Source organism: Phaseolus vulgaris, chromosome 10 (genome assembly GCF_000499845.2).
Source record: "Phaseolus vulgaris cultivar G19833 chromosome 10, P. vulgaris v2.0, whole genome shotgun sequence".
In the NCBI taxonomy this organism is placed as follows: Eukaryota; Viridiplantae; Streptophyta; class Magnoliopsida; order Fabales; family Fabaceae; genus Phaseolus; species Phaseolus vulgaris.
Window position 1 is genome coordinate 2,281,451 of NC_023750.2, and position 144,179 is coordinate 2,425,629.

The 144,179-nt window shown below is 31.1% G+C and overlaps 9 protein-coding genes across 9 annotated transcripts; 3 read left to right on the top strand and 6 right to left on the bottom strand.

Moving 5' to 3' along the window:
* Positions 1 to 24,354: 24,354 nt before the first annotated feature.
* Positions 24,355 to 35,399, top strand: LOC137818588 (delta-1-pyrroline-5-carboxylate synthase-like). Its single transcript, XM_068622107.1, has 20 exons — positions 24,355 to 24,614; positions 28,510 to 28,581; positions 28,677 to 28,780; positions 29,055 to 29,157; positions 29,296 to 29,457; positions 29,684 to 29,961; positions 30,599 to 30,749; positions 31,143 to 31,307; positions 31,481 to 31,558; positions 31,876 to 31,965; positions 32,212 to 32,298; positions 32,431 to 32,517; positions 32,591 to 32,687; positions 32,761 to 32,864; positions 32,990 to 33,065; positions 33,694 to 33,844; positions 33,942 to 34,010; positions 34,597 to 34,663; positions 34,749 to 34,819; positions 34,987 to 35,399. The coding sequence occupies exons 1-20, from the start codon at positions 24,453 to 24,455 to the stop codon at positions 35,066 to 35,068; spliced, it is 2,256 nt and encodes a 751-aa protein (XP_068478208.1). The 5' UTR covers positions 24,355 to 24,452; the 3' UTR covers positions 35,069 to 35,399.
* Positions 35,400 to 35,760: 361 nt separating this feature from the next.
* Positions 35,761 to 39,052, bottom strand: LOC137818589 (putative cyclin-D7-1). Its single transcript, XM_068622108.1, has 6 exons — positions 38,670 to 39,052; positions 38,260 to 38,346; positions 38,059 to 38,157; positions 37,042 to 37,240; positions 36,113 to 36,246; positions 35,761 to 36,011 (listed from the first exon to the last, which is right to left on the bottom strand). The coding sequence occupies exons 1-6, from the start codon at positions 38,919 to 38,921 to the stop codon at positions 35,904 to 35,906; spliced, it is 879 nt and encodes a 292-aa protein (XP_068478209.1). The 5' UTR covers positions 38,922 to 39,052; the 3' UTR covers positions 35,761 to 35,903.
* Positions 39,053 to 46,344: 7,292 nt separating this feature from the next.
* LOC137818112 (uncharacterized) lies at positions 46,345 to 50,671 on the bottom strand. Its single transcript, XM_068621344.1, has 8 exons — positions 50,392 to 50,671; positions 50,145 to 50,200; positions 49,109 to 49,252; positions 47,395 to 47,468; positions 47,199 to 47,253; positions 47,063 to 47,125; positions 46,836 to 46,963; positions 46,345 to 46,654 (listed from the first exon to the last, which is right to left on the bottom strand). Exons 1-8 carry the CDS (start codon positions 50,435 to 50,437, stop codon positions 46,576 to 46,578), a joined length of 645 nt encoding a protein of 214 aa, XP_068477445.1. The 5' UTR covers positions 50,438 to 50,671; the 3' UTR covers positions 46,345 to 46,575.
* Positions 50,672 to 51,552: 881 nt separating this feature from the next.
* Positions 51,553 to 59,953, top strand: LOC137818113 (uncharacterized). The gene is made up of 7 exons (XM_068621345.1): positions 51,553 to 52,340; positions 53,336 to 53,482; positions 53,671 to 53,769; positions 55,099 to 55,290; positions 55,406 to 55,525; positions 56,555 to 56,626; positions 59,400 to 59,953. The coding sequence occupies exons 1-7, from the start codon at positions 52,098 to 52,100 to the stop codon at positions 59,625 to 59,627; spliced, it is 1,101 nt and encodes a 366-aa protein (XP_068477446.1). The 5' UTR covers positions 51,553 to 52,097; the 3' UTR covers positions 59,628 to 59,953.
* Positions 59,954 to 63,711: 3,758 nt separating this feature from the next.
* LOC137819269 (L-type lectin-domain containing receptor kinase S.4-like) lies at positions 63,712 to 66,106 on the bottom strand. Its single transcript, XM_068623066.1, has one exon. The coding sequence runs from the start codon at positions 65,906 to 65,908 to the stop codon at positions 63,848 to 63,850; it is 2,061 nt and encodes a 686-aa protein (XP_068479167.1). The 5' UTR covers positions 65,909 to 66,106; the 3' UTR covers positions 63,712 to 63,847.
* A 3,283-nt stretch (positions 66,107 to 69,389) lies between these two features.
* On the bottom strand, positions 69,390 to 75,895 carry LOC137818525 (protein LATERAL BRANCHING OXIDOREDUCTASE 1-like). The gene is made up of 3 exons (XM_068621996.1): positions 75,184 to 75,895; positions 70,643 to 70,973; positions 69,390 to 69,857 (listed from the first exon to the last, which is right to left on the bottom strand). Exons 1-3 carry the CDS (start codon positions 75,651 to 75,653, stop codon positions 69,600 to 69,602), a joined length of 1,059 nt encoding a protein of 352 aa, XP_068478097.1. The 5' UTR covers positions 75,654 to 75,895; the 3' UTR covers positions 69,390 to 69,599.
* Positions 75,896 to 79,155: 3,260 nt separating this feature from the next.
* LOC137819157 (ribulose bisphosphate carboxylase/oxygenase activase 2, chloroplastic-like) lies at positions 79,156 to 82,697 on the bottom strand. Its single transcript, XM_068622921.1, has 6 exons — positions 82,188 to 82,697; positions 81,495 to 81,811; positions 81,209 to 81,400; positions 80,465 to 80,937; positions 79,580 to 79,861; positions 79,156 to 79,459 (listed from the first exon to the last, which is right to left on the bottom strand). Exons 1-6 carry the CDS (start codon positions 82,230 to 82,232, stop codon positions 79,344 to 79,346), a joined length of 1,425 nt encoding a protein of 474 aa, XP_068479022.1. The 5' UTR covers positions 82,233 to 82,697; the 3' UTR covers positions 79,156 to 79,343.
* Positions 82,698 to 106,261: 23,564 nt separating this feature from the next.
* On the top strand, positions 106,262 to 108,184 carry LOC137819369 (protein PSK SIMULATOR 1-like). The gene has a single exon (XM_068623189.1). The coding sequence runs from the start codon at positions 106,560 to 106,562 to the stop codon at positions 107,934 to 107,936; it is 1,377 nt and encodes a 458-aa protein (XP_068479290.1). The 5' UTR covers positions 106,262 to 106,559; the 3' UTR covers positions 107,937 to 108,184.
* Positions 108,185 to 121,527: 13,343 nt separating this feature from the next.
* Positions 121,528 to 123,201, bottom strand: LOC137819524 (zinc finger protein 10-like). Its single transcript, XM_068623402.1, has one exon. The coding sequence runs from the start codon at positions 122,740 to 122,742 to the stop codon at positions 121,819 to 121,821; it is 924 nt and encodes a 307-aa protein (XP_068479503.1). The 5' UTR covers positions 122,743 to 123,201; the 3' UTR covers positions 121,528 to 121,818.
* Positions 123,202 to 144,179: the final 20,978 nt, after the last annotated feature.

Here is a 144,179-nt window from a genome sequence, read left to right on the forward strand (position 1 = left end):
ATTGATAAATGTCATTATATAACAATATAAATTATTTATCATAAATATTAAATATAATTTATATGTTGAAGAATATTTAGTTTTTATAAAACTTGATTTTATTATAATATATATAATTAAAATTACTTAATATTATGAATTGAATTATATTTGTATTATTATTTAGGAATGATAACTGTTAGTCACCATTGCTACTGGTGTCAATTTCAGCCTCATCTTTTTCTTATATCTTAGCATCAGTGCACTCAACACTCAACACTTATTTGGATGTTAATTGACTTCACCACACACACTAATAAAAAATGTACACATCTTTATCTAAGATAATGCACCATGTAATATTTTTTAATAAATTTTAGAAAAATTTATTTAATATATATATATATATATATATATATATATTTGAAATTTTTTCAGTAATACCGTTCTTTATTTGAAATTTAAAGAATATTATTCAGTAATACCATTCTTTTAAATGATGATTATTATTAATTATGTTGTTTAAATTGTTTAGGGTACTTGAGACGCTTCAAAGAATTCAAAGTTATAGTTTCAACAAAAAATAAAGAAGCTATAGTAGGAGATTTCTATAGACAATTAGAAAAGCAAAATGAAGTTTAAATGATTAAAGATTTAGAGTGAGGAAACCATAAATAACACTTTAAACTCCATATGAAACTTTATTTTACCAGATTTAGAGGCCTTTTTAGGAGTTTTTGTTGCGTTCTTGGGAGGCTCTAATAAAATTTTCACGTTTCGTTATGCTAATCATTCCCAATATATTCAATTTCTTTAATAAACAAACTTTGGGTTGGAGAGTTCTAACTTAATAAGAACAAGATTTCCTTTATTGCTATTCACAACCATAAGTTCCATGTCAAAAGTGTGATATTCACTATGTAGCACATACACACGAATATATGTATAATCTCTAAAATCTAAGATACATAGACATAAAATTATATATTATATAATTATGAATTATATAAATTGATAATGAAGATTTATGTGCACTGTTTTTTTTAACAGTAATTTTTTTTCATGACTGGTTCAAAAGGATTTGTTCCTTATTTTTATAATCATAATAAAATTTTATACAAAAAGTTTGAGATTGTAGAAAATTAATGTATTTCTCCTTTTTAAAATTGTGTTAGATCCGTGGTAAAATTGTCAGAAATCTAATAAAACTTTTTTTGTATAGAAAACTTCATCAATATGTGTCCTACGAGTGTCATACAAGTGTCATTGTCCGATACGTGTGTATGATACGGACACGCCATTTAAGAAGAGTGTCCGAGCTTCATAGGATATTCATAAGGAGACATGAAAAACATTTGTTCAAAGTCAAATGAACTCTTCATGGTATTTTTCTTAGGTTATTCAATAACTTTATTTATGTATGCCATTTACAAAATATTCAATTCTAATTTATATTATTTATTCAGGAGAAAAATGCTCAAGAAATCTAACAAAAAGAATACCATCCTCACATATTGTCTCAAGAGGGTATAAGGATGACTATATTTTACACACACTTTTAACAGTCCATTCCATCATGATTATCATGCTTTTAATGTTAAATTGTTCATATAAGATTAATTTTGGTAAATAAGACATGAAAATAACCTAATCATAAAAAGCTTAATTCTATATTTTAGTAACTCTGATTTAATATTCATGTTAGAGGTGGATCAGAGTAGTTAAAACTAAATATGAGTAAAAATTGAAAAAAAAAGAGCATTTCACTTAGTCAATTGAATTTCAATTCATCACACTGAAGTAAGAAAAAAAAAAATCCAAGTACACAGTAAAAAGATTTTTCACTCAATAAATTTCCAAGATTTAAAATAATTAAATTAGTAAATATTTCGCTTAGTGGAATTACTCAACATATTTAGAATATAAAGCAAGTTGGAGTTAGAGTGAGTTTTCTTCTATAACCCTTAGATGGATCTTGTGTGTTGTGTTTGTTAGATTCTTGAACTATAAATAATAAAACCTTTTTAATTTCTTAGAGACAACTCTTTTACACAATTTTACATTTACCCAATTTAGATTTCAGCACTCACTTTACTTTTGTTAAATCTTGGGCTACAAATGATTAGTTTTCGTAGTAAATAAATAACTCTAAAACTATTAAAGTCTTAAACAAAAACTTCAAAGAAAGAAAAACAATTATCATTTTTCTATATTTATAAAAATAAAAATTAATTAATTAAATTAAATATGATTTTAGAAATTAAATTTTTTTTTTATTGATAAATAGTTTTTAAATTGATATTAAGTTAGTTTGTTAAGTTTTAATTTTAAAAGTAATATTTAATTTAATTAATATAGTAAGTAATTATTTTTTATTTAATGAATGTTTAACATTATGTATCCAGAAGTTTGTTTGTAGGAATTATTTTTGGTTTCTATCATACTATATTTTCAAAATAGTTTCGGTTTGAACTTGAATTTAGAAAATACGTCTAAGTCCCCCAAATTATTTTAAAACAAATTAATTATATTTAGAGATATTCCTTGAAGCATCTAATTAGTAATGAAAAACTTCGTAAATGATATTTGAGTAACTAAATTCTACGTTAAGTTAATCAAATCACTATAAATCTAGATACATTTTTATATATTTCATTGTGATTAAATTGCTTGCTTTTCGTTTTTTTTTTTTTTATGTACGTTTAGATTCAATTTATCCTTCTTTATTTATGACAGTTTTTAAGACTAAATTCACTTCCTTTCTATATTTTAAGTAGTTTAGAATGTGTGATTTACGCCTACTTATATATTATGATGACCTTATTTTTAGTCAATGTGGAATCTATAATTTTAGAGTCTTTACAATCATATTCTTAGTAAGTTTAACTTATCTAAAGAGTTTAACCTCCATACCTTTTCCATACACCTCCATATTAATTGTGAAAAGTTGATTTTAATCTTTTTAAATTTTTTAAATAACCCGAAATATAATCTCAAATGCACCCTGCACCTTATACCTCTCTTCCAGCTGCATACTTCCCTCCTAGCCACAACACTTTCATTCTTCTTCAGCCGTAACTTTTGAGAGAATAGTTTCATCATTTAAGCATATGTGAGAGAGTATGCAAGAAGATTCGTTGTATTTGACGTTTCCTAGTGTGAAAATATTTTTTTTTTGTATTTTGTACCTCAATTTTACACCTCACTAGTTTTGTTTTCTAAGTTTTGTGGTTTCCAATAAAATAAAAATAAACAAACGTAAACATAATCACCACTAGTAAGCAAACAAAACTTATCTCAACTACCAATGTTCACCACCAACCACCACAACCAACCATCATCACTTGAAAATGAAGAAGAAGAAGACATCACACTTTTCACCATACTTAGAAGGATGTTGTTAAAATTTAAAAAAATATAGAAGTGTAGGAGAAAGGTATAGAGATACAAGAGAAAAGTATCGAGATACAAATATAATTTATCATAATATATCATATTTATTTTCAAAACCTGAACTCCTCAAAATCAACCATAAATTGAACTAACTTAACAACTTAGCTTTAATCATACTTACACTTATGTTTAGGTGATGCTAATGTAGCATCATCTTATTTATTTTTCTCTTATATTCAAATTAGTTTTCAATATTTTACCAACACTTGCTATCATAAATAATATATATATATATATATGTATGGGGTAGTTATAGAGAAGCATATGCACATGTTTTGGTGCCATATATAGTACTTTACAAACATAATATGGTTCTAGATAAGCATGTTCAATTGGTCCAAATTCAGCCATGGAATGAGAAGCTGCAAACTCTACAAGAAACCAAGAAAAATGATTATTTGTTGTATTACATGTGATGAATGTCTTATTCCATGTCTATTTCAAGTTTTTATTTATCATATAATGATTAGATGCGTTACAACATTAATTTCTCTAAACAATTAATTATTAAATTATTTCCCAACTTTAATTTTCATTAATTTTTTATTTAAGATATTAAATAATCTTATACGATTCCTAATCAAATTTGAAATTCTAATTAAGTACTTTATATTATAAATAATCTTTTTAAATGTATAGTGTATCACTAAAGATACACTTTAAATTTAATTGGATAATATTTTTCTAATCTAAAAATATGATTATGCAAATAAATTTGGAGTCTAATTAATTGAGTACTCTAGAGGAAAAAAAAGGATGAGTGCAGAAAATACTTGTGGAGGAAACTAACCCCATCCCCACATAATTGAAAATGGAACTTAATAAAGTTCATAGAAAATTAGTGGTTACAAATGAGTCTAGTTGGGTAAATGTTATGCTTTGTTTATTTTGTTTAGTTCATGAGTTTCAAAATCTTTTATCTCTACATATAAATACTTGTGATTTTGGGAAGATCTATTTGAATTGACTATGTGCAAACCACTTTGCAAATTTATAAGTACTATCATCAAACTTTAGGAGATGCATATTATACCAACAAAATAGACTTATCCACTTAGAAACTCCATAAAATAGATTATGTCAAATTAAAAAGATTACAAATTAAATTAAATATATGTATAGCTTGCAATCTAGATGGACTTAGATTGGAGTAATTTATAAGCTTATAAGCCAAATATTTTATAAAATAATAATTATGTTTAACAAAAAGTAAAATAGTATATTTATATCATAATTTGTATCATCAAATTATTATGTTTAAATTTATATTCACAAATATAACTTCAATTTTAACAATATATATTTGTTTCTTATTTAAATTTATTTGATTTTTATTTTTAAATTAATTTTAAAGTGGGCAAAATACTCTGTTGGATAAAAAAAAATTGTAATGCATTTAAAAAATCATGATATAGATTTTTAGGTAATATGTTAAGACAATTGGGATCATGCTAACACAACTCTTTCCATAACTTTAAGCATAGTGCACTATTTTCTTTTTTATTTGCATGTTTTTATTTATTTAACGATCAATTGTAATGATAAAAAAATATTTTTTTTATATAAATAAAAAAAATAAAGTTAGTGAAATGTCATGTTTAATTTTTATTTTTTTAAAAAAAATTGTTTGATGTTGTTTATTTTAGAATGTTAAGAAAAATTAAATAAGAGTATTAAGTTATTTGAGCTAGTTTGTGTCATAAAAATATAACTGATTAAATTATTTCTCTTTGAATAATAAAAAAATAAAAAAAATATTTACTTTTATTATTACTTAAAATAAAAATAATATTTTATTTTTTAAAATTTATAGTCATTATTTTGAAAAATTCATAAAAAAGTAACGAGGTGAAAAAATGAAATATAAAATTAAAAAAAATATCTTCCTACAAGAAATGTTGAATACAACAAATCCTCTCTCTCACATTACAATGATCAAAATGCTTACGACAAAATATAATTCAATGTTACAGCTACAGCAGAGGAATTGATAGAGTTATTTAATTTTTTTAAAATATTAAAATCAATTTCACAATTAACATGAAGTTACACAAGAAAGAAAGGTATAATAAGTATGAAAGTAGAGAAAAAAAATTTGCCATGATACAACAAAAATGGTTTTATCTATTCAATTAATTTTTTTAATTATTGACAAAAAAATAATGAAACTAAATGGTACACTTGCACCAACCCATATAATAAAATATGTTTTTTTTTTTTAAAGTATTCAGTTCATTTTAAACTATTAATGGGATAACACGATTTCTTAAGTATTTGTTTTTAGAATTCAAGTTCATCTTTTCTTTTGCTAAAGATGATTAAAAGATCATTAAACTAAACCGATCAAATCAATCCTCATTTTGTTTTGACATTCTAAAAGTACCAGTCTTAATCACAGCACACATAATCACTAAACGCATTGTAATAAAAATAAAGATTCAAATCTCAAATAAAAAAAAACCATGATTATTGTCATCCGAGAGATTAATTGTTTAAATATTATCAATTCAAATAAAATTATAAACTATATCTTACAAATCTAATTGATTTTCAAAAAAACATTAAACATTATTTCCAAACGTTTTTCTTGAATGCATTCTTTCCAAATATTAAATAGATTTACTTTTAGTTCATTAAATTTGAGTTAAGTTTTTTTTCTTTAAAATTAAAATTGATCATTTTATATATAGTTCCTGAAATTTAAAAAAAATTGTTTTATTCTCTTGGCTCAAAAGTGTTAAATGAACACTTTGAAAGCAAAAGAAACATATGATAAAAATGAAAAATCGAGTAAATTATAATAAAACTATTCGTAATCATTAATCAAGTAAACAAAATCTTGAATAATATCTAGATGAACTAAAAGAAACTTTTCCAAAATTACATAAACTAAAAAAATATCAATTTTAAAACTAGAAGATAAAAACCAAACTTATCTCAAATTCAACTAATTATTGGAGATTCCACGTGACAAAGATATTTAATAAAATATGAGTGGGTATAAATCTCACTTTATAAGCCGGTTTTATGAATTTGAGTTAAGTTTAAGTTTAAAGTTCATTTCTTAATATTATTTCAGAGTTATTTCAAGTCTTTTTTTTTATCAACAAATAGCAATGAAATTAAATGAGACCACTTCAGGGGTGGTATAACCCTTATACAATACAATAATGTTCACAAAGTACCTTTCCATCTACATATCAGCCAACAAGACCTCCTACAGTCTAACCCATCTCTACCAACAGTACAAAAGGATAACACATATCAATCCTTATAAACTAAATTGAATACATACATACCAAAGGTTCAAACCTATTCTAACGAAATTTTGTTAAACTTATCAAATCGTCTACTATTGTACACAAGTAAGTGCAAACCATAATTTATAAGTTGGTAAAAAAATTAACCATAAATACATTTATAAATAATTAAATCAAGTTTCATAAATTTAAAATAACTCATGTATGAGCTAAAATGTAAAAGTTTTATCATATAACTTTTCAAAATGATTATTTTTGTTATGATATTTTGATTAGAAGTGTTTACATCTCAAGATAGGTGTAATCACCCACAAGACTTTAAAATGAAAGATTGAATTGGTTTAATTAGGTAAAATTGGGAAAGTCAAAGCAAATCCATGTGATGATTATCTTAATTAATTGAAAATTATGTTGGGAACAAAGTGGATTAATCTACCTATTTCCAACAAAATTAGGGTTTCTGTAACATGCGAGGAAGAGGCGTGAAATCCTTGGCTTCCAAAACGGTCAATTCGAAACACAAAACCAATGATGAACTAAAAATCTTCAAATCAGCGTTCACTTCGTGTTGCCCAAAGATGCTCTGCGTTTTGGGAAAGCCCAAAACGACACACTCCTCGTGAATACGATAGCGACACACGCACGACAGCGACAGCGACATCCTCCACCACGTGGCTGCATCGAACGCAAGCAAAGTGCCAAAACACAACGTACACATCACGTGTTCTGCAACAACGTTTTTTTTCTGCGCCGTTAATCGCTGTACCTACGTCATCTGCCGGTGACGTGGCGAGAATCTAACGAGGGGTGGTGCTCTGCCGTTATACCAACGGATTTTATACCTACCAATGATGCGCTCTAGGGTTTGTCGTTTTGTTCAGAAACTATGAGACGTGGCAAATCCTCACCTCAATGTTAAAATATCGATCATCACTTTTATGAATTTAGGTGACAGAGTAACGTGTTTGGTGCATTACAAAAATCGGTGAAATATTATAGTACTATTTAATAATAATATTATGAATAGTAAGGTATAAGTACAAGGAATAATAATAAATAATAATAATATGAATAGTGAGGTATAAGTACAAGGAATAATAATAACAACAATAATAAATAATAATATATAAACAGTACTACTAATCAATGACTGCTGACTTGTGATATTTAGGGGTTGTTTGTTTATTGTTTTTAAGAACAGTTTTAATTTTTTTAAATTTATTTGGTGATGATTTTAATAAAATAGTGACAAGAAAAATATCATTTAAAAATAAAAAATAATTAGTTATCGAGTTTCAATTATTATTTTTAAAATTTAAATTAATAATTTAAAATTTTTTTAGTTATTTTTTGTTTTTAGAAACTAAAAAATGAAAATTGATTTTTTATTTTATTTTATTTTTAATCTTACTTTTTTAATCTATTAATCTATAGTCAAAACTTGCTTCATTATTTCTCATGGTCAAAGAACAAGGCAAAAACCACCTCTTGTTCTCATCCTTGTTTTTTTTTCATCATTAAAACAGTTTTTAAACTAGTTATCAAACAAGTTTTTTCTTTTACTAAAATAGCTTTTAAGAATGAAAGGAACTAAACTAAATCAAGGATTCTGTTTAGGGATGGTAATGCAGGCTCGTCCGTCCTATATATGTCCGTTCCGCATTTGATCCACAAAATATAGGTTGGGTTGACTCGTTCCGTATAGATTATGCGGGTTCCTGCATAAGGATTGGCCTGCGAGTTTGCATGCCAACTTACATAAGAAATACTTTTTCAAAAATTAATAAAAAATATTTTTTTTAAATAGAATTTGTGAATAAATTTAATTTTTTTATTTAGATGCATTAGATAAATGGTTTCATAATATTATTCTCATAAGACATACGTAGTAAGAAAGACATACGTAATAAGATGTTATTAAAAATTTTGGAATGTAAAATATGAGGCTGCATTAAGAAAATATGGGAGTGTAGAAAAAAGTTCTACATTTTTAAGTTATGTGGGTCATGCAGGCCAGTCCGTCCCGCCCCACACTTGATTCGTGTGGGTTGCGGGTTATGTGGGACGAGCCTAAGGAAGTCAACGAATTGGAAAAGACAGTCTATCCCACATTTCTCTGAGCAGGCCGCGGGCCGACCCATACGGCCCGCCTCACTTTGCCACCCTAGTTTCGTTAGACATTATATATGTAAAATTTTAGATTTTAAATTCTGATTATATTCATCTTCGACTTTTTTAAGGTTTGGAATTATATAATCATAATGTTTTATACATGTTATATATTATATGTCAAGGAATTTTTTTAATTTGTATAACTTAGATGTACAGTGTATTACCTGGTTTAAAAAATTCGGGTCAAGTTTAAAATTTGTTCTAATTCAGTCCAATTCATATTTAATAAAAAAAATATAAATTACCTACAAGTTAAATTCATTATTTTATTGGGAACCATTTATAGTTATTAATAGAAGATTTCTTAAAAAAGTAAGAGATATCCTTGTAACTCCGACGATTAATAAATATATTGGGCCTTATAGCATATGAATACAAGTCTAGGGACTACTTTTGATTGAACTCATATTTTATACTCACTTACTACTTTGATATTTATATTCTTACTGACTTGAGTATCTGAGAGTCTTTTGTAGATGAATTTCCACTCAATTTTAATGTTAAATCTGCGCAATCCATTAAGGAAGAGATAAAACTTAACCAACAACTTGGATTCAACACCTCAAAAGGTTCAAACGCCAAATTTGGTAAGAACATATATAATCTAATTAGCATTTTAGTAAGCCTTATTTGATAAATATTGGAATCCCACAATTAGAGATATTTGATAAATCTTAAAATTTATAATATATATAACTTAAGTAGGAATATCACCTTATAATTCAATTATGGGATATTTAATTTTGTTTATGAACTGATAGGCCTCTCAATCATACAATATGACATAAGATTGATTTAATTGCAAATGCATTCATGAATAATTATTGACCTCTCAACCTTTAGATATTAAGTAACTTACCTTGATCTTTCGACCATACTATTTAAGAAAAACTAGTTTCAGCTATTGGCACATTTATATAATTATTCTTAAAATTATTGACAAAATCAACACATAAAAGTCAACATTAAATATTTAAATTCAAATAATGTTAATCAAATTACTTATATATATATATATAATAAGATTAAAAGGTAAACTTATTCGGCCTGAGTAGAAATGAAGAAGGGATGCTAGGCCCAATAAGTCTAAGTTCTATTAGTATAAATATTAATACATTTATTTTAATAGTTAGAGATAATTAATGATATTCTACACTTTAAATTGACTTAAACTTTGAAGAGTTCCTGTAGGTACTCTCACCCACTCTCCGTTATACCGAGAGATCATAAACTTGAATCAAGCAGCTGAGAAGGAACATTATAAATAAGATAAGAGAGAACGTTTGTCAAATTCACTCTCCTCGAACAATTTAATGTTTTTTTTATATAATAATACACTCATTCACTTGCCAAGTGTGCACGAAGCTTCGGAGTTTATTGATTTGGCAATGAACGAAAAATTAGAGGACATCATTCGTGATGTGGGAGCAAAATCTTTTGCTGAAGTGGTGTTCGAAAATATTTCTAATGATGTAGAGACTCCATTGTATCTTGATTAAGCTAACTTACACAATTATCAACAATGTTAAAGTTGATGGATTTGAAGGAAATTAATGGATGGACCGACAAAAGCCTTACAAAATTGCTTCAATTGCTGAAGCAAATGCTTCCAAAAGAAAATACACAACCTAATAAAAAATTACGAGGCAAAAAAAATACTTTGTTAGATGGGTATGAAATATAAAAAAATACATTCATGTCCTAATAATTGTATTTTATGTAGGAATGAATTTGAAGATTTAAGAAGATGTCCCATGTGTTGCTTATCATGTTATAAGGTTAAAGTTGGTCAAAAAGAATATAATGATGAAGTCACAAAGGAAGGTTCTCCTGCCAAGGTCATTTGGTATCTTCCAATAATTCCAAGGCTTAAGTGTTTGTTTCGGAATACAAATGACGCTAAAAATCTTAGGTGGCATGCAAATGATAGGAAACACGATGGAATACTTTGTCATCTAGCTGATTCTTTGCAATTGAAGAAGGTTGATAAAAAATTTCCTGAATTTAGAAAAGAATCAAGAAATTTAAGACTTGGAATGGCTATTGATTGAATGAATCCTTTTGGAAATTTAAGTAGTAATCATAGTTCATGGCTTGTTTTGTTAGTGATTTACAAGTTACCTCCTGCTTTGTGTATGAAGCGCAAATACATGATGTTATCTTTGATGATCTCTAGTCCAAAACAACTTGAAAATTACATAAATGTTTATTTTAATCCATTGATTGAAGATTTGAAATTATTGTGGGATGAAGGGGTTAAAGTGTTTGATGAGTTTGACAATGAATCTTTCCCATTGCATGTAATGTTATTTTGTATATCAATGACTTCCCTACATATGGAAACTTTTCAGGTTATAGTGTGAAAGGTCATAGAGCATGTTCAATATGTGAAGAAAATACGTCATATGAGCATTTGAAACATGGAAGGAAGACATTTTATCTTCGGCATCGTAGATTTCTAACGAAATATCATCTCTATCGTAGATTGAAAAAAAATTTCAACGGATACCAAGAACATGACATTTGTCCCACTCTATTATGTGGCCTTCAAATTTATGAAAAGGTAAAAAATGTTAATGTCATTTTTGGAAAAATGAAGAAGAAGCAAACTGTGACTGAAATATGGAAGAAGAGATCAATGTTTTTTTATCTTCTGTATTGGTTTAAGTTAGACATGAGACACTATATAAATATAATACACGTAAAAAAAATGTGTGTGATAGCTTAATCGAAACACTTCAAAACGTTAAAGTAAAAGTGAAAGATGTTTTGAATGCACATCTGGATTTGATTGAGATGAATATACGAGAGGAATTGACACCATGAAAAGTTGGTAAACGTACATACTTGCTTGCAATGTGTTACACTTTGTCAAAGAAAGAGAAAACAATTTTTTGTGATTGTCTTAAAGGTGTTAAGGTATGACAAAGTTGCTCTTCAAATTTTAAGAGTCTTGTATCTATGCATGATTTGAAACTAATTGGCTTAAAGTCTCATGATTGTCACGTTCTAATGCAACAATTACCACCAATGGCTATTTGTGGAATTTACCAAAAAAGGTTAGGCATACAATAACTCGACTATGTTCATTTTTCAATTTGATATGTAGTAAAGAGATTGACCCTCAAAAGTTGGATGAACTTGAAGAAGAAATTATTTTTATCTTGTGTCAACTAGAGATGTTTTTTCCTCCATCATTTTTTGATATCATGGTGCATTTGGTTGTTCATCCCGTAAGAGAAATCAAATTGTGTGGGTCAATGTATATGCGATGGATGTATCCAATTGAATGATGCATGCAGATTTTGAAGGGATTTATGAAGAATCAATGTCATCCAAAACTTTCCATTCTTGAAAGATACATTGTAGAGGAAGCTATCGAGTTCTGTTTTGAGTACATGTCAAAAGCAAAATCTATAGGAGTTGCTAAAAAATGTTGACATTCTCGTAGATTGATAAGTAAATCCTCAAAAAGTGATGTGAGTTGATTTTAGGATTGCACATTGTTATGGATTTCACTTTGTTTTTGAGTTTTTGTTTAAGCAGAATATGGTGAGAAACCCAAAGAAGATTGCCACTGGACATGAACTTAACCAAGTTGTTAAGTGTGAAGATTCTCTTCTAGAGGGAAAAGAGAAAAAGACAATTATATAATTTGATGATGATGAGGTGCAGAATTAAAGAATATATAATGGAAAGAAACAAGATGGAAACCAAATAGGAAAGGAAGAACACAAGAATATAAAAAGGAATGGAAATTGTGCAAATAAGAAAGCAAAAAGATGAAGAGAAGTGAAAGCTTATGGAAATGGAGCAAGGCATCACACCACTTGGAATGGTGGGAGGTTCCAAGATGAGTGGTGAGGAGTCGCCACTTGAGGTGCACTACTCTCAAGATAAGACCCAAGAATAACTTAGGAGATAAAACTCACTAATCACTCAAGCAAAGTTTCTCTTCTTAATTCAAATTCAAGTGTGATTTACAAGAGGGGAGACACCCTATTTATAGATATGAGTGCCTTGGAGAGGAAGAGAGGAAGTATAGGGGTGTAAATGACTACAAGCTTCTAGAAATTAGGTCAATAATGAGCACATGGGGGAGTCCTATAAAATCTAGGTCAAAGGTAAACACATGGGTGAGTTTCTAGAAGCTAGGTTAAAGCGAGATTTGGAACAAGCCCAATTAAGTACACCCTCTTCTAGCTTATTTTTCTAATTGAAGCTCAAAGTAAGCCCAATTTATTTACTTAACTTGTCTTGTAAGAAGGCTAGAAGGAAAAACAATTGATATTCTAGTTCATGTTCAGTTCTCCCTCTGCTGAGGCTCTTCCGAAATTTGGTGGGACCTTGTCTTGTACATTGAGATGACTGACCTAGTTGTGAAGATTCATCAACATCTGAAACATGACTTGCAAAGGTCTAAAGTTTGATGATTTATGTTGTTGATATAAGTTTAGGAGTGTGAAAGTAAAGTTGTAGTCCAAATCTACATCTCTGCACCCTAAAGCTACAACCGAAGGAATCCCTGCTGTGCATGCCTTTTCTGAGTCACTCTAACACATGCATTAGGTCTCAACTGCCATGAACACGAATCTTGACCTACACTCTACCATTTCTTCATTTTTCAGTCAAATTCAAGTCCCCATGTGAACTCTGCTGCAATTACTATACGTGGCAATTCAAGGCCCTCATATGTCCATACATGTATATAGTGCTGTTGGTACAGTCCTCCCACCATGTGCCTCTGGTTTCATTCAAGCTCTCCATCACCATCAAACCTTGCTAAACAGTAACTAAAACGCTTACACTTACATCTTCTAATTCTTCAAATGCAACTATAATAGTTTTGGGTATTGCAGTTGTATAATCATTTTTTATGTGTTTTCACATTGCATCACTTATTCATTAAGCTGGAAAGTTAACCTAGGTATAACAGCTTTCATTTTGATTTGTTTAATAATTTATGAAAAACGTTTTGTTGTATGTGCACACAGTAAATAACACACCATTCAACAACCCTTTTATAATAGTATTATAATATTTTAAATTAAAATTAAAATTAAAAATAATAAAAAATAATAATTTATTTATTTGTTAGTGTCAGCGTATATTGGGGTCTATAATTTATACCCTTAAATAGTTTTCACTATTTTGAAATCTGTAACACAATCTGTATGTTTCTGTATTGGAGTTCTTTACTATATTCATAAAAATACAACAATATTCAACCCCTAACAGTCAAATTCTTATTTTATATTTGAATCTATTATTTAATCTGTTTAAAATTTAATTTTCAATTGGTTTTGTAGTTTGACCAAGTGGTGTTTTAGTTTGTAGTTCGACACTAATTAAGATTATTTACGTATATATTAGTTTACATTTTTAAAACAATAACAGTAATAATATATATATATATATATATATATATATATATATATAACAGATGTATATGTTTTAAAAATTTTATTTTATATATCTTAGCATATAGGGGTGTAGCATATTAGTGCAAGTACATAAAAATGAACTCAATATACACATCACTTTTTTTTAAAAAATATGTTTAATTATTACATAGTAATATTAATAACTTCAAATAAAATTTGGTGAAATACTAAAAATATTAAACTTGTTCAAGTCTAAAATAAAACATTAATAAATTAAAATTTTAATTTTAAAATTATTTTGTATTTTTTCTATATTTATGAATGTAATTGTTATTTATTGTTTACCCTAATTTCATTAATCATTTCATAAAGTTTATAAATAATCACATTTTTTTATAATATTAGGATATTGTTGCTAAGACTTTCAATCACGACTTCCCATATGATATGTCTTTATTATGATTATAAAACAAACATGTTGAAAGATTACAATCTCTATGTCATGCAATTTGGGTATGCGCATTTGGATATGATTGACCCATGAGTATAAACATGTTATATCAACCATCACATGTTATATCTATTGATCAAACTTAATTATGTGTTAAATTACAATTGGGGTGTAACTATTTTAGTAATGTCTAGATCATGATGTTGACTTCAACTAAAAAAAATATTGGAGGTTACATGTTACTATTGCAATCCTGGATTTGGGATCAAATTACATGTATTTCTCCCACAATTGTTGAATATATTGAAGCTGGTCTTGGCTTTTCATTTGGCGAATATGTTACTTTTTATGCCCTTCACAATGTACTCGAATTCAACACTTATATTTTTTGGTTAATTAAGTAATTATATTTTAACAAAGGTGGTGTTGTCTATCACAAAGGACAAGAACACCTACATATGCACTTCATCTACGAAACATATTTGACCACTTATAGGAGGTCATTCCTAAACCCATGAGTTAATTATATTATTCTCCATTTTGTCATATTGATCCTAACAACATAGATGTTTAAGTTTTTGTGGACTTGTTATCGTGTAGATAACGTTAGGGTTTGATCACTATTGACATCATTTCTACTAGTCGTGCAATTGTTCCACTTATATGTTTTTCCCAAAGTGGATTTTCATCAAGATGATAGGATCATGAGACAGTCTGGGCTTCACCAATGTATTCTTACGAACTTTTTAAACTTAGATAAACTTCATACAGATGATGACATGAGAGGAAGAATGAATAGATATTGGTCTCAATATTATGAAAAAGTGGATCACCATGTGGAATGATTGACATAAGTACCTAAATTCAAGGATACCATTGATGGTGATTTTTTCTATCTCTCAACAAGTGGATCAAGTCAACTATAGTACAATTGATAAAGAATTGTTGTATCCACATGGACTAAAGGATAATAGAGTAATTGAAATTCCTCTTGTAAATTATAATACAAATCATTGCATACATTAAAATCAAAGGATTTATGATTTGAGTAGTAATGTTGGATAAGAACTAAAAACAAGTGTACAAGGGAAAAATGTTCAAGTATGATAAGGTGTTGAGATTAAATAGAATTTGTAACACATCTACTGTCAATGATTTTAGATGTAGTACATTTCAAATCCTCCACTCCTTAAGGCCAAACCAAGTCTATTCCTTAATCATGGTTATGTAAAAGGCAAACTAACATAATCAATCCCTTGAGTTACACTAGTTCATTTCTGCATTAATGTTGGAGCAGTAAAATATCCCTAGAAGTTGAAGTTCTTGATTAATTTGATTTGGTTCCGAAAATGAAATATTTCCCAGTATCATTCACATTTTAAAGGCAATAATAGTGATTCCTCATTTAGCAAGCATTAAGTACAATATCAAATTAGATAAGAATGAAATATATTCACAAATATAAATAAAAATAGTACAAATGAGTACATTGTCTTTCAATCCTAACAAAGAGAAATTTAGATCCTTGACTGGAGCAATGGCTAGAAGAATACAAACTGAAGAGGCACATCAGAAGACACCGTCTATTTTGGGTCACAAATAGGATAAAATGAAACCCTAACCCTAGGAACCTAGAGGCATAAATGAAGAGCTTATAGAAACCTTAACTTGCTTGGCAAGCTAGGGTTTGTAGAACCTTGGGTGGTTCAATGTTTCAAAGTTAAGAAAACTCCCGATTGAGGAAATAATATAAATCAAATATAGTCTGTGTGATTTTTCATTCAATGGGTCTCACACTTGATTAAGAGATCATTTGTTAAAAATTATGGGGGAGGAGTTAGAACTTGTCCAAATGTGACCCCGTCAAAACTTGTTGAGTTTAAAAAACTAGACAATGAAATATCATTGAAAATAGAAAATTCAAAGAAAAAAAAGGTTCTTCTACCACCTTTATCTGATGAAGGACATCAAACAAATAATGATGTTACAAAAATTCAAAGGTTTTTTACAAGTTGCTTTCAATATTCATGTGAGAGATATTCTTAATTGTGAAATTACAATAATGTTTTATTCTTTATGACTACCATTTCATTTACCAAGAAGTCTTTATTATAACAATGTATTTTCTTATGTAACTATAATAATTCTAATCTTAGTTGATATACCGCCAACATATAATAAACAAATAGGTCATTTACTTTCAAAGGAAAAGTTCATGTAGAAAACCTTCTACAACGTATAAGAAACTCATGGAATTAAAAAGGTGTGAAAATTGTTAATGATGGGTGGAGTGACTTCAAAAAAGAACACTTATAATTTTTATGGCTATCACTCAGAGTGGACCAATGTTTTTAAAGTCACTTAATTTGATTGATAAACACATGAGAGATGCAATTATGGAGGTTGGGCCGAAAAATGCAATACAAATTATAACTTATAATGCATATGTATGTAAGGCAGTGGGTATGCTTATAGAATTAGAATTTCCTTCAAACTATTGAACTCCTTGTGTAGTGCACACCTTGAATCATGCATTGAAAAGTATTCGTGGAGCAAAAACTATTGAAAGAAATAATGATACTAATAAACAATGTTCTTGGATCTAACAAATTGCTGATGATGCTACCTTTATTAAAAACTTTATTGTAGGACACTCTATGAGATTATCAATGTTCAATAACTTCAACTCATTGAAGTTTCTTTTTGTTGCTTTAATAAGATTTTTTTCAACCATAATCATGCTACAAAGGGACTCAAAATGATGGTTATTAGTGATGAATGATCTTCTTACAAAGAGGATAACGTGGACAATGCACAATTTATGAAAGAAACTTTGTTGACTGATAATTGGTGGATGGAGGTTGATTACATACTTGCTTCTATTGCCCCTATTTATGATGTTCTCAGAAAAACATATACAAATAAGGCTACTCTTGATTTAACTTATGAAATATGAGATTCAATGATTGAAAATGTGAGAAGGGTCATATACCAACATGAAAGAAAGACAAAAGCTGAACACTCATAATTTTTTGAGGTAGTAAACTCAATATTAATTAATCGTTGGACTAAATTGTCACATCTCTTCATTGTCTTGCTCATTCTTTAAATTCAAGGTAATACATTTTATAGCGTTGATAAAAAAACATTATATAGTTAAATTATTTTATAGTCGTGAATCATTAAATAAAGATTCGCAAAAACTTGCCCCATATTAAGATGTGAAACTTACTCATGACAAGAAGAAATATTTTAAGAGTTATTTTGATGATACAAATGTAAGGATACAAATAAATATAGAGTTCACAAACTTTTCAGGTGGAAGAGAATATTTTTCTGATGTTGAGTGTTCATGGAGGTCATGCACCAATACTTCAGAAGATAGCTCTTAAGGTACTTGGAAACCATATTCTTCTTCTTGTTGTGAAAGGAGTTGGAGTACCTACTTCTTTTTATCCATTCTCTGAAAAGAAATCAAATGACACCTAAAAGGTTAGAGGATCTAGTATTTGTCTATAGTAATCTTTGTCTTCTCTCAAGAAAATCCTCAAAATACAAAGAAGAGGAAACTAAATTGTAGAATATTGCAGTAGATGATTTTTCATTGGATGACAACGAAATTCTTGAGATTGTTAACTTATCTCTTGATGAACCATAATTAGAAGTTGCATTTTTCAATGAGGATGAAAAAATTTGAAATTCAAACATTATAATTTACATAAATTTATCTTTTGTTAGACTTTTTCTATAAATGTTTCTCTTGAGTTTTTTAGATTATGAAATATATTAGTATATTTTAATACACACACAGACACACAGACACACACAAACACACATAATACAGTAAAAGGTTCAGAAAAAGAAAACTTTACCCTAAGGAAAATAATTGCATAGCCAATGCACGTGAAAAATCTCTAAACATTCTCCTAGGTAACATTAAAGCTCCACATAATAAAGAGGGATAGGTTTTAAAGAAAAAGAAGAAAAGCCAAAGAAAGTCATAAAGAAACTTTCTGAAAGTTATAAGGATAAATGATGGAGGATCATCCTAGGCACCAAGACAATCAAGCTCATTAGAGAGGAAGTTTTTATTAGAAGCTAATTTTCTAGAGATTTCTCCTTTTGTAACCTTGTAAAAATTGTACAAAGTATATAGGATTTTAAATTCAGTCTTTAATTTCTGTATAGGATTTCAGACCCTATATTATGGGTCATTTTAATCTAGGAACTTTATGCCTTAGAAGACCAAGAGGGGACACCTACATGGCCTCCAACATGGCACCACACAAGCATCCATGAACACACCACTTCCTTCCTTACATTTTCCAAATGTAAACCATTCAACTTCTAGCAGATGCATGCACATGGCGCGCCTCTTCCATGTATTTTCCTCTCCTTTATGCCACTTCTCTTCATGTTATTATAGAGTGTCTTCAAGACATGGATTGCCACATTGCAATCCACCAATGGAGAAGATTTGAAGCTGCCACATGTCACTCCATGAATGGAGAGTTTTTTAGGGCTTCAATAGTCATCTTAAGAAACCCAAGGATCTATAAATAGAGAGCTTCTCTTGTAAATTTCTTAGACTTGAATATTGTAATGAATTTCTTCCTATTTGGTTTTAGAATTTCTCTCAAGTCTCTCTTTTCTCTTGCTCTCACTCTTCGAAATAGCTTGAAGGTTGGTCTAACCTCCGTCTTAACACCATTCTCCTACAACACTCTGAAACACATTCTATTTCTTACCCATTTCGATCATATTTTATGCTGCCATGTCTTCTCCTTCCAACAAATCCACATCAAACCGAAGAACTTTGGAAGGAGCCAAGGAGAACTCGATCCGTTGGTAATTAGAGATTCGGTTGCATTAAAAAGAGATAAGTTCTTTGGTTTTTTCTTTGTGTTTTGTGTGGGTTGAACCATGTTTGGCTTGTTTCTTCTATTTGTTTCCATTTCCACCATTTAATCTTGTTGTTGTTATGTTAATCAGTTCAAATCATGTTAGTTCTTCAATTGGATTGAATAATCATCAACCCATTTAGAGTTCTTTTGTTCTAGGTGTTGTCCATTTTGTTTCTTTGCTGTTTTGGGTTTTTCATCCATTTTAATTTGTTGGTTTTGTTTTGTTTTCAAGTTATAATATGAGTTTTGTTTTATCTTTTTATTTTCTTAATTGCCTCAAAATTCTATGATTAGTGGAGTCTCCAATGTGTTTCACTAGATGTTTCAATGAATACACACAAGTTGTTTGAGAAAATATCTTTTAATAAAAAACAGTGTATAAGATTTTGGTGCTTTTTTTCCTTTTTAAGTTTGTGTTTTATACTTACTATTAGATCATTAGTAAGTCTCAATATCATAAAAATATATTGTGTCTTATTGTTTTTTTCATTTTCTTTGGATTCTTTAAGGTTCTTTCTCGCTGTCAGATTTTTGTAAATTTGCTCTGATTAAAAACATTACTGGAAACTGAATACATGCTTAAATTGCTTTAAATTTTATATCTGGGTTCTTTTATATGTTCTTGATTTTGGGTTAAAAAGGAATATCCTAATTCTAAACAGGAAAATAATGATAAATATCAAAAGGATGTTAAGTGCTGAAAACAGAGTTTGAGCAACAACAGTTTTCTCTCGGTTTTTGAATTTTTAAAAATAATTCTGTGATCGGTTTGAGTTGAATTTTTTTTAGCATGATTCTTGATAAGTTAACTGTATCTGGTTAAAATTTCAGAGAAAAATTATATCTAGAACATTTTACATAATTATAGATCAGTTCTCTGCCAAATGTTGATCTAGTTATTTTTTTTTAATCTACTCTAGTGTCTTTGTTAGGTTCCTTTTGTTGTGTTGGACTTCATTTCAGTCATATCAAAATATAAATATGTATTTAGAGTATAGCCTTTTCAAATTAGCTTTTTTTTAGTTCTCTTTCTTGGAATTATTGGAGAAAGGTGTGATACATAATTGGAAGAAGTTGAACCAACTTTTCAGCTGCTGTTTTTGGGGATTTTTTGTGACTATTAGAGTGTTATCAAGGGATAAAGACAGGCCAAAGAGGACCTGAGCAGTTTGGATGCAAAGCACACCAAGAGACATACAAAGAGATTCAAGAAAAAGTGACAAATTTGAGTTGGTTTATACCACGGAACTTTTGAAGTCTATGTTTTCTTGCATTTCATTTTCTAGCCTTCTAAAGTGTTTGGAAAAATACCTCTTAGGAAATTATTGAAGAGTTGTTCATTAAATTCGTTTTATATTAGAAGTGTGTCAATTGGCTCTTGCACTTTTATTAGTAAGGTCTACTTTACTTTCAGCTACATTTATTTTGCTTTACTATTTCAATTCTTTCCTTCTTTTATTGTTATTGATTTATAGGTCTTTATGGTATTAGGAGAGTTCTATTTCTTGTTAGTATATTTTAAACCTTTCTTCGGTTTAATAGGTTCATTTGCATCTTCACCCACACACAATTAGTAGTTTTTGAAAATTGTTCTAGAAATTACTCGAATGGTCTTTTGTGAAGACTATCTAAGGAACACTATTTCTAAGAAAAACTTAGTACTTAAGCAGTCCTACTAACTTGCCTTTCTTTCATAGGAGTCTACTTGGGGCTAATCTCTCTTTAGAACCTTTAGGTGACTACCACCCAAAAATATTAGTTTTGTTTTCTTTGTTTTTTGAAAATATAAATAGAAAACATATTTGTGAAAACCTTTTATCACTCTTGTTGGGCTTTAAAATCTTTTGGGAAAATATTTGACTATTCTTAAGTCTACCATGAGTAATCATTTGCATTTCAATGATAGTAGGGGTAGAGAGCTCAAGAAGGGGTTGCAAGATACTAAAAGGGCTCAAGTCTTGATGCACCACACTCACTTATAAAAAGAATAAAAAATCAATAAAAGCTCATTTGAATATATAAACTCAAAGGAAATGCACTACACTCACTTATAAGATTCCAAGAATAAAAAAATCAATAAAAACTCATTTGAATAGCTAAACTCAAAGGAAGATGGCACACGGTCGTGGGATTGTTTAAATTCCAATTCTTTTTACTCGACAAGCAGACCGAGTCAATTGTAGTACAACTAAGGGTTGTTGTATCCACAGGGAATTGATGTTTATCACAATAAATATATCTTTCAACATGAAGTGATGCTTAAATAGAGGTCGATTGCATGTATTTGTAAATAACTATTATTTACGAATGCTATGTTTATTCAAACTCTTTGTTCCTTCTAGCAAAACCAAGTTGATTCCTCGCGTGGGGTTATCTAAAACAATAAACCACTGTTATAGCTTATTTTTGCATTAAGATGGAATAGTTCACTATAGTCTCAACTCCGCACTTTGCAGCCATTGAGTCCTATTGCTGGTTGCATAGAATTCATATGCATGAAATTGCTTTTAGGCCTCATTCATGCTTTATGGACAATCAATGGTCTTTCTTCACCATTGAGAATTAAGCACACTACTAAGTCCAAGGAATTTGAATATCAAAGAGAAATAGAAAATTCATAAACAACAACTAGAGAGATGATGAGTAGCAATTTTTTTGTCCTTTGTACCAAAATGATATTTTGTCATAATAAAAATGAGATTTTTAAGACATGGATGGACTTTCAATGAATTGGAAACAATCTAATTATAAGAGTCTTGTCATAGACAACCCATAACTTTGACGATAACAAATAATACCTTGTTATGACTTTTCTAATCAAGCTAGTTAGTGTGAAATAGGATATATGATTTTACTATGAAAAAAGTAAGACAAAATTAGAAGAAATACCACTAGACTTCACAAGTGAAGAACTAGATAAAGACAAGTGGAACACATTAAACGAAGTCAAATGAAGTGTTAGATAAGAATAAAAGTACAAGATACACAACAAACAATACAAAATCAAACGAGAAGGACATGTAAAGTAGATGAAAATACACGTGATTTTTAGAAGATGCAATTTAACTCCTGCATTGCAAAGATGATACTAACACATTTGACCAACTTTCTGAGTTTCATAATCAATTTGGTATTGTCAGTGCTACAAAGGGATTCATTGTAGAGAGAAAGATGTCTTGTGCCTAACAACATTGAGTGCTACAGAAAATGGTGCTAATGTAAATTATGAGTGCATGGATAGGAAGATTTTAAACAAATATTAAATAAATAAGTACTTGTAGAGTATAATATTATTTTCATAGTAAATTTTAGAAATTATAAATTTTTTTTTGTTTTATTTCATGTGTAAAATACGTGCAAAGAGTAATTTTGTATTTTAACTTATTAAGCACAATAAGGTGAGGTGCAAACATTGGAAGGAAAAGAAGGAAATAAGTAATCCAAAATTCATGAAAATATAAAGCAAATTAAGTTCTTGTCCTAAATCAAGCTAAATCATAACTAGACTCTTATCAGTAAAGGTCACCGTGTTTTGGAAAACACTGAGAGAAGGACACAAGAGTAAACACATAAGCTACAACGATCCTTAATTAAAGGTCTATGTATAGAAGTCATTCCACATAGAAAAGACTAATGTCACATTTGTGATTCTATGTGAATAAGTTATGATGCATGAAAAAAAATCTAAAATTTGTGAGTATTTAGATAAAAAAAATCATTTACTAAATTTTTTTTCGTAACATTTAAATAACTTTTGTTGTATGGTAAAAATGTACTTACTCACTGAGTGAAATTGTCTTTGTTTAAGGAGATGATGAAGGAATTAAGAAATTGACTTTTTTTTTTATATTTGAATGAACTAAAAATGACAGTCTAATTAAGTATAAACAATCTTATTAACAAGAACATTTACTTTAAAAAGACTAAATATAACTCAAGATAAATCAATATAAAAATAAAAAATATTAATATTGTTTGCATTATTCTCACGAAGTTATTTTTCAATTATCGTAAACCCTTTATCAAAATAATTATAAATAATATTTTTTAGAGACAACTAAGAGAAAATGAATGATAAATTAATAAAAAAATCAAAGTAATCTATAAACTCTATTTAAATTTTATAAAACTAATATTTTATTTTAAAAAAATAATATTAATTATTTGATATTGAATAATAAAACAACACAAAGTAAAATCCCTAATTCCTTTTCACCAATTTTCGCATTTGTCACTTTGCCTATTTTTCTAGTTATCTTCCATCAAGCATTTTTTTTTCCTTTTGAAGTATTGTCATTTACTTATTATATTTACATCATTCTTTTCTTCATAAAGGGTTACAACGTCTTCACATCAAAAAAATATTTATGTAGAGTCACTATCATCTCCTTGATAGCTTTATTGATAATTATAATAGTTAATTAATTTTACAATGCAAAATCTTCATTATTATTTCATACATTGGTAATTCTTTTTAACTCAAAATAAATAAAGAAATATCTCCAAGTTAACCCTAAAAAAAATAATATCCCAAATAATTTATAGTTATAAACATCTAATAAAAATTAAAATGATATCATAAAAGATAAACTTCTTGTGATACACTCAACTCCAATTGGGAAAAAAACTCCCAAGTCAATGAAGATGCCGTATTAGTAGGAAATTTTGGTGGTTACTAAATTTAGAAAAATATTTCAAAATATAAACAAAAAGTAAAATAAAATAAAAAAAAATCACGAAAACCCTGTGCATGCCTTTAAAAGCCCTTATCATTTGAACAGAGAACTTCACATCTCTGTTTTCTTCTTCTTCTTTGATCTCTGTTTCTCATTTCACTCTCAGAATAACAATGGAACTTCTGCAAAATGGCCACAAAACCAAACCCTCTGAAATACCCCACGTCAATGGAACCGCGTTAACTCACCTCAACTCGCTCTTCCAAACTCACTTCTCCGGCAACATCGATCCTTCCAGAGTTTTTCTCTCCAAGGTCAAGCGTCTCATTGTAAAGGTACTCTTTTTTTCCATTTTCACTCTGTTTTTCTTCATATATTATGATTTCAAAAACATAAACTATTTCCCAGTATAAGAATTTCTCAAAGATTTTCTCTTTTCAGATGTTGTTATGAAAAAAATTATTAATATTTCTTATTTTTCTTTATCATATATCGTGTATATCGTGTTCTTATTTTAGGTATCTCTGTTTCTTTCATGCATTCATTGATCTCATTCTTCAAACAGAGTGTACCAAGAATAATAAATTATATAAAAACCAGAGGAAAACATCAAAGGGTTTTTTCCTTGTGACAATGTTTTCACTCTGCTTCTTGTTTTCTATAAATTGCTCTGTTTTGTGTGCAAATTTTTTAATATTGGAAAAAGCTGAAAATGGTGACTTTGTGATTAAAAGTGAAAATAATACGTAAAAAATAACACAAATAAAGGATCCCAGAATTTAGATTTCTGGGTTTTTTTTCTTCTCTGCATCAAGGCTAAAACATGGATGAACCAAGATAAACAGAGGAAAAAAAACTGAGGGAAACGAAACCCTTTTTATAATTTTATGTTTCTTTTTTCAAACATCAATTTTTTTTTCAACAATCAAAATGCTATGACTTTATCTGTGGCATAAAGTTAATGGGTGTGGTGATTTTGTTTTTACTTGATTTTCGAGTGAATTTTCATAATTATTTATGATTTTTCTTATGAACATGACAGTTTTTAGAAAGGTCATTTGTTATGTGTATGGAGTGATATGATTATTTGTAAAAAATTTAAAAAATGGCATCATTGAAGAATAAGGTGTGTTATTATTACTTTGTTCAATAATAAAGTTAAAGTTTTAATGAAGAACTTGATTCCTTTTAATTTCAATTAAATTCTCTGACTGAGGACTCTATTGTTTTAATATTTTGTTTTGATTTGAGTTAAAATAAAATAAAAAGCAAATAAGTATTTTTTTAAAAAAACCTATTTTGCTATTTACAAATAATACTATAACTAATATCCGATATTATTTTAAATTAGGAATAGGATAATAATATATACATATATGTTTGTTTTTGTTTACATTTTTTTTTAAATTGTTAAAATAATTTGAACTTATTTGATAGTCTAATAAAAACAGAAGAAAATGTATAATAAATTTTGTGTGGAGGTAAATTCTATCTCCTGCTAAATATAAATTTTATCCCCATCAAATATCAAAGAAAAGATAATATAATTTTTATTTACAATTAAATTAAATAAAGCACAACCTTTCCAAACACATAAATAAAGAATAGAAAAGTAACATGGTATACTTTGAGTCCTCTTCTTTTATCTTTCCAATTTCTTTTTTCTTTTTAATGCAAAAAAAAAAACTAAGATAAAAAAAAAATTATTCACATGCTTACTTGTTTCTAATCTAATAAAAGAAAATGAATGATGAGTTCTAAATTTAACATTTTGAAAGTCTCAATCTGATAATTATCAAATAATTCAAAAATAAAAAGATGAATAGGAAGAAGTGTTTGTTTCCAAAATGTATATTTTTAAAAAATGAGATTCATATCTTCTCTATGATCTAAAAATATTTTAAAGTTATCTAAAATAAGCTTTGGTAGACATTATTATAAATCATTTCATAAAATTATTGTGTTAGGTTGGTGATGGATTTTCTCAATCTTTTCATGACACTATTAGCAACCTTACCCAAAACTATTAAGTTTAGAGGTTCTTCAACCTCACATTCTTTAGACAAACAAAAAAAATTAAAATTAGTTTCAAAAATATTTTTAATTTTGAACATAGTTAGCTCATGTTTAAGAAAAATGGAAAATATAAGATAATTGGTTGTTGAAAACTCTATTCAAAGTTGAAAAATTATTTTTTAGATGAATGTTATTAAGCTAATCTAGTGAACACAAATTAAGCAGTAAAATTATTGTTTTAAGATGGTATGAAAATATGTGTGTTTACATTATTTATAATATATTTTATATTTATAAATTAAAATATTTTTTAAACAGTGATACTTTTAGGGTTTTGATCAAGTTTTAACTTTTTGTTTAAAGATTATATTAAAAGTAACAAAATAGTTTAATAGTGTTAGAATTGAAGTAAATAAGTGGTATTTAAGGAGCAGTTTTATCAAAATAAATTGCTTAATTTTAAAAAGAGATAAATAATTTTAAATTGAAGCTTTGAAATTAAAAGTAAAAAATTAATTGTTTTTTTGTGAAAAGGTACAAAAAATTTAAAATTTTAGACGATTATAAATAAATTCATTAATTAAGATCTAATATTTAATTTCTATATCAAAAAAAGCAAAAATTTGAAATTCATATTTTTTTTTCAATGTAACTTATATATATATATATATATTTTTTTTTTTTTTTTTCACTTCATATTCTTTTTTAAGCATGACTTTAATTTAGATTTTTTCGGTTTAGGCTTCCTCAATTCAACTCAAATAGAAGAATTATTAAATTTACATTATTTTTTTTACTAATATTTTAGAAAGGTTTCTTTTGTACCAAATATATTTTTGGTTTTTTTATATATTAATTAGTGCTATTTTTCAGGTGTTTTTTTTTATTTTTTAATTGTTTTGCAAACCCATGAATTGATAGTGACCCCTAATTGTTTAGTGGTGTGAGATTAAACAACAATAATATCGTGATTTGTAGGGCCCACAAAGCTTAGTTTTACACGTGGCAGACCCTCTGCATCTCAACTCTGACACCTATTTATCTACTCTTTTTCTCCCACTCGTTGAACTCACTCACTGAGTCACCTAACTCGTTCTCTTGACTCAGTGCTGCATCACCAATATCTAACTCTCATGAATGGTGTGAAGTGTGTTCTGAACAGAGACGGAACCACAAAAAGTATTATAACAATATCATAAATAAAATAAAAAATTATATTTTTTGCAATCATATATTTTGAAATATTAACTACATCGTTAATATATTGAAACACTAACTAATATATATATATATATATATATATATATATATATATTATGATGAATAATTTATAACAATATCATAAATAAAAAATTAATATTTTTTGCAATCATATGTTTTGAAATAACTAAATCATTGATATATTAAAACACTAATTAATGTATATTATGATTGAGAGATAAATTAAAATCTTTTTTCTTAAATAAGAATACAAATATTTGTTGTTAGGTTCATTCTATTATACAAGTATATTTGTAATTATAGTTAGTCATAATTTATTAAGAAAAAAACTATATTAACTATGTTAAAAAAAAGATTATATCAATGTTTTAAAAGTGGTTTTGACGCGTACCAATATTTAGTTTGCTTCTATTAAGTTTAGAAGAGTGTATTTAAATCTAAAACCTTGAGAATATAAATATATATATATATATATATATATATATATATATATTGTATCAGGAAAAGATAGTACTATGCTTTAAATTTCAAGTTGTCAATCCCTTAAACAATATATTAAATATTTTGAATAGGTAAAATTTAATAAATAATCTTTATTTTCAAATAGATTATTATAAATCAACATGATATAAAATTTAAAATGGTAAATAACAAAATAGAAAAATAATAAAAATATTAAAGAAAAAGGTAGGTCCTTTTTTATCTAGAAAATGCAAGAATGCTAATACCTATATCACTAAAACTATATCTGTTCTATATTTTTTCTTTTTGTATTATGTTAAAATTAAAAATTTAATTGAAAAATCATTAGAAGAGTGCATTAAAGTATTATCTACTTTGGAACATAGAATTTTATCACATTTTTATTTTTAAAAGACACTTTAGTTGAATTAAAGGAGTGACTGCATTAAGTATATGTTATTTTTCTCAAGTTTCTTTCCATTTGTAATTCTGTTATTAACACATTTGTTTGCTGCATCATTTTTATTGAAGGTTGGAACAGCTGTTGTTACTAGAAGTGATGGAAGATTAGCACTAGGTAGAATTGGAGCACTTTGTGAGCAGGTATAGAAAAGAAAAATTTAGGATTTCATATCTTAATTGTAATGTATTTTGTGTATATGTGACTTAAATTTGTGTTTCCAATGAAATTGTGGCAGCTTAAAGAACTTAGCTCTCAAGGATTTGAAGTCATACTGGTAACTTCAGGTGCTGTTGGCCTTGGCAGGCAAAGACTTAGATATCGCAAATTGGCAAATAGCAGGTTCCTATCATTTATCTTTTATGATCATTGTATATAATGGATTTCACACTTTGATTACACCAATTTGAAAAGAATGATATTTGTCTTCATGATCAAAGTACATTAGTGTTTTATACCCTGCTATAGCATGTTTATCACTAGAAGTTTTAGACCCATTTGTGTGATTAAGATTGAAACCGGATAAGATTGAAGCTGTTAATGAAAACTTGTTTATTTTCCATTAATTGAAGGTGAGAATGATTAACCTGAAAGAAATTTTGTGCTTGTGATACAGTTTTTCTGATCTTCAAAAACCACAAGGTGAGCTTGATGGAAAAGCATGTGCAGCTGTTGGGCAAAGTAGTCTCATGGCTCTCTATGATACCATGTTCAGCCAGGTTGCCACAAAACTGAGTTGATTATTCATTATTATTCCAATCCAATATAAGTGTTTTCTTTTCTTTAGTTACTAATTTGCAAATGATTTTGTTGTTTTCTCCATGTTGATGCTGATATGAGATTTTTTCTTGGTGCAGCTTGATGTGACTTCTTCCCAACTTCTTGTGAATGATGGATTTTTTAGGGATGCTGGCTTCAGAAAACAACTTTCAGACACAGTGAACTCGTTGTTAGATTTAAGGGTTATCCCCATTTTTAATGAAAATGATGCTGTTAGTACTAGGAAAGCACCATATGAGGTAGGCTGTTTTTCTTCCACTGTGTCATTTGAGTTATCTCTACTTTTTATTCTGAAATTGTTTAGTTTTTGCTTTTGATGATGACTATCTTAGTTTGTTGCGCCAATATGTTAATTTGACTAACAAAAGCAAAAGAAGCCATGTGCCACTAGGTGGGTTTGGCTATATGATGGATGAATTTGAAAAATCTGATCTTATTATCTTAAATTGCAAGCACTTTGTGCAGGATTCTTCTGGTATTTTCTGGGACAATGACAGTTTGGCTGGACTATTAGCCTTAGAACTTCAGGCTGATCTCCTTGTTTTATTGAGTGATGTTGAGGGCCTTTACAGTGGTCCTCCAAGTGACCCAAACTCAAAATTGATCCATACATATGTAAAGGAGAAACATCAAGGAGAAATTACTTTTGGAGACAAGTCAAGATTGGGCAGAGGGGGTATGACTGCTAAAGTTAATGCTGCTGTTTGTGCTGCTCATGCTGGTATCCCTGTCATTATAACTAGGTACCTTACATTTTTGTGTTGTGCTTTTTTAGCCATATAGCAAGATGCTTTCACCAAAGATAACTATTTTTAGTTTCACTTTTTTGTACCTTTACATAAACTGCTTCATTGGGAGGCACCCACTTATGCTAAATTTTTAAACCATGAAGTCAACATCCAAAAAGAATGGTTTGAATTAGATTCTTTTGTGAAGTGGTTTGCAAAGGATTCTTCTTTTTTCTTTGTTGTGAAAGAGCATCAATTGGTACGTGCCTTTCCCCCTTTTGATATAACATCTAAAATATGGATATCATATGAACAGATAAGGTAATGTAGATATATATTCCATTATGTTAGAGTACAGAGAATATCTAATGCAATTCATCAGTTTAAAATAAATAAAATGCTTGTTTCTGTCATGCTATTTATGGTGCCTCGTGGAAAAAAAGAAGAAAAAATTAAACTTCCTTATACATTTAACTTTGTTATTTACTTGAAGTATCTATTATTTTGAAAATAGATCAAGAGAGAATGAAAAGGATTCTAATTTGTGTTGTGATTTGTGACTAATAATTTGGAGGTAAAGCATAACTGCAAGTATACTGCATTAGGATTTTGCATTTGACTAACTTTTATTATACTTTAACCTCTCTTGAAGTGGCTATGCTACAAACAACATCATACGTGTTCTTCAAGGGGAAAGAATAGGTACTGTCTTTCATAAAGATGCTCATTTATGGAGCAATATAAAGGAAGTGAGTGCACGTGAAATGGCAGTTTCAGCACGTGAGAGTTCTAGACGACTTCAGGTAATCACAGTTGCATGTTGAGTGAGTAATTTCTAAATTGGTCTTCCAAAAATCGCATTTCAACATTTTTTTCTAAAGATTTTTATTCCAGTTTCCATCAAATATTAAAGGTGTTGATATATCATCCTTGTAAGCTCTAAAGTGGTGATATAAATTGTTGCTAGATTCTTTGAAGGACCAATTTAAGGCTTATTATAAATAATAAATAATAAAATTGATTACTCTTATATGATTACATTACTTCCACCATATTAAATGTTTTACATAGTGATTTGTACTACTATTTCTGCTATATATTACTTCTAATTTCAGTACTACTACAGTTATTACTTCTCAACACAATACATTGAATCAGGGTAGCTGTCAGAATTATATTGATGTTTTTTGTGTCAGATCCTCAAATATGAAGAAAGAAGTAAAATATTATTGGCAATTGCTGATGCATTGGAGAAAAATGCAAGTCTAATAAGTCTTGAGAATGAAGCTGATGTTGCTGAAGCTGTGATTGCTGGATATGAAAATTCCTTGATATCACGTTTAACCCTGAAGCCTGAGAAGGCAAGAGTTTAATTGATTCCGTACTGTTGTTGAATAGTGAAGGATAACATGCATGATTTTCTTTGTTGTTATTGTCAAACACTGATTTCTCATGTTCCAAAGCAACTCTTATGAAGTTTTGTTTTTTTTTTCTAAACATGTTTTAATCTGACCTCTATCTTTGTACTTTACAGATCTCTAAGCTTGCAAAGTCTGTGCGCATTTTGGCAGCTATGGAAGAACCAATTGGTCAAACTTTAAAAAAAACAGAGGTCAAACATTATTTTTCTTTTACCCTCCTAATTTTTTATTTTTTTTTTGCAGTCATCAATGAGTTATAGTGTATTGCAAATGAGTAGCCTATAAGTAATGTTTGGTATTTGTGACACCACGTTGAAATATTCAACTCTTTTTACATGTTTCTAGTATTTGGTAAAGTAACAAATTCTAGAATGGATTATGTAATATATGTTCACTAGTCTTGATTTAAGAACACATTATAACCATTGCTTTGAGTGAAAAATGAACTATGTGTTATTAAACTTTATGTTCTGTTCTGACAATGAGAATTGTTGGTCCCTTTGTTCAGATAGCAGATAAACTAGTCCTGGAGAAAATTTCTTGTCCTTTGGGAGTCCTTCTGGTTATATTCGAGTCTCGACCTGATGCCCTTGTTCAGGTTATTTTAAGATTGTTATTCCTTCTTATCTTCCTTCCATCCTCAACAAATTATGTTGAAGGACAAAGATTTGAGCATGATTACCAATTATCCATTTAATATGAGTTGAGTGTTGTTTCACTATAACATCAACTATGACAAGTAATTTTGGTTTGTTCAATCTTTTGACTGTACTTTTATGTATGTTGTTTGGAAGTTTAGTTTTGGATGTTGATCTTTTAGTGGTATGGATAAATGGATTAACAGATAGCTGCATTGGCAATTCAAAGTGGGAATGGTTTACTGCTTAAAGGTGGAAAGGAAGCCAGAAGATCAAATGCAATCTTGCACAAGGTTTATACTATGTATTCATTTTGGTTGAGACAATTGTTTTATAAGATTAATCTGCATCAGAATTGATGGTTGTTTCTTTGTCATCATTTTAATTATGCATGATTCTATCTTTCATATCTGTGTTTATTGTAGGTCATTACTTCGGTGATTCCAAATACTGTAGGTGACAAACTTATTGGGCTTGTGAATTCAAGAGATGAAATTCCATACCTACTTAAGGTTGGATACTTCTAATAAAATCCCTCAAAATTATTTCTCTTCAATTATTTGGCACTAACATACTCTACCTCAGCTTGATGATGTGATAGATCTTGTGGTCCCAAGAGGCAGTAACAAACTTGTTTCTCAAATCAAGGAATCAACAAAAATTCCTGTTCTTGGACATGCTGGTAATGTTCTTCCATATAATTTTCCTATTTCTTAAATAACTATTTTGTTGAAATTATTATTTTTGTGATGCAGATGGAATTTGTCATGTATATGTCGACAAATCAGCTAATATTGGTATGGCAAAACAGATTGTTAGAGATGCAAAGACTGATTATCCTGCAGCCTGCAATGCAATGGTAACATTTACACATCCTGTACAATTCACTTAGTAAAACATATTCATATACTAAATTGGTATGTATGGTGTGATTTGAATTTATAGATTATGCTCATCAAAATATTACTGTTATGGTATTCTTAGGAAACTCTTCTTGTACACAAGGATCTATCAAAAAATGGTGGACTTAATGAGCTTGTCCTTGAACTCCGACGTGAAGGTATCACTTTAATTGCAAATGGGTTTATGACAAACAACATTGGTCCAACTTGAAGATTCCATTCTGTTTGGAATTTTTAACAATTCCCTTCATGGGATGGGAAGAGATTTTGTTATGTTAGTTTTATGATATATATATATATATGTGTGTGTGTGTGTGTGTTATCACTAGATCATATCATGATATACTAATAAATCAGAAGTGAAATGTGCATGTTAAGGGCAGAGAAAAATAATCACAATGCAGAGATTGATATTAGTCTTGGGAATTCTAGAAGTGAGTTCAAAAGAACAGAGAAAATGTTTATCTTGAAACAAGTTTTTCAAAGAAAAATCATGTGAAATACATATTATGGGTTATTTAAGTTAAGAGAAATAAAAATCTTACAAGAAAAGCAAGACAAGAAGTTGAAACCATTTTTATGAAAATATGGAAGGGGATTGTTTAATATGAGCTATGGTTTTGGAGTTTACCAATCTAATATGTACAAAAACAGATCTATTTATTTTTGTTGTCATGCTTAAACCTCTCAAATTTCTTTTCTTAATAAATGGTGTAAGTAATATGCATCATATTTTTCTTCACAATCAGAAAAGACTTGTATAAAAAAGGACAAAATGGATTGCAGGTGTTAAACTGTACGGTGGACCACAAGCTAGTGACTTACTAAACATTGATGAAACAAGCTCTTTTCATCATGAGTATAGTTCACTTGCTTGCACAGTTGAAATTGTAGAAGATGTATTTGCTGCCATTGACCACATAAATCAACATGGAAGGCATGTTATGTTCCTCCAAATAATTTTCATTCCATTCTCTTATCATTAACAACAATTGTGTTCAAATATTTTCTTACTTTCATTGTTGTTTTTGCAGTGCTCATACTGAATGCATTGTTACAGAAGATTGTGAAGTTGCTGAGACTTTCATAAGTCAAGTTGACAGGTATGTCTAGAAATTTGACTACCTACTTGTGTTTGTTGACTTTATCTACTAAGGACTAATTTTCTTGCCCCAATTTTTTCTCGTTTGGTGACACTCTTACTTGTTGACCCCACTTAGAACGAAAAGGCTAGGTTTCTCAGTCACAGTCACCACAACTTTTACTGTTATCATTGTTTGTTACTACCACATTACTAAATCTCATCTTAAACTCTAGCTTAAAGTCTTAATAATGTCTCTTTTCAATTGATATTTACACTCTTCTAGCTCACAAGATTTGAGTTATCAAGTATGATTTAGCATTAGTTTATCTTCAACAAAGTATTCCATTTCATAAACATTACTTTACCATTCCCCTCAAATCAATCCATAAATCTGAAAGTCTGTGGAATCTGTAAATTTCATAGAATCATTATTATGCAACCTTCTACTTTTGTGTACAAAAATTTCTTTCATCTCACTTTCTTCCTACATGATGCCACCAAATGTTTCCTTAACGAACAACTCTTACAACTTGACTATGAATAACTCTTGTTTCTTCCTGATACTTATTGTGGAACATATGCAACTTTGCCTTATGTACAAACAGTGCTGCTGTTTTCCACAATGCAAGTACACGATTTTGTGATGGAGCACGATTTGGGCTTGGTGCAGAGGTAATGATCTTCTACAAAACTCATTGCTATCAGTAACAATGACTTTATTTTCTCATTTGGTCTGGTTCCACTAATTATTGAACAGGTTGGAATTAGCACAAGTCGAATTCATGCACGAGGTCCTGTGGGAGTAGAGGGTTTGTTGACAAACAGATGGTATGAAAATCTGAGCTCTTTTCTTTTATAGTTTCAATGATGTGAAAAAGTATGTTCAAGAAACCTAGTACTTTTTAACTTGTGAATCAAAGTAGCAATCTAGGCTTATAGATACATTACATTATCCAACTTTTTCCCCATTTGAATATTTGATGGATATAATGCAGGGTATTGAGAGGGAGTGGGCATGTGGTTAATGGAGATAAAGGGGTCCATTACACTTACAAAGAATTGCCACTAAAAGCATAACTTTGTATTTAGAACTTAGTTCACTTTTGAAGCTAATATGCTCCCTCAACCAAGCAACATCTCTTTTCTGTGCTGTTATGATATGCAGAAGCTGTTGAGATGTTGGCCATGTATAATGGTAACTATCACTTGACTCTTTCCAGGGCATTTTTCTTACCTGGAGCAAGTTCATAGGGAGGAAATAATATGAATGTTTGTATTCAATTGTATTGCTCTTTCATATCATATTTCTGAGTTTGCATTACACCAATGTTATTATTCTCTGTATACTAGTGAGCTTGAATAATTATGGAGAAGTTTTTATTATAGAAACTTTAACTTGTTTTATGCAGGATTGTTGTTAGTTTACTGTTCATTATGCTAGATGTGATTTGATTATTCTATATCTGTTCTTTTTATTCATTTATTTATTAGGTTTGTGTTGGTTGTTAGTGAAACTAAATATTTTTTCAATTGTATGAACTTTTTAAAAAAATTTCTTATTTTTTAGATGTTATCTCTACCATGTTTGTTCCATTTTATATTATTGATTAAAAAAACATATACTTTTGGAAATATCACAAGCATAAACTTAGAAACATGTTATGGTAAAGAGAAAAAAAAGAAGAAATTGTGCATGGATAGTATAAACTTTGAAACACATTCATGAGAAATGGTTTACATAATAAATTTATTCATTTAAAATGGCTTAAAAGTGATAAATGCCATGATTAATTTACTACACTGGTAGTATATATATATGAGCATTGAAACATTTCATAAAATCGAACAATGATGTGTTTGGAAATGAGAAATAAAAGAAGAAGACAGTGATTTAGCCATGTTAAATGCAAGTTCATGTGTTGAACAGTACTGTTGTTGGGCTTAAAGGGCAATGGTGGTGATTTTCACAGCACACTGGAGCTTGTCTTTGCATCAACTCATGACACTTGATGATATCATCCTGCAAAAAGATAAACACCAACATGAAATCTGAAAGTGTAAATCTATAAAAAAAAAGTACAAATTAAAGCATAACTATGAATCCCTGTTAGATTATTTTACCTTCTGAGTTTGGCTCAAGAGTCTGAGAATATAAGCAATGTAACTATCTGCTGTTGGTGGATATAACTGGTCTAGACTGCACCACAGTGCAGATATGGCAACAGTGCTTGGCCTGAATTCCACCATTTTCTGATCTGCAACATATCCACTTTTAATTACAAGTTTGTAGATGTTCATCATCCCTTTGTTGTGAATAACAATGTCTAAATGAATCAATTTTTTAATTAATTTTTCAACTATAGTTGGGTTGATTTGTTCATTGTTAACCTTAAAAAAAGCATAAACTAAATAATCAAATTGGTCAATTATCAAATCAAGTTTTAAATTATGTTGTAATTGGTTCTGTTTATTTTCAGTCCTAAATTTTTTACATGAATTCTAACATTGTAATCTTATTAATGATCAACATTGCACCATCTTATCTGATGAAGTTACAGTTACAAGATATTTTCATATTAATTGCTTTTATAGCCTATATTATAAAACCACACCTTTTAATTTTTTTTTTCTTTTCTATTATCCATTCATGACACTCCTCTTAAAAAGTATACATAAGTGTACAAAATTAATGTGAAGAAAAAATTAAAACTAATTAAGAACTTGTCTATTTAGAATGTATTTTTTAATTTTAATTTAAATATTTTTTTTATCAACAATAAAAATTATATACATATGAACCACTTAAAGGATTATTGAACCCTTACAAGAAGCAGGAACATCTAACACTTTCCAAACTGCTATTAAAAATACTAATCCTGATAAAAATGAATTATTTTTATTTTCAAATGTTTATAAAAAGCATTAAAAATAACTTCATCTTATTTTTACTATTTTAAAAAAAAATAAACCTTAAAAATAAAAAATAAAGTGTTTCTTTTATAATTATTAACAAATGATGAAACTAAAAATATAATGGTTTTCACACATACCTAAAGTAGCTTGGAGAAGGAGTTGAGTGGCTGGTGAAATGAGCTTCTGATAAAGATGAGATTGGAAGAAATGAATATCCAGCATTTCCACAAAAGAATAAGTTGTGACAGAGTTAAGGTGCCACCCCAATGCCTTCAACAGGATCAGCTCCATTTTCAAAATTACACTTGATTGGAATGAGTAATTCAAGCCCTCCACCTTCAACACAAACCCACAACACTCTTTCTCTTTATCACTATTCATATAATATTACTGCTTATTATCTATGAAATGTTTTTATTTATAAATCATCATCTCAAACATTACATTTTATAAGAAATGACAAAATATTGAAGTAATGAAAATGAAAACTAATTCCTTAATGTCATTATCTATGTAATACAGTACTACACATACACAAATATATGTATAATTTCTAAAATGTGAGACATGGGAACATAAATCTATATATTATATAATTATAAATTATACAAATTGAGAATAAAGATTTATGTGTATAAATATGTTTCAGATTTTTTTTTTGAGAAAAGGTGTTTTTCATAACTGGTTCAAAATGATTTATTCCTTATTTTTATGATCATAATAAAAATTTATACAATAAGTTTGAGATTTTAGAAAATTAATATATTTATCATTTTTAAAATTGTGTTAGAACCGTGCTAAAATTGTCAAAAATCCAACTAAGATTTTTTTAATTTGACATTTCACTGATACGTGTTCTACTAGACGTGTTCTACTAGTGTCGGTGTGCTATACGTGTTTCTGACATGGACACACCATTTAAAGAGAAGTGTCCGAGTCCCATAGGTCACTTTAAAAGTTGATTATTGATTTTTTGATTTTTCTTTAGTTGGTAGAGTGGAATAGACAAAAGAAGATTTTATTTTGGTTCTAATATGTATTTGGAAAAATACTTTTTGAACTTTTTTATTTTGTATAAGGGTTTTGAGAACCTTAAAATGGGCCTATTTAATTTTATTACTTCTGTGTCAAAAAAAAAAATGAGAACTAATTACCTGAATTTCATGCAAGGAAAGTGGTGACTTCTCATTGAACTTTATGGCAACTGATAAGCAAGCAATAGAAAGCAATTCAAGCATCCAGTATTTCCAATCCTGCTACAAGTAATTACTGTTCATTAACTCTACTCAGAAAATATCCAAAATCTAACAAATGTTGCAAAGTGATTATACATTATAATAGCCAGAAATCCTTACATTGCTTTGACAAATGGACACAAAGCGATCAAGATAATTAACAGCCAAGAAAACTGTTCCAAAAGAAAGATTAAAGTGACTTCCACACTGCACACAGATGAAGGAAAAGGCAAATACAATTGATGAGTAGTGATGTACTTTCACACTGTCTTCAACATAAATGGAAAGAGAAAAAGTACAGGGTTTAATAGTCTCAGAAATCATTTCCATTTCCTATACCTACACAAATAACAACAAAAATAAAGTGACATTAATTTCTCCATAAACACACTTCTGAGATAGAAGAATAAGAAGAAAGGTAAGTTTTTCTTCAATTTTTCTTCTTATTTTTTCTCTTCTTTTTATGGAGAAGTTCATGGCACCAACATAAAACATCTTCACAAAAGCACTCCAAAAGGAAAAATACTGACCTTGACAAGCCATTGAATAACTCTGCACCTAGGAAGAAACAAATTGTTGGAGTGTAAGTACTTTGCATAGTTGTGTTCAGGCAAAGAAGAAGCCTCCTTCTCTAGATACAGTGTAAAAGCCTCTTCAAACTCTTTGTTTTCATAACTCTTGAGTGAAACAACAAAGTCACCAACTTCTTCAAAGGTATTTTCAGAATTATTCGAAAGCCACACCTCATCACACAGCAAATTATCCATGCATTCATAAACCATGACTTGAAAGCTAAGAACACTGACAGTGTGTGACCCCTTTTGGTCAGCACAGATCTCTAAATCACACTGACACAATGAAAAATTGAAAGCACCTATGTTGCTTTGCCTTTAGAGTGGTAAATCTAAATGATTTTGACAAAAAGGAAGTGAAACCAAACATGCTATATATATAAACACATGTCACATGTTGTTTTGTAATGAAAAAGTAGAGTAAACACAAGAAGGGTTGTTGTGATTATGATTGGAGTGTAAGATGAAGGTCCTCTAAATGGGTAGAACTTGGTACTTGGTGAGTGAAAGTGAAGTTGTGTGATAGATAATATTACCATGAATGGTGGTGGGAGAGAAGTTAAACTACAATAGCTTGTTATTTATATGAAGATTGAAGAAGATGATGATGATGATGATGATGGGGTGGTTAGGGATGGTAGAAAAGGGCAAGGAGAAGTTAAAGAGGGAAATAAAAAGAAGAAGACTTCCCTTATGAAAAGGGGTAAATGCAAGAGTGAGTTTCTTGTCAATTTGTGATCCAAACCCTAATAGTGTGCGTGATTGATTGCACGAGGATGATGTTGTCCTTATGCATGTGCATGTCAGCATAAATGTTCATTTCTCTCTCTCTCTGCATACTGTATACAGTGAATGATCAATTACTGCCAAAGTGTAGTGTGATTTCGTGAATAATAATGTCCTCCTTTTGTCTTTGTTTAAGTTGCATGTTCTTCATGAAAAACTTCATTTTTGTTTTGTGGATTAGATTTAATTTAATCACTATAAAAAAACAAACAAACTTTATCTTTCACTCCTCATTCTTAAAAATAATTTATTTTAATTCATACATATAATATTTTTAATCTCTTCTATAGTTTTTTGAGTCTAGACTAAAAAGAGATTAGAAATAATACTATATAAAAATGAAAAGAGATTAACAAAGTATGAGTAATCACTAGAATAAACTATTTTTAAATATAAAAAATTTAACTTTTTACCAGGCCTAAATGAATAATTATATCAAATAATTATATATATATATATATATATATATATTCTACAACAAAATCACTAAATAAAAATTATTAGAGACTAAAAAATATTGATTAAATTAGATATTATTTTTATATATTAAAAAAATTATTTGTAACGTTTCTAAATTGGTATCTAATTAGTTTTTTAAATTTTGGTTACCAACTACCTTAAATCCTAAAATTAGAGAGTTAATTAGATATTAATTTAGAAACTACTTAAAATACTAATCATATTAAGGAAATAATAATTATAAAATTATATGCAATTATTGTATGCAATATTTGACGATATTGTACCCAATTATATGCAATTAATTTAATAATTATAGAATCTCATGATTAGTATCCTACCTAATTAGATTGTAATTTGGGAGAGAGAAACTCCCTATATATTTCCTATACATGACTGATGTAATATACACATAAGAGAATAAGAAACATCTTTTCTTCTTACCATTTTTTATCATTTTCTTATATGGTATCAGAGCACCGATCTTGGTGCCCTGACAGCCTCTCCATTTTTATCCCCTAAATAAAAAATCATGTCTGGCAAAGAAGGCATCAGTAACGAGTCCGATAGAAACCTCGTACAACACTTCAGTGCCGAACAAATTCAACAATTGGCAAGGGCTATTTACTCGCTCAACAATAACGGTAAAAGTGACACGTTTGTTAGCTCTGCAGGTCTGCTTGCCCATAACTCCTCTTCTAATTCTGCTTTTACGAAACCATGGATTTTGGATAGCGGAGCAACCCATCACATTGCATCTGATTCACAATTTTTCACACACACTTCATCATCATTTATTTCAAATGTTAATCTGCCCACAGGCTCAACTGCGCCCATCTCATCTACAGGCACAATTAAATTCAATGACAAAATAACTCTCAAAGATGTTCTTTGTGTTCCTTCTTTTAATTTAAATCTCATGTCCATTAGTAAGATAACCAGTTCACTAAATTGTTGTGTCGTTTTTACTCCACATGGTTGCGTTTTACAGGACTTGGTTACGGGGAGGATGATTGGCTCGGGTAAACAACACGCAGGCTTATACTACATGTCCCCTCTTCCAAACCAAGCCCACGCATCTCAAATATCGACCGATCCTGATTTATGGCATAAGCGCCTTGGACATCCTTCTCCAGCGTGTCTACAACTTGTATCTTCCCTACTACCTATCCCTATCAGTAAAAATCTCATTCCCATTCATAATCATTGTAGTATTTGTCCCAAAGCTAAACAGACAAGGCTACCCTTTCCTTTAAGCACAATAAAATCTCATTCTCCATTTAATCTATTGCATTGTGACATTTGGGGTCCTCATAAAACCCCAACTCATTTTGGAAAACTTTTTTTCTCACTATAGTCGATGACTATACTAGATGTACTTGGCTATTTCTTATGAATCACAAATCTGAAACCCAACATCTCTTAGAGTCATTCATTACATTTGCACAAAATCAATTTCAGGCATCTATTAAAACCATCCGCGTTGACAACGGACTGGAATTTATTTCAATGTATGATTTTTTTCTCAAAAAAGGTATTGAATGTCAACGCACTTGCGTTTACACTCCTCAACAAAATGGGGTAGTAGAACGCAAACATAGACATGTTTTAAATACAGCACGAGCCCTCCTATTTCAGTCCAATTTACCATTAGAATTTTGGGGAGAATGCGTTTTAACCGCCACATATATCATTAATCGCTTGCCATCACCTTTACTAAAAAATAAATCACCTTTTGAGCTACTATATAATCAACCACCTTCACTCTCTCACCTAAAAACTTTTGGTTGCCTTTGTTACGCAACTGTTGTTTCACCTAAGCAAAAATTTGATCCGCGTGCCCGACAATGCATCTTCATTGGTTATCCTCACAGTCAAAAAGCATACAAATTATTTGATATAGATGCAGGCACTTTTTTTACAAGTCGGGATGTCATCTTCCATGAAAGTGTTTTCCCATTCTGCCAACAGTCACAGACACAATCCTCACCTCCATTACAAGGTATTTTGCCCACTATTGACATTGACTTACCCACTCCTGTCCAACATTCACTTGATCAACCTTCTTCTCTTACTCATCACAATGCACCTGAACCTCCATCAAACCAACCTTTTTCTCCTACTCGTCACAATACACCTGAACCTCCATCAAACCAACCCTCTTCTCCTACTCGTCACAATGCACCTGAACCTCCATCAAACCAACCTTCTTCTCCTACTCGTCATAATACACCTGAACCTCCAGTAGACCAACCTTCTTCTCCCATGCCAAGAAGTTTAGCACCCATTACCAAACCTTCTCCAACCGACCTTCCTGTTCGACGATCCAGTCGCACATCAACCCAACCTTCCTGGCTTCAAGACTACGTAACGGGATCCCAAGCCAATCATTCGACCACTGCCCAAGACCGACAGAATGGAACCAGGTATCCTATGCATCATTTTCTTTCTAATTCACGATTTTCTTCTACACATAGTGCATATCTTGCTAACATCACAGCCACCAAAGAACCTCACACTTATGCTCAAGCTATCCTTGATCCAAATTGGCAAAAAGCAATGGACGAAGAGCTTTCCGCCTTGCAGCTAAATCAAACGTGGACCTTGACATCGTTACCCGCTGGACAGAAACCCATCGGATGCAAATGGGTTTATAAAATAAAGTACAACTCAGATGGTAGCGTCGACAGATATAAGGTGCGCCTTGTCGCAAAGGGGTACACTCAGATTGAAGGTGTCGACTATTCTGAAACTTTTTCACCAACAGCAAAATTAACAACTTTGAGGTGTCTCCTCACCATTGCAGCAGCCAGAAATTGGTTTACTCACCAGCTAGATGTGCAAAATGCCTTCTTACATGGCACATTGCATGAAATTATTTACATGGACTTGCCACCCGGACATCATCGACAGGGGGAGAACATTGTATGTCGACTCAACAAATCCCTTTATGGTCTCAAACAAGCATCTCGAACATGGTTTTCAACATTTTCTCATGTGATTAAATCTGTAGGATTTCAACAGTCCAAGACAGATTACTCTCTATTCACAAGACAAAATAACTCATCATTTACTGCCCTTTTGATTTATGTGGATGATATTCTTCTGACAGGAAATGATTTGACAGAAATTCAGCGTGTTAAAGATTGTTTATTACAACAATTTCGCATTAAAGATCTTGGAGACCTAAAATATTTTCTAGGGATTGAATTTTCCCGTTCCAAAGCTGGTATTTACATGTCCCAAAGAAAATATGCGCTTGATATTTTGCAGGATACGGGACTCACAGGTGCTCGTCCAGACAAATTTCCAATGGAACAATACCTAAAACTCACACCAAACGATGGAGAGTTATTAAAGGATCCAGTCAAATACAGGCGACTCGTGGGACGACTGATATACCTCACGGTTACTCGGCCTGACATAGCATTTTCGGTTCGGACCCTAAGTCAATATATACAAGATCCACGGAAACCTCATTGGGATGCCGCAATTCGAGTCCTAAAGTACATCAAAGGATCACCAGGACAAGGATTGTTATTGCCATCCGAAAACAATCGGACATTGACAGCTTATTGCGACTCAGACTGGGGAGGTTGTCAGACAACTCGGAGATCAGTATCTGGATATTGCATTTTTCTTGGTTCATCTATTATCTCATGGAAGTCAAAAAAACAGACAAACGTATCAAGATCATCAGCGGAAGCAGAATACCGCGCAATGGCCAATACTTGTTTGGAGATAGTTTGGTTGCGATATCTGTTGCAGGATTTAAAGGTGCCATGTAACTTGCCAGTTCAACTTTTCTGTGACAATCAAGAGGCATTACATATAGCAGCAAACCCAGTATTTCATGAACGCACAAAACACATTGAGATAGACTGCCACATTGTGCGAGAAAAATTACAAGCTGGGATAATCAGTCCTTCATATGTACCGACACAGTATCAGCTCGCAGATATTTTTACGAAGGCATTGGGCAAGGAACGATTTTTGACGCTACGACACAAGTTGGGGGTTCTTGATCTTCACCTACCAACTTGAGGGGAGTATTAAGGAAATAATAATTATAAAATTATATGCAATTATTGTATGCAATATTTGACGATATTGTACCCAATTATATGCAATTAATTTAATAATTATAGAATCTCATGATTAGTATCCTACCTAATTAGATTGTAATTTGGGAGAGAGAAACTCCCTATATATTTCCTATACATGACTGATGTAATATACACATAAGAGAATAAGAAACATCTTTTCTTCTTACCATTTTTTATCATTTTCTTATAAATCATTCGTTAGTTTCTAAAATAATATTTAATTTAATTTTTTTTTAAATTGATTTCTATTTAATAATTTTTTTAATAAGGTATATTGTTCTTTAGTTTCTTTCAAATTAAGACTTAAAAAAGTTTTAGTTACTATATATGCCTTATTATACGGTACTAACCTTTAAATTATTTGCTCGAGTTTTATATTTTTTGAACTTGTATTCTTTATTTGAAAAAAAATATATTTACCTTGCCATAAATAAATCATGGATGAGATCCAAGGTTTGATATTTTTTTCTTAATTTACTATTAAAAGACACTACAGACAAAGTTATAGTTTATTTTTATATTAGTAAACATATTTTTCTTATTTTTTTAGAAAACAGCAGTGCTTTTATTTATGAAAATAACAGGAATTGAAGATGTGTAGAAATGACCTTGGTTTAAATCAATTTTAATTAAAAAATAAATGTAAAAATATATTTGATAAAAGACAAAAGTTGGAGTTTTACGAAGATTGTTTTGTGATGGTTTGATTTTGAATGTTGAGAGAAACAAACAATTTTATTATTTACGATTATTATAATTACGAAGATTTTTTGTTTCAATTAGCATTTTTCCTTACAATTTTAATAATATCTGACTAAGCCAGGATAGCATGTCTATATGTTCATCAAATACAAATATATTTTTCACTATCAAGTTGAATGGTTACAATTTTTTAATTAATTTTTGTTCTAGTTCGGTGGAAACTAATTGACAAGTAAGAGTGAAAAATAGAAAATTATATATATATATATATATATATATATATATAATAAGCTATGAAGCTCGAAAACTCCTCTTAAATGACATGTTTGTGTTGGACATAGTATCAGACACAACACTCGTAGGACACTTATTAGTTAAGTGTCAAATTCAAAAAATATTTGTTTGATTTCTGACAATTCTAATACGGATCTAACACAATTTTAAAAAACACTTGTATATTAATTTTTTTAAAAATCATATATTGTATAAATTTTTATTATGATTATAAAAATAAGGAACAAATTCTTTCCAACTAGCCATAAAAAAACATCTTTCTGCTAAAAAAAATTGAAACTGCACATAAATCTTTATTGTCAATTTATATAATTTATAATTATATAATATATAAATATGTGTATTTGTATTCTACATTTTGAAAATTATACGTATTTTTGTGTTGTATGCTACATAGATGATGGATGATAAGTAATGTAAATATGTAAAGAAAGAGAGGTAGAAAGAATATTAAATTGTTAATTAGTTGTGTTTGAAATGACAAGCGTTTAGTTTTTTTTTTCTTAGGAGCATATATATTTTATACTTGATCACCTTTATTTATTTTTCCCTTCAGGTTAATTTTATTTTTCATATTAATGAAATTTAATAATTCTCTTAATTACTTTAATAAGTTCATCTTCTGTGACTCACCAATAAGAAAGTTTTAGAACTTATAACATAAATTACAATTTGTACAAAATTAGTCTAATTCTTTCTTTTTCGAAAAAATATGCATCAAAAAGTCAAAAATTGCCCATAGGCCAAAAGTATTGTCTGATATAATTAAAAAATACTGTCTAAAATAATTAAAAATATGTTTTGGATTGTATATTAAAAATGCATTTTAAATTATACAATTCAAAATTAAAAAAAGACATTTTAAATTATACTATGATAAATCATATTCTAATTGTACAATTTAAAAAAAAAATTTAGATCTAAAAATATATTTCTAATTATACGGTACGAAATACCTTTTAGATTGCATAATTCATACATGCATTTTAGATTATATAATTTGGAATAAATTTTTGTATTATGCAATTCAGAATACATTATCAAATATATTCCAAATTATACAATCTTAAATGCATTTATCTCGACTACATTTCTAGATTATGAAATTCAAAATGTATTTCCTTGTCCGAAATTTTATTACATATCATGATTCATGTGCAAAACATTAGCCATAATAAGCTACTATCTACAAGGTGTGTTTGCCTTCCCATTCAACCTGCTGAAGTGATGAACGTGAATCTATTGTGAGAGGAAGATTCACATTCAACATGCCTCAGGAAGTTCAATTTGTATAAAACAAACACATCGTACAAGTTGCATATATGTATAATGGTTTGAAACTACCAAAATCTAGTCATGTGATGAACCCTGAAGTCACTGGTGTGATCACAACATAAAATGGGGGCTTAGCAACACTGGTACTAACAACAATATACTCAGAATTTTCCAAATGTTCCCATGCATATACAATACTGACAATTAGATGATGAATCTTGACACCATACACGTCTTACAATCTATTGTAACTCATATGATGAAAAACTGAAACCTGATCTTCCATCATTTGTGGATTTCAACTCAAGCTTCTGGTAAGGGCTGCAAAGGGTCCGTGAGTTTCATGTCAAAAACTATCTAAAGATACAATAAAAATATGAGAGGTGATAAAAAAATTGTAATTGATATGATAGGCACATGCATAAGACTAAGAAGTTTGTTTAAGTTCAGGTTGAAAAACTGGGAGCACAATAACCCAATAGGAAACAGAAGAGAAGAGCACCTGCTATTGGGATCATAATAGAATCCACTGATAGAGCCATCACTGCAAGAGAAACAAATGTAGTAAAATCCGGCTATAGTTAATCCACAGTCAGTTCCAACGTTCACAAAGTATTGCTCCTTCCATCTCTGCAACAAATAATTTAGTGTGCAATATGTAAAGTTTCTCATTTCAGATAAATTACGTTTTTCAACATTATCATGTTCTGTTGGGGAAGATCAATCTACCATGAATATGTAAGGGTAGTTGCTCAGGTCCAAAGACTTGCCACCATCAACCTCCACTTGGCCCTAGAAAGTCAAAGTACATTAGAAATAGTGCATGTGGTGCATCTTATACATTTTTCCAAAACTAAATTGTTACCAATAAGGGAGAAAAGGATGGAAATTTAGACCAGTGCCTTATATCATCCTCAGGTCTGAAAAAAATTAGAACAGAAAAATAAAACAAACACAAGTTAATCGAAACATAGAGTTGTCCACACTAATGCATGGACATTATTAGTATTGTCGAAGTTAAGCTCCATCTTGGTTTAAGAGTTGATTGCATAATAACATACGTTGCCTCCCATTTGCCAGTGAAGAAAGTATAATTCTTGGTATCAACAATCTCCCCTTCCCAAAATGTTACTACCTGAAACAAATCATTAAAAGATAAAGTGAATGCTTGGTGATTTTTTTTTCTTTCGAAAAAATACCTCTAAGAAAAGACAACATGGATGGATGGATGTATAATGAAAAAACTGAAAAGTGAAAAATTGGTTGATTTACATAATATAGACACCATTCAAGACTATTTAGAAAAGGAAAAAGTATATAGCTAAAGTATTCTCGATGAGGAAGAAGTCATTCAAAGAGAAGTCACTACAAGAGCTAGAACAGAGAAGGACAAATCAAGTAGAACATGACACAGATAAAGGAAGGATCACAAGAAATATGACAAGTACAAAGAACCCCAAGAGATCTTAGTATGAGCTCATGAAATCTAGTTACATGACTAGAATGGGAAATTCTCCTTTGTCTTCTAAAAATGTGACTTTCAATTTTTAGTATTTATGTAAAATAAGCATTGTTTGGTTCTAAGGATTAGCAGAGTTATCTTAGGATAAGAGAGCATGAATAGAAATAACTCTTTTATGGTTGCAAACATAGCATAGCTTAGCAATCAAACACAAGTAGCTTCTCATGTAGGCTACATATTACACGTAAACTCATGACATCTCCTATTATAAAAGGAGGCTTACACCATTGTACAATTCATTTATACATTCTATGGAAATCTAGAGCATTTTGGAGAGGTTTCTTCTCTTAGAGGTACAAATCTATCTCTTTTAGATCTTATCTTGATTTTTTCACATTCAAGTGGTGATTCTCCATTGCACTTATCTTGAAACTCATTTCGAATGGCATGTTCTTCATTTCTTGATCTCAATCCATCTTTTACATTTTGTTTCTTTGGTTCCTTGTTATTTTGTTTCATTTCTACAAGATTTAAAAACCATATCCATGGGTTGCTTTTATCAAATGGCCAAAACATGTGTTGTTCTAAATTGGTACGAAACTCATTTCTTGATTGGCATATTTTGTTGGAGTTCCCATATTGACTAGACATATGGTCAAATATATAATATCTAAGAAAACCTATATGGAGAGAAATACTTCACTGTTTGTTTGACCTTGATTCTTAAACTTAACGTGAAAGATCAAAAGTTTCTACGCCCATTTATGGATTTGCATCAAGTCTTGATTTAAAATTGCATCGAAGTTAAATCCTACCAAACATGTTGTAATGAAACAAATATGATATCCACATAAGGAACAAAAACATAGAAACTAATTTCTGGCCAGTTCACGTTGGCCAGTGCAGAAATATAAGATGTAAAGAACGATCATTAATAAAGAAAAATAATAATCAATAAGTACTGTGTAAAAAAACTATGGCTAATTGCCAGTAAACAACTTTACTATTTAACAAAAAACGCTATATTCCACTAAATGGAAGCTGAACAAATATAATTTATGCTTTTATGTGAACTGATTGTTGAGTAAAAAAAATAAAACAGATTGGTTATTCTGATAAAGAAAATGAATTACAGATAAATATTGCCCTAAATCTATAAATTCAATTCACAACAAAACAGTGATTAACGTTTAACAAAAACGAATAGTTCAAATTAAGCTATCAAAAATTTAAAACATGCATACTTTCTAAAAGGAGAAAAATGGTTGCTTTTCTGTTTCACTTTTAAGAGAGACAATCAAGGAAATGCTTACTGGTGTATCTGCCATAGGAACATTAAGGGCTTCCATGGTGCCACACAAATACCCATGTTCAAGGTCACATCCTTGTATACGGACATTTACTCTCCATGCTTCATCCTTTTGTACACTTGAAACATTCTGGGTGCCAGAAAAGGCCTGTAAATTCAAACACCTTGAGTATATGCTATAACTTTGAAGTCTGAGCTTATAGTAAGATATACTGGCTGAAAGACAAAGATGTGAAATCTAATTGAGTGGAAAGTTGAAATCGTGTTCTCTATGACTATGAAGTGTGGGTGCAACAACCAGAAAAGTTTATACATAGATACAGACCATGAAACTGACAAGTCTCTGCTGGACGGCAATGCAGAGTTGCAGTTGCAGATCATGAAAAAACTACTCACTAATTCCTTTGTTCCAGTCACAGGCAGTAAATGTTCCTTTTATAGTGTTGTTTGAGATTCATTGAAAAAGTATTTCTAGATATAAGTGCAAAAAGGTTAATGAAGTATAATACCTCAGAACACATTTTCATCTTTTATATTTTGAGTTTTATAAGAATTTGGGTGAAAACATCACTGAGAATAAAAATTATATAATCTTTTTTTCATGTATACCCACATGCCTGATTCCTTACCCTCATAAACTCACACTACCATGTAATACAATAGAATTCAAAGTAATTTTCTTTCCCACCCGTAGCTAAAAAATAAATCAATCTTCCAATAGCTAGAATCACCAAATGCACAAACAAAACTCTACCACCATTACCATGACATTCAATTAAAGCTCAACCAGATTTACCCCTTGAATTCCATCACCAGAGGTACATTAAAAAACAATTACCCTTTGATCAGCACCCAAGACCCAAATGATTATTCCAACAAATAAATTATACATTAAAAAATGCAAATTTTCATGTTATCTCTAGACATTCCATGTTCCCTGAGACAAAGAGCCCCAATTTCTAGTTGCTAATCCCAAACCGAATTACTGATTTGAAGAACCAGAATTATTTTTCAACAAATTTTTTTAAAGGAGAGAGTACCTGCCCCACGCCTAGAAGACTACAAGTTTGGCTTGAACTCCCTCCCGAATTTGTACCTAACACAACACAATCAAACCAAACTGAACACGTTAAGGGCTTATCACATCGACGACAGCAACATCATCATCAACAATAATAATAACAATAATAATAAGAAAACAAAAACATTTTTCCCCAAAAAGTTGTAAATTCAGATAGAAAAAAACAGATTGCAGGAAGATATGAAAAATTGTGGTTCTTGTGTTACCTGAAACCTGAGAAGGTGCGGTGTTCTCCAGTACTCTGACCGGCATGTTTATTGGATGCAGAGATTGCTGAGTGTGCCAATTAGATCACATTCAAACGTTTCAACTTCAATCTGAGCCATGGCACTCTTTCTCTCTGGTTTTTGCATCTGAAGTGAGGTAGAAAATGTTTTCTTTCTCCAACCCCATAATTTCTAGCTGCACCCCCATACCTTTGAAAATAACCATTTCACCTTTTATAAAATTCACTTCCATATTATCTATTTTGAAAATATTCTGGACAAGCTTTTTAGAATTTTCAGAATATAATTTCTATAATTAAATTTGCAAAATAGAATTTCCATAGCATTTTGTTTGGGGTTTGAATATTATAAAACCAATCCCAAAATACATAAAAAAAAAATATAGCAAATTCTAATCTTAATGTCTCACTTTACACTTCTCACGTGTTCAATTTTGTGTGTCACATCATCAATAGTTAACATCGTTAATGAAAATTTAACAATGAAGATAAGATTGCATACATTTTAAAAACCTTTAGAAACAAACTGATCTTTCTAAAAATTAGAATAATAAATTAAATATTAATCCTAAATATAAAGACAAAAAATAATCATACAATAAATTAGTTATCATATTTTTACCAACATCTTTATAGGTACGAAATCTCACTATTAGTATTAAGATTGAACTCAATTAATATCATAAAACTAATAGATTTTATCAAAATTGTATAGGTGGATTTAACATTTAATTATGGTGAATATTGCAAATCACAATTTATAAAGTTAAAAGCAAAATATAGTTAGAAGAACAAGAGATAAATATTATAATTAATGTTGTTTTAAAAAATATACAATAGTTTAAGAAAATCGTTTTATATTTAATATTAATTTATAAAATTATCTTTAAATTATTATGAAAATATAACTGTACTAGTAGGGTCGATAAAAATATATATATAATCACTATTCAATTCAATAAGAGTCCAAATTAATGAGTGTGTAAAATAATAGAGTGGTGCAGAAAGAAAGATCCAAGTGAGACATAAGTCCAATAAGAAAACCTTATAAATAGAGGATTAAGACAAGAGGTAAGTAAGAGTGATTTTAGTCTGATGAACATAAAACAATTTTTGACTTTGGCATCGGAACACCTTGCAGGTACACACCCATCCCTGAGAAGAAGAAGTCGAGGGTCCTACCTGAAGAGAAGCCAAGAGCCCTACCTGAAGAGAAGTCCAAAACCCAACCTAAAGAGAAACCTAAAGCTCAAAACCGAAATATCAGTTGAAGAAGCTAGTCTTATCAACTTATTTGAGTGTTTTTGGTCTTTGTTGTAAGAACAATAATTTCATTGAGAACATCTAAGAAGGATGATATTAAAAAACTTAAATACAGTACTATACATATTATATACTACTTAAAATTAAAGTTTCATTCCAATATTACACTATAATATTTAATAAACTTATATAAATTACTAAAGTAAATGTTTGATTTTATGAATATTTTAGATAATTTTTTTTCACAAATCAAAATTAGTACGTAATTTAATAAATTGTATAAGGAAAGAAAACTTAATAAAATTTTGATAAAAAAAATGAAGGAAAAAAGAATTTGTGAAGACATTGGTTAAACCCTAGAAAATGCTCAAAAGAGGGTTTTGTGTTAGAATGGAAGAAGAGTGAGTGTTGGAAGAAAGTGGCATGTGGGCTGTCACCACAAAACCATTTCTCAAATCCCATTTTCTCAAACTCACTCTTCCATTTCTTCTCATGGCAAACCAACCATCACTCTCCTTCTCTTCTGGCTCTCCTGTTCACGCGTCTCTGAAGCGCGTGGGCACTCACAATGGAAGCTTTCACTGCGACGAGGCCCTTGGCTGCTTCATGATTCGCCTCACTCACAAATTCAACAACGCCGAAATCGTTCGCTCCCGAGACCCTCTGGTTGGGTTCATCTCCTCTCACTTTTTCTTTGTTGTTTTTTGCTTGGTTGGTGAAAATTATGATGTTTTTTTGTTTTGTTGATGAGTTAGTGTGATATTTTGGGGGTTGGTTTGTGGAAAATCTGTTTTTTTTTTTTTTTATTTGGTCTGGGGAAATATGACTTTTTATTTTTGGTTGATTAGAAAATGTAGCTTTTCTGGGTGGGTAGAGGTTTGGTTAATGGGAAAATATGGTTTTAACCCCTTGGGTGATTGCATCTTTTTATTTTTTTTATTTGTTTCCGAAAAACTTTAATTAGGTTTTTGATTGATGACAGAGTTTGTTTCTTTTTTTAGGGGGAGGTCTGAGTAATGAAAAAACATTTATTTGTTTAGATATACTTTGATAAGTACCCAAGTAATTAGTCAATCCACCCTCAAAAGCTAGCTATTATGGGAGTAGAACCAAACATTTACATACTCTGTTGAACCTGGTACTATGTGGGATTTAGGCACCCCATTATACCCAAGGCCAGCTAGCTATATAGCATGAATTTAAGTTTGTTACAAATACAATTAGAAAAGAACAAACTCTCCACTACCTATTCCCACATCAGCTAGTGGCTAAAAAGTAAAGCCAAAATGAAAATTTTCAACAGTTGTTGAAAATGTGTGAATGTAAAATAAGCTAATAATAAAGCAGTAAAACATATAGTAATTTCACCAGTCTCAGTATTATGATTTCTTTAACCGTTTGTGTTGCCTTTTGAGTCGCAGGATTTTTGATTTGTTAGGGGGACTTTTCTTTATATAAAATTGTAGTCAGTGAAGCAAGCGTGGGAGGGGCAGCGGAAATTTAGTAGGGAATATGTGTTAAGTTTTTATTGTTGCACTGGTGTTGGTTTTTGGTTGTTGCTCTATGTGTTTAGGTGTAGACTTTAGCAGATGAATGGAGTGGAAGTTTGTGGCATATTATCTGTTTGAAGTTTTTGTGTAAATTAAAGTTTGGATTTGTAGGTGTTGGAGGCTCTTGATGCTGTTCTTGATGTTGGGGGAGTCTATGACCCTTCCCGAGATCGGTATGATCATCATCAGAAGGGTTTTGAAGAAGTTTTTGGGCATGGTTTCTCCACTAAATTGAGCAGTGCTGGTCTTGTTTATAAGGTAAAATTTTCATCTAAACTACCTATTTTGGTCATGGTTTTATTAACACTTCTTGTTTGTGTCATTTACTTCAATTGCACAGCGGTGTACTCCTCTTTTTTGGTACAAGGTCAAATTGTCTGTGGAAAATTTTATTCTAAAAGTGAATATACGTTGATAATTATATTTAGCTTGTGTTTTCTGTCTAGCATTTTGGAAAGGAGATTATAGCCAAAGAACTCAAGGTAGACGAGGAACACAAAGATGTCCATCACATATATTTGGCTGTTTACAAGAGCTTCATGGAGGTAATATTTTTTTTTTATATTTTTCCAGTCTTCCTGTCTCCATGGGTACTTTATATGAACTTGCTTGATTTAATTCTTTTATGTACTGGTTCATTTTAATTATTATGTTCTTCAAACTGAGCACAAATATCGGTTAAGGGGATTGAGGAGAGTTTATCTGGAAAATGGATGCTGAGAGGAATCAAACATCCTGATAGATACTTTTTAATAGAATAGGAGCTACCAGAAGGGGAAAAATTATTGAACAGACTCCTCTAGATCAGGGAAACTATGTGGAGAGAAATACATTTTAATAGAATAGGAACTACCAGAAGGGGAAAAATTATTGAACAGACTCCTCTAGATCAGGGAAACTATGTGGAGAGAAATAGGGCTTGAGGGATTTGAGAGCTTAAATAAATAACCAACTGACTCCCTTTACATTCTTTGTCTATATGTCTAGCAACCTAGGTAGTTAACTGACTTTGATAGGATAAGGCTGATCTTGATTCCTTGGGTCCATTCTTATTTATCCTGGTGTAAACATTTCTAATTGAGGTCTAGTAATCAAACATTCTTTATTTTTATCTTGCACTGCAATAGTTAGTATTTCCAATTTAGTTTTGAATTTGGCATGATGCATGTTAGAAAGTGGACTTTAAACCTAACTTAACCTCACAAAACCGGCTTTGAAAGATGAGGTTTGCACCCATTTATATAGTATAATTTGATCATATATTTAGTCGATGTGAGATCTCCAACAATGGAAATGGAAGGACAAATAATATCAAGTAACTAGATGGTTTCAATTTTGCACCATAACTCAATTATATCAAGATTATGGTGTAGTTTTGGAATGCATGTTTCTACTTTTCTTTGTTGAAATATGTCAATATTTACATGGAGCCTTTTATGTTTCATATACAGTAGAAGTGCTGTAATAATTAAATCTAGGTCCTATATTTCCCATAATAGACTTTCCAAATGATTGGTCCGTGGGTGGTCCAATGCCTTACTAACTTCTATGGCTTCTGCTACGAGTTTTTGTTTCTTTGATAGAGGTATATAGTCTGGAAACTGTACATTCGTGCCTTAGACCAGTTTTCCCTATTTGATATTCATTACCTAATGACTTGGTTGTAAGAGGACTTTGGTTGACTTATGTTTTGGGACATTAACTATGAATCACTTGTTCTTGGGTTAATTTGATAAATGCCTGGAGGATGTTGTGTGGGATTAATGGTGCATTTGGGGTTAGTTAGTCGATCCAAAGTGGATTATCAGTGAAACACAGCATGTTTCTAATTGTACATGTTTATGATATTAGTGATATTTGTTTAATTATATCAGGCAATTGATGCTATAGACAATGGAATCAATCGATATGATACAGATCAGCCTCCAAAGTATGTGAATAATACTCATTTATCCTCAAGAGTAGGAAGGCTAAATTTGGATTGGACAGATCCTGACCAATCAGCTGCGAAAGAAAATGAGGCCTTTCAACGTGCCATGGCTCTTGCTGGCAGTGAGTTTCTGGATGTGAGTCTCATGCAGTTTCTTTTTGATGTTTAACAGGAATACGTGGTTTAAGATTTTTCTTGCCTGTTTTACATTTTGGTTTGTCGTCTGAGATAGCTCTCCTCTTCACTTGTAGAGTGTTCGATTTCATGTAAAGTCGTGGTTACCAGCAAGGTCAATTGTAATGGAGACTGTAGCAGCTAGACACACTTTTGATCCTAGTGGAGAAATTCTAGTTTTGACTAAATTTTGTCCTGTGAGTTGAAAATTCTTGCTCTCTTCTAACACTTTGTTTAACATTTGAATTTAATTCATTCAACTTATTCCTATTCAGCTGTGCTATATTAAGAAATAATGATTTGATTCTTGGACATGTATGTTGACAACAGTTTTGAACATGTATGTTGACATATAGACTAGAGCATCTCATAAGTTTTTATGCTAAAACTAACTATTATGCATTTCACGAACATAATTTCTTATTTATTGAATATGTTAATGCTGAAAATGATTATTTGATCCTTGAATGTATATTTATCTGGGCATCTTCAAGACCTCAACATTTCTTGATGAAGAAAGATCTAATTTTCTTATCATGCAAGTAAAAATGATCAGTGGAAGCAGGATATGATAACCTTTTGATCAAATAAGTTTAGATACGAGCTTATATTTCTTAGTTCCTTTGGCTGGCTATACTTCTTTTCTACTCCCTAGCAGTTTTCTGTGAGTTTAATCCAGCGTTGTGTGATTTGTACCCTAACAACACTAGTAGTTTTGGGGCAAAACAAATCCTTGGTGGTGTGATCATAGCTGTTGTGTCACATCTGTGTTAGTACGTTGAACTGACTATTTTGGCTTGCTTTCCTATTATATTTCTGTTCAATATTATAATTTCATACAGCTGTATTAACTGTATCAGCTAAGTCTGATACAGCTTTATTTCTATATATATGTGTATATAGTCCAGAGCATTGTATCATTGTTTTTCAGTCTGGAGTCTTCCATTCATTCAATTGTTAATAAGAATACATATTTTTCTGTATTCTCTGGTTCAGTATGGTGTCAGGAGACATTCAGCTTCTGATTCTTTTTCATCCAATCATAGAACAACCATCAATAGGCTGCTGCTTATGGTTTAGAATGGTCATTTTTGGCCAATGTTTAGTTATATCTGTCTTATGAAAATACCACAATTCCTCCCGTTTTTTATTTTCCCTGGTATTAGCTACATGGTACTATTACCACAGTATTAAGAGATTATTAACTTGTGTTTTGTTTTCTGCAGTGGAAGCTTCACTTATTCGAGCTTGAGGGGGAGTTGAAAATTGACCCTCCAATCAAATATGTTCTGTATCAGGTATTTGTTTATTTTCATTTTCTCTAGGGTTGTATTCTATGTTTATAGTCCTCATTGAGCCTCAATAACGTCTGGTGGTTGTTTACCTTATAGACTGATTGGTAAATGTTGATCCAAGAGAAAATATTTTTTGATAAGCTACAATAGGATATTGTAATTAATTACAAGTGTTCTGTTGGAAGATTCTAGGGATCTCTTTGTAATAATTACTTTAGGATTAGAGTTCTCTAAATAGAGGCTGATGCAATGTTTCATAGAATCAAGTCAATAATTTTTGCTCATACGGTTAATCTTTTTCAACTTGGTATTAGAGTTCCCGATTTTGGGGGCTCTACTTTTGCAATTTTTCATTTTCGTCGTAGTTGTAGTTTCTTCTTTATAGGGTTGGTTGAAGTGAACCCATTTCTTGATTATCGGGGTTGCCTGAAGTGCACCCAACTTGAGTTTCACAACCACCATCTTTGTCATTGCCGTTTCCACGGCTGTTGCCATTGTCATTGCGACCAGAGCCTCCTTTTAGATTGACGATCACACCAGGAGATTTGTCGTCCTCAAATCTATCAGTTGTCAGAGGCGTGCTGCCATCCTAGTAGCCACTTGCTTGCATGTGTATCTTCTTTCGTTGTGAGTGGACTTCATGCGCCACATGTTTCCAACGAGTGATGATGCGTTCAATAGCCTTTCCTGCTGCCACTTGCTTTGCCAGAGTTGCCCTAAGGTGGCGATTTTAGATTTGCCCCTATTTTGCCCTTATGCCTTGGTTTGTGTGTCCCCTTTGAAGCAACACGGTTCACAACATGTTTTTTGGTATTTTCTCTGATCTTTTTTTGAAGGCTAAGGAATCTCTTGTTTTTATTGTCATGGCAACTCGACTAAGCAATGCTGATCTTCCACATTTGCCTGATGATAGCCGTTTTAATGGTCAAAATTATATCCAGCGGGCTCAATTTATTAGATGCACGTTGAAGGGTACAAGTAGGCTCAACCATATTAAAGGAGAGACCATATCTCATGATAACCCTAATTTACTAACTTGGGACAATGATGACTTGCAAATTATTACATGACTATGGGGATCCATCAATGTTGTTAAACTCAAAGATCTTTAGAGGATTGGAAAGGAGATAAAAAATCGTAACTTCACTAGTAAGAGTTACTAACATATGCAAAATAAATTCAATACATAACACAACTGAAAACAGGTTCATACATAAAACAACTAATAAGTTTACAAAATGTTTAATACAATTAAACTATCCAAGGAAATCCTTCATATTAATTGCAGGATAATCATCGTCCTCCTCAACAAGATCTTCATTTTCATTAATGTTATCTCTGCAATGACCTTCATCATCAACAATTGGAGGAACCTCCAAATCATCCATAGGTTCAACTTTTCCTACTTCAACTAAGACGTCTTCATATGAAGCATCTAAACTTGAATTTGCTTCATTATCCTCCACAGTCCATTCATCATTAGTAGCAAGATCATCAATGTTATAGTCTTTTTTTTAACCAAATAATTATGAGATCCACCTAGCCGTGCGTGGATACACTACGATCCCGATCCACCGGCCAAGTCACCTCGGCTTCTCCTCCAAACTTGCTGACTCGTGCGAGTAAACTCGCGATTTTAACAACATTGGGCAGTACCAATGTCGAAATCTTGTGTTTGTGAACCATTGGAAGCAATTATAAAAGGCAAATTAGTAGTAGTAGTAACCATGGTAGTCAAAATTGCGATTTTCATTGTATACGATTTACTATCTATGTCCTTGTCTCCAATCTGCAATCATCCGAAAAGTGCGATTTTGTCGGATCGGCGTTGGAAAACGCAACTCAGCGTTGGAGTGATGAGTTTTGCGATGTTGGAATTGATAGTTCTGGCGGTGGGTTTTGTGCCGGTGGTGGTTTTTAGTATCAAATAAGTGTGTAGTTTTCTTTCTAATGGAGCAACGAAATTTTGGAATCATTGTCAAATCTTAGTACTGGATAAGTTATTTCTTTTTTCTTCATTGATGGTCTCTAATTCAAAATCCCGTAAGAAAGGTTCTTCACATTTATGTTTTGAAAACCAGACAGGTCATTGAACTAGTCAAGGCACCGGGTCAAGGTTCACTCATTGAATAAATACTAATAATTAAAATATTTGAAAAATAACATTTTATAAGTTTTTAACATTCAAAATACACATAAATATAAAATATTTCATAATATTTTAGGTTGAAGGTTTAACAATACACAACAATATTCTTTTGAAAATAATTAGTATCTTGAACAGAAGAAAATTTCGAAGAACATCTATTTTTTTTTATAAAACTGTTGTTCATTGAACTGTCATGAACCAGTTTTTTCAGTTTTTCACCTGTGCAATTCAAAACCAGTTTCATAATTCAAATGGATTGGACACTAGACTAGTTTTCCTGTAGAACTGGCTGGTCCAGTCCGGTCCTTACAACATAGCTTCACATTTCACATTATTATTTGTTTTTGCATAGAAACTGAAAATCAATTAAAATCAGAATACAATAAATGGATTATTCCTCGTAAAATAGGTGAAATTGCGTTTTTGTTCAACTATTTTAACTTAGTCAACTGTCACTGTTCTAATTATGTTGGTTTGTAATTGTTTTGGTTATACTCTTTAGAATACTTGATTCCCTATATCACCATGAGCTTAAGGTCATTTGCTAACTGCCTTATTAAGGTTGGTCTAGGTTCTGTTACACATTTACTGATTTCTCTGCATCACCTTTCTCAATGTCATTTACAGGATGAAAGAAGCAAACAATGGAGAGTGCAGGCAGTAGCAGTATCTCCTGACAGCTTTGAAAGCCGAAAGGCTCTACCCTCGCAGTGGAGAGGGTTAAGGGATGAAGAACTCTCAAAGGAGGTTGGCATTCCAGGCTGTGTTTTTGTGCATATGAGTGGATTCATTGGTGGAAACCAAAACTTTGATGGTGCCTTGGCCATGGCAAGGGCTGCTTTGAAGATCATGTGAACCAAGAAGGGTTATCATCATTATTTTGCATGCTCAATCAGATCAGGACTTGGCACAGTGGCTTGAAGAGGGTTCGATATCAACTTCAAGATCTTGTTTACTGATATGTGGGTCTTCCTTATCCAAATTTTCTTTCAATAGTTTAACCGTGTATAATGGATTTATGATCTTTATTTTCTTGATATTTGTCATTGGTCTTATAGTTATTGAAATCTCTGTTTCAATATATGAATTTTGGTGTGTCTATTTTGTTCTCTTGAGACAGCAGAAGAACATCAGAAATTGATAAACCAATTCTAAGAATCATTTGGTATTGCAGAAAGTTATACTCAATTTGCAGCATATGATCTCTAGTAGCAGCACCAATGCAAAACTGTAACAAAACTTCAATGGTGCATAGTTCTCCATCATTATAGTGAGCAAACTGTGAACTCCTGTGGCATGTTTTGAATTCATTTTAACCTTACCATCGATATTCTACTTATGCTTGTGGTTGAATGAATTGAAAGGTTAAATTTAGTAACTCTACAGTCTGTAAAAACAAATCATTAAATAAAAATTCATTTTAGAGATAAAATTAGTTATTATATTAATTAAATTAAATATTATTTTATAAGATAAAAAATTATTAGTATTTAAAGTAATTTTTGTTATTAATGTAAGTTTATTTAATTTTTAAAAATTACCATTGAGAATTGCTCCGTCTATCTGTAAATACAATACAATTATAATTAATTTACACTATTAAGAAAGTTGATTTAGTTAGAAACATTAAATTCTTCTGTAATATAACATTTCTATAGTTAATTGTACTAAATTTTTTATTTTCAAATTTGGGTAAAAGACCAATTTGGTCATTAAATTTGCAAACAAATAAACAGTGTAGTTTTGAAAAATAGAAAAATACAATTTAGTCTTGAATAATTGGTTTTTAAACTTTACCATTTAATATCAAATTAGTTTTAAAAAACACATGTTAGCAGCAATTTAGTTCTTCAAGACTAATTTAATGACAAAATATCGTACAAAACAAGACATAACTAATGCACGTTTTATACATTCAAACATTGAATAAAAAATTGTAAGAAATAATATTTAATTGATTTATATATTCTTAGAATTTAATTGGTAATTCTTAATTCTTCAATTCTACTATCTTTATAAGGAAAACAATAAATTAAAGAGTATTGGATTAAAAAATTGTTCCCCTCAATGGTGGGAATCTTTTCAAAGCAAGCATATGCATCGAACACATCAATGGCAACAATAGTTTATGTAAAGTGTTCTTCAACAAAGTGTGTGCCATTACCAATTCCTCAACCAATCAAATTAAAAAGTGTTCATAACTTTTTAGTGTGCCATCAATGGAGGCAACAATATAAAAAAATAAATAGGAAAAAGGGAACTTCCAATAGCAATTATGATGCCTTCTTTTTTTTTGTATAAAATGTATGTATGAACCTTTGGATAAACTTTTTCTCTAAATACTTTCAAGAGATAAATAAAAAAATATTTTTTATATGTTAAAATTAATTTTTATGTAAATTAAAAGTAAGAAATGTTGAGAAGTTATATGAGGAAACTTAATGATAACAATAAAAAAATAAACACTGTAAACAAAAAATTAATCATAACAACGAGAGAAAATAATAAATTGTTAAAATAACTTTTTAAACAAGAAATTATATACTTCAAATAACGTTCTTGAAACAAAAACTTATAAATCTGAAAGAACGTTCTTGAAGAAATGTAAATAACAGTAATAGCGTTCTTTGAGTATATTTCTAAATTTATAATCTTATAAATATGTTTTATATTAAAAATAAAATAAAGGCGTTGAAAAACTAATGTAAACATTTAAGGTTTGTTTTAGTAAACAATTATAATTGGATTTTTTTTGTTTTGTGACCTACTACGGCTGGTATAAAAAAAAATTAAAGTAATCAAAATAAAGTTATTAATGAAAAAAATATTAACGATGGAATAATTGTTTAGAATTTAATTTTATATATGAATATTGTTCTTACAATTTAAACTAGACCGAATATCCCCTATCGAATCGCTCTTGTCATGTCCGAGAGGTGGAGTACCTGTAAAGATACTTCGACGTTCAAGTAAGTGAAAGTCACTTTAGTGGTTCAATTTAGGGTTTCCCTAGACCCAATGACTGCTTAACCATGTTTTACAATCCCTAATGAGGATTAATGCTCTTACCCATTTGTTATGATACGAACACCATTGAGACCGTTCGAATATCCGACAACTTAGATTACATGTCTTCAACTCATCAGGTCAAGCTTTTGACTCTTCGCCAATTTTAGATTTAACATATATGTTCTTTTAGACTTTTGAATTGAAGTTTTTTTTTTAAAAAAGTTTAATTTTATAAAATATTTTATGTAATTTATTTAAATTTGTTTTTTTTAAATTAAATTTATTTACATTAATATTTTATTACGTAAATTTATTTTAGATTTATTTTTATCTAAGTTTATCTCTAGAAACTTAATAAATAATCTTAAAAAACTTAATGAAAGAATATAACAGTCACATTTTTCACATATTCAAGAAATAAATTAAAATTTTATTATCCAAAAAACTAAATTATTATTTATTTATGAATTAAAAAATCGTTATTTATCTTAAATAAAATATAAATTAATATATATTTTTTTTAAATAGATTTAATTTCGCAAAAATAAAATATACTAATCTTGAACTGATCAAAAGGGAAAGAAAGATATAAAAAAAAATCACCCAAAATATCTCCATTCTTAAAGTCTTTTTCCCTTTGAAAGTGGAAGATAAGTTGAATTTTTTCCGACAATTTAGACTTCAAAAAGTCTTGTTTATTTGACTTGAACACGGTTTATGGAAATCAATGGTATTTACTTCAAGTCTTCTATAATTGGTATTTACCAGTTTTTAAGTTTTGACTTTTAAAAATAATTATTTATAAATAAAAAATATTATTTTAGTATACATTCTACATATACAATTATTTAAATTTGAAACGTTACTTCTTTTTTTTTCAATTTTTAAGTAATTCTTTTCAATAACAAGATTACCATTTATATGAAGATAATGTTTTTATTTATAAATTCAAACTGTGTGAAAATATATTTGGAAATAATAGAACTTGGAAACACATTTGGAAATAACAGAACGCGTGTTTTAATGCTTTACAAATGGTTTGACTTTGACCAAAGAAGAAATAAATAAATGTAATTTTTCTTTACCGAAATCAATGTTAATTTATTCTCTAGAAAATCAAAATATTTTTTACTTAATATTTAAATTTGTATAAAGTATATAATAGTTATGTTCTATGTATTTCAACAAAAATATCGTTAGGTATGAAGTTTTGTATCAATAATAATAAAAAAATAACAAGAATTAACTCTTATAAAAAACTAAATTGAATGCATGCATATCAAGGATTATAAACATCAATTAGAGAATCAGAAATTAGTTGACGGTATCTTTGATGAGATCCCGGACCAAACTTTAATCTGTGCTAGAGAGAACACTTTAGTATGATCAACCACTCTATCTTTAAATAAATAATTATTCATGTGCCTCCAAATCTCGTTAACCAATGCAATCCACATGTTGTCCATAATAAGATTAACTGAAGTGAATGCATTCAGAATCTTGAAATGTTCAAAATGAGACACAAGATCCATTAAATCGACCGATCTTACTCCTAACCAGTCATAACAAAGATTCCAAATTAGCCAAAAAAATTTTACATAAGAGTGTTGATATGTTGACAATTCTGCACCTCACTATAATCGAAAAGAAAGAAATAATATTTTGTTGAAATGAACTATTTTAAAATTATATTATGTGTAAACTGATATCTTTTTATTATATAGTTGTGAAAATAACATATTTTTCTTTGTATTGATTTAATTCATATATATATATATAATGATATAAAAATAATAGGGTTATAAGCTAACCAATCTGTCAATAATTAACTAACAAACTAATAACTTCTATCTAACTAACAAACTCATGTATCTCTTGTTCCCAAAAAGGTTATTGTTTCTTCGATTCTTATGCACAAGAACAAAACACAGAAGCAGAAAATGGATGTCATTATCTCATTCATCATGGCAAGAACTTTTTCTCTACAATTGTGAGAGATGAAGGGATGATAAAATAAACAAACATGTAAAGTACATAAAGTACATCTCTAAGTACAGTGTAGATGATCAAATTGTTTCTCCTTTACCATGGGGAGTAAAAAGAGATGTATCAGTAAAAGAAGGACAACTACTCCCCATGTATCTACTTCTATCATAGGAGCTTCTGCTCATCTGATCAAAGGAAGAAGATTCAAGTAAGTGCAAGAATTCATCAAAACCCTCCTGAGAACATGTCTCTCCTGGCCTACTCAACTCATCTGGCACACCAACTTCTCCCTCCAAAAACCTCACCACCTGTCTCATGCTAGGCCTAGCAGTGGCAGAACCATTTGAACACAGAAGCCCCAATTTCAACACCATGAGCACCTCTCTTTCATTAAAATCACCATTTAGTCTAGGGTCCACCACATCAAGTATTCTCCCTTGCTTGTACTTGTTCCACACACAATCAACCAAAACTAAATCTTCTGGCATTGCCTTTGGATCAAGTGGCCTGAGCCCAGATGCCACCTCCAGTAAAAGTGCACCAAATGCAAAAACATCTGAGCCAGGAGTAGCCTTCCCTGTCCTAGGCACCTCGGGAGCCAAATAGCCTAAGGTCCCCACCACCCTTGTGGTACTTGGGTTAGCCCCATGTTCATACAACCTTGCTAATCCAAAATCTCCTAGTCTTCCATTGAGTTCACCATCTAGCAGCACATTGCTAGCCTTCACATCCCTATGTATCACCACCTGCTCATAGCCCTCATGCAGATACAAAAGGGCAGAAGCAACATCCTTGATTACCTTAAACCTTTGCTCCCAACTCAGGATTCTTTCTGGTTCATCAAACAGGTACTTGTCTAAGCTCCCATTAGCCATGAAATCATACACAAGGAGGAGGTCACCGCGGAGGCGACACCACCCCAGCAGCTGAACCAGATTCCTGTGGCGAAGCCTGCCTATGCTGGCTATTTCAGATACAAATTCCCTCAGGCCTTGTTTGGAGTCATGTGATATTCTCTTAACAGCAACTTGGGTATTGGAATTTGGCAATGTTCCTTTGTAGACACTCCCAAATCCACCTTGTCCAAGCAGCTCTTTGTCCTTGAAACCTTTTGTTGCTTTCTTGAGCTCTTGGTAGGAGTACCTGTGTGGCCCAATCTCAAGCTCCCAAGCTTCTATAACATCAGCATTCTTGTACCTTCTGTACATGTAGAAGCCGAGTAAGACAGCAAACAAGGCAAGAACAACACCAGAGACTGAAACCCCAATTATCAAAGATGTGTGTTTCCTCTTTGGCCCTGGAAGCTGTGGGAGGGAAGAGAGATCAAGGGGTGGAGCTGGCCCATTGATTTTGAAGCTCCAACCCAAGATGTAATGGGAGCTAGCAAGCAAACCTGTTGATGCAGAGAATCCTACATACATGGAATCCTCAAGAATCGGTGAAAGATCCACAGGAAAGGACAAGAGTGGTCTTGTGGGTTTGGTAGAAGATGCAGAAATTGTGACATTAACAACACTTTGAGCAGAATCATAATCAACCCAAACCAAAATAGGTTGCCCACTTTTGAGAGTGAGATTCTGTTTGTCAGAATCATGATCCCCAGTGTAGTAACCAGCAGGTGCAGAAGCATTGGATACCAAGCTATCGATGTCAATTCCAACATGGTTATCATTGATGTCCCCAAACTCAAAATCTTGGGCTGTGTCAAACTCAACAGCAAAAAGGTGGTTGGAGAAGTTCCCTATGTCAGTTGAGTTAAGAAGACCAAGATATTGGCTTGGAAGAGCCTTCAGATCCTTAGAACTTGCAATTGTAAAAGCAAGGCCATGCCCTCCTAGCTTTGGAAACTCAGGAACAATAACCAAAGCAAAAGAGACAGAAAAGGAGAAAGCTTTACCATCACTAGAGTTCTTGAACCGAAGAGCAGTTGGATAAAAAGCATGACCCATCACCTTACTTGAATCATTTGTGAGTTTCAGCACCCCACTTGGCTCTATTTCTGCTACACCATCAAGGGTCATGTTGTTGCTATCCACACCCTTGAATCCAGCATAGAAGATCTGGTTAGGCTGAGATGAAACTGGGATCAGAAGGAACAGGAACACAGACAAGAGTCCGAGGAGCATGTTGAGGTTGGCCATGAAACAAGATGAGTGAAACTCAAGTACTTTGTATGATTACAACAACTTGAGCATTCAGTGTTCAAAATATTAATTGGTATGAATATAATAGAATAGAATGTTTTGTGGGAAAAAAAAGGTGGCATAAGAAAAGAAGGCACATTTTGCTAATTTTGGAAGGAGTTGGTGAAGGAAGAAGCTTCGCTTCTAATTCTTAGATGAAAGAAAACAAATTCATTTATACTGATTTGTATAGTGTGGTATTCATTTATACTAATTTCTTTAGAAAAAATTCTCTAGTTATTTTTGTTTTTTGAAACTTGATATAAGCATAAGAAATTATAACAAATAAAATCTCAATTAATATATTTTTTAAAATTACTTAAAAGATTTCAGTAAAATAAAAAATGATATTTAAAAACTGATGCATTTCTGTAGCAAATGAAACGAATGGGTATGTTGTATTGTAAAACAGGAGGTAGTTGCGTAGCAGTAATGTTAAAACTGTGGGTTTGGGCACTTCTATATGCACTCAACAATCAAGTGGGGAATGCCAAAAGTGTGACTGTTTGTTTTATAATTACTAATTAAATTTTGTATTATGCTATATATATATATATATTTATTTGTGTACATGATACTCTTTTAGATGTTACTCTTTCACTTGTAGCTATCTATTATTTGTGTACAAGATACAATCATAATTAACAAATCATCACACAAACAATAAATACAACAGTAAACTATTAAAATAGATTTTTAACATGAGAAAAATATATATAAAAGAAAATATATTGATTAGTAAGAAAAAAACAATTCAATTTCATCAAATACAAATATACTAAATATATCACACGTGAATCTATACATAAAAGAATATTCAATAAATTGAATATAACTAACGTCTTTTAGAATACTTGTATTTAGTCTGTTCTACCACATTCTAATGTCTTATCTATTTTAAGACTTAGGTTAAGAAGCGAACTCAAGCGTAATGGATCAAAGTAGGCTTTTACAACCAAAGTCATGCATCTACACATATGCATTAACTCTCCCCTTAATTTCTCACCATTTGATTTATTAGTTTATGTGACTTAAATTATCAATGAAACAGGGGATCTTTGTTACAACATTGGTGTCTTTACTTTATACAAATCAAATAATGGTTCACATATCATCTCATATTTGTGATCCCAAATTTATACAATTTTTATTATTTGTAACAACTATTTTCATATAACTTAACTCTTTTAAACAAAACCACAAATCAATTAAATATACAAATTAACATTTTATTTACATTTTCTGTTTATCATTCACATCAAATCCATTAAAAGAACAAAAGAAAACACGAAAAAAGATTGCTTGAGTGAAAATTTATTTGTTTGAGTAAAAATCTAGTCAAGAGCAAGGGTTGAGTTTACTCTCATTTTGCTTGATTGAAAAATCTTTGGCTTTTGCAAAAAATCCTCCGTGTGAGTGAAAATAGGAACGAAAGCAAAGATTAAGTTTCATCTTTATTTTCACTTGAACGAAAAATCCTTCGTGTGAGTGAAAAATCTTTCGCTTGAGCGAGAAAAGGTCAAGAGTAAAGGTTGAATTTCTGCTCTATTTTTATTTGAGCAAAATTATTAAAAAATCAACTTCATAAACAAAACCCAATGTGTTTTCAAATTTTTACCCAAAACTAGTTTAACAAATACAACTTTCAAACAAATTGAAAATTATCAATATAGCCATAATTTTCTTAAACTCAATATATATTTCCATTCATCAAACTCATAAACTTATATATGGAAAACTATAGGAAATCAACTTTACTCATCTAAACTGTATTCAAAATTGAGTGTAAGAAACTCCATACTTCAACATGCATACCATAGGAATTGGATCGATAGGAATATGCATTATAGTGTTTGCAATACATTTTATCAACATATATATATATATATATATATATATATATATATATATAATTTGCTTCTTTGAATGAATGTGACTGAATTTATGTATCTGGTTGGTTGGATTTAAATAAACAGGTTAATTAAGAAGGAAAAACGTATAAAACAGAATGAACTAAAAAAAATGTCCATAATAGACGACGATTATGGTCATAACTGTCGTCTATACCTCGATCATGCACACTTTTTGAGCAGTGCCAGGAAAGAGTATAAACGACAGTTATGGCCATAACTGTCGTCTATACTCTTTCTAACACTCTATATACTCATATTTATTTTCGTTATACCATTGTGGTTGTGAAAGAACCGTAATTTAGATGTGAATTATAAACGGAGATTCTAGAACCGTCGTCTATACTGAAATAGAATAGACTACATGCTGATAGACAATAATTTCGAAACTGTTGTCTAATTGTTAAAAAAACTATTGCCATTGACCTTTTATGCACCAGTGAGCTTAGTCTCATATTTTTTCCTACAATATATATGATGCTTTACACACTTTAATTAATTACTCTTCAACAAATGACATGCCCAATAATATTCTCAAACTAGTAAATCTTTCTTCAACGAAATTTAATAAAAATGTGAGCAAGTTGATCATCTATGAGTACAAACTATCCTATTTTGGACATGATCCCTAATAAAGTGGTGTTTTATTTTCAAAGTGATAAGCCTTGAAATGCAATATAGGATTCTTGGATGGAGCAATGGATGCAGCATAAGATATTAATACTTACCTTATAAGGGTTGTAATCTTCTAGTTAATTTTTTATCAATAGGTGTGGAGAAGAATAGCTAGTAGCTTATATGTAGTTAACTTCAATTATGGAAAGTGTTATGGTTTATTGCTTTGGAGTTTAAGGTATTGTATCAAATATATTTACACAATAGTTAATTCAAACTGAAATTTGATTTATATATTTAAAGTGAAATCAGATACTCATTAAATTCAGAAGGTACCACAAAAGTTAAGAAATCACAATCTTAATTGAAGTTGTGAAGTGAGTGTTAATGTGGGAAAACTTACATTTATGTTATGTAGAAATATGTATAAAATTGAATTAGTATTTATATACGATTTATTAAAATATGGAAAAGAAAGTGAAAATTTCAAACCTTCATTAAAAAAAGTAAAAAAAATATATTCCTATAAAAATTCAGAACTTTCTTTACTTTTATTTTTATTTTTTTTAATTCAAATTCCAAACTCTCTATAAGGATGAATGAATTATAAAAACGGTGAAATGGATTTGTTAGGGAATATGCCTTGCTAATTAAGTGGACTTAAATATATTATAATGATTTTATTAATTAGTCCATCAAAACCTAATAGGATAGTGAGTAATTGAACTAGGAAAACCAAAAAATACAGTAGAAAACATACACCTAACATTCTAATAAAATAATATTTTAATTATTTTTATTTTATCTTTTAATTTAAAATATTATTATATTATTATAAAGAATTGTGAAAGAAAAGTTTTCCATTTTTATATTTTTGCATGAAAGAAAAGAATAATTTATAATGAACACAAGTCTAAGCAAACTAAACTCAAGGAGAAAAACATTAAACTATAACATTATATATATACATAATCTTGAAAATTGCTGCTTCATTCCTTTATTCAATAATATTACAGCACACTAGGAAATTTAGCAGCAAATTCAATCACTGTCATTCACTTCAGAAACTGTGTTTTGGATTCAGAATTTACATGCATAAGATAAATGGTGTTGCTAATATGCTATCATTTTATCTTGAACTGATATATTTGAATGTTATCTTCCTTTCTTTTCTTGAAATTGGTGTTGAATCTGTGGACAAGAAACTTGCCCCATTTGTAAGGCCTATATTTGGAAGGGTTTTGGTCATTTATGAGCTCCTCCAATGGCTTCACCTCAGTTTCCTGCGCAGGGAAGAAGAAGAATGGAATGGAAAATCTTTCTTTCTCAGAGTTTACCACCACTCTATGCTCTGGACTCTCATATGCATCATTACTCCAAACCTGCACAAACAACAACCCCAAAATTTCTATCCACCATCAAATAATAATTTAATTAAATAACATTTTCAATAACAAATTCTTATCATCAATTATAGTTTTTTTACCAAAAATAAAAAAAGATAATTTCATAGGTTAATTATTAAAATGGGTAAAATTTAGAAAATTATTGAAATGAGTGAGTAATGCCAAGTTGGTACGATTTCAGTGTGAAGAAGTTGTGTCGATATGACACATCATGTATTTGAACTGAAATTGTATACCAACTTCAGTGTGAAGAAATCGTGTCAATGTGATATAACATGTATTTGAATTGAAATCGTGTCAATGTAACACAATTTATAATTAGATTTCAACTAAAATCGTGTCACCTTATCACTTTGATACGACTTTAGTTGAAATCTAATTACACTGAAATGGTGTGAATGTGACATGACCTATTTCATTAATTTTTTTAAAATTTTATACAATTTAATAATTAATGTATAAAATTATCCTAGTTTGATAAAAAAAAAAACTCATAGTTTATTAACTTTGATAAGAAATACTTTAAAAGTCACATTTTAAACTACTTTTATCCTTTACAAATATTATATGAAAATTAAATTCAAAATGACTAAAAATTGCAAAATCTTAGTCTTTAATTTATTGTTAAAATCGTTGCATTGCAGCAGTTAAATTGATGAGAGTATTGGTTCTCTTATAAAAATTTCACAGATTAACAGCTAAAATGGTGTTTGTAGTTTTATTAAAGAAGGTTGTTTGGAGTGGGAAGGAAGTATAAGTACCTGAACAATATCACCAAGGTTGATAATGTAAGCATTTGGGATGAGTTGAACTCTTATCCACTCTTGATCTGCTTTGTGTTTGACTTCTAGTCCTGCAACTTCCTCTTGTGCAAGAATGGTTAAGGCTCCAATGTCCTTGTGTGGACCAACACCAAGGGCTAGCTCAGGATTAGGGCATGTAGGATAGTAGTTGAAACGAATAAAGCTAGTTTGATCTTTCATAAAATATTCTTCAAATCTCTTTGCTTCAAGACCTAAGCTCAAAGCTATAAGCTCCATTAACTTAAAGGACAACTTTTCCATCTCTTCAACATACTCTTTGATTATATTCCTACCCATGTTCATATTCACATAGTGAATTACAAGAAAAAAAAACAAAAAGAAATAGAAATTTTCTTTTAACTAAAATGAAACTCATTGATAATTTAATTGAATCAAGAATACTTTTATATAGCATTTTTAAAACATGTAACAACATATAGTTATAGGAGAGGTTGTGTGTGGATGGAGGTAGGAAGATACATATTTGTATTGCTTTAAGTGTGGGTATTGACGGTTTATCTTTAGTATAAAGGTCAGAACACCTTGAAGTACTTTATGTTCTTTTTATATATTTATTCATTGTTGATTAAAAAAATCATTTCTTCTTCTTTGCATGGTTTATAATAATATTAATAACAAGTTATTTTCTACTTTGTCACATCATAAAATTTTTCATATTCTAATTTTTACTAATAAATAAGGTTATCAAACATGAGAGTGTAAACTTGTGGGAAACTTGTAAACTCGTAAGAGTTTACTTCGTGTGAAAAAAATATTTCAGTAATGTAACTAATCAAAATACTTTAAAAAATAACTATATTTAACAGTGAATGAGAATTATATAAGTTCAAAGTATCCCAAATAAATAAGTTCATACAAATATTACAAAACATTATGTAATTGGGTCCAAGAAACATAGTGTTTTACTTATACTTTTAATATAGGAGGATGCAATTGGGTTGCCCCAGTTGAATTTGATCCACTCTCAAACACAACTTAAAAACATGAATTTAAAAAATGAAATTTTATAAAATTAAAAAAAGAATTCAATTGAAAAAAAAACTCTCAGCATTTTCAATTAAAAAAAAAACTTTGCAGGTGCACTCCTAATGTTCTCTCTTACATGCATAGCCAAGCTTCAGATAAATACTTTGTAGCAAGGGCAACACCAAATTCCCAATGTTCTATTGGCCAAGCAAACTCTAAACTCAAACAGAACAAAGACACACCAAATGACCATGCCACGGGACGACACGACCACGACGAACAGAGATTGTAGACGAAGATGCACCACCACAATTAGAAAAGAGACAACCATGAAAGAGATAACGTGACCATCAATGCCACCACGATGGGAACAAAGATGCACACGCTGACACCACGATCAAAACAGAGATGCACCACCACAAAGAACACAAATGAACCCTAACGAGAACAAGGTGGTTTTGTATGATTTTGGGTCTTGAAATGGGTCATTTTAGGTTTAAAGAAAAAACCTGTAAACTCGCCAACTAGGGTTGAAGACTTGCGAGTTCAACTAAGTTCATTGAGTTCATTATGAGTTTACCAAGTTTGCTCCAAAAATGAGTTTGATTTTGAGCCAACTCGCTCAAGGTGAGTGGAAACTTAGCTTAGACGAGTTAACAAGTTAACTCATGAGTTTTTGACAACCATGATAATAACAATAATTTATTTTGTAACAAACCTCTTTATTCACTTCTTTAAACTAATTGCAATATGCAATTAATGTACTTCATTGAGATTAAACATTTCCATAATCTTCTTGGGCTTCTCAAAGGGCTCAAGTTTTAAGGTTGTAATAATATCAAAGGGATCGATATTTAGGGAATATTCTTAAGAATTTAATATGCGAAGAATCGATATAAATGACTTTTATACGAGCATCAATTTCAGTCAAAGAACATAATGTTAACATGCTAATCAAAATACGTAAGAGTGAGACAAATGAAACCTAATCCCTATTTTTTCAACTTTTTTTTATCGGCAAGAAAAAATAAATTAATATGAACCACTTTAGGGGTGGCTCAACCCTTATACATAATCATAACACAACAGTTCCTCAAAACTCCTTCTAACCTACCTAATCCTTATAACCTTAAAACAATAAACACCCCAGCCAAAGGAATAAACCTTGCAAAAGCTCACTTAATTGAAAACATACAAGCCATATGATCAATGCACCACTCAGAATAAGTAAAACAAGCAGAATCAGATTTAGATGTTACCCAAGACCAAACCTTTAATTGAGCTAAGGTAAACATTTATGAATGTTTGATCACTCCACCTTGGAAAATATGCTTATTCCTATGCTTCCATATTTCATTTACTACTATAATCCAAACGCTACTCCAAACTACTTTAACCTGGGCAGATGCATTTAACAAATTAAACTGCAAGAAGTGAGAAACTGGATCAACATGATCAACCGACATAATCCCCAACCATGTAAAACACTGTTTCCAGACAAGTCCAGCAATCCTGCATTAAAAAAACAAATGATTTGTCGACTCCACTTCCATCCTGCAAAAGCTACAAAGGTTGCTATCAACCGAAACCCCACGCCTTTCCAAGTTAACTTTTGTAGCAACTGAATTAAATAACACCCTCCAAGCGGTAAACTGGGCTGAAGGCAAAGCATAAGACTTCCAGAGGGATACAAACATATTATCTCCCTCGTAGGGGCCTCTTAATTTAGCATAGGCAGACTTTACCGAAAATTCACTATCCTTACCTACCTTCCAAACCCGGCTATCTTCAATACTCAAGACCGGGGCATTTCCAAGCACCTCTTGTAATAGCTGGGCTTCCTGACTATTTTCCCAATCAAATAGACCTCTCCTCCACACTAACTTCCACTCCCAACTATTGTTAACACACTCCTTGCAAGACTCTAAATTACCTTCTTTATTACCACATAAGGAATACAGTCTTGGGAATTTACTTTTCATATCTTCGTTGCCCACCCAAACATCTTTTCAGAACAAGATATCCTTCCCGTTTCCCACTCTCCACTCACAACAGTTCTCAAAGGTTCTATCCCATTCCTCCATCCCCCAAACACCTTCAAATCCCTCCACCAGTTGGAATCCTTAGCATTACTCCTTTGATCTTGCAAGATTCTCCAACCTCTGTATTTAGAGTCGAGAATTTCCTTCCACAAACCACCCTTCTCAGTCTCCAGACGCCAAATCCACTTTCCCAGTAGAGCCACATTGAAAAGCCTTAAGTTTAAAATACCAAGACCGCCAGCTTCTCAAGGCTCGCAAGCCTTTTTTCCACAAAACCCACGATATTTTCCTTCCTTCTGAACCCCAACCCCACAAAAACCTTCTCCGAATTTTTTCAATCTTCTTTAGCTCAGCAGAAGGAAATTTATACATAGATAAATATAAAAGCGGGATAGAAGAAAGAATCGACTTAATGAGACAAACTCTCCCGTCCAACGAAAGAAATCTATCTTTCCATCTTCCCAACCGAATCTTAATTCTTTTCAGCACTTCGTCCCAAAACGAGACTCGCTTGTGGCTCCCCCCCACAAGCAACCCCAAGTATTTGAAAGGGGTTTTCATCACTTCGTAATGAAGGATTGCAGCAAACTGCTGAATCAAAGTGCGGTCAACCCTCACCCCTCCAATTTTACTCTTCGAAAAATTGACCTTCAAACCAGAGGCTAATTCAAAACAGTGCAGAATGACTTTCAAATTGCAAACATATTTAAAGTTAGCTTCACAAAGAAACAAAGTATCATCCGCATATTGAAGCATATTTACCTTAACATTTTGTACCCCAACCTCCAGACTCTCCACCAGATTCTTCTCTACAGCTTTCCTTACAACACCTGCCAATCCTTCCGCCACAATAAGAAACAAAAAAAGCGCAAGAGGGTCACCTTGACATAAACCCCTCTTAGGGTAAAACTCTGAAGTAGGACTCCCATTTACAAGCACTGACACAGAGGAAGACTCCAAACAGGATTTAATCCATCTGATCTATTTTTCACAGTTGAAGCAACCAATTCTTTGTTTGTTTTCTTATTGATCATCGCCAACACAACTACTTTCAACACACTTTTTATTGTTTTGTTTTATGTTTAATCTTACTTGATAATTCACTGTTCCCTATGGGATCGATCCGTCCTTAACGATTAATGAAATAAAACACACTAAGAACAACATCACCCTAAAATGTTGAGAAACCTCTCCATGGATTAAAACTGTGGGAGTTGTTTCATGATAAATCTATTCTTTCGTTCAACCACCTCATTTTGAGGAGGTGTTTGATAGAAAAAGCTATGAGAAACCATAAAATTTTTGAAAAAAATAAAAAATTCTCGCGATCATTTTTTGTATTTCAACCTCTGTTTAACTGATGTATAAACTTTTTACATTAAAATTTATAATAATTTTGGTAGTTATATTCTTCTGGTGTTTATTCTTTAAAATTCTATCAGTAATGATTGCATAGTGAAGATGAATCACCTGAAGTGTGGAGGGTACTGAGGAGATGAATTAGTCCAGTGAGTGAGTCGATCATCGTTTTCATCAGTAGTGAGAGGAACCAAAGTGGGGTCTTTGGCCACAGAATCAAACACTTCTTTCCAGTCCCTAACGTTCTTGGTGTGCTCAGTGTCATAATAACCCATCGCATTCCTCTCATTTCTGCTAACCTTCCTCTTCTCCTCCAAACTCTGACCAAAGAACATCCTCGAAGCTTTCTCAATGTTTTCTCTCAGACTCTGGGGCACCCCATGGTTGATTACTTGGAAGAAACCCCATTCCTTGCATGCAAACCCTATCTCCTTCACCAAGCCTTCAATGGAAGATGAATCTGCAACTGCTTTGTTGGTTATTGGGGAGAGATCTATCACAGGAATTTCTTCAGCTTCGATGACACACAACTTTGCTCTGTTTAGCGGCTCTTGGATGAAAGCAGTGTCTACCTCTCCCATGCTTCTTGTTAGCTATGATCACTTCTTTGCCAACTGCAGAGTTGACTGTTTTCTAGGTATATATATAAACAAAATTAACCTAATAATACCCTAAAAGATCCCATCAATTAAGTTAATTGATAAAAATATCAATTACTCCATCAATACAATAATATATTATCTTGGAAATATGGAATCACATGAATAACATCATTATTTTTTAAAGAGGAGTGACGAATGTGTTTGAAATATTTTCTTTGGTTCAAGTAAAGGTTTGGTCTTGGGTCTCTATAAATTTTAGGTCAGCTTCGTTTTCCTTTTCAGATTGGTGTTTAGAACGTATGTTGTGCATGAGTTTAATCACTTGAGTGTGTTAAATGTAGCAAGGACAAGGTAAGTTTTAGTTAGTTTTGGAGATTTTAAGCAGGAATCGGTAGCTGTGTACCGTGTATAAGGGTTGAACCACTCCTGAAGTGGTTCCTATTTATTTATTTTTTATTGCCGATAAAAAAAATCTAACATGTTCGAATCTTATAAGCACAATTTTATTAAATATTTAAAATAAAATAAAAATAATAAAACTCTTAATCAGTTCAAGCAAAATTGTTTTTAGTAGAAGATATTTGAAACATGCATAAAAGTAAATATGATTATTACATTTAAATAGGGTTAACACGATTGGGCATTAGAAATAGTATATAAAATAGATTTGAGAAAATATATGTTGTGTGGTGGATATTGTGAGTAGACTTTTTATGTGGTTGTGATTCCTTCGTGAAGATACATCGAATCACGTCAGTATGGATATTGTGAGTAAAATATTTATGATTGTGACTCTTTGGTGCAGATACATTGAATCAGGACATTAATTGTATGAAAAGATAAAAAAAAATATGATTATGGGTTTAGGTTGGATCAGGTGGATTTTAAATCACTATCAACGGAGCTAGCTCTAATGTGATCACTATCTCGATTTATGTGAGTTCCATTTTTAGTTGGTGTTTCAAATATTTGATTTGTATGCGATTGGTTGTCTGTTTTGAGTCTTTAGTATGATAGTGTATCAGTAATTACTAGTGGATGTCGGACTTTGTATGTAAAAGGATTGATTCATCATTGAAGTGGTTTGTTTTTAAATATTTTTGCTATTGCTAATAAAAAAAAAATCACTAGTTTCACGGAAGAGGAAATAAAGGAAACGGTTTGAGAGTGTGAAGGATGAAAAAAGTCTAGGCTTGGATGGAAAAAATTTGAGACAATTGCTTCCTGCACTATATCACTGCATCCGATTCTAGTGGAAAAGACGAAACTGTCCTAAAAAAAATTTCAAAATATGTGTTCTGGATTTTTTTTCCAAAATGAAATTTTATATTATGGATTTTTTTATCCAGGGTTTTTCATTTTTGTTTCCAGATTTTCATTTCCGAAACACAATAATCTCTTTTATGGATTTTTTTTTTCTGGAATGTATTATTTTCAATTCTGGATTTTTTTATCCAAAATAGAATTTTAATTTTTATTTTCAGATTTTTATTTCCGAAACTCAATAACCACTTCTGGATTTATTTTTCCAGAATATATTATTTTCAATTCCGGATTTTTATTTCCGGAATAAAGGGCGTTTTTTGAAATTAAAAAAATATGTTGGGTGGAGGTTAAAAATGATTGGGTGTAGGAAGCATTTGCCAAAATTTCATGGTTTTATCTCTAAGCTTGGTGTTTTGTTCATCCATCCACCAGCTTGAGGGGCTTTTAACGTTCTCTTCTTTTTTGGATTCTATTTTCTTTGCTTTTCTCAAGCCCTTTAGGCTTAGTTTACCTTTAACCTTCTCTTTGAATATATTATGCATAGAACACAGATGCAAGTAAGTAATTAATAATACAAAAAAATTATTTTCTCCATCAACATGCAGAAATCTAAAAATTTCATAAATGAAAAATAAAAATTGGATTACTAATCGAGAAGTGAAAAAAAATAAAATTAATCTACATTGTAATTTATGAAAATAAAAAATGCATTCTGAATTACACCATCTAAAAGGTTAAATAACACTGAAAATAAATAATTTCAAATTCTACGTACTAGAACCTAGTTTCAAATTGTTAAATTTGATACTCTTCAATCCAAAATCTTTTGGAATCACTCAATTCAGAGTCTTTCTATTAAAACTTCGTCACCTTTTCCACTAGACACACTTTGAAGATAACAAGGTTTGGACTGTTTCTTTCTTCACTTCCGTACCTTCTTCTCTCACCTCCATAAATTTTCAAATTTCTGAAAATAGTCCTCTATAATATTTCGGATTACGTAATCCGAAAGTCATTTTTTAAATTTGTAATTACCTTCTGGATTACATAATCCGGTAGTCTTTTTTAAGATACATGATTACTTTTCGGATTACATAATTTGGAAGTCTTATTTAGCTTCTGGATTATGTAATTCAGAAGTCCTTTTTCAAATGAGTTTCCGGATTATATAATCTGGAAACTACTCTATGGGGTGACACACAAAGGAGAAAAATGTATTTTCATGTTGTGTATGGAGGTGACAGAAGAAGATATGGAGGTGTAGGAAGAAACAGTCCAAGGTTTGTCTCTTGGTCATTTATTGCATATAGGCCCAACTACTTCAACTTTTATTCTTAATGCTCACGTCTCCATCACAAATATCTATCACTATTTTTTTCATTTAGGCCTTGAGAATTGTGTTTTTATCTTTATCTCCCTTTCAAATGTAAGAATTTGATGAAATTTTAATATATATATATATATATATATATCCTAAAATTGATATTAGTGTTTTCAAATTTGAAAAGATAGAAATAAAGAAAAGGTTTTATAAAGATTAAAATAAAAATTCATATATTTATAAAAAGTAAAAACAAGAATTTCAAATTTTAATGAATGAAAAATAAAGAAATTATTTTATAGATACTAAATCAAAAATTACTTAAAGAGTTAAAATTATATTGAAGTTTTTTTTTAAGTAAAAGTGGTAGGGACCTTCAATGGTATTATTAAGATAATTTATCTCTTGCGTATTCCCTTGTAAATGCATAGCATAATCTTAAAAAACAAAAGTTATATTTGAGAATGATGGTTAAAAAATTGAATATTATGTTATGAAGTGACAATGTTGATTGAGCCTATGCTACCTTTCTAACTTTTCCTCAAGGAATTTACTCTTTAAGAGCCTTCTTCAATAACTTTTAATATTGTTATTATACACAGTTATTCTGTTGTTTTTAGGTTACTTATTTATAGTATCCTTGTCAAGAAAAATTCTCTAAGGTCAACCATCTACTATAATTAGTCAATAGTTAAAAACTTGTTAGTATTATCTTATTATGATAGCTTGAATGTTACCACAAAATTTTCTTTCAGTATTCTATCACAGTTTTTAGGAAATTTTGTTCCAAAATTAAGACAACTCCTTAATCACTTTAGACACATTATTAGTACAATTGAAGTTTTTGATTTGACAAATTTGGCAAGATAAAAGTGAAGTGCAAAGGAAAGGAAATTTTCAACTATGATACCTATAAGATGTCTCATTGCCACCCATAAAACCCAACACAAAGTGTTACACCAGCAAAAAACAAAAGCTACACCTTATATAAAAAGTGATGCTAATGTGAAAAACATGATAACATTCTTTATTCTTCTGTTTAAAATTTATCCTTATCTGCTCCAAATTTACCTAAGAATCACCTAAAGTGTGTATGTGCAACTTCCATCATCACTTCTGGCTGTTGGATCATAGTTTTCTGCAGCAGGGTCAGTGCAACCTTCAGGAACAGGAACATGAACTTGCTGAGCTGCTTGTCCTGCACCAAACAATTAAGGAAACCTTTATTTAGCCTTGTTCTTCCTAAATGGTTACTCCAACATAATCCTGAAGCCAGAAACAGTTTTCCCATCAAGGGCTATAGGATCAAAGATCTAACCATAGAAGTTTCCTGTGTTCATGGCATCTTCATTTGCATCTCCAAGTGCAGCCTCACTGAGGTATTTGTCAGCCAATTGAACTCTCTTCACATTCTCTTGCTCTTGGACAAGCATGTTTCCATACTCAAGGAGCTTGCTAAGAGACATCTGTGGTTGCTCAAAAGTTGGAGGTCCCTCCTTTGAATTCACTAGCTTTTTCCCAACATTCTCCACCCCCACACCAGAAATCCACTTTCTGACTTCATCATCATACACTCTGGCCCTCAAGGCACCAAAAAAGTCTGCATAGAAAGGCATCAAACAGTTGATTATTCACATTTCATCATACAATTTGACACCAATGCCTCAAACTTCTATGCTATTTTCTTTTTAATTAAAATGATGTGCAAAAATATCTATACAAAACTTAGATCCTGATCTGGTCAGCACATTAATCTATCAATAATTTGCAGAACATCAAAATCTATATAAAGAAATAACAATACAGAACAAAATAGTGAATGACCAAACCAAAACCCACAAGAAAAACTTACAATCTCTAAAAAAGTCATATCTAACAACAAGAAGAATATGCTGCCACCAGTAAATTGTTGAAGAGAAATACCAAGTGAAATTAATCTATCAGCACATTTATTACCTTCTCTAAAGAAGTGAGGAAATCTAAACCTCATTTTCCTTATAACAATATAGTTATTCCATCTACTAATAAGACTTCAAGGAACCACACCAAAGAGGATTAAAAACACATTTATTTTAAATATTGGGATTAAAGTTGAATAAAGCTTGAGTAGGAAGTAACACCAAAAAAGCCTTATATTTACAAGGATAAAAACATATTTAAGTATATAGTTTTTGCTTGAAACTTGAATTGAGGTATGGCTTACCAATAGATTGTCCAGGGAAAGTGTCAACAAGCTTGATAATGTCCTCCTTTGGAATACCATCTGTTCTGAAAATGCCTTGGCACACACCAATTCTGTCATCTCGAGTAGGTGCCCAATAGAATTTCTCCATACGTCCATCACGAATGAGAGGAGCATACAATGTTGAGAAGTCATTGCCAGTGACAATGATTGGAACACGGGGATTCTCCTCCTTGTTGTACATGCCAGGAAGTTGGACATTGGTTGGGTTGTCAGCAATGTTCATGAGGGTTGCATTCACCATCTGGTTGTTGACTGTGTATTGTGTGGTTCCACCAAGCCTACCAGCTCCAGCATCAAGATCATTGATGAAGAGACAGCACATCTTTCCTTTTCTGATAATGTCTGCTGCCTCACGGTACCTTTGCCTAATCAACTTTGCAGGCTCTCCAGCATTTCCACTCTCCAATTCTCCAGCACTCATCATTATGGGGCTGAACTCAAAAGCCACACACCAAAGAGTTAATCAAGTTTTGGATTGTAGTTTGTAGTTTTATATGTCCCAAAACCATGGTTTGGAGACTGAATATTGAGTTTCATGCAAGATAACATGTTTACATTGCAAAAGTCCCAATTGAGTTGTACTTTAACATGATTTTGGTTGTTCTTAGTTCATCTTGGATGCACCTTAGTCTAAACCAATATCTGTATCCTTTTCCTACCAAATGGGGTAATACATAATTGAATGGAAATAAATAAGCTTACTTGATTCCCATCTTGGCAAAGACAAGCTCACATTGGAATGATTTCCCCTGACCTTTGCCTCCCCAAATACCCAAAATAAGAGGAACCTTAATATTTGGCAAGGACAAAAAGTTCTTGGTGATGTGAACAACAATCTTATCCATAAAGGCAGGAGCAATATAGAAGCCATCCATGGTGTTGTCCAAATTGTACCTGAAAATAAGTCCATTAACATTCATCATGTTCACAGAATGCAAACAATTCAAACTTGATGTTCCAATATACTAAGTTCAAACCAACAACTTACTGGCGAAGACCAGCACTGATGTAATCATAGGAACTCATGACAGCATAGTGAGTGCCACTCTCCATGGGAGCTTGGAAGAGAGTGTCCACCATTCCCTTCCCTCTAGTGATATCCTGCTGGTCATCGGAAGTGTCATAAGCAAGTCCCCCCCATCTATCCTTTGAAGTCTGCTTCTCCTCATCATATTCAATCTGTGCAGAAACCTTGAAATTCCCACACACACTCTTCTGGCTAGAATTCACAGAGCTGATTTTCTTCAAACAGGTTCCAAAGAATGCAGAGCTTGTCACTCCTCTGCTAGAGCCATTCAGTTTCAACTGCACCAAATGTAACCCCCAATGAGCCATGAACTCCAAATGGAATAGCAAGATTCATCCTTCACAACAATTTGGAACAGACCCAGATGGTAAAAACAAATCAAATTTATGTTTGATCACCAAAATTCTAAAGAGCCCCCGTGTTTATGTATACAGTAGTTAGTAGTAAGCTCAAATCTACTCCTTTGGACCTACTTGTACAAATAGAGCACATATTATGAGTGTCAATTGCATCATGCATATTTATGTTGGCAAGTGTTACTCTATAGTAAGCTAAAAATACTAAAAACATGGACCAACATTATTATAAGTGCAACAAAATGTTGTAACATTGACACCAAAGTTTGAAGAGTTTAATCTGACATAAACATAGTACCTGTGCCATGTTAACGGCTCCAACGGTTGGCACTGAGGCTGCCATTTTGAGTTGTAAAAGTGTTGAAGGGAATAAGACAAGAGAAAACTAAGTGTTTCAAAGCGTTTGGTTGGATAGAATTGGTGAGGGAAAGAGAAAGGTGAGAGGGTACTTTATAGTGTGACGAGTGTAGAAAAAGTGATATGAAGATATGCGAATTGGCATCATTACCCAACTTGACATCGCACTAGTTTCATATAACAATAATCATCTTTCATCATATAAAAAAAATATTATTAAAAATAAAAATACAAAAATATGGAAAGATTAGACAAAACTCATATGTTAACAAAAACGATACAAGGTAGACAATACTTATTCATAAAAAAAATTTAAGAATAGACTACTTTACACTATATATTGTCATTTTATATAAATAAAATTTTATTTAAAATGTATTAAAGTAAGTGATTTTTGGTGACGTGGACCTTGGTTTTGGAATGTGGGTTTTAAGTGCTGTGAACTTTGTTTAAGAACAAAATGGAGGCTTCTAGTTAGTGTAGTTATTTGAGGTTTGAGTTGCAGCATCACCCTCAACCACTCATATTTGCTAATTTTATTGCTTCATGATTGTGAAGAAAATAGAAAAACAAAAATCAGAACAGTTCCGCGCGGAGAAAAAGACTTCTTCTGGTTACTTCTGGATTTTTCTTGGCTTAAATGGAGAATGCTCTAAAAAATTCAAATTTTGAAACAAGAAAAAACATAAAAAAAATATATATTTGTCAAGTACTCTCTAGAAATTAAAATAGCAAGCTTTTAAAATATTTATAAAGTGTCGTAAATTTTTTTAATCTAAATAAATGGACCTTAGAACTGTCTAGAGACAAATAAGTGCAACAAGGAACTTTTTTTAGAAAAATAGAAAAGAAATTAAAACTAGTTGTTTTATAAATTAAAATTAGTTTATGTATAAAATAAAATGTAAAAGTTTTCTCATATACTTTTTTTTTAAAAGAATTAACATATATAAAAATTAATTTTAGCTTAGGAAGAAACTTATATCTTTTTTTTTCTAAAACGAACACTAATGGAAAAAATAAACTTTTTTTATGATGTTAAAATATACTTTTCTATATCGATTTTTTTGACTCATAATAAATATAGACAACATAAAATTTTTTATTTTTTTATGATAGTTGTATAACTGTCGCAGACAAAAAAAAACACATTAAAATTTCATAAAATATATTATTTTCTATAATAGTTGAAAACAAATCCTTATAAAATATAATATTTTTCATGACCTTTAGCATTAACCTTCGTAGAAAATGAATTTTTAATTTTGCACAGTTTGAAATTTTAGTAATTCTTATTCTTTAAGTAGAATTTGAAATTATCTAATTTCAAATAAGGAAATCACTTTATATGATTTCTAAAATTTAATATCCTTTAAAATTATCAATCTATTTTTTTCATAAAATATTTTAAATTATTTATAAAAATGAATTATTATCCAAAAAGTTTTCATTCAAACACAAAGTGAATATGTAAAGTGTTCATTTGATAAGTTTTTGTAGAACTCTTCTATCATTAAAATACAACTTTATAATTTGATAATAAACTATTTTGTTATCAAAACTATAACATTATAAATCGAATTGATTATTTTACAGTTTCAGGAATTATTTTATTTTATTATTTCAAAGACTAAATTCATAGTATCTTTCAAAAACCAATTTGGTTATTTATCCTATAAAATTGGTATATTAGAAATAAGGGGAGTGCAGATAGTGACTCCCATTTACCAATTCTCCTTGTTTAAATCAGAGCCATAAGGAAGGTTATTTCTTCCTGCACCCATGAAGTAAAAGATGACCATTTTACCCTTAATAAAATATAGTTTTTATAACATTTTTCATTCTCTTTCTCGTGCATGTTTATTTCGCACTGGATTGGATTCTGAATTGCAGAATTCAAAATGTATTTCCTTATTAAAAAGTACATTTCAGGTTATGAGTTTAATAATTCAAAATATATTTTTAATAAAAAAAGAAATTCTGAATTAAAATCTGAAAAAAAAAATGAATATGTAATCAAGAATAAAGATACACAGAAGAGCGAAATGGTCATTTCATCACTCCATGAGGTGAAGGTTGAAATCATGAAGTTGCTGAAAGAAATGGCCCAAACAAATTGGAAGAAAAAATATCTGGGCCAATAGTGCCGAACCCAATTCGCGGAAGGCTGCTTCTTCCTGCACCTCCATACCTTCTTGTGCCACCCCCATATATTTTTATATTCCAAAAATACCCTTTATTAATATTCCGGATTACATAATTCGGAAGTCTTTTTCTAGATCCAGAATTAGCTTTTGGATTATGTAATCTGGAAGCCTTTTGTGATTAGCTTCCGGATTACATAATCCAGAAGTCTTTTCTAAATATGAGATTGACTTTTGGATTATGTAATCCGGAATATATCTGGATTACATAATCCATAGGCTTATTTCAAATGCAAAAAAGAGTTCCAGATTTTATAAATCTCAAGAACACTTCCAGATTCAAAAAACAGCTTCCGGATTATATATGGAGGTGGCACAGAAAAGGAGAAAACGGTATTTTTACATTTAGTATGGGGGTGGCAGAAGAAGGTATGGAGGTGTAGGAAGAAAGAGTCTTCGCGGAAAAGGAGTAGAAAAGAAAAGCAAAATCATATATATATAGGCAGTTTCTTCTTGCACCCCTATATTTTTCTTCCTGCACCCCCAAAAAATTTTAAATTCCGAAATTGACCTTCACCTTTTATTTTGAAATCAGGATCTGGGAGTGTGCTACGGATTCATCAATCCGAAAGTGAATCATGATGCTTTTTGAATGAGGGAGTGTTCTGAAAGTAAAGTCTGCATAAATTGTTGATTTCCAGATTGTTGAATCCGGAAGTCTAATTTCTATTACGGATTGATAGATCCATAATGATTTTTTTCAATTATGGATTTCTGAATCCGGAATGCATATTTTGAATTACGAATTTGTGGATTCATAATGGCTTTTTTAGTTATGGATGTTCTGCATTTTTTTATTTTGGATTAATATTGTCATTCATATACTACCGGAAACACCAATCCAGAAGAATACCGGACGCGTGAATCCGAAATTTTATCGAAAGCGTCAATCCAAAAATGTACAAAATTTCATAATCCAGAATGCAAAAAAATAAATTACAATTTTTATAGGGACAATTTTGTATCTGCACAACATTGTGGTATGGAAGAAAAAAAATATAGGGATATATATATATATATATATATATATATATATATATATATATATATATATATTCTTTTTGAAGTGTTCTAATATTTTATAATTGTTATTACATGTTTTGAAACACGTTATAACTGAATTTTGTTTTTTCATTAAAATCTACCATCTATTACTTATGATTAGGTAAATATAATTTTCAAGGACCAGTCATAACTCATTAACCATATGATTGTTATCATCGATAGTAGATTTTTCAGTATTTGTTTGGTAATTATTGAATTAAAACTAATTTTTAAAATTACCAAATGTTACAAATTAACAAAAGCTTAATTACATTTTTAATTCTAATATTTATTTATTTTACTCAATTCGGTTTCCTTATTAATATAAATACAATCAAGTCTCTCAATTTTTAGAACCTTATGATCACCTTTCACTCAATTAATATTAAAATATATGAAAAAATCATATTACTATACACTAATTTTTTTAGAGAAGTTAGTTAAAAAGATTAATTTGATTTAGATTAGGTCTTCAAATAAATAAAAAAGTTAAACCATATACTATTGATGTAGTTAGTTTGAATTTTTTATTTTCTAAAATCAAACCAAAGTACCCTTGTGCATCCCAGATGATTGAAGTAATTAGCAAAGAAATGAAGAAACTAGTGTAAACAAGATTTAGGCATTGTAAATAATTGGTTTGGGTTTCTTCTTCTTCATAATGAGATTATAATAAATAACAAAATGAATACTATTTAAAAAGAAAAGAGAGAAAGAGGAAAAGACAAACACGTAAAGGGAAAGAAAAATTATTATAAAAAGAATGAGACTTGAGAACCGCGTGCATGCATGAGTGTTTTATTTGAACAAGCAAGAAGGACCATAGAAAAGAAATTAGTGTTCTTATATACTTAAAAACCAATGCAGGAATCCATGGGTCAACCAACTTGGTATTATGTGTTCACACTATATATCAACAATGATAAAAAAAATGTGTTTAAATATCAATCATATATGAATACTTGTTGAAAAAATATTATTATTAAGATGATAAAATACTTCGTGTTTATTTTGGTTTGAATTATTACTGGTCCACCGTACAGCAAAGTGAGTTGATCTGCTAAGATTATACAAGCTGAAATTGGTAACATGCATTGTCATATGATGGATCGACAGACTAGGGTTGACCTGTCACTTTTCAATTTTTATTTTTTTAACTTTTTGTTTATTTTAAATCTATTTATTTAGTTGTAGTAATTAATATCTTTTTTTGGACAATAAAAATACAAGAAAGAACAGTAACATCAAATCAAACTTTAATATTATAAATAATGAAGGTTTAATACCTAACAAATTAAAGTTTTATATAAAACATTTATCACCATCAATTTTAAAGTATCAAAAATAAAGAAAGACAGACTAACAAATCGATCCGTCAACCTATCCCACTTTATCTTCTCTAATTATTACTATATGTGAAGAATTTTAAACATATTAAAACTAACTTTAATATAATCAAGTTGCAAGACATTTTTTAGTCAATTATTTTTACTTAACCCTATTTCACAAATCACCTTTTAAATCACATAGTTTATATAACAAATCCTTTCAAATAGGTTAGTATAGAACAACTAATTTTTTTTAAAACAATTATAAAGATAAAATAACATGATCTTTTATATTAGTTACATAATAACTAATTTAAAAAGTTGATTAAAAATTAACGTAAGAAATTGTTTTCTTAAACACTCTTTAAGAAATTGATATGAAAAACTTGTACATAATTAATGTTAAAGAGATTGTTTTTAATATTATAAGGAGAACTAATAATGATTCAATATAATTATAATAATTTAGTTCAAGTTTGAAGTTTAAATATATTTTCCAATTTAACGATATAATTTTTTTAATTTCATCTCTATAAAAACATTTATTCCGTAGTTTTTAATTGAGAAAAAAAATATCATCGTCAATTATAAAATATATTGTTTTTTAAACTTTTTAAACATAAATGTTAAAGAACCTATATAGATTAAATTAAAAGTGAAATTATAATGTATAAGTGGATGTAGAATTATCTTACAAATTAATTTTATATGGTTAAATTAAATTAATTTTTTTTTCTTAAGAATAAAATAAATGAAAATTCTATATGGAATATACTTAGGAATATAAATATATTGAACCTAATTTTTGAAAATAATGTTGATTATTTTTTTAATGATATTATTCTTGTACATTTTTATTTTTGGAGGAGAACTTGTTGATTGAAAAATTATTTTCACGTTTGGTGAAAAAGTGAAATTATTGTTTATTATTTATAAAATGAGCTTTATTAGAAGATAGAAAATTGTGAGTTCATATTTTAAAGGATTAAAAACAAAGAAAAATAATTAAACGATCCAAAACTATAAAATTTGTTAATTATACAGACTGTACCGGTCGAACACCGGACGATCGAAGGTATTAATAAATAATAAATAATATCAAATAATAAATACGTGACAAAAACAGTTATTAGTACTACTTAACATTGAAGAGGTCAAAGACACGTCGAAACATGTTCGTGTAAAATAAAAAACCACTATACACGACCTGGAGACTACTATCCACGACACATGTCTTGGCAACCAACTACCCAGCCCACATAAGAAGAGGCCCAAGTCAATCTATAAAAGGGATTTTTGAAAGGAAAAAAATGTACGTTTTTGAATATCTTAAGAGAACTGACAAACCATCAGCACTGACTTGAGCATCAGAGTGCGATCGCAGGAACCCACCGGCCGACGGAATGCGCACGAGAGAAGAAGAGCTTTGAAGAATTCAAGGAATACAAACACGTCAACAAATTGTTTATCGAGTGGATCAACCTTACTCTGACCCTAACATGCACACAGGCACATAAACTAAAATTAATAATTTTAAATTTTAGAAGAATGAAATGAAAGACAATTTTTTATAGATAAAAATAAGACGCGTTTTTAAAATTAAAAATATGTTTTCGTTTAGATTTTTTTTGTTTCATTACATAGTGAAATATTAAGATTTTATTCCATCACTTTCAAATTATTTCCTTCTACATTTCATCTTTTTATAATGAAAATAATTATGTATCCAAAACTTTTTATTTAAAAGCTATTATTATTTGAGTGTGGTCCCAATAAGTAGAATATGTTATTGAGACAGAGAAAAAAAGAAGGAAGCTACACACATCTTTATCCAAAACTAGTGACAACGAAATGTTCCAATTTTTTCCGTGTGAAACAATGAATGTGGGTAACCGGTTATTTACTTAAACTATATTAATTAGTACTTTCAAATTAGGATAATTATTTATACTTTCTCCGTTGAATCAACTTAAAAATCACATCATATGAGATTATTTTTTTCTAATTATTATAAAAAAAAATTAGTAAGTGTTTCAACGAGAAAGAATATATTTGAGTAATTTTCACACTAGAAATACTAATAAATTTTGTATGTAGATATTATCCGAACTTATGTTAACAAAAATTATTCAAATCTATCAAAGATGAATAAATATGTAATACTTTACTTTCAAATCGAGATTGGTAAAAATTAATATATATATATTATGTGTTTATTTTAAATTATTAAAATAATTTTAGTTTATTTGGTATTCAGTTCTAAAATTTATGTAATTATAGTTTTTTTATTTCTATTAAAGATCTTACATCAAATAATATATTATGAGTGAAGTTGTGAATTCCTCACAAAAATTTAGTTTGTGATAATTCTTTCTTTTTCATTATTCCTATTATTCTTAAGGAACCAAACTATCATCATTAAATGAGGCTCAATTCAAATAATAAGGTAGGTTTCATTGATCGAACCATGAAAGCTCTGATACCATATTATAAAAAAATAATTGTGAATAAAAAAAAGTAAAAAAAAATAATTTGAGAAAGAATACTTTTTCTATTTTCAGAAAATATGAAAATACACAAGTAGTACATTCTAGGTCTAGCTAAATAAACAAAATGTAAAAAAAAAATCAATAAAGACTAAATTAAAAAAACAAAGCAAAGAACTTAGAAGAAAAAAAAATTAATATTAACTTTCTTCTTTAAATTTAATTTTAACTTTTTTTTAAACCAATTTACAGTATGAATTAGACTTAAAATGAGTTATTAAAAAAATTATGTATTTTTTTATATTAAATTTTTTATAATATTATTTTTTTTATTTTAATTGTTATTCTTTTTAAAAAAATTATTTACTTAATATTTTAAATAAATATAAAGATGACATATGTATAATTGAGGAGAAAAAAAAATGTGTATAGTCGTATTGATGTGACGTTATTTCATCCCAACTTTAGACGCTACACTGAGTGGTATTTTGTGAGAGTCCACACGAACATTGACGAGAAACCACTAATTGATGACCAAACAAAACAAAATACCATAAAAGAATGAACTGAAAACACGAATGTTGTTGCTTTCTCTGTCAATATCACACATTAAAACAACATCAATACGTTGCCACTTTGCTGGAATTCTCGTGTTCATATCTTGTTTTGTAAGTACAAGTCAAAACCTTATTATTGACGACAATTATTGATCATTCTTGGAACAATCGTGAAGGAGATGGAGTTACGGTGTGTTAGGAAAACAATTACTAAAACAATATATCAACAAAAGTAGTACAAATCACATCCAGAGAATATTGAATTACACTGTCTGATTGGGTTCTTCAATTTTCATTTTCAATCAATTCATTTTTATGGGTGAAATCACTTATTCATCTCTTTTTTTTATAGGATACTAATATTTTGACTCAAAATATTATTTAAGTCGGTTAATGTATTTAAAATATTATTTGTTTTTACAAGGTTTATCGGGTTCTTTTTAGGGTGACTCCTTCGGTCTTCGTTTTTTCATCCTCACAGCTTTTGGCTTTGTGACTCTCCGGCTCATACTTCCTTTCTTCGAGATGAGCTGGGGGTACCTGCGAAGGCGCTCCGACACTCAAGTTAGTCCGAGTACAATATACAGGTGAGTTAAAGGTGAAAATATTACCTTTGACACTGGGTGTCCTATGGTATTTATAACTTTAGGATGAGCCTCAGTTGTCATGACCCTCAGCTGTCATGGGTCTGCTTTTGGGTTCAGACGAAGGCCCAATTGTGTCTTAATCATAATTTATAATTAAACTGGTTTAATTACAGTTAATTACGTGTTTATTGTCTGTTCTCAAGTTCATTTGGTCTTATCGACCATTTGGCTTCTCTGCCATTCGGTAGTACATTAGTTATTATAAAATTTAAAGTTCTATCACGATTTTATATAAAAAATATATTTAATTCTTTTTTTATTCTTAAGTAATATGAGAATATTAAACCTATCAAAATAAGTGTAAATGATTATTTTTTTTAATTTGAAATATGATCTAGATCAATTTTTGTGAATAGTATTATTGGGGATGGATCATTGACTTAGTGTTAAAGTAATGAAAGTAAAATAAATAACAAATTAGTTGTGAAGTATGAAAAGAGAACCAAGAGTGTCACTGAAAAATACAGAAAAAGAAAGGCAAGACAATTAGAGTAGAGCTTGAAGGCTAAAGTCCGAGACCTTAAAATTTTTGAAAGTGATATTTAATTTTTGTTATTTATTAATTTTATTCAATTTCCTCTTTCTATTAATAAGATATTTTTTTTTAAAAAACGAAACCATATAACTCTTTTAAATTATCATATGTTAGTAAATTATATCATGCATAAAATAAAGCTATAAAATAGTTAATATTATTTTTCAACAATTTAACTGGATAAAAAGCTGTCATATTGTTGCATTTAGAAAAACTGTGGACTTGAATAAAGTAAATAGACAATGAGACTAAAAACGTTCATCAAACTAATATATGGGAAATAATACACGTATATGTTAATAAAATTAGTTTATGTTTAGTAGGTTATAACTATTTTATGTCTTTAAACTGAGTAGTTTAAACAATCTTGATTTTAGATTTGGTCTCTTATATGTTTTTTACATGTAATTTTGTGCTCTTAAGTAATTTCTAATTCAAATTTAAGTAAGATAATCACAAAATCTATTGACTTAAAATAAATATTCAAACATAATAAAAATTTAGTAAAATTTAATGTATCGGTCAAGTCCGTACAATTGACTCAAAGTATAGGACTAGCGACTAATCAAAGATCAAACATTAAATAATGTATTCTTAATTACAGATTAAATCCTTAATCAGTTCCAATAACGAAGGGCTCACAATAATTATATAAAATAAGCATAGATCTTAAAGGATCAGGTACATCATCATCTAGTACTAAATACACTAAGTGTCGAAGTTTGACTTGAGTGTTAGAGTATCTTTTGCAGGTATCATCCAAGTCCGGAGTTCACATAGACAAGGAATGGAAGAGTGAGAGAAGAAGAAGGAGTTCATTGGAGAGGAAGAAAGAGTATGCCGACCGACCGAGAAGGAAGACAATAGTTCTCTTGATTCCAACCCTGTTTGAAAACACTTAACCAAGTTGAAAGAATATCTATTCTCAATAATTGTTTGGTTGAAAATGACCCTTAGTTCCTAGCTATTGTAAGGTGTGATCAAATTTTGAAAGAGATAGAGATTTAGAGGAATGAAATTGAAAAGGAGTTAGAGGGAGATAATGAGATGTTTTATGAGAGAGAGAAGAATGGAAAAGGACAACAAGTTTTTACATATAAAGAGATATATTTGTTTGGTAACTTCCATTTGTTAAATCCATCAACTATTTCTACTCATATAGTTAGAATATCCTATGAATTGAATTTCTTTCATAAATTACGAATTTCTTGCATACATATTTATGTTTGTATTAAGGTTCTCTTCCTTTTAGCTAGCATGATGTGGCCATTTACTTATTGAAATTAACAATAAATCTATGTTTATTTTATTATACATATACTTATTGTTGGCTTTCTCGCCTTTTCCATTGTTATGGTTATTATGGTTTTTCAATTTGTAAATGTAAATAATTTGTAGTTTGCAGGAATAGAAGTGGAAAATTTACAATTATGAATTAAAGAAATTATTTGAATGAGAAACTTATAATTTTTTTTTTTATAAGTTGTATTTGGAAGGCATAACTTCTTTCTGAAGGAGTTGTATTCCATAAGTACAATTTCAACTTTTTATTTTTCAGATCACAAAAGTCATGTTTAGTATAATTCATGTTTAGTATACACGACTCTGTTTCATATATTTTTTTTACTGAAGTAATGCTGATAAACACTTTTATTTATTTATTTTGTACTAAAGTGATGTTTAATAAGCACAACTTTTGTTTATTCTTTTTTTCTATTGAATTTGTGCTTACCAAAATGATTTTAATACAAAAAAATTAACATAAGTCATGCTTATCAAACAAGAAACCAAACAAGAAAGAAAAAAAAAACAAAAGCAATGCTTACCAAACACAAATTTAGTAAAAGAAAAATAAAAATAAAAAGTAGAACTCATACTTGATAAGGAACACTTCAATAAAAAAAAATACTAGTCCTATTTACCAAACATCACTTTAATAAAAAAAAATGAAACAACTTCTATATTATTAGAAGTAAAGTACGACTTCTTCAACACAAAGTAGTGCTTTCTAAGCATATGATTTATCCAACTTTCTAATTTTTTCTACAATTTATCTATTCTTATAATTTCTTAAAAAATTAAATCATTATTAATTTTTTTGTAAAAGTTTTTAAGATTGTTGGTAGTCTTCTTCTAGGGTAGAGCTTACTAACGCATAACTTATTGTTTTTGTTTTCAGTCCAATTCTAGGGATGTACTCCACACACATAGCTAATGGTTAACTAAAAGGTCAAGTCGATATTAATAAAAAATAATTATTTTAATAATATTTTTATCTTAGTTATCGACAACATTCAAATCAAACTAAAACATAAAATAAAATATATAAATTTGAAAATAAAAGAATTTCAAATTCTTAATCTTTTATGAAATTATCTATTTTTAATATTCCAATTACTCTAATAAAAATTCAATCTCCTCTAAAATTTCTTAACCAAACTTAATATTTCTCGTAAAACATTTTAAATTATTCTTACAGAATAATTACCTCTTACAGAATGGAATATTAAGCTTAATACAAATCTACTATTAAGCTTAATATTTTTAAAATACCTTACCCTAATGGAATATTGCATATATTTTTTGAATACCTTACCCTAATGGAATATTGCATATATTTTTTCTATATGTGAATATTTTATCAAAGTTTTGCTACAAAATATTTTAATAATTAATTTGTTAATAAGTATTTTATTGATTTTTTTATACAAATTTTAAATACAAGACTTTATTTAAAATTAAATTTATTGTCACTCTTAATACTAATTCATTTAAATTATTAAAATAAAACTTATTTTTTAATAAATTAATTTTTTTTAAAATAAAATATAATAAAGATTACATTACAATGAATTAACAAGATATATTTTTCTTATAGAAAAGAAAATAATTATTTTTTATTTATTGCGAGTTACTTAATCAATCCGTTATTTTCTACACTTTTTGGTAAGAAGACCAGCATAGTCGTATTGTGATTCCTATTAATTATAAGTGACTTCAATCATCTGATACAGTTAAAATCTTTAGTGATTTATAATAAACAATTTTATCCTTTCGTTAATGAATCAACAAGAATTGAGAACCATAATAAAGTCCTGGGAAAGGAAAATGCACATTTATGTTCCTACTACAACTAAATTTCTTTGGTCAAATATAGAAAGGATAACATTTTTTAAGTTTTACGGACTTAGCACATTAATAGGGAAGAGTTCTATGTCAAAGTAATACGACAAAGAAAATAATAAATTATTCATATATATATATATATATATAATATAACGTTTTAAACTTTTAAGTTAGTAAAAAATAAATAAACATAATACAAAGTATAAAAACAAATGAGTTGAAATGAATTTTTTTTTATCGTAAATATAGTATTATATAAACTTTGATATAGTTGTAATTAATAAACATGTTAGAAATACAGTTAAATTATAAAAATTTATCCTCAATAATTATAAACAAATTTTAATAAAAAGTTAACTAATTTTATAAAATTCGCTTATAAGATAACGTTCGCACTTATTTATATTTATATAGTATAAAATGTTCTTATCTTTAAATAATGTGTGATTTTCAACACATTTCTCTCTAACTCGTGTGTAAGATTATGGGTGATTCAATAACAGTTCGATAATGAGTAAGATAGACTCTAAATAGTTCTAATATCATGTCAAGAAGGAACTTTAAACCTAACTCAACTTTACAGCGGACTCATAAGATCAGGTTGTATTTATTTATATATTATAAAATATTTTTATTTTTATTTGTGATATTACACATTTATTAATAGATATACTTGAAATAATAAAATAGATGTCGGACAGTTCTTACGTGTTTGTGCGGTTGGAATAATGTTGTTTGTATTGAATGATGAAGATGGGACCAACCCTAATAGTTAAATCCGAAGTGGGGTAGTGAAATTGTGTTCTCACCCTGTGCAGTACGGTGAGAGTCCAACGTTGCTCCCTTTCCTACCACATTCCTTGCAAAGCCACAAAAGCAATTTACATACCAAAAACCCTTTAATAATCATATTATTATAGTAAGGTGTTGTGTCTCTTGGATTCGCTGATTTTAGCCACAATCTATATTCAAAGGTTATAAAACCTAGTGTTCACACACCACACTGACCAAAGTGTTTAAGGTTAGATATTATATGCATTTCAACACGTCATACTTTTTAATTTCATTTTTAGATACAATTAAATATAACAAGTATTCAAATGTTTTTTTAGTATAATAAAAAATATATAATTTGTTCTTGCTAGGGATGAGACTTAAAGAACTATTGACTGACTTCGTCTTCCTCCTTTCTATCGATCGTTCAGTCCATACTTCAGCTTACTCCTTCAGTCTTTTTATTGCTCCTTTAGGTTTCAGTTGCTCGGTCTCCTAGAGAATGCTGAATGGGGGTACTTGCAGAAAGTACTCTGACGCTCAAATCAACAAAGAGTGTTCGACACTCGGATGTATACAGTAATTAATGACATACCTTATTCTTGGAATATGCGTTATTTATATTATTTTAATGGGCTTACTTTATTGGACCGAATTAGTGAGGTGAATCGTACTTAAATGTGTATTACCTAATTCTTAATGATGATTTAACTTTACTGACCTTGATTGAGCGTTAATGGACCGAGGGTGTAGGTCGTCTTACACGGACGTATATCATTCAGTCGGCTCAGCCGAGCCTAGTATTGAACGTTCAGTCCATACCAGTACACTTGTCCTCCAGGCTCGATGATGGATTTAACCAAAGAGTCTTGAATGCCGAGTATCAATCGGTTTCCTGGGTTTAGTATGTCTGTTGGACTTCCCGAGGTTAGACGTGACCTCAGGCGGCGCCTGCGTACGTGATGTGACCTATAGAACTATTGATTGACACTTCCTCCTTTCTATCAGTCGTTCAATCCACACTTCAACTTACTCCTTTAGTCTTCTACTGCTCTTTTAAGTTTCGGTTGCTCGATCTCCTAGAGAATGCCGAATGGGGTGGGGTGTTTACCTGCAGAAGGTAATCCAACGCTTAAGTCAGCAAAGGGTGTTATATCAGTACATAATCTTTTTAAGTTTATTAATTTTATTTAAAATTTACTAATAATTAAAGTAATTGAACACATGTTTAATTTTTAGTAATTGTATATATATTAGTAATTATTATATGTGTTTAGTAAAAAAGACATTAATCTTAATATATAATTAGTTTTGAAACTCAGGTCTTTAGTAATATTAGTGTATTATACATGATCGAGAAGGTATATAAGAAGCATTATCAGACACATATTAAGAATATAGTACGACATGTAAATTGAGAACAAGATTAATCCTCAATCCATGTTTCGTATTATCATATTAACATTAGGTTAAATATATAGTTGTAGATCAAGATATTCATTCATATAAAGACTCAATAAAACTCTATAAATAATTTGACATAAAATAATGATACATTAAATAACATTTATCTGTTATTTAATCTTCCATAACATTTTGTAAAATAATCGTACTCATTGAAAAAAAAAGCTTTGTTTATATGTTTACCAAACTTTAAGGATTAACAAAATCTGTCAAACTTTTTTTTTTCTCACACGCTTTTCTCCTTTCCTTAACTTAGTTTAATTACGAAAATTTAAAGCTATCTTTTTCAAACTTTAAGTAACTATTTTAGAAATAGATCACTTTTTAAAAACCACTTATTTAAGAAGATGAGATAGGGTTTATTTCTTAAAATAATCTAAAAACTGTATATTTTTAAAACAAGAAGATTAAATAAATACATACAAAAACAAAAAATATACTTATTTTATTAAAAAATTAAAAACAAACAAATCGAGGACTATTCAAACCATTTAAGCACTTTGTTTGATATACAGAAATATTTTCATTTTCACTTGAATATCTATATCCAGTTTTTCACGAGTTTGAAAATGTTTTTTTTTCCAGTGATCATTGCTGGGATTTAACAAGTTGATTTCCCATTACATAAATTATTTATAACATGTTTAATCACTAGGTTAGACAATTAGATTAATTAATCTTTAAAATTCATATATTAATTTTTAATTATTTTTGCTATATTTTTCGCCTATGATCGATCTTTTTTGCCACCACACCGCGTATTGCTTTGCCAGCTAAATTCTCAGAAGCCATCTGAATTCAACAACTTTCTTTCTAATCATTTCCATGATAATCTGGTTTCAGAGTGTGTTATACAAAAAGAACATGGGTTTCACAAAAAAAAAGAAAAAAAAAAGAAACAGAGAAACATCTTGGAACTTGTTACTAGCTCCAACATTAACCACCATTCAACGTAACATGGTTTCATTAATATTTTCTAGTTTGAAACAAAGCAGGGAACCAAATATTTTTAACTTGGTCTCACCTTTTTAAAATAAATAAGTTAATATAGTTCATTTAGTCAAATTGATCATCATGATCTTATAATAATCAAATATTTTGAATTTGATCTCACTTTTTAAAAGAAATATATAAGTTAATATATAGTTTATTTTGTCAAATTAATGACCATGATGTTACCATCAATTTGATGAAAAGAATTGCACTGACTCAATTTAAGAAGAAAACATAATCAAATTGAAAACGTTAACTATTTTTATTGTCATAACATATGATTATTTGAATTCAATCTAGTATTCTTGTACTTAAAAGTTTAATTTGTTGAAAAATGTATAATGAGTTCATATAAAAAAATTAAATATATATTTTTTTTTGGTTAACATTATCCATGAAAATCCAAAAACTTATAAATATGAGACTTAATTAATAGAGTTCTAATTAACTTAACTAATTCTCTTGATTAATTTATTTTTTAAATTATTTTTAATTTGAGCGTCGAATAATTAATATTCTATAAGTAGATATCTATTTAGTACTTAACATCATAATCAAAGTTCAACTTCAATGAGTTTATAAAGCTCAACTTCAAGGAGTCCACAAGCTCGGAGATAAGACTTTACTTTTTTTCATATAAGAACATTTGGTGTCTCCGGATAATTCTTTTCCAAACCATTCACATTTATGATTCTTACTAGAAATTAGAACACCATCTCCTATTCTTCAAACAATGAGATGAACTCTGATAAAACTATAACTATCTCAACATATATTTTCGTTTATACATTTTGTACAAATTACATAGTATAATAACTGGTTTTACTATATTTTTTTTTCAAAATCAACAATATTTTATATTAACTTGTACTTCTTATATCAATACAAATACACTGCTTAAAAGATAAATTTTGATCGTTCATCCAATATCAAAATAAATAATATCTTAAAGGTAATGTTCATCAAATCCTTCATAAATAAATGTTCATAAAAACTAATTTTCTCTTCGTTTCTTGAAGTTCAGATTGCTTTGATTGCTGAGTTTTATGGGATTACATATGTTATGGAGGAAACTCAAAAGATGAGGCTTACTAATGTCTGATTGAAATGTGATTCTGTTTTGATTTGTATTGTGTTTACTGTTAGGACCAATGTTCCTTGCATGCTTTGTAATCGATGAAATACTTATATTAATTATTGGGAAAATCAGGTTTAGGGTTACTCATTTTTTGTGAAGGAAATGCGTGTGCATATAAGTTGGTTAATTTAAGATTTATTCATAGAGAATCTTTTCATTGGTATAATAAGCTACCATCTAATATGTTCTTAGAATTCTTTATTTTTTTTATTTTTTTCATCAGCTCTTAGACCATCTAATCTATCTATTCTTTATGAATAGATAGAGTCTACATATGTATCGTTTTTGTTAACATATGAGTTTTGGCCTAGTTCCTCATATTTTTGTATTTTTTTTAATAATATTTTTTTTATGTGATAACAAATGATTGTTATTATTTTGAGGTATCAACACTTACCACCATTCGTCATGAACCAAGGAGGAACATCCTTCTTCTTTTCTAACTTTCCCTTCGATCTCAGAGAATTAGACTTGTGGAAAATTTTTAGAAGATGGGGAAGGGTGAACGATCTTTTTATATCTAACAGATTAAATATCAAGAAGCAGCGGTTTGGTTTTGTAAGATTTCAAGGAGTCCAGAACATTAAGGAGTTAGAATATCATCTAAACACAATATGGATCGGGAGCTGGAAGTTGAATGTAAATAGGCCAAAATACAACAGGGCAACAGATACAAGAAAGGAATGGAACGTCAAGCTGAAGGAGAAGGTCACAGTGGCTGAGAAAGAAACCAAAAAAGAATGGAGGGAAAAAGGATCAAACACGTACGCAAACGCCGTTACGCATGGTTATAGAAGTAGAGCACAAACACAGAATAAAGAAAATGTGCATGCTATACACTTTAGAGCAGAGGAAACTCCCAGAGAGTGGCTAAGAAAGTGTTATATTGGGAGAGTCTCGGATCTTAGCAAGGTATCTAGCCTAAATGAAAGTTTTATTTTGGGAGGCCTTGGTTTTATAAAGGTCAAATTTATGGGGGTTTCCATGTGCTGTTGAAGGGGGAAAATGAGACGAAGATCAACGAAGCCATAGCGGAGAATAAAGACTGGTTTGAAGAATTGTTTGATACAATCATTCCTTGGGAAGAACAATTTGTTGCAGTGGATAAATTGGTTTGGGTGAGATGCAGGGGCTTACCACTGAAGCTATGGAACTTTGATTGTTTCAAGCACATAGCAGCGCTACTGGGAACCCTGGTCGAGATTGATGAGGCAACTTTGGCACTGGAAGAGCTTGAGTACGCAAGGTTCAAAATCAGAGTTCCAGTGGGATGTGAGGCGAAGATAACCAGTTATATGAAGATCAACGAGGTATTGTATCAAGTATCGGTGGAGGAAGAGAGCACTGTTCCAGACTATAAATTGTGCCAATGCCATTGGACCGAAGGATCAGAAGGTATGGATTCAGAGGAGGGCTCAATTGCTTCAAACGTTTCGGCACGCTTGGGGAGTAGGGATTTCGAGGATGGAAGTAAGGTGGCGGAGGAGAATTTGATGGTGGAACCCATCGTTACGGTGGATGGTAGCGAGGCTATTTCAGATAGACCAATAGGTTCTCTCTCTGTACCTAATTTCAGTACAATCATAAGAAAGGATGACCTAGGGGCTAATTCTCCAACGACTCTAAGTAGGGCTGACGTGGACAAGAGGATTGGGCTTCCAGAATTGGCCCAAGATGGTCTGGTCTACGCAACCTGTGCGGAAAAGGGAGGGGGGTGCGAAAGGAAAATTTTTTTGGAGGCCTTGTCGAAATCCGGCCCAACCGTCTATAGTGAGGAGAAACTTTGGAATGGGTCACTTGGAAGGCTGCCCACATCTGAAAACTTCATTTCTCTTGATGAATTAGAGCAGAGAGGTCTTAGTGGGATTGACAAAGTCACCTCACACCAAGTCAATGCACGAAACAGAGCAACATCCGTGCTCCCCTCTATTTCGTTTGAGGTTACGAAGGAGAAGAGGAGGTCTACCCCGTGTACGACGAATTTGGCAGCGGAAGGAATTGCAGACCTAGAGACTCAAATCTCGACGCCAGCGGAAGGGAATAAAGGGGGTTTTCACGGTTCTTCAAAGTCCGTATCGAGGGTGGAGGATTCGTTGGGTGAGTCACAAGAGGGGGAGGCAAATCAGTCATCCAAGCAACACTTCCTTGTAGTCGCAAAGAACAAACACAAGCAAAAGTAAAGCCAATTTCACTCAGATTCGAAATCTTGCAGAATCAAAGATACATATCTTCCGTTCGGCATGCAAAAGAAAAAGGGGATCCAATTGGTCGAGGATGAAGCGAACCACCAAAAAAAGCACGTATGCAATTCGATCAATTCTAATTCGTTTGAAACGATGGATAGGAGAGTGTTCTGGGTGGGAGAATCAAGCAAGAGCAGTAAGCGGGACGAACGTAAGAATATAAGGTCAACTCTATCTCAAATTAGTAATTCTGTTTCTGATACAGCCATTGATAACTGTAATAGTTTATTTTGGTTGAAACATGGAAGCCTTGAAACAATTAGAGTGTGGGAGTTGGCCAAACAGTTAGGGGCTTCTTGCGGGGAAGAAGGAAAAGTTATGGTAAGCCTAGAGGAATTGGAAAAAAGGGATAGGTTTATGAAACTTAAAAGGAAAGCAGGGGAGGTTTTAGGTTGTTAATGAGAATTCTCTCTTTAATTGTGAGAGGGTTTGGGAACCCTGTAAAGTGGAGGTATGTTAAGGAAATTATTAGAAAGGAGGGGATTAAAATGTTATGTTTACAAGAAGTAAGAATGAGTAATTTTAGTCTAGATTTATGCTGTAAGTTATGGGACGATAATGAAATTGATTTCTTATACAGTGAGCCAGTAAACGAGTCAGGGGGTATTCTTATAATTTGGCACAAAGTGTTCTTCCAGTGCAACAGTAAAATCATTAACAGAAGGTTCATAGTGTTCTCTGGATTATCTAAGGAGAAAAGTATCCCTGTTGTTATCGTAAACGTGTATTCTTCCTGTATCATACATGAGAAAACACAAATGTGGTCAGAATTATTGGAGATTAGGCAAAGGGAACCTTGTAGGTCTTGGTGCATATTGGGGGACTTCAACTCCATAAGAAACGAGAAGGAACGAAGGGGGGTTAATAAAGTAAGCGGCAATAAGAGAGAAATGCAAGGTTTCAATAACTTCATTGATAATATGGAAATGGTGGATATACCCTGTATTGGAAGAAAATATACTTGGTATAGACCTAATGGCAAAGCAAAGAGTAGGCTTGACAGGTTTTTGATGTCCTTTGAATGGTTACAACACTGGCCAGGTAGTAAGCAATACGTTACAGAGAGACAAATATCTGATCATTGTGCGTTAGTGTTAAAATCAAATGTGGCAGATTGGGGTCCAAAACCTTTTAGGTTTCTTGACATTTGGCAGGAAGACAAAGAGTTTGTTAACTTTGTAAAAAGAAAGTGGGAAAGTTACCTGGTTCAAGGTAACGAAATTTTGGTGTTAAAAGAGAAACTAAAAATGCTAAAGAGTGACCTAAAAGGTTGGAATAGAGATGTTTTCGGGTATACTGAAAAGTCTAAACTTGATATCTTGAGGAAAATACAAGAGTTGGATTCGAGAGATGATGAGGAAGGTTTGGATGAAAACAAGATCATGGTAAGAAGAGAACTCTTGAGCCAGTTACAGGTTATAAATGAGAGAAATGAATCCCTATTACAGCAAAAATCAAGAACATTATGGATTAAGCAGGGGGATTTAAACTCTAAATTCTTTCACACTTCTATCAAATGGAGAAGGATGAGGAATGAAATAAAAGGTATGAATTGTAATCTATCTGGGAGCTGGGTGGAAGAACCAAACAAGGTAAAAGAGATGGTTTTGGATTTCTACAAAAACAAGATGTCGGCCACCGAAGATATCGGTGTTAGGCTGGAAAATGTGGTTTTCAAGGAGATATCCGTTTCTGAAAATAGATTCTTGACTGAACCGTTTGATGAAAAAGAAATAAAGGAAGCCATCTGGAATTGTGATAGTCATAAAAGTCCTGGCCCAGATGGAGTAACCTTCAGCTTCATTAAAAATAATTGGAATATCTTAGAAAAAGACATGTTGGGAGCTGTAAAATTCTTTCATAAAGAGGGGATGATCCCGAAGGGTTGTAATGCGTCTTTTATAATGTTGATCCCAAAATCAGAGAATCCCCAATCCCTTGAAGAGTATAGACCTATTTCTCTTGTTGGTTGTTTGTATAAGATATTGACGAAAGTGCTAGCTAATAGGATTAAAAGGGTCATTGCCAACGTAATAGATGAGTCACAATCTGCATTTCTGTCTAATAGAGGTTTGTTAGACAGTGTTCTCGTATTGAATGAGGTTGTGGATGATCTGAAAAAAAGGAGAAAGAGTGGGGTGGTAGTGAAACTTGACTTTGAGAAGGCGTATGATTCAGTAAGTTGGGATTTTTTATTTTATATGATGCAAAGACTAGGTTTTTGTGGGAAATGGGTTCAGTGGATTAGAGCATGCCTTGAATCAGCTACAATATCGGTTTTGGTAAATGGTAGTCCAACAAAGGAATTCAAACCAACTAAAGGCCTTAGACAAGGGGATCCGCTGGCGCCGTTCTTGTTCCTGATTGTGGCACAAGGATTAGCTGGGTTAGCAAAGCAAGCCACAAGAAAGAATCTGCTTTCGGGTATTAAAGTGGGGGGTAAAAAGGTGGAGGTAAATTTACTACAATTTGCGGATGATACCCTTTTCGTATGTGAACCAAATGTGCAGAACATCATGTGTATCAAGGCTATTCTAAGATGCTTCGAATTAAGCTCAGGTCTCAAAGTTAACTTTCACAAGAGCAAGATTGGGGCAATTGGAGTAGATAGGTACGAGGTGAAAATGTATTCTGAAATCCTCCATTGTGGTCTAATGGATATCACATTCACCTACCTAGGGTTACCTATAGGTGGCAATCCATCTAGATGTTCTTTCTGGGAACCAGTGTTATTAAAGATAAGAAAGAAGCTGTCTGTATGGAAGGGTAGGAATTTATCCTTTGCGGGAAGAGTCTGCCTTATAAAATCTGTTATCAATGTCGTTCCACTCTTTTATCTATCCTTCTTTAAAGCCCCAACTGGAGTGTGTAAGGAAATTACTAAGCTACAACGGAAATTTCTGTTGGGGTGGGGAAAGGAAGGGAGGAAAATCGCTTGGACTAGTTGGGAAAATATCTGTAAAGCGAAAGAAGAGGGTGGTCTTGGCATTAAACGTATCGACTTGTTTAATAAGGCTCTCTTGGCAAAATGGCTATGGAGGTTAGATTCCACTGAGTGTGGACTTTGGAAGGAGGTCTTGGAATCTAAGTATGATTTGAGGAGGTTATTGAGATCATGTACACCGAATCGAAATAAGTTCACATCTAGATGGTGGAATGATTTATCTAAAGTTGGACTATCAGACCAAGGCGACAACTGGTTTAAACAGAATACAAATTGGAAAGCTGGAAAAGGGGACAAGATCAAATTTTGGGAAGATGAATGGCTAGCTATTGGCCAACTCAAAGCAAGGTATGAAAGAATGTACAACAACTCTGTGCTTAAAGACAAGACTATCAGAAGTTTTGGCAGATGGAATATAGATCGGTGGGAGTGGATGTTCAGTTGGAGAAGAGAATGGTTTGAATGGGAGAAGACTTTGGTAGATGATTTCATGTCAATAATATCACTGGCGTCATTTCAACCAGATAATGAGGATGTAAGGTTATGGAACGACCCCCCATCATACTCTTTCTCGGTTAAATCTGCTTATAATAAGCTAGCTAATCACAGGCAAGGGGGGGTATCAGTGTTTGGTTCTCTCTGGGATCTGAAGGCAATGTCCTCAGCTTTGTTCTTTGTATGGAGAGCCCTTTCGAATAGGATCGCGACAAAACAGAATCTGCGTAAGAGGGGTGTGCCACTAAGGGATACTTTATGTGCTTTATGCGGAAGGGAAGAGGAGACTTCTATGCATATCCTTCTCTTATGTAGGGAGTCAAGTAAAGTGTGGAATATGTGCTTTAGTTGGTTGGGAATCTGTTCGGTGAATCACAACGTGTTGAATAATCACTTCGAACAATTCTCTAGCATCTGTTTTAATAAGGAAGACAATAGACTTTGGATGAGTTTGTGGGTCTCAATTGTATGGACTATATGGAAGCATAGAAATAGGGTCACCTTTAATCAAGCAAAGGTAGATGTAGAGGAAATTTTTACTATGGCACAAGTACAATCATGGGTTTGGATGAAACATAAAGATAAGAGAGTCACTTTCTCCTTTTCGGACTGGATTCTATCACCTTTCACCTGCATCAATATGGTAACAAGGTAAGTGCGGTATCTCTGTCTTTTTGTTCGTCTAACCTTTTACATATATCTGTTCGCAAATTACAGGAGTCCGGATAATCTTTTTTACTTGATGAATGTTATGGTCAGATGTTTTGTAATATGCTTGTAGAAGTTATCTGTCTTGATTCAATGTTTTAGACTTGTGCGGTGGGAAGGTTATCTTTTTTTGATGCAGGCTCAGCTGTGGGGAGCAGAATTTTGCCCAGTAAAAGGGAGTAGAAAGAGAGGAGGTACTTTGAAGGAATAGGAGTTGTTTTATGTTTTTTATTGTTATGTAAGGTGGAGGAAGAAAGAATCACTTTTTTGTGGGGAGGCTTTGGCATGAAGATGAAGACTAAGCTGGAAGTGGCTTTAAGATTAATGTTTTTATAAGAATTTCCGAACTGGTGTAGCTACGAAGGGTTATTTCACTATATGCTTCGGTGTTAGTCTGAGATTGGAATTGTAACCTAGTAATAGGGCTCTATGTAACCACTGGTAATTTTTAGTTGGGATGTTAGAGTACAACTTTTTTAGGAGTAGCTAAAAGAGTAAGGAAAGTCCGATGTGTGTATCTATACTAGGTATTAGGATACCATTATGTTGGTGTGAAGACTATTATGCAGGCTGCTGGGGTTGTTTGTTTTCTTGGAGCCAATGTGTGTTTGGTCAAGTAGTTTATTTTAAATAGTTGGTAGAATTAGTTTTATGGTTCTTGTATAAGGGTTGAGACACCCCTAAAGTGTCTCTATTTTAATTTAATTAATTCTTTGCTGAAAAAAAAAACAAAAAAACATAAATGAGATGTCAAATTGTATAATGATGCACAATATAAAAACTTTCATTTAAAAAAAATGTCCATAAAAACTAAGGCGGAAAATGAGTGTAGTCGACCCAAACCTAAAAAAATTGTTTGTTTCGTAGTTAACTTTTTAGTTTGATATAAACTCTATTTTCAAATTCAATATTAGCCTAATTCAACTCAGTAATGTTAGTTTGATTTATTAAAAAAGAACCCTTCAACTTCAGTTAATTTACGAGGCTTCAACTTTTCTATAAGTTATTTTTTTCATATCACAATCAATATTATTTTATTAAAAAAGCACTTCATCATTCAACTTTCAGTTCACGTATATTTGTACTACCAACTAGGTCTCCTAAGTTACGTGACTATAGCATATTCATAAATTACTTAACGCGTATACAATTCACTATCTGTAGTGTGTACATAATCCTATGATCTAGCCATATTAATTAACCAATAAAAAAATATAACCCTCTTTTAATTTCCACCTCCCTTAACCCCATCGAATTAAACAACAGAGAAAAAATGAAAAAAAAAACATATAAAATGTCTGTCGTATGACAGAAGAATTGACTTGGGAACAAATTAAAAACTGTAATATCATATTATTGCATTTTGCTGTAGAAACCATAATCAAATCATCAATCATATTAAAAAACTTCTTAAATTAGTTAGTTAATTAATTAATTAATTATCTAATGAATCCTTAGTTCCCATTGTCCAAACGCGTCCTCCAATGGAATATTCAAAACCTAAGATCCTTCGAACGGGCTTCCACCACACCCTATATATAAAGTTCTCGACTTCACCACACCCAATTAGTCATACACGTAAACACCAACACCAAAAACCTAAGCAAGTAAGAAAGTGGTGGTGATCATGGTTGCTGCCACCATGGCATGGCGTAACAAGGCCGTGCCGGAGGAAAAAGCCCTCGGGATCAACGCCTTCGATGCCGGAAAAACCATGTGCCGCCTCATCTCCCTCTACCACTCTCTCTCCGATCAAGAAATCGCCAAGCTCCATCACGAGGTGATCAAATCGAAAGGAGTAACCTACTTGAATTCCCACCATGAATGCTTCCTCCTCAACCTCGCCGCCGCGGAGCGTCTGGAGGAACTCGACACTGCGGCCGACGCCGTCTCGCGGCTCGGTCGGAAATGCTCCAACAGCAGCCTCGGACACTTCGACCTTGTTTACGCCGACCTAAAGCTCGGTCTTATCGATCTCCGGAAGTTAGGTTACGGTTGCCGCAACAGTCATAAGATGATCTCCAAAATGGAGAAGCTTGTCTCTTCTACCGGGAGTCTTTATTCCGCCATGGAATCCATGGGGAAACTGGAGATTTCAGAGAAGAGGAGGCAGAGATTGAAGACTAGTGATTATAACAACTGGACCAAACAAAACTTGGAATACTTGAATGAGGAGATAGCATGCTGTAGAAAACAAGTGCAGCATTACAAGGAAGTTTCGTTGTGGAATCAAACATTGGACAAAACCGTTGGAATCATGGCTAAGGTAGTTTGCATTGTCTACGCTAGAATCTGTTCTGTTTTTGGAGGGTACATTGCTAATTGCAGCTGCTATAATATCAATGGTGGTGGAGACAGTGAAAACGGTAGTTGTTGCTGCCTCTTGGAACACCGTGAGCTGTACAAGAAGAACTACTGTCTCTACGAAGAATCACCTCAGAAGCCTGTGATCACAAGATCGGGTCCAATTCCAAAGGGTAGTAGTAACAAAACCGGTGTGATTCGCTTCTTGAACCGTGGAGTTGATAGGCCGATGAATGGCGTTAACAATAGGGTTTTGAGGCTGGCGCCGCCGTCGACGGTGGGCGGGGCGGGGCTTGCGGCGAGGTATGCGGAGGTGGTTTTGCTTGCGGAGCAGTGCCTGCACGCGCCGGCGAAGGTGGGGGAGGATGCTCGGGAGGCGTTTTACGGGATGTTGCCGGAGAGGGTGAGGCGGAAGGTGGCGGCAAAACTGAAGGGGCGGTGGCGGAGGGGGGAGGAGGGGGAAGCGCTGGCGGAAGGGTGGCGGGACGCGGTGGAGGAGCTGCTGGAGTGGCTGTCGCCGGTGGCGCATGACACGGTGCGGTGGCAGGCGGAGAGGAGCGTGGAGACGGCGAGGTTTGAGGCGAGGACGACGGCGCTGCTGCTGCAGACGCTGCATTACTCCGACTTGGAGAAGGCGGAAGCCGCCATTGTGGAGGTGGTGGTGGGTCTGAGTTGCATATATTGGTGTGAGAGAACATGAAATAACAACACAAGAGAAACTATTACTAGTCCCACATCACATAAACCCTAAAACTTTTACATCATTCAAGATCTCATAGTGTCCAACTAGTCTTGAGTTAAGAAGTATGGTTTTAGATAGTGGTTATAATATTAGTAGGAAAGTAAGATATAGTCATGGAAGAAGTTTGAAATTTATGTTATGGGGATGAAAATGTATTGGGTTTTTGGTTTTTTGAGTCCTTTTGATTAACTTGATTCTTTAATTTTTTTTATTTTTTTATTTTGTATAATTGCTAATTAGTGTTGACAAATATATGCTAATTAAGAGTTAGAAGATATTTTAGAATAACTCCAAGTGGAACAGAGTTTGTTACTCCCTAAGTGCAATTATTGAATGATTGAGCAAACTTAGCAAAGTGGGTTTGGTCATATATATATATATATATATAATATGGAGTGATTTGTTGGAAGCTTATGACAGAACAGAGATGAATAGGTGATGGAACTTGGACACCAAGTTAAGCAGGGGAAGCCAGATGCCCTACCTGGGCCCCATTCAAGTTTTTAATGATTTTATATCCTTTAAAAGAATTAAAATCTGTTCTTAAATACTTAAACTTTAAAAGATATGTACTATTTTAAAAGAAAAATAAATAAAAAATACTGAAAAGTTGATTAATTTTTTTTATCTTTTTTTAGTATATGAGTTTTAGTTTAGTCTTTTTTATATTTTTGTATTAAAAAGTCTTTTTTATATTTTTGTATTTTTTTAATAATATTTTTTATATGATGACAAATAATTGTTGTTATTCGTGTCAGCCTAACTGAGATATCAAGTTACATAATAGTCTAACATGATGAAAGTTTTTATTTTAAAAAAATATGTATTATTTTTTCTTAAACACTCCTGTACCTCAACCTATTTTTTTTTTTGAGATTATAAATATACTTTTAATCTCTCTAAAGTTAGAAAGTTTTTATTTCAGTTTTTTATCAAAAAGAAAAATAAAATCTTTGCCTTTTTGTTTTTATAAAATTTGAAATAATTGCTTTTATTTTTAATATATATATATATATTTTTTAATTTATACAAAATATTTATCTTTGGGTTTTATGTCTATAAAATTTTAAATTACTGTTTTTAGTTCTTAATATTTATTTTAAGATAGCCGCATAGTTTTATATAACAAATTTGTAAGATATTTTTAACATAAAACATGTTAACATTATTTTAAACAAGAATAATTTGAGATGATGACTTAACTTTTTGTTTGCCATATAAGAAAACAATTAATGTCATATAGTATTAAAATTCAAATTGATAGTTTATAGTTTTAAAAGAATCAAAAGTTTAAGAAAATTATATAAAAACTAAAAAAATAAACTCACTCATTTTATAGAGACTACAATAATCAGAACTCACTCATTTCATAGAGAATAAAAACATATTTGAATTAACCTTATAAAGAAAAGAAATAAAATTATTAATAGTCCACAATAAAAATATTAAGCTAGTTTTTAAAGCATATTATAGTTACCTAGTAGTTGTAAGATAATTAGATGTTGATTATTATGAATATTTTAGAATAGAATAAGATGGGTTGTGATTGATTAAGTTGAAAAGTTAAATATTAAAGTAAGAATCGAAAATGGAATACTATGAGATGGTGTGGTCGTTGTGGGGGCCTCCTTACAAGAAGGTGGTGGCAGCCTTGCTCCAAGAAGATGGCGGCTGCGCGTTTTTCAGTGCGACTTATTCATAATTTATTTTTAAATTATAATATAAAATTGATTTTTATTTTAAGTTTAATTTTTTTTTAAAAGTTAATAATTCTTTAAAACAAAATTAATAATTATTTCACTTATAAAATAGTTATTATAATAATTTTTATTCTGAAAACATGCGAATCAATATTAAAAATAAATGATAATAAAATAATAAGAATAAGAAAGATTTAATAAAAAAATAAAAAAAAAAATAAGGATGATCTATTTTGAAGTCTTAAACTATATTTAGTGACTATTTTTTTTGTCCTATATTCTCTTTTTTTTCTCTATACAATTTTTTATTTTATTTTGAAGATTGATGATGAATTTTTTTTGATTATAAACAACAAAAAATAAAATAAAATGAAGCGTGAGTATATCAAGAGAGAGGGGAGCTTTATAAATCTATATACAAGTAAAATTTGGATAAAAAACATAAATCAATTTTTTTTATAATAAAAAACAAAAAACATATTTAACTTAATTTTATTTTGTAATCTATTGATGATACTCATGAATTTACCCTTTCAAACTCTTCTATTCTAAATATGAAATCCAAGATACCTTTCAAACTCTTCTATTCTAAATATGAAATCCAAGATAGGAGATGGTACTTTCTACATAAAAAAAAAACTTACTTTTTTTATTCTAGTAAACATTAATTTGGTATTAGTGATTTATGACTTTCTTTTCTTATTGAACTAATGTTTTGTTTGGATCAGGGGAGTGAAAATTATGAGAGTGGATTTGAAGGGAAAATGTGAAAAAAGTTAGAGTGTTTGTATTAAGATAAATAGAGTGGAAAGTGTATGAAAAGTTTATGAGTGATGTGATGGATGTGATTGAAATTTTATTTTTTTTAATTGATAAAAATGTAAGTTTAAATATTTATCCTTATATTTAAAAATTGTTGAACAAATAATTTGATTGATTATTTGTGAATTATAATTGTTTTGAAATAAAATTTTATTTTTGGTAATTAAAATATTATTTCTCGTATTGTATTAGAGCTAACTTCGAAAAAAATTATAAATGATGTAAAATTTTCATACCATGTTTACTGTTGTCAGAAACTTTATTTAGAAAAAAAAGTTGTAATTTGGTTTATTTATTTATTTAATTATAGTTGTATGCAATTAAAAGATTATTTTTGTTACTATGTTGGAGCATATTATTTTTGATATTCTATTGGAGATATAATTTGATCAAGTAAAATATATTTATGAAATAAATAGTAAATGTAATAAATTATAATTTAAAGCAAAATAGATGGATAAAGTCTGTGTATAACAAATATTATAAATGTGCATAAAGTTCATGTCATAATTAATATTACAGATCCGAAAAGAAAACCACAAATGCATAATAAAAGACAACCAAATTTATACATAGTTTAGGGATTTCTAGTCATTATCTTCACAAGCTTTCTCATTCGTCGTTCGAGAGACAGGCCAAAGAGTTGTTTCACCGCATTAGGATAATCACACAAGAAGTTGTAACGGTTATCCAACAAATTTTCATCATGTAACAAGAAGTTGTAACATTTTCCATATATCAGATTTAGAGTATTGGAAAGTCAATATACGACGGAGTGTGCGCGTGTATTAATGAAATATGGAGTTTCGTTCTTCTTTTGCAACAATATGGCGTTTGTTATATTGCAAATTTTCTTCTGTAACATTAGTCATTCGTTGTGATGACAAAGCGATAACCTCAAATGAAATGGCCTGTCGCTCAACAATATGACATAACCTATCTGACTGATCGCTACCCTTCCCAAGGATATCAATTAATCTTTAAACTCTACATTAAAATGATGAGGTTGAGTTCAAATTGAGATTGTAATGCTGTTCTCCCACTGTGGCCGTTAGCACGATCAAGTCCCTATATGTTTTCCATCAAGTTGTAGTGCCTGATGGGTTTAACGTGCCACTTTGCAGCTATGGGTTTTTTCTGTTCATTAATGAAAAGAAATACATTGATATTCATAATTAATGGTTAATGTATACGATAAGTCAACATCAGGTTGAATACGTTACCTTTATCAACACATCACACACTTCATCCTCAGCCTAAAATTTTTTTGAGCTTTAAATCCAAGCGAAACCACTTAGTCTACTAAATAGATCATGGATCTCACGCCATCTGTCCTTAAGGCTTTTCTGCCGGTTCTTCACATGATTTTTTTTCTAATCCCTACCAATCCACTTTGATGTAGGGATTTAACGATGTTTGTGTAATCCTGGGTCGTCCAACTATCCGTCAATGCGATTACCCATAGATGCCTCATCGATCATGGCATTCAGTAGTCGAAAATCCATTTCGGTAGTCCATTTTTTGTGTTCACGGATACCTACAGATGACTCCTGAGCAATACCCTTCCCTCAATCCATGATAAAACCTAATAAAAAAGATTGAACTTTTGCAATAAAATAAAAATTTCCATACGTAAATATTAATAAAGGTGGAATGTCAACATTAAACAATGAAATTGTTCTTACAACAATATAAATATAAGTTCACGGATGTTACATAAAATTAATTATTACAATAATCTGTCCATATTTCATTTGCTATAGTATATCCCTAATTTGTGACCCGAGTCTATAGTCATCTTCACGAGTTTGCGAGTGTGACACATCTACATTTCCTTGCATTAAGTCACGATCAACTTCTTCCAACAAAGACTCATCATTATCCACCCCGCGATGAAAGTTATGAAGAATACAACATGCTAAAACAATATCGGTCATAGTGTCTGTTCTCGCCAACAAATCTGGGTCGGGTCTTGATGATGGACTTTGGGGTAGCCTTCCAATACTAACACTTTGCGATGTTGGAAATCACAATGAGGGGAGCTTCACTTGTTGATAAGACTCTGACGATCAAGTTAATGAGAGCATAAATTATGAGTGTAGTGTATGGATTAGCAGTTACCTTTGTTCGGGATATTGAATCCCTTTTATAACACTCGTATATTCTCCTTCAACAGTTAATAACCACACAATAATTCATTAATGTATCCCATTTAATTTAGGGGTGTTGATAAGCAGAGTATCGTCTCTGACCATTTATATTTGTCGGATTCACGATAAATGTGATTAACCGATTCAGTTATATGTTAGGTGGTTTTTTTGTTTCTTTGTTGTCCTTTGATGTATTTGTTAGCTATTAAGGTCAATCTCTTTTGGGGCCATTTGGGCCTGTTATTATTTGGGTCGAGTCATCTACTTGGGCTTTAATTAAGTGGGACAAAAAAAATGCGTTTAAGTGCTCGGGTCGGGACCCAAGCACGTCCGAACAGTACAATGTCCACAGAGTAATGAGGTTTTATTTCGCTAGCAATAATTGGGAATTGTTTTTTTAGGACACCAAATGTTCTTTCGATAACATTTCTAAGTGAGCAATGACGATGATTAAATAACTCGCGCGCATTTTGTGGACATCTTCGAGAATACTCTTTTAAATGGTGTCGAACTCCACGATATGGAGTTATAACTTGGGCTTTGAGCATAAAACCAACGTCTCTAAGGTAGTATTTGCCTACAACCATCCATTAACACTTATTACTTATAAGTAATGTCACCAAATGAATATTTATTGCACTTGTAATGGAGCACTAAACTAACCTTATGGAATGACCAATGGATCCTCTCGTACAAATGCATCCTTAAATATCCTAGAATCAGAGGCTACTCCTTCCCACTCAGCAAGAACATATGTGAATTTCATGTCAAAACGTGTAAAGCTAGTTGTTTCCATTACAAAAGTACTGATTCTCCATAAGTTCTGACTTTTCACAACTCTCCGTCAATTATGGGTTCTTATTTGTGTACCCGAGTCCACTGTGCACCACTGACCAACGACAACCACCATCCACGCACTACGACCAACCACACCCACCGACCACCACAAACGGACCACTAGCAGCGGAGCCACACACCACCACAGGACCAACTTGCACCACATAACACCAAACTCCAAGAACCTCTTCACCAAGTCCAAACTCTTCACAACACACTCACCTCCTCCCTCAACTCAATCCTTTCATTCACTCATTAACCACCATCTTCATGACATTCAAAGGCTAAGGGAATCTCTACTGCATTTATCAGCATGGAATGTGAAAACTATTCAATGACATGCTTTGTCTGAAAAATCATTTCTCTGTATGGAATATAAAAATTGTTCAATGGTATGCTTTGTTTGAAAAAGCAAAGGATAATATTGTAAAAGCACATTTTAATAGTGATTTTCTTGCAAATCATTGTAGTGCTTCAAAGAATCCAAATACCTATTTTCTCACATTTCCTCGCCATTCTTTTCACATGAATTGTTGGATACAAACAAAAAAAATTATCTCATTTTCTTTCCGAGTAAATCGTAGTCACCGAATACAAACAATGTCTAAAGGTAACAAAAGGAATATAATAAATAAAATATCTGGTTAAATTGATCCTACTAAATACATGTAATGTTTATAGAATATTATTCATAATACTAGTAAATTTTGTCATCGTAAAAATAGTTTTTTTTTTTAGATTTAATTTGATATCAATTACGTTGCATAGTAGTGATTGACTTTATTACCATAAAGTGAATGGTGAAATTGCTCGACAATAAAATATAATAAATAATTTTTAGTTCCAAAGGTAAGAAGAATAAAATGAATATTAATGAACTAAATTAGAGTATGAGTCGCCATGAAATTTGCCTAAAATCTAAATCTTTTTTGGACATGATCTTGCTAGAGGTTGAAATCCAAGAGATGACATGATTTGGGCTTTCTTGTATTGGGCTGTAATTGGGTTCTTTTATATTTGGCCCATGCTTGTTTAGGCTAACTCACATTTAATTAGAGGGAGTTGCGTTTTGCACCTCCATATTTTCAAACGTGAAAATCCGTGTGGTGGTGAAATGATAAAATTGTTTTTGAAAAGATACATTTTGAATGGTACATTTTAAATGTATTTTTCATATTTATAAATATTTTTTAGAATGTATAATGTGAAATATATTTTTATTTTATATTCTGAAATATATATTTTAAAATAAAAATAAAAAATGTAATTTCGTATTTCAGTACATTCTAAAATAAAAAATACATTTTAAGAATATATATTTTGAAATACAAATTTAATATTTTAGAATGTAAATTCTAAAATATAAATTTTGAATTGTAATTTTTAATCAAAATTTCTAATGTTCAACACTAGATTAAAGTATTCGGGTGGAGAATGAAATACCTGAAATCCAAGTTTCATGTTTTTCATTCGTGCAAAACTTCATGTTACATATACTATATAAAAGTTTAAATATTTGTTTTTAATTTATGGTATTTCTTAGCTAAGAATCCATGATTAATTTCTCAAGTACTGAGATCCATTTAAAAGATTAAACCTCTTCTCACAACTACTTTTTTATACACACCAATATAAGAATTGAACCCCTAATCACTTTTTTTTATCAGCAACCCCCTAAAAACATGTTTAAGAAAAATAGTTATTAGGCAATCATATATACCATATTATATTTATAAATACATTTTAAAGTTAAAGTTTATACAAAATGTTAGTAATCAATTTATTAAAAAAAACTTAATAGCCATATCAATCTTACCTTGAAATAGCTTTAGAAACATCAATCTTATCTTGAAATTTAGCAAAATTCCTAATACGCCATATCACCCAAATAGAAAAAATTATCACAACACGCTTAATCAATTTAACTAAAGGACTACATCACTCTTAATAAAAGAAAGAAAATCATTCTTATTTGAGAAATGAGAAGTAAAAAAAATCTGTCGAACCCAATTTCAAATATGCAAAACATTAGAATATTAAAAAAAATTAAATGTTGAATAGATTTCTCATACTCATAAAGCGTACATATATACAAACCTTTATTTTAAATAGGCTGATTCTTTAAAAAAAAATCATCATTTCATTAAGGTTAATATTATTTTTTATGATAAAAACTTATCAAGATTATTAATCCCAAACTATAATCCCAAACTATTTATACTTAGAGTATTGAGATTATCTCGTGTAGGTCTAACAACAGTAAAGATGATTGATACACTTTTAGTTAAGCAACCAACAAATTGCTCAAACAATATACATAAAATAATATCATACATATTTTTTTTATTCCACTTGAATCAAAACCAAATTTCTTTCAATTCAAGACATCTTCAAAATAATATAACTCAGAATAGATATGTTTTACAATACTCATGTTTTATAATAATAAATTTTGTTTAACAACAAAATCAACTTTCACCACTAACCAAGAAAATTACTAATCAATCCACATCAAAATATTTTACATATATAAATTACAAATAATTTAAATTGATGTATGATTAAGAAGTATTGTATAACTAAAAGATAAAAGTTAAGGTAAAATAAAATCATCAAATAAAAACTAATTTTATAGATAAAAAATAATTAGTTGCTATATTAACTAAATTAAATATTATTTTAAAAACTAGTAAATTATTGATATCTAAATTAATTTTTATTATTAATAAATAGTTTCTAATTACCCATAAATTAATTTGTTTGTACCCTAATTTCTTGAAGACTTTTAACCCCCAACTAATGCTGCTATTCTTAATAGTTATCCACATCCCTCTACCTCATTTAATTCAGACAAATTAAACTGAAAAAAAAATGTGAATGTGAATTTGGCTGGCATTTGCACAATACTCACTACCCATTTATTACACATGTTCCAAACTTTCTCAACATAACAACCAAGTTTTCCATATTAGGAATATGATTACTCTCCATGCCAAGTGTTTGTACATATGATATTGCTTTCGTTTCGTTTCTCAGATGACAACTCCCAATTATTACATTCTCTAGCTTTTTCTTCTTTCCTCCATACTCATTCATCTATTTCTTTCTTATGAATAACAACTTTATTTTCTATCTTTTAAAAATTAAGAGAATTAATGTTTTTCTAATTCAAATCAAACCCTTAATAACTGAATTTAAGCCTAACTCAATCTTATAAAACCAACTCATAAGGTAAGGTTTGAATTCACTTATATAGTATAAAATGTCATTATCTCTAGTCGATGCATTACAAGACAATAATGAAATAGAAACCAATTTTTAGAGATCAAAATAATTAATTGCAATAATAACTAAACTAGAGACCATTTTAGAAACTAAAAAAAAATTAGTTTCTAAATTAATTTCTATTATTGTTAAATAGTTTCTAAATTGGTATCTAATTAACAACCAAAGTTTTTTCTACCAAATTTAGAAACTAAATAAGTAGAGTTAAAACCTTGGTTGCTAATTAGATACCAATTTAGAAACTATTTAACAATAATAGAAACTAATTTAGAAACCATTTTTTTTAGTTTCTAAAATGGTCTCTAATTTAGTTATTGTTGTAACTAATTATTTTGGACTCTAAAAATTAGTTTTTATTTCATGATTTTCTTGTAGTGATATGAGATCTTTAACACATCTTTTCACCGAGACTGGGAACTTGACATGAAGCTATATATTTATAGGTGTTCAATAACAAATGACCTAATAAGACCAACAAACTCTTGCTAGGATAGACTCTAAATAACTTTGGTATTATATTAGTTTTATATATCTCATTTAGAGAAATGAAAAATAAACAAGAGAAAAAAAGGAAAAAAAGAAGATATATTTTATTAATTAAATAATTATTATTCACTTATTCAGAATATTGAGTACTCTAATTAAGATCTAGATGCATAGATGATATGCGTCGACTAATCAGAAAAATGTTTTAGATGGACCTATTTAGTATATATTTTAACATTAATATATTATTTATTATGCATTACTAAATGGAAAATAAAGAATTATGTTTTTAACGAGTTACTCAATTTATTCAGTTTCGAATCATAGAATGTACTAATATTATTTAGACACATTAATGCTTAGTCAACAATATTTTAAGGATATGTATCTTTGAAAATTAATAATCCAATATAAAGAACATATTATATATATATATATAATGAAAAAAATTATATATTTAATAAGTAGGAAACAACACATTATTGAAATAAATAGTTTGCTACTCAAAATTTCATATACATTTAGTTAAGAAATTAAATATCCCAAATTAACGAACCATAGAATAATATAATGTAAATCGAAGTTGGTACTTACTTCCTGACTCATATAATAAAAATAAATAAATCTTAAAATAAGTGTTATTTTAATTTTTAATATAATACTAATTACTTTTTACTTATACTTTTAATAATATTAATGATAAATAGTAAAATTATAAACAAATAACTGATAATAAAATTAATTTTTCAAAATTAGTTTTCTCTTACTTTGTTTACTGTATAAAAAACTATAATCATAACAATTATGCAAGAGAAATAGAATAATTAACTCCTCTTTGTATTAAAAAAAACCCTCTTATTCCTCACATTCACAATGGAAGTATAAATAAATAGGGCACCTATGAAAGAGAAAGAGAGAGATAAGAGATATTGTAATTTATATGGAATGTAAGTGAGCTCGTGATCATAGGAACTTGCCCCCATGCAAATATACTTCACCTTAGTTGTCATACCAATTATAAACAACAAATCATCCTAGACAATACCAACCCCCAAACCACTGGAATTTCTCTTTAAAATAAACTTCTCATTCTTTAAAACACTCATTTCTTAGTTATTTTTTCCCCTCTACTACAAGAAAATCATTAAATAGAAACTAATTTTACAGACAAAAAATAATTAGTTACTATATTGACTAAATTAAAAACCATTTTAGAAGTTAAAAGAAAATTGTTTTTTAAATTAGTTTCTATTATTGTTAAATAGTTTTTAATTGATGTCTAATTAGCTAATATAATTTTTGTTATAAAATTTAGAATCTAAATAATTGGTAGTTAAAAGCTTCGTAGCTAATTAGACATCAATTTAGAAATTATTTAACAATAATAGAAACTAATTTAGAAATAATCTCTAATCTAATCACTGTAACAACTCATTATTCTTGGTCTCTAAATTTGATTTCTATTCGATAATTGTTTTTAGTGGTTATATGTTGAAAACCTCTCCCAGATTACAAATAGATTGAGAAATAAATTTGGGTTGAGAGAGAATAATTTTGAAATTATATTTATTGAAAAAAATAGAAACCAATTTTAAACAACAATCAAGTCATAACTAAATTATATATTATTTTAAAGACTAAAGAAATTATTAGTATATAACGTAATTTTTATTATTAATAAAACTTATATACTATAGTTTGTAGATTGATATTTAATTAGTTATTAAAGTTTTAACTATCAATTAATTTAAATTCTAAAATTAGTAACTAATTAGATACCAATTTATATAAATTTTATTAATAATAGAAATTACTAAACATTTAAAATAGTATATAATTTTGGTTAATATAATAATTAATTCTTATTTACTTTTAAAATATTTCTATTTAATATTTTTTTTATGATGGTTTCAACATGAAAGTTGTAAACTAGTATGTCAAAAAGTAACATTTTCCTTCTTTTTCTTTCTAGATTTCTTTTTTTCATTACACTGTATCAGAGATCTAAGAAACATCCACATTTCTGTGGAACAGCATATCCAAGTGTAAACTATTTTTTGGACAAAACAGTTGTGAACATTTTTCAATGGTAACTACAGCTAGAAGCTAATCATGTTCACAACATGGTATCTACTGCTACTCCCACAAATTTATATGAAATCTCAGCCACTAAGTTCGTATAGTAATTCATTCACTCACTCACTCACTCACTCTATAGTCCTATTCTATATGCAACTCTTGAAGTGAATAGAGAAACGACAGTTTCTTCCCATGTGCACTTCTGCCACTGCAACCCAAAACTTCACTGATTACTCTCTGTTTATATCAGACCTACCCATCTCACAACCCCAAAAGAAGACAAAAACCCACCAACTGCCTTTAAGAACCCCCCCTCTTACACAAAAATAGCACCTCCTTACTTATATTATACTTGTATTGTATATGCCTCTCACTTATATGTTTCTATCCCAACCACATGCAAATTGAGAAAACCAAACACTTAATTCGATAATAGCAGATGCCACATCCCCTCCTTCCAGATCATTAAAGCCATCTTCATTCTTTAGCTTACAAAGGAATTTAAATGTTGGCTGTGGCCTAAGGTTTTCACTGTGTATTTGTGTTCATGTGAAAGCTACGTTTGAATGATCATGCTAGGTGCAAATGCTCATTTAAGTCAAAAGGGTGTTCCATCAAATTCCCATTTAAGGTAAATATCACAAAGAAATTCCCAGAATGCTCGCCTTCTGTCCTGCAGCTATTTATGTGACAAACTTCACCACCTAGGGTTAGAGTTTATAGAGGAATTTGGTGTTAACTTTTCATTCTCTACAATTCATGACTTTACACTCTTGGTATAGTTGGTAGATAAGCGACTCTCTCAAGAATACTAGCTAAAGTTCAATTTCTTACCGTATGAATGAAAAAAGAGAGACATTTTAAGAGAGTTTTTGAATTATTTTTGGTGAATACACTAAGAATTTCTCTGTGATAACATCAACTTGTGGATGCAATAAAATTTCTTTTATTAAAAGATATCTACCATACTAATGCACGGATCCCTTAAAAACGTCGCAGTTAAGTGTGTTTAGACGATAATAATACTAGAATGGATGATCATCTGAGAAGTAATCGTGTTGCTCTTCTTTTAAATAAAAAAAAAAAATATTGTGTTCTCTTTTGGTAATATCTGTATATGGAAAGAATATTATAGTTATAGAATGTTGAAGGAATATATACCTTCAAAAGTGTATAGGTACGTGTATACCAAATTCTCACACACATACACAGAAGAAACCAAAAACTTGCGTAGTTAGCGCCTGTGAGTCTGTGAGGGGAGATAATATTCTGTGTGTGATTATTAAAATGCAAAAGCATATTATGATAGGCAATATTTTATGGGGGAGTAGGTGGCAAATTTTGGAGGGATTTAGAAGAAAGGTATATAGAAAAAGGTGAGAGAGAGAAGGAAGCAAATGGATTTGTGAGTAAGGGATACAAGTAAACACAACAGATCTGAGGGTGATGAGAATAATACAAAGGAAAAGGGAATCAATGTTGGGATGTATCTGACTTTATGCGGCTGTGAAAAGCTCAATCAGTGTGTTTTCAAGGGTTAGTTTAGTTCTTTGTCTGATGGAATGTCAGTGAGGTACCAAATAGGAAAAAGGGTTCACATTATTCCATGCACTTCTTATCACTTTCACTTCCTTCACCCCTTAAACCCCACGCAAATAATGCCCTAATCTCACTACTATTTTAACACTTTTTACACACAGTACATTCTCTCTCTCTCTCTCTCTCCAACCTCTACAACACTGATTCCATATGCCTACACCTATCAGAGATATGGGAATTTGAAATTCATGTATTTAACTAAGTTGTCCACATGCAGAATACTGAACTACAGAAGCACTGGCTTTGTTCCATTATCAGAAGACCTGCTTGTATTGGTTTTCTTCATTGACAAAGGAAATAGAGAGAACTCTTCTGTGGATGAACTGGGTATATATATATATATATATATATATATATATATATATATATATATATATATATATATGTGGCTCAAGCAAGATATTCCTTTAGCCATAAAAACCCTATTTAACTTTTGAATGTGAACAAAATAATTACCAATGCAAGAAAATTTGAATCGTATTTTGTTGGATAATATTAGACTTAGCATATGTTTTAGTGTTCGAGGTATGCAGCCAGGTAAATGTTTGTCTTTATATGAAAACTTTGAGAAGATCATAGTAAAAATCGATGGAAGCATCAAAGTTACAAAGTCATTTAATCTGCAACTATTAAAAACAATCCACCGTTTGGCCACTATCTACTAAAAGGAAGTTTACAAGCCTGTCAATATAATTGCAGCATTGTTATGACGAAACTTTGCAGATATATATTCAGAGGCCCTAAGGAGATCCAATCAAACATGATGAAAATCTTCCTTAATTGTGAGGTATTAAAAGAAGTGAAAACAAACTAGGATGAACATAAAAAGAGAATAACCTTATATTCATTAACATTGGGGTGGTTTTCTATTTATGCTACTTGCTATACCTTGGACCTGTAACCAAGCCTTAACTCCAGATCTAGCTCTTCCAGTGAGCTAGGGCTAAATTCAAGCATCTTTGGCTGCACATCATTTCTATCAACTGAGCTTGACTTTGGGGAAAATGGCGATGAGGAAGCATCTGTTTTCCTCTTCATGCAACTCATATGATCTGCCTCTTTAGTACTCTCAAACTGCAAAAATGGGTGAGTACTATACACAACTGAATTCAGGCTCATATCCCCATCAATATCATCACTACCCCAACATCTAGAATCTATTATTCCCTTGGAGGGTTTCTTGGTATCAGCTTGAGGATGGAACTTACATGAATATAGTCCCTGATCTTCAGCTAAATTTGGCCATGTTTCGGAAGAATTACTGACAGGAGAAATCTTGTGGAGAATAGTGGAATCATAAAATGGAATCATGGTTTCCTCTCTGGAGTTACCACTATTAAGCGATGGAGCCAATAAGGCCTTGGAATGTGAGGGTGAAGAAGGTGAAGCAACAAAATCAGGATAAGAATTAGGTTTAGTTTTTTTATAAGCCAATCCACAAACAGGAGAAGGGTATAGGTAATCATCCAAAGAAGCAAAAGGACTTTGAAGTGGCTTATGGAGTTGAGTTTGAAGGTCATGACATAGAATTTCATTGTGGGGGCTAGAGGGTTGTTGCTTTAGTCTTGCTCTATCCCTTCTATGAACATTCATGTGGCCACCTAGAGCCTGCGCTGACCTAAACTCTCTTCTGCAAAAGCTACAAGAGTATGATCTTGGAGGCCATACGCAGCCACCAAGAGAATTAGCAGCATCTTCTGCAAAAGCTTGTTCTTCCCACGAGTCACCATAGGAAGGGTTGGCTGGTGAACTAAGACTAGAGCTCAAAGAGTACTTCCTCTTTGTCCAACATTGACCCTGTTCCATTGGAACACAACCACAAAATATCACCCAAAACCCTTACAAAAAGAACAATATAGAGAAGAGAAAGGAGTGGATATCTATGGATGAAGAGGGTTATGCAAGTGATCCCCCATATTTAAGCAAGGAATTGAGAGTCACATGAGTCTACTATGTTGGATCTTAGATAGGGATTACTTGAAGGAGGTTTTTGTGTGGAAGATGAAGTGGTGGGTACTCTAACCTTTTTGGTGTGTTGTTTTGTGTTTGGTTTTCCAACCAAGTCAAAGAAGAGACACCAGAATGAATGATAGTACTCACAAGTTCCCTTATTTCTGCTTTTTCTTTGTGAGGAGAAGCAAAGTAGTAGCAGCCATGAGTTTAAAAGTTACCGATGTGGGACCTCTAATGTCTTACATAACATGAGATGAGATGAGATGAGAGGTGGGGTGGCCACTGTAGTACTGACTTAACTCAAAAAATCTGACTGCAATCTCCTCAGAGAGATCCACCACTGTGTTGTCTTTTTTTAATATACTTGCTTTTCATTGTACAGAACATTTAATATATAGGGTTTACATCTGTACCTTTTTAATAACACTGATAATAATTTTATCATAATTGTAACCTTCCATAAGTATATATAATTTTTACCATGTCATTGTAACTCAAATCACTTTATGATTCAGACAATCACTTTTTTATTTATTCATACAGTGATTATATTTGGATATTTTAAATCTTATATAGATGAAAACCCTATTAAAGATAACTAATACAATTTTAATAAAGATTAATTGTAATAAAACTAGTAAATACTTCATCCATATCCTCATTCATAGGAGAAAATAAATCCTTTTCAAATTAATGGATTTTACACCAAATATTATTTATCCAAATATACTTTAACTGGTTACAAGCTTGGCTTCTAGAAAAATTGGAATTAATGAACATTGGGTAAAAATAAGTAATTTCTTTTTCTAATCTTACAAAGTTTCCTGCTATTGAGGTTAGGTTATTTTATTCATTGTTTGATGGACTGAGGTTATCTATTTTCATATTTGTTGAATTTAGCTTATTATTTTAATTTAAATTCTATGTTTGATAAAATATTGTACTTTTAATCTTTAATAGAAGAATAATCTTATATATTTTAAGAACTAGATTATTATAAATAAAAATTTAGCATAAATTAATTTAAAAATTTTATTTTCAAAGTTTTTAAATATATTCAAATATAATTATTTACTTCACCATTACAATTATGATAAAAAAAAAAATACAATTATGATTCAACAATTAACATCAAATTTGTTTAGCCATTATAATAGGGTACAGTATTATTTTAACAACGAGTGATTGATGTATGATTGATTTTAGTAAGAAGTTAAATTCAAATCTTATATATGAAAAAACTTTGAAAACAGGTTTTTCTTAGGCATAGAAAGGAATTCAATCAACTACCAAGAAGTTAATTTCACTCCATTATAGTTTGGTTTCTTCTAAAATCATTTTTTTTCCTCGCTGTAAAAAGAAACATATGAGGTTTCAAGAAAAAACATTCACTAACATTGTGAATTAATTAAAAAAAATATTTGCAGCAAAAACTATTCCGAAACTTACTAGCAAATAATCAATAAAATTATTTAATTCATCACATAAATATATAACAAAACAACCTGATAAGAATAGAGATTAAGAGATATTGTTTTAAGGTTTTTTTTTTCTCTTTTCCTTATTATCTCTTACATTTTGTTAAAGATATATTAAATACCTACTTTATTTTTTCATTTTCTTTATTTTAGAACCGACTATGAAATTGGATAAACAAGTTATAAGTATGCCTAAATAGTATTTTTTTTTTATAAAAGGCTTATAACTGAAAAAAAATTAATAAATTAAAATAATAATTTATAAAAACTCTTTTATATATATAGTCTTTCTATATTTTTTGTACTATTTCCAATAAATTTGGTAGAGAAATTTTCCGCAGACCCTAAATGGAAAGAAAATTCATTGATCAGTTAGCCAATTAAAAACAACTGTTGTAAATGGGAAAGGGAATTTATGTTAAAGCATAGATGATCTATAATATATGGACACTCCATAGTTTAATTTTTAATAAATTAATATGACTTTCATGAAATAATTTATAATTTTAATAATAATAAATAATATCCATTTTTTTTTATTTAGTCATGTTTACTTAAATGTGAGTCTTTTTTCATGATTAGACGTTATAGAAGATTAGATATTATAAATGTGAGTCTTAGTTCATGAAAGATTGTATAAAGGTGTAAAAGAATAGACGACACACAAATAATATATGAAGTCTAGAATAGATTGGAAGATCATATTTCAAGTGGAAAAAACGAATGGTTGATAGTTTCTTAGAAGTGTTAAAAATTTATTATCTAAAAAAAGGGGCAACTAAATAGAAATGGAACAAAACTGAAAATTGTATTTACTCTGAAGGGAGTTAGTGAGGGGTGGAAAGATAGAGAGGTTTCACAAAATCTAAACTATAGAACATGTGAGTATCTTTATCTAGTATATTGTGTCTTATTTTTTTTAATAAGCAAATAATCAATAAATATAAAGAGGAACACAAATGAGTTTTTCAACGCTTATACAATAAAAATACCAAATAAAACACCTTACAGTGAAAGCAAACTTGTCAAGATAAAACAAAAAACCCTCACAAAAAGATTCATTACCCTCACAAAATAGAGTCATGCAAAACAAGAAACACTAAACGGCTCCACAACATGAAAGAATTGTACCTTTCATACAAGAAAACCAAATAACCAAAGCATCTAGAAGAAACATAGCACACACCTGTCAAGCCAATCAATTGGAAAAGAAGACTGACCTCTCAAACCACACAAAGATCAATGTTCACTACAAGAAAATTTGGTATTACATACTACAAAATTCGTATGTAAGACAATAATTATATATTGTACCGGTCCGCACCGGACGACCGCAGGATATTCATGGTAAAATCATCACAAAACCCTGCGTCTTATACGACTCTTCGTCCTTCCATGACCTCTAGCCGGACGAACGAGTGGTTTATGTCGAATAAATCTAATTTAATCCAGAACGTGGTTACACGTGTAGAAAAGAGCAGTTATAACAACCATTGACGAAGTAAAAACACGTCCTCTAGACCACTCCCCTGGTTTTCAGGAAACCACCAGGCACGACCCAAAGACCACTAAGCATGTCTCTAACCATCAACTGATTGGCCCACATGGCCAAGGCCCAGGTCAACCTACTAAAGGGACTTCTGAAAAGGGGGGAAAGGTACGTTTTCCATACTATCAGAGAATTCTCACTTGAGCACCATCGCTGACTTGAGCGTCGGAGTGCAATCGCAGGTACCCCCGCCGGCCGACCGAAGCACGCGAAGAGAAAGAAGACTTGAAGAATAGGACAACCAAGAGTGAAGAAGACACCTTGTATCGACGTGGATCAACATTACTCAGTCCCCAATATCCATACAGGTACAATTGGCGCCCACCGTGGGGCCCGAGTAATCATTATTCCCAGACCCAAGGATCCCAACGCTTGAAGATGGACTCAACGGCAAACAACAACAATGATATCTCCGAAGAGCATAGGACCATACTCCAAACCCTCCAGATTCAGATGCAGGAGTTACTCCAAAAAGGAGTCATCGATCAACTTCGCCAGGATGAAGAAAGGAAAAGACGAGAAGAAGAGCGTCAACAACACGCAGAGGAGATAGCACAATTGAAAGAACAGAACAAGAGATTGTTGGATAGACTTGAGCAATCTGAACGCGAAGGGCATTCACGTACACCTTCTCCATCACCGTTCCAATCAGGAACAAGAACAATAGCCCAGGCTATACCTCACACGTCACTCGTTCAACACACCCGTAAGAGTGCAAAGCCAGTAACCCCAAACGAGGTAGCAAACCCGAAAGGCCATCCGTTCACTGATGACATCATAGCCACTCCTCTCCCTGACAAGTGGAGGGGCCTAACGATAAACCTTTATGACGGTTCCACAGACCCAGACGAACATCTGAATATATTTAGAACTCAAATGACCCTTTACACAACCGACCGAACGGTATGGTGTAAAGTCTTCCCCACCTCTCTCAGGGAAGGCCCCCTTGGATGGTTTTCGGACCTTCCACCCAATTCCATTGCAAGCTTCGACGCTTTGGAATTGAAGTTCACCACGCAATACGCCACAAGTAGACCTCATCGGACATCCTCCATGTCTCTTCTAAATGTCAAACAAGAAAGGGGAGAATCATTGAGAACATTCATGAACAGATTTAGCAAAGTGTGTATGAACATTCGTAATCTTAATCCAGAAATAGCAATGCATCATTTGGTCTCGGCCATACTACCAGGAAGGTTCACTGAAAGCCTTATCAAACGACCTCCGTGCAATATGGATGAATTAAGAACAAGAGCAACAAAGTTCATGCAGATAGAAGAACATATTGACTACCATCGAAAAACTTATGCTGAGAACACGGACAATAGCAAAGGAATTCGTCCCCCAACAATACCGACCGACCGAGAACGACATCGCCCCAATAGGGGACCCCGTTTCCACAACTACACTCCCTTGATTGTACCAAGGGGTAAGGTTCTCGACGAAGCACTGCAGATTGAATTGATTCCGACATTGAGGCCATCACAAACCCCTCCCAATGCCGACACCAGTAAACGTTGCCAATACCATCGTAACTATGGCCACACGACCGAAGGATGCCAAGCACTGAAAGATAAAATTGAAGAGCTCGTCCAGGCCGGTCATCTGCGCAAGTTCGTGAAAACCACCATCACTGCACCCAGGTCACCCCAGCGTGATCATGATCCCCGCGAACGTTCGGGACGAAGAGACGACCGGACCCGTGACAACCACTATCGTTCAAGTAGAAGAAAAAGAAGCGAAAGTCCGATCAGACGAACGAGGCCTAAAAGCGAAAGCCCTGAACGTAGAAGTCGAACTAAACAAAAAGTTCGCACAGTCATCAATACAATCGCTGGACCGGTGTCGCTCGGTCAGCCCCCTCAAGAAATTAATTACATTGCAGGCGGCTTTGCGGGTGGAGGATGCTCTAATTCGGCAAGGAAAAAACATTTGAGAGCAATTCAATCCGTTCATTCGACTCCCACACAACGCCGACCGCATATACCACCAATCACTTTCACTGACGAAGACTTCACAGCAATCGATCCATCTCAAGATGACCCCATGGTAATAACTGTGGAGATAGATAAATTTGCAATTGCAAAAGTTTTGGTAGATCAGGGTAGCTCGGTCGACATCCTATATTGGGAAACGTTTAAGAAGATGAAGATTCCAGAAGCAGAGATACAACCCTACAACGAGCAGATAGTTGGTTTCTCAGGGGAAAGAGTGGATACGAAAGGATTTATTGATCTATACACCACGTTCGGGGATGATTACCTCAGCAAGACCATCAACATACGATATCTACTCGTTAATGCCAATACATCGTACAATATTTTGCTCGGTCGACCATCTATCAACAGATTGAAAGCCATTGTCTCAACTCCTCATTTAGCTATGAAGTTCCCCTCGGTCAATGGAGACATAGCAACCGTACATATAGACCAGAAGACAGCACGAGAGTGTTATGTAGCTAGCCTGAAGGTGGAGCCGACCCGAAGGCTTTATACCACGTCAGCCGAACGGACCACAGAGCGAAGAGGTCGGTCAACAGAAAGACGCTCCAGAGGAAGAGAATCTAGAAGACACTTGGTCGCTTTAGTCGATCTAGACCCTCGACTGGATGATCCCCGAATGGAAGCAGGAGAAGATCTTCAACCCATATTCCTTCGGGACAAAGACCGGAAAACATACATGGGAACATCCCTCAAACCAGACGACCGAGAGACGATCGGTAAAACATTAACAAAGAACGCTGATCTTTTCGCCTGGACGGCTGCAGACATGCCAGGGGTAAAATCAGATGTGATTACCCATCGATTGTCTGTTTATACAGAGGCCAGGCCGATCGCTCAAAAGAAAAGGAAACTAGGTGAAGAACGGCGGAAAGCCGCACGAGAAGAAACTGACAAGCTAATTCAAGCTGGTTTTATTCAAAAGGCCCACTATACGACATGGCTAGCCAATGTAGTGATGGTAAAAAAGACGAATGGAAAATGGAGAATGTGCGTAGACTACACAGACCTTAACAAAGCGTGCCCAAAGGACTCGTATCCTCTACCTACTATCGACCGGCTGGTCGACGGTGCAGCCGGTCATCAAATCCTAAGTTTCCTTGATGCTTATTCAGGTTACAATCAAATACAAATGTACCACCGTGATCGAGAAAAAACCGCGTTTAGAACAGATTCTGATAATTTCTTCTATGAAGTCATGCCGTTCGGCCTCAAGAATGCAGGAGCCACATACCAACGACTCATGGATCACGTATTCCACGACATGATCGGTCGGAATGTAGAAGTATACGTTGACGACATCGTCGTCAAATCAGACTCTTGCGAACAACATGTTTCTGACTTAAAAGAGGTTTTTCAAGCCTTGCGTCAATACCGCATGCGTTTAAACCCGGAGAAGTGCGCGTTCGGCGTAGAAGGGGGGAAGTTCTTAGGCTTCATGCTCACACATCGGGGTATAGAGGCTAATCCAGAAAAATGCAAGGCAATCACCGAAATGCGAAGTCCCAACGGACTCAAAGAGATCCAGAGACTAGTCGGCCGTCTCACTTCGTTGTCTCGATTCGTACCTAAGCTTGCCGAACGAACGAGACCCATCATAAAACTTCTGAAGAAGACAAGTAAATTTGAATGGACAGATGAATGTGAACAAAATTTCCAACAGTTAAAAGCATTTCTGGCATCTCCACCGGTCATCCAGAAACCGAACGCACGGGAACCCATTGTGGTCTACCTCGCCGTCTCCAATGAAGCGGTGAGTTCCGCTCTGGTACAAGAAATTAAAGCGGAAGAACGACCGGTATATTTTGTAAGTCGAGTCTTACATGACGCAGAAACCCGGTACCAAATGGTCGAAAAAGTTGCCTTCGCTTTGGTCATCACCGCACGACGGATGCGGATGTATTTCCAAAATCACAAGGTCATTGTTAGGACTAACTATCCCATTATGAAGATTCTCACCAAACCTGACCTCGCCGGACGAATGATAGGTTGGGCAGTCGAACTGTCAGAATTCCACATCGAATACCAACCCAGGGGAGCCATCAAGTCCCAAGCCCTCGCCGACTTCACAACAGAACTCACTCCCTATCTGACCGAACGGACTCCCCGATGGACACTATACGTAGATGGGTCATCTAACAGTCGTTCGTCCGGAGCAGGAGTTGTACTTGAAGGACCAGGGGAGATTGTTGTCGAACAAGCCATGAAATTTGAATTTAAAACTTCCAATAATCAAGCCGAATACGAAGCTATAATCGCAGGTTTGCATCTGGCGATTGAATTGGAGGTAACAAATATAACTTGTAAAAGCGACTCCCGTCTAGTCGTCGGACAGCTTACAGGGGAGTATGAGGTAAGAGAAACATTACTCCAACAGTATTTTCATTTCGTAAAAAATCTTCTAAACAGGTTCAAAGAAATCTCCTTCCAACACGTACGGAGGGAAAATAATACTAGGGCGGACGCTCTATCGAGATTGGCTACCCTAAAAAAGAAAGGCGCCCACCGGTCGGCCATACACGTGACCCTGGCTAAACCAAGTGTTGGTACCGAAGAATGCATGGCGACTGACACCCAACCTAACTGGATGACTCCCATAAAACAATATCTTACCGATGGTGTATGCGATCCACATTTGGAGAAAACGATGAAGTTACAAGCCGCCCGATACATACTGATTGGCGAAGATCTTTACAGGAGAGGGTATTCCCGTCCCCTCCTAAAATGCCTTGGTCCAGAACAAGTCACTTATGTAATGACCGAGTTACACGAAGGGATATGCGGAACCCATTCAGGAGCGCGGACTATGTCCGCCAAAATTCTGAGAGCAGGATACTACTGGCCGACCTTACAAGGAGACTGCACTGAATACGTTCAAAAGTGCGTGAAATGTCAAGAGTTCGGCACCCTATTGCACCAAAAACCAGAGCATTTGCACTACATCCTATCCCCTTGGCCGTTCGTGAAATGGGGAATGGATATTATCGGACCTTTCACACCCGGAAAAGGGCAATGCAAGTTCCTACTGGTGGGTATAGATTACTTTACCAAATGGATTGAGGCTGAACCACTAACAGCCATCACCGCCCGGAACGTACAAAGCTTTGTGTGGAAAAACATTGTCTGCAGGTTCGGCCTACCTCAGATCATTATCACAGACAACGGTCGACAGTTCACCGACCGTGGGCTAGCTGAATTCTATGAGAAACTTCACATCAAACATATAACGAGTTCGGTCGAACACCCTCAAACCAACGGTCAGGCGGAAGCCGCCAACAAAGTTATTCTCAATGAGTTAAAGAAGAGACTTGGCCCGTCCAAGGGAAATTGGACTGAAGAATTGTTAGAGGTTCTGTGGGCTTATCGTTGTACTCCCCAGTCAACAACTCAAGAAACACCTTATAGCCTGACGTACGGCACAGAAGCCATGATTCCGGTCGAAATCGGCGAGCCTTCACTACGCCGACAGACGTTAGACCTAGACTTAAACAAGGAAAGTCTACTAGTCGGCCTCGACCTCATCAATGAATTAAGGGACAAATGCAAGATAAGGGAAGAAGCATGCAAGATACGAGCAGCACGAAGGTACAACTCCAAAGTGAAGCCACGAAGCTATCAGAAAGGAGATCTAGTTTAGCGCATGCGCAGCGATGCCCGGAAGGACGGAGGAAAGTTTTCAAGCAACTGGGAAGGACCGTTCCGCATCTCCGACACAGCAACAGGAGGAGCTTATTACTTAGAATATTTGTCAGGAAAATCTGCACCGAGAACGTGGAATGCCACGCATCTCAAATTCTATTACAGTTGATGAATAAACTTAGTGCACTCTTTCCTCGCTCGGTAGTTTTATCCCTAAGGAGGGTTTTCTACCGAGAAGGTTTTAACGAGGCACTTTAAATCACCAATCTTGGTCAGAAATTCAGTTAATTCACCGTTCATTCGGTCGGAATACATAACGAAAGTTATCCGAATTATAACTTAAACGTTATTCACCAATCTTGGTCAGAAATTCAATTAATTCACCGTTCATTCGGTCGGAATACATAACGAAAGTTATCCGAATTATAACTTAAACGTTATTCACCAACCTTGGTCAGAAATCGAAATTATTTATGCCTCGTTCGGCATCAGAATTATTCAGAATTATTTATGCCTCGTCCGGCATCAGAATTATCTTATTACTTTAATGTAATCAGAATTATTTATGCCTCGTCCGGCATCAGAATTATCTTATTACTTTAAGGTAATCCGAATTATTTATGCCTCGTCCGGCATCCGAATTATCTATTAATTCATTAACCGTGCGTTCGGCCAGAATATATAACGAATTATAACTTCAACGTTATTCACCAACCTTGGTCAGAAATCGAAATTATTTATTAATTAACCGTTCATTCGGTCGAGATTATATAACTACGGCTATCCGAATCATATACTTCTTCAAAACCCGGATCTATGCTCACAACAATCTCTGCAACATAAACACGAAAGTAAGAAACAGATACGCTATTAGCCGAACGACCGCAAGAAGAAGGTGCTCACCTTTTAGTTCCGCCTACTGCTTGGACGACCCATAAAGAGCTATCAGTTCCCACGTAGGGAGCCTACACGGTAGTTGATTCACGACCATCAAAATTTCTTGGTCGATGGGAGACAAAGATTCCCAAAGCCGATGGTCAAGAGAGGTGGGATTCTCCGTCCAATAGAATGGAAATTTTGTGCCTCCAGCAGCATTATAGAATAGATTTCGTGCACCGGACGACCGCAGGGTACTCATAGTAAAATTATCACAAAAACCCCTGCGTCTCATACGACTCTTCGTCCTTCCATGACCTCGAGCCTGGGGGGCAAGTGTACCGGTCCGCACCGGACGACCGCAGGATATTCATGGTAAAATCATCACAAAACCCTGCGTCTTATACGACTCTTCGTCCTTCCATGACCTCTAGCCGGACGAACGAGTGGTTTATGTCGAATAAATCTAATTTAATCCAGAACGTGGTTACACGTGTAGAAAAGAGCAGTTATAACAACCATTGACGAAGTAAAAACACGTCCTCTAGACCACTCCCCTGGTTTTCAGGAAACCACCAGGCACGACCCAAAGACCACTAAGCATGTCTCTAACCATCAACTGATTGGCCCACATGGCCAAGGCCCAGGTCAACCTACTAAAGGGACTTCTGAAAAGGGGGGAAAGGTACGTTTTCCATACTATCAGAGAATTCTCACTTGAGCACCATCGCTGACTTGAGCGTCGGAGTGCAATCGCAGGTACCCCCGCCGGCCGACCGAAGCACGCGAAGAGAAAGAAGACTTGAAGAATAGGACAACCAAGAGTGAAGAAGACACCTTGTATCGACGTGGATCAACATTACTCAGTCCCCAATATCCATACAGGTACATATATGGTTTACATACGGCCAAAAAATCATATGTAAAACAGTCATAGATATGAAAATCACTAACTAAAGAGGCAATTCATATTTTCTTATATGACGTTAACTAGGCCTAAGAAATGTATTACCAATCTCATAATCAAATAGATATAACACTTAATAACTACACTTGATCATATTATTTAGGACATTTAATCTAAAATTTATTAAATTATAATTGAGATTAAATCCACTACCTTAAATGGAATTTGCCTAATTGAGGAAAGGAAATGATCCTGCATCTTTTAGTTACACATGTTTTGTTACAATAACAATGAAAAACTACATAGTATAGAATATTAGTTTCGGAAGGTGCAAATAAGAGGGAGAAGTCCACATGCTTATATAACTTTTTTTATATTTATTTTGTATATGACTTGGAACAACTTCAATTACCTTTTTTGTAATATATATTTATTATTATTCATAAAAAATCAAATTTAATTCATTTACCTTTCTTAGTTAGTACTACTTTTTATAATATAGTAAAATAATATGTTTTAGTCTTTCAAAACATGGGCTTAGTCTCTAGAATTTTTTTATCTCTTCATCTTTAAATTTTAACAAAAAAAATGTGTATTTTTAATCTCTAATGAAATATTTCTCTCCTAAGTCTTATGATAATTTTAGCTACCAAACACATATGTTTTTTTATTAAACTAACTAAAACATTTTTTTTTTCTACACAGAACATGGTTTGGCCTAATAAAAGAATAAGAATACATGTTATCATCTTGATCACCACAAATATACCTTTTATGAAATTTTAAATGTAATTTAAATTGAATAACGTGGATAAGAAATTTTACTATTTTTAAAATATTTAAATATATTAAATTTAAATTTAAATTTTTTATTTTTTATTTTTTAACTAAAGTAGTGCATAACAAACAAAAATTTTATTGTGTTTTTTCAAAGTGAAGATGTACTTCTTATACACAACTTTAGTTAAAAAAATAATTAAAATCTTGTTACTTATACATGACTTTAGTTTAAAATTAAAATAACTAAAATTGTATCCGTCATACACAACTTCAATACAATATAAAAAAATTAATTAAATTAATGATATTTTTACCGTGTACGATTCCTATAAAAAAAAAGACAAAAACAAGTCGACTTTCTTATATATGATTTATATGTGACAGAGTTAAAGTTGTGTTTTATAAACACAATTACTTCAATACGAAATCGTGAATTCCAAACAAAATCTATCCATTGATGTAATTTTTATAAAATATGTCTATTATAGTAATTCTTTTTACAAAATTACACCATAATAATAAAAAAAAATATCCAAAAGATAATGTACCAGTTGTCCAAGATTATTTTTTAATAATAAATTATTTTCAAATAAAATATATTGTGTTTCAAATATATAGTTTACCTGCAAAAAAAAAATTAAGATTTATTTATTTTCAAGAATTTTGAATCCATATACCAAAAAATTTACAATTTAACCAATTCAATTAAACTTAGAATTTCATTGATAAAAAATAAATTGAAGGAAATGATATAACACTACTAGAAAAATTATTGAATAAAAACTAATTTTAGAGATAAAAATAATTAATTGCTATAATGACTAAATTAAATATTATTTAAGAGATTTAAAAAAATATTGGATTGGTTTGAGTGATGGTACTTTGACTCGTTTGGATTCGTTTCCTAAGTTTCTTTTTTGCCGTGCTTCTGCTAATAGTTCTAATTCAAGTACAAACAAAGACTAAGTCTATGGCTACATGTTGACAAGCTTTTACTTTTCAACTCTTTAAGCAACGAAGGAACCGTTATGTCTTTGAATAATAGTTTGTAAGCATATTTGTCATCTTCTCCAAAACCACTTCGACAATGCAAAAATATAAAAAGAAGAAAACTAACTTTTATATAAATTCAAATTTACTTATATATAAATTAATTTCTAAACAATTCCTTACAATTTTTCCAAATTTTTACTTTTAATTCGTGCATAGCTAAATTTAACTTATAAAAATTTTGTTGCATTTTTCTTTTGTCCTTTTTTCTTTAAAAAGTTTTATAAAATATTTGTCAAAATCAATGAAATACTATAAAAAAATATTAAATAAAAATTAATTTTAAAAACATAAAACAATTAATTGTTATATTAACTATTCTAGATATCTTGATAATTAGTCTTGTAGAAGTAAATTTGCGTTTCACATTAAGAAAAATAGCAATGGAAAAAAACTCATAAATTTATTGTAAAGTTTTAAATTAAAAATAATATCTTAATATTTTATATATAATTCTTATAGCTTAATATTATGTTTAAATAGTTGTTAAAGATACTATGGCAATTAATAATTTCATGTATGTATTAAATTATACATGTTACAATCACATTTTGCTGTATTTACGGACATCAAAATTTTGTTGAATTCCTTTGGAATAGATTTTAACACCTTTGTGAACAATTATATGTTATTATGGCATAACGTTTGGGTAAAGTTACTCATGGTCAAACTATAGTTCACTACAAATTTCTTCTTTTGGTGTTGACCTTCTTCAAATTTTGTTTGGTGTTGACCTTCGTCAACTTTTATAGATGAGATAGTCATTATATGTATATATTAATTAATTTTAAAGATAAAAATAATTAATTACAATATTAACTAAATTAGATATTATTTTATAAATTAAAAAATTATTAATATTAAAAATAATTTTTATTATTATAAACTAGTTTCTAATTTAGTACTTAATAGCTATCAAAATTTTAACTACTAACTACTTTATATTTTAAATTAATTTAGAATCTAAAGTGATTAATAGTTAAAATTTTGAAAATTAAAGTTAGATATCAATTTAGAAATTAGTTAAGGATAACTACTTTAAATACCATAGTGTTTTAGTTTATAAAATAATATATAACTTCGTTAATATAGTAACTAATTATTTTTTGTTTATAAAATTAGTTATTATTTAATGATTTTCATATAGTGATATGAATCAATACCATTGTTAAAATTAAAATTAAATTTAAAAAAGTAAAATTTAGATATTGATTTATATATAAATAATATATATATGTTGTGTATTAATATTTTAATATTAAAGTAGTATAAATATTCTATTTCTATATTATACTATTTTTTTTAATAAGTATGTAATTAAAAATATTTGTATTTATTATTTATAAATATCTATAAACATATTGGTTTTTGTATTTTTATTAGGTTTTTTACTGAATAGGTGTAATTTGTTTTCCAAATAATTAAAATGGAATCCATTTTTCATAAATTATAAATTAGGACTTAGAGGTCTTAACGTGAGATGACTTTACTAAAGAATTCATATCAATGTAGTACGATTTCTGATATGTTAAGGTGAAACTGAAGTCGTGTCATGTTGGTACGAATTCAATTAGCAAAATAAAAAATAAAAATACTAAAGTCATCTCTCTCTTTACTTAGTTTCCTTGTTTTTTAATCATCAATAAAAAATATGTTACTTATAAGAAAACATTTGGAGTATTCCAAACCTCTTACACACCTACACCAAGGATACACAAAACAAAACACAACAAGAATTGTGTGTAGCCTCTTTGACAAAAAGATGGGAAACTTAATGAAACAAAACAATAAGACATACACACAAAAGAAAATTTTACATTGACAACATAAATACCATTGTGTATTAGTTCCTCTCTCCCTCCCTCTTGGTCCCTTTGTGATGTGGTTATTCTTATTAGGAGTTGAAAGATTTATTAACTCTTAACCAAACAACTTGTTCTTACCGAAAATGAATTAGGAGAGTTCTGAAGTGGAAAATAAAAGACTTCTTTGTAGATAGAGCTTTGTGGTGTTGATCGATCACAAGGAGAGAAGGGAGGTTCACGTGCAAAAGATTACCCGACGCTCATATAAGTAAGAATATAGAATATTTGTGAGTATTATAAGAGAATATGAAGAGTTTAGTGTCAATGAGTTCAATTCCCACAGAAAGTGTCAATGTATGAATCTAAGGCACCTTTTAAGGATAAAATCATGACGGAACTCCTAACTCCAAAGCGGACAATACATAAAATTCAGTGATTGACCCTAACGATGTTATGTCAACGAACTTAAGATCGGAACATAACTTAACCAAGTATTTGATGAAATTTATATCCGAACATAAAGAACTAAAATAAAATGAAATGGATAAAGTAAGAAATAAAAGGACATGTCACCATTAAATACTTAAAGGTAAACTACATTTTATACTTACTTCTTGAACTTCAAGATAAGAATTCAAATTAAAATTGTTGAACAAGTGTTTTGATGTCTCCAAATCTATATGGATTGCTTGTAGCTTGTGTGAGTTCTGAGTCGTTTGAATTTGTAAATTCACTCTTCGTTAGGATTCAAAGTTGGTTTAAATCAAATCCTTTTGAAAAAGAGTGTTTTACAAAGAAGTGGAAAAACAACCAGTTATTTTATCGTTTCAATCAGTTGTTTGACACTTAGTGTTTTTGAAACAGATTTTGACCCAGCTTGAAATTGGTTGACTTTGTTGTCAAGCCAATTCAATTGGTTGTTTCGACAATTCAATCGATTATTTTTTGAAAATTCTTAACAAAATTTGTTAAGTTTGGCAAATCTATTTTAATTGATTCAAAACTGATTTGGCTCCTTCATTAATTGTTTTTAACTGCCTTTTGGAGTTTAAATAGTTAGTTTTACACTCCTAGTAGTAATCATATGAGATTAATCTTTTGAAATCAGTTTTCTCTGAGATTTATATCAAGCTTTGATTGAACTTATCTAAGAGTGGAATAGGATTGTTGTGTAATCTTTTGTAATTCAATCTGTATCAGGTGTGATTATTCCTTATTCTCTCTTAATCTGTATTTCTGCAAAGAACTGTATTTCAAAGAGTCAGAGGTTGTTCTTATCTTGTCGTGTGTTGTATTGCCAAAGAAAGTTCGTGTTCTTGAGGGGTTCAAGATCACTTCTTTGGTGTGTGTGGTTTGTAATCTGTGGTTGATTGCATGGTGGTATACCCAGTGGTTTCTGGGAACTGGATGTAGCTCTTGGTTTAAGAGTGAACCAGTATAAATCTTTTTGTGTGATTTTCTCTTTCCCTAATCTCAATTATATCTGTTTTAAGTTGTTTTTGTAAACTGCTGATAAAAACAATCGGTTGAATAGCATAAACAACCGGTTGATTTTCTGGAAATCAACTAAAATAGTTTTCTAACTTGAGCATTTTCATTCTTTTGGTTTTGATTCTTCATTGGCTTTCTCCATACCTTCAAAGTTTGTGAAAAAAGTTTAAAAACAATTTACCCCCTCTTATTTTAGGCCTACAATTCTAACAAAAATTACGAAAGTCTCAAAATATTTAACTTTTACAAAAGAAACTAATTTCATATATCTCAAATGTGTTTCTTTTTACAAAGGAGGAATATTTACATTTATAGGATTAAAAATTGTTTAAGAAGCTTATGTAAAGTGTGGAAGATACCTAATTGGGTTGAACCTAAGTCTTATGCAAAAATGTTAAGTAACTAAGGCTTATGCTTTTAAATCCCATACAATGCATGTTGGGTGTACGCTGATTATTTATGGCAGAAAAGGTGGTTGTTGAAGGTTTTTTCAAGCCAAAACTAAATGAAGCAGGGTATCCAAGTGGGTTTGTGATAGGGAGAAACCACAATTGAATGGGGTTCGCTGGTCATGTTGGGTGTTCTATGTGGGCTTTGATGTTGCGTGCATGGTGTTCTTACTGGGACGAGCAGGGGAATCTGGTTAGCATGCTCCTTTATCAGTCTTGGTTGGTTGACTACACTTTTTTGTCAAGTCCCTAAGAAATGGGGATGGTTGGGACCTTTTTTATTTTGTTATCCTATACTGGTCTGGCTAGGTTTCTTTGGTGGATTAGGGGATTAGAAACGTGGCTTTGGCCTTCACAAGATGTGTACGTCTTTGGTAACAGGCTTACTATTGAAGTTAATTTTTCTTGCGGGAATTGTTGTGGTTGGAGGAAGTATAAAATATGGAATGCTTGGCTAGGAAGTATCATGAAAAGTGAAGACTTAGGTTGAACTTTTCATAAGCGGGTAGAGCAAGAAGGTGGGACTGGCTGCATTGATGGAGCCCATGTTAGTGCAGTGCCACTCCAATACCGAACCAGCCAAGACACTTTGTTGAAGCTGGAAAGGCTTTTAGAACAGTAGGCTTGTTACTGCTGAAGCATTGGGAAGGTGCTGAGGTGTAGGGATTTGGGTGATGTTTGGGAAGGATGGATTGTGCAAGCTGCTTGTACAGCTCTTCATGAGAGCCGGTTCTGTTTTTGAGGGGCCAATCTTTTTTCTGCTATATTGGACAAATGGTCTCTGGTTTATGCTTGCTATTATGAATCCAAACTGAGGAAAACACTGCTTACCTTGTTGTTAATCTGGGTGTATTGTTTTTATTTTCTGTTTTATGTGTTTTTTAGACCTGTTGTTGTTAGTTTTGTATAAGGGTTGGGACACCCCTGAAGTGTCTCCTTTAATTTATTTAATTCTTTGCTGATAAAAAAAAAACTAAGGTAAGGAATTGCAACTTTCTTGTCCAAGTAATCATGAAGAGAAGGGAGTTATAACTTTCTTAATCAAATGTCATCAATTATCTCTAATTATTAAGTATATTAAATTTAACTTATGAAACTTAAAGAAAATTAAAAAAAAAATTAAAGAATTTTTTTAGTTCCAACCTGTTTTAAAATAATGAAGACTTTTAATTTTAGAAAAGAGATTTTCAAAATTAATTTTATGCATTTTAATCTTCTTCTTTATTTTTTTTATTTTTGCCTTTATCATCTCCCCTTGAATTTTCATATTGTTTATCTTTTTTTTTTTTTTTTATCAAATCTTCTAATATGGTTTATGTTCTTTTGAGATCGTTCACACATTCACAATTACGTCACTTCTTCAGTGTCTGCTAGTGAATTTATTGTGCTTAAGAAAATTACCCAATGAAATTCTATAATAATTAAATTATTTTTTAATTACTTGAAAATATCACTAATTTTGTATTTCTTTGCTAGTTGTTACATAAAATAAATTAATTGATTATTTTAGCCATAATAGAAAAGACATGTACCTGCTTCATACAATATAATTATCCTTCATAATCAAGCAGCTCGATCTTTATTTTATTAAAACAATAGTACTAAATTGTCTTGTCTTCGCAACAAATGATGCTTAAACTGTCTTATTGTTCATTACCAATCTAATCCATTCTATAGTTTCAAGGTTCTTACTTCTATTTTTGGAGAATAGTTGTGTTCTTTTTAATCAATTTCAAGACTATTCAAGATTTAAAAGTCAATAGAAGTCAACTTTCATTCATAAGAAAATTACTTAATATATATATATATATATATATATATATATTTGTTGATGTTAATATATATAATTTTAAAACAAAATTATAGAATTTAATTTATAATTTTTTATTAATAATAAAAATTACTTTATATACGATAATTTTTTAGTTTATAAAAATAATATTTAATTTAATTAATATATTAACTAATTTTTTTTTTCTAAATTTACTTTATATATAATAATTCTTTTATAGTGGATAAACATATGAGATGTATAAAAGTAGTAAAACTATATCATTAAGATGCTTGAAAGACTCTCTATTAACACAGTGAGATCATGGGACTAAAACCATATATATTTTATATTTGGAAAACTTAATCCATATGCAATTGAAAGTTGAAGGATTAAAATCACATGAGTAAACAAAGTTGAAATTAATAAAAACAAAATAGAAATAGTGAGATATAATGAACGTGACACTGGATGAACTATTCTGAAAACCCTCTTCTAAATTTATATTTATGCATTATTATGGATTATAATATATCTTCATGAGTGTGTTGGAAACAAGCATCTTTTTAATTATTTGTGGTGACAGAATACACACGAATAATTAATGTTCTCTTGAAGGAATATCCCTTTTTTTTTTTTATCAATTTTGGACTTAAAATATTGACCACTGTGTTACCCTCTTAAAAGGGAGGAAGCATGCAATATGAAGAAATAATAATGTGGGTAGGGTCGTTATCTTAATTAATTAAATAGAAGTTATAATTGATTTAATAAAACAATAGAAAGACAAATTTAGGTGCAACTAGAACTTTTTTTAAGAGAAACTGGAACTTTATTATAACGCAACTTTGCCTCTGATAGGGTTACTTTTAGTAAACGTTACCAGAATATAGCATGCCATGCAAAAAGACAACTTTTTAACACAAGTATTCCAAGAACAAGAATTGACCAACTTCTTAATTAATATTCTTAACTTCTCATGCTCATAATTAATAATTCACTCAAACGTGTTCATTTTTACACTCAAAGTTTGTTTGGATAAACTTTTTGGGAGTTCAAAAAATAAATTTCTTATACACTAAAATTAACTTATAGATAAATATAAAATATTTAAATATTTATATAAAAAACTTTTATACATCATATCAGGTATAAATTAGTTTTAACTTATGGAGGTTTTTTTTTATTTTTTTTTAAATATTTGGGAAGAATTTTATTAAAAATATACCATTTAGATATCCATGGTGGCTGTTTTAGAAAATATATTTATTATTGTATCTTGTGAGTATAAGAATATATAATGATATTACAAGTGAATAATTATAAAAGAAACTATTTATCATTTGAGTCATTATCACATCTTCAAGTTATTATTCTGCAGGAAGAAGATGTCAGATTTGCACTAAAAGAGTGATACTGATGAGGAGGGTGACTAAGTGAAAAGTTTAGCACAAATTGTGGCATCTTCTCTTTAAATAAATAAAACTATTATTCTTTTTTATATAAGGAAAATATTCTTTAAAATTCTTATATTTTATTTTCTTTAGATAGGTTGCAGAAAAGATGTATCATTTGTTCAAATACACTTGATATGATTACATTTGAAGAACTTGAAGAAGAAAATATGAATTTTTTTCTTACATATTGAACCTAGGCCATAAACTTGTCTTCTTTTGTCCATTCCACCGAAAATATTATAGAAAATGTTATTATTAGATGGACGAATAAACACATCATCATTTGATATGTATTGTGATGAGTCTCAATCAAAAATACATTTTTTATAGACATCCTGAAAATTCACTACAAGAAAATGATGGATTTGCGTGGGCCAGAAACGGATGCAAAACTTGAAAAACGGACGCTTATGCGTCCGTTTTGCGTTCGCTAAGCATCCCACGAAAAAACCCTGGAAGCAAATCGAAATTAGCGTGGGCCAACAAATTAATATTCCAAGGAAACTGCAACAACCAGAATTTGAACTCAAGTCCTTCCAGTAACCCAGGAAGGCATTAACCACTAAACCAAACAAATTCTTTGGTTATATTATCATTTTTATTATACTTATTATTAATATAATTTATACATATTAATATAATTATTATTAATAATAATAAAATAAATTATACTCATATTATTAAATTATTATTAATATTATTATTAACATTATTATTAATAATATTATTAACATTATAATTAATATTATAATTAACATTATTATTAATATTATTATAAATATTATTAATATTATTATACATATTATACATATTATTAATATTATTAGTATTAATATTAATATTTAATAAATTTAATATTATTATCATCAATTTAATAAATTTAATTTAACTAATTTATATCATAATTTCAAAAATAAAATAGTTATGACAATATATAAATAAAATAAATTTAAAATAAATAATATTTAAAATAAACAAATATTTTATATAACATTTAAATAATTTAAATATATATTTTATTTTAGTCAATTAATTTTAAATCAAACGCTTATTTAATTTAATAAATCTAATTTAATTAATTTATATTCAAAATTGATAAATTAAATAATTTATTATAACATTAAAGAAATAATTCTAAAATAAATATAATAAAGAATTCAAAATTAAAATATTTATTATACATTAAAAATATTTAAATTTTAAAATTCTAAACATGCGTGGGCTATAGCGGACGCATATGTGTGGGCTATAGCGGACGCATATGCGTGGGCTATAGCGGACGCATATGCGTGGGTTCTGTGGGCAACGCAAAACGGACGCATATGCGTGGGCCGCGGCCGACGCAAAACCGACGCCTATGCGTGGGCCGCGGCCGACGCAAAATTTTTTTTAAAAAAAAAAAATTTAAATCAATATATGCGTCCATTTTGCGTCCAATGTACATCTTGCGTGGGCTTTTACTCATTTTGGCCGACGAGAGTAGCGTCCGCAAATGGCCCACGCAAAAATTTGGAAGCTAAATCAAGTTTTTCTTGTAGTGATTTAAAATTGAGATTCAATACTAAATAAGGCATAACTTTGCATATGAAATAATGAATTAAAAGTTTTAAGTGGTATAAAAATTATCTAACTTACAACAATTTCACATGCCTCAAAGGGCACCTATGCATTGATTTTAGGAGTTCTATGGTCTTCTGAAAAAGATCCCAACATGTTGGAGTGTTTTCCACCTTTTCTTCCTAAAATAAAATAAATATAAGTTAGTTGTTTTAGTAAATAGAATAAAAAAAAAGAATAAATTGTATTACAAAATAAGTTTTAAAATGCTCTGATGTAGGGATTGATCTCCTATATGCAATGAACTTGAAAGAATTTCTATTATGGGTACTAAGTTTTTTATTGCTGATAAAAAAAAAAGTTATTCCGTTTTTTATTATAATTGTTTCCTCATTGCAATAGGAATTAAAGACCCCAAATAAGCATCACATTGAACTTTATGCATGGCATTTGAAAGGCCTTAAAAATACTTTATGTTCAT

Bases quoted from the DNA above. Each gene is read 5' to 3' on its own strand.
- LOC137818588 (XM_068622107.1), top strand. From the start codon at position 24,453: ATGGAACTTCTGCAAAATGGCCACAAAACCAAACCCTCTGAAATACCC. The intron at 29,962-30,598 runs GTACCTTACATT...CCTCTCTTGAAG, and splicing joins ATCCCTGTCATTATAACTAG to TGGCTATGCTACAAACAACA. The intron at 34,820-34,986 runs GTATGAAAATCT...GATATAATGCAG, and splicing joins GGTTTGTTGACAAACAGATG to GGTATTGAGAGGGAGTGGGC.
- LOC137818589 (XM_068622108.1), bottom strand. From the start codon at position 38,921: ATGGTTTATGAATGCATGGATAATTTGCTGTGTGATGAGGTGTGGCTT. The intron at 38,347-38,669 runs GTCAGTATTTTT...ATCTGTGTGCAG, and splicing joins TTATTCAATGGCTTGTCAAG to TGTGGAAGTCACTTTAATCT. The intron at 38,158-38,259 runs GTAAGGATTTCT...TACTTGTAGCAG, and splicing joins TGTCCATTTGTCAAAGCAAT to GATTGGAAATACTGGATGCT.
- LOC137818112 (XM_068621344.1), bottom strand. From the start codon at position 50,437: ATGCCGGTCAGAGTACTGGAGAACACCGCACCTTCTCAGGTTTCAG. The intron at 50,201-50,391 runs GTAACACAAGAA...GTGTTGTGTTAG, and splicing joins CGCACCTTCTCAGGTTTCAG to GTACAAATTCGGGAGGGAGT. The intron at 47,254-47,394 runs GTATGTTATTAT...AATTTTTTTCAG, and splicing joins ACTGGCAAATGGGAGGCAAC to ACCTGAGGATGATATAAGGC.
- LOC137818113 (XM_068621345.1), top strand. From the start codon at position 52,098: ATGTGGGCTGTCACCACAAAACCATTTCTCAAATCCCATTTTCTCAAA. The intron at 52,341-53,335 runs GTTGGGTTCATC...TTGGATTTGTAG, and splicing joins TTCGCTCCCGAGACCCTCTG to GTGTTGGAGGCTCTTGATGC. The intron at 55,526-56,554 runs GTGAGTTGAAAA...TGTTTTCTGCAG, and splicing joins TTTTGACTAAATTTTGTCCT to TGGAAGCTTCACTTATTCGA.
- LOC137819269 (XM_068623066.1), bottom strand. From the start codon at position 65,908: ATGGCCAACCTCAACATGCTCCTCGGACTCTTGTCTGTGTTCCTGTTC.
- LOC137818525 (XM_068621996.1), bottom strand. From the start codon at position 75,653: ATGGGAGAGGTAGACACTGCTTTCATCCAAGAGCCGCTAAACAGAGCA. The intron at 70,974-75,183 runs GTGATTCATCTT...GAACATGGGTAG, and splicing joins CAGTACCCTCCACACTTCAG to GAATATAATCAAAGAGTATG. The intron at 69,858-70,642 runs GTACTTATACTT...TTGTTTGTGCAG, and splicing joins ACCTTGGTGATATTGTTCAG to GTTTGGAGTAATGATGCATA.
- LOC137819157 (XM_068622921.1), bottom strand. From the start codon at position 82,232: ATGGCAGCCTCAGTGCCAACCGTTGGAGCCGTTAACATGGCACAG. The intron at 81,812-82,187 runs GTACTATGTTTA...CATTTGGTGCAG, and splicing joins GAGCCGTTAACATGGCACAG to TTGAAACTGAATGGCTCTAG. The intron at 79,460-79,579 runs GTTAGATCTTTG...TGTTTGGTGCAG, and splicing joins GAACACAGGAAACTTCTATG to GACAAGCAGCTCAGCAAGTT.
- LOC137819369 (XM_068623189.1), top strand. From the start codon at position 106,560: ATGGTTGCTGCCACCATGGCATGGCGTAACAAGGCCGTGCCGGAGGAA.
- LOC137819524 (XM_068623402.1), bottom strand. From the start codon at position 122,742: ATGGAACAGGGTCAATGTTGGACAAAGAGGAAGTACTCTTTGAGCTCT.